General features: G+C 43.2%; 3 protein-coding genes across 19 annotated transcripts; 2 read left to right on the forward strand and 1 right to left on the reverse strand.

Moving 5' to 3' along the window:
* The first annotated feature begins 2535 nt into the window (after nucleotides 1–2535).
* On the forward strand, nucleotides 2536–15065 carry USP1 (ubiquitin specific peptidase 1). 2 transcript variants are annotated; one of them, XM_017805430.1, is made up of 9 exons: nucleotides 2536–2645; nucleotides 2849–3042; nucleotides 4303–4426; nucleotides 4776–4883; nucleotides 5411–5571; nucleotides 6192–6904; nucleotides 7978–8148; nucleotides 9204–9405; nucleotides 13470–15065. In XM_017805430.1, exons 2-9 carry the CDS (start codon nucleotides 2882–2884, stop codon nucleotides 14194–14196), a joined length of 2367 nt encoding a protein of 788 aa, XP_017660919.1. In that variant the 5' UTR covers nucleotides 2536–2645; nucleotides 2849–2881; the 3' UTR covers nucleotides 14197–15065. The 2 variants fall into 2 exon arrangements, with proteins under 2 accessions (XP_017660919.1, XP_017660921.1); XM_017805432.1 differs by lacking the exon at nucleotides 2536–2645 and having other exon boundaries at nucleotides 2818–3042.
* A 2333-nt stretch (nucleotides 15066–17398) lies between these two features.
* Nucleotides 17399–113247, reverse strand: DOCK7 (dedicator of cytokinesis 7). Of its 14 annotated transcripts, XM_017805416.1 has the most exons (51): nucleotides 113133–113247; nucleotides 103971–104076; nucleotides 90047–90222; nucleotides 89810–89878; nucleotides 87136–87265; nucleotides 86817–87029; nucleotides 86331–86416; nucleotides 84368–84434; nucleotides 83030–83179; nucleotides 80883–80963; nucleotides 79241–79406; nucleotides 78501–78643; nucleotides 76025–76118; nucleotides 74857–75019; nucleotides 59712–59829; nucleotides 58875–58945; nucleotides 57971–58109; nucleotides 57685–57786; nucleotides 57331–57417; nucleotides 56342–56573; nucleotides 54868–55032; nucleotides 53418–53587; nucleotides 49604–49696; nucleotides 48339–48428; nucleotides 47210–47305; nucleotides 46973–47113; nucleotides 46715–46828; nucleotides 45518–45688; nucleotides 44636–44775; nucleotides 40960–41129; nucleotides 40005–40159; nucleotides 39158–39340; nucleotides 38552–38687; nucleotides 37765–37861; nucleotides 37320–37337; nucleotides 35445–35541; nucleotides 34495–34629; nucleotides 33670–33822; nucleotides 33002–33160; nucleotides 32625–32725; nucleotides 31460–31652; nucleotides 31017–31160; nucleotides 29931–30062; nucleotides 29373–29387; nucleotides 24358–24483; nucleotides 23049–23138; nucleotides 21910–22146; nucleotides 20923–21066; nucleotides 19998–20104; nucleotides 19256–19423; nucleotides 17399–17978 (listed from the first exon to the last, which is right to left on the reverse strand). In XM_017805416.1, the coding sequence occupies exons 1-51, from the start codon at nucleotides 113168–113170 to the stop codon at nucleotides 17936–17938; spliced, it is 6414 nt and encodes a 2137-aa protein (XP_017660905.1). In that variant the 5' UTR covers nucleotides 113171–113247; the 3' UTR covers nucleotides 17399–17935. The 14 variants fall into 14 exon arrangements, with proteins under 14 accessions (XP_017660905.1, XP_017660911.1, XP_017660910.1 ...); XM_017805422.1 differs by lacking the exon at nucleotides 49604–49696; XM_017805421.1 differs by lacking the exon at nucleotides 48339–48428.
* On the forward strand, nucleotides 64711–79114 carry ANGPTL3 (angiopoietin like 3). Of its 3 annotated transcripts, none has more exons than XR_001873227.1 (8): nucleotides 64711–65307; nucleotides 66378–66488; nucleotides 67255–67372; nucleotides 68073–68186; nucleotides 69040–69135; nucleotides 70904–71176; nucleotides 72641–72990; nucleotides 79097–79114. XR_001873227.1 is itself a non-coding variant. In XM_017805433.1 (7 exons), exons 1-7 carry the CDS (start codon nucleotides 64711–64713, stop codon nucleotides 72820–72822), a joined length of 1491 nt encoding a protein of 496 aa, XP_017660922.1. In that variant the 3' UTR covers nucleotides 72823–74446. The 3 variants fall into 3 exon arrangements, 1 of the variants encoding a protein (XP_017660922.1); XR_001873226.1 differs by lacking the exon at nucleotides 79097–79114 and adding an exon at nucleotides 77044–78211; XM_017805433.1 differs by lacking the exon at nucleotides 79097–79114 and having other exon boundaries at nucleotides 72641–74446.
* Nucleotides 113248–117558: the final 4311 nt, after the last annotated feature.

Below are 117558 nucleotides of genomic sequence, written 5' to 3' on the forward strand. Positions count from 1 at the left end.
TTTATTGAGATGAACAGCCTTGGTCGTGGCACTGGACTTGTGATCTGCGCAAATGTGCTTTTGTATCACGCGCAAGACACCTGGAGGAACTTGACTCCTGCCCTCGGAGTTTATTCCAGTCTGTTATTGATTCAAGGTCCAAACACTCAGAGATTTCACTCTGTCTCATTACAACCACGAGTTTCATTGTCCAGTACCTTCCATCTCCTGGTGAAGTGACTCCTCAGCTGATGACTCAAACCGGCAGTGTAACACAGACTTAATGAAACATTATTAATCAACCAAGCAGTTCCATGACTTCTGGGCACCACCCACCTGGATAAGGCTCTTGTTGTCTCATACAAAAGAACCTTTGTAGTCCTGAGTGTCTATTAACTGCAGTGACTTCAGGCAATGTTTGCTAAGTGGAGCTAAAATTCATATCACAGAGCTCTGGTCAGGAAATCCAGTGACACTGAGTGAGAATGCAGTAGCTCTGGAGATCCCACAGGCCAAGGAAACAGATCTTTAGGTCAATGTATACCTTGGGAATCTGAACCTTGGCTCTTTGGTGATGGATTTGCGGGAATATGTGGATATTTCGCTCATAATTTGGTGAAATTCTGTTTGTAAGAGAAAGCAAAACATGTACAGCGAGCATGTCTATGACTGTTGGAAGAGACATAATTCTTGCCATAATTCATATGAATATGACCTACATGTCATATTGATAATAATGGATTCACGCAGCAGTGTAAAAAACATCCAAAAATATTGCAAGATTGCAAAGAAGTGTGTGATTTTGTGGTGGTTTAGTTTGCTTTAGTACTCAGCAGGCAGCACAGTGCCACACTTGGGGGAGGCAGCAGGGGTTTGTCCTGGGGAACTTCAGCTTTGGAGCGCTCAAATTTGCGGTAACTCTCCCCAAGACCCAGGTCTGGGCATGGTTCAAAGTCAGTTATGAAACTAATCCTATAAAATATCTTATGTGAATAACTTAGAAACATTTTATAACAGTTTTCCGGTGGAATAAACAACTGTGATTTAGCTTCAGGGGATTAAAAAATTAACACCACTGCTTAAAAAGTGTGACTGGCACATGGAGTTCTTTATTTTCAAGATAAAAGATGAATCTTTAAAAGATTCCCAACCTTTTGGGAAATCACAGAGCATCATAGTTGGACTTGGATTATTCTTGTGGGTCCCAAAGAGAGATGTGAAAAATCCAAGCCCTTTTATGGAGCAAATAAAAGAGCAATTTTCAGAGCCAGATGAATTTCTGAAATACTGAAGCCACTGAATATGTAAAGACAAGACATTGGTAATTCATAGCAAGTGAAACCAAAACAAACTATTGGGGCATTTCATATAAACAGGATGATTGTGTGTCCCACAGACAGTTGTTTGGATACAAGACTGAGAGTAGATTTAAACTATTTCATTGTTTTTCTTAAAAGAAATGAAAATGCAGTTGTCTTTAGGTTAAACATGGGACTGGGATTTACTTTGATACGCTTCCAGAGGTAACAAAATGTGTTTTAGCACCTTGCATCAGTTTGACTGTCCGAGATTTTTTTCTTGAAAACAAATTATATAGTTAGCCAGGTTAAAAAAAAAAAAAAAAGAAAAAAAGAAAAAAAGAAAAAAGAAAAAAGTCTTAGGTAGAAAGAGGCCTTTCTAAAGAGTGTTTTGAAGCTGTGATGGATCTGGAGCTACAAACATATTGACTCCTGGCTGTCCTCAGACTGAGTCACTCACAGAGTTTATACATAAAGGTTTTCTGTCAGCAACGTATAAACTGGTCCTGGAAGGGCCAGTTTTAAAGAGCAGAATGGACTAATCTATAGCATTTTCCCACATTCCATCTTTTTTTGATCTGTAGTGATCTGTCCCAGCTGCTATCACAGCACCTTTGCTGCCTTATCAGCTTCGGTGATAACTATTATTTATTGCCTCTCCACAGATGCGCTGGTAAAGCTTTTTAGCTGGGGTCTGACGGGGACTACAAGCGAAACGCTTGATTTACGACCGCTAAAAGCGCGGGACGGCAGCGAGAGGCCCTTTGACGCCATGTCGGGGCCGAGCCCGGCGCGGGACCGGCCCAAGGCCCTTCAGGGCGGGCGTAGCCGCCGCCTCTGATTGGCTGAGCCGGCTGGGGGGGCGCGACCACAGTGGGACCGATCCACCGCGCGCCGGCGAAGGGGGGGCCGGGCTGTCCCCTCGGAATGGTACAGCCCGAGCGCCCTTTGGCCGGGCCGTTACCAGCGCCCGCGCGCGCTCAGCCAGGGCCCCGGCGGGCTGTCCGTCGCGCTGCCTGATGCAACGGCGGGCGTGCCGCGCCCCTCTTGGCGGCGCGCTGCCACCGAGGCGCCTTCAGTGTCACTGCCAGCTCCCTGCGCACACCGCTCCGCCGCTCCGCGCGGCTTTTCGCTGCTGTGCTCGCCCTGCGGCGCGCTCCCTCTCCGGCGTTCTCGCGGGGCGGGCGGCGCGGGGGGGGTGGTTGGTGCGAGGGAGGGGGCGCGGCGCGAGGCGGGGCGCGCGCGGGGCGCCGGGGGGGGGCGGGGGGGGTCCTCGCGGGCGCGCGGAAAAAAACGCGCCAAGTTTGCGGGCGCGCGGCCCGCGGTCTCCATGGCAACGGCGAGCGGGAGCGGGGCCGCGATGTAGCGGTGAGTGAGTGAGGGAGGGACGGGGAGGGACGGGAGCGAGGGGGGGGAGCGGCCGCGCCGCCCGCCCGGGGCCCGCCGGCCGCGGGGGGACATGCGGGGGGCGCGGGGGGGCGGCCCGAGCCCGGGGCGGAGGGCGGCGGGGGGGGGCCCCGCGGCGAGTAAATGGCGCCTGGTGTGCGCGTGTGTGTGTGTGTGCGCGCCAGGTGTGAGCGCCACGGCCGCGCCCCGCACCAGCCATGCCCGGCGTCCTGCCCGCCGACACCGCCAGGGCCAGCCCCAGCAAGAAGAACAGGCTGTCGCTGAAGCTTTTCCAGAAGAAGGAGGCGAAGAGAGCGCTGGATTTTACCGAGGCGCAGGAAAATGAGCAGAAGGGCGCGGAGTTCAGAGGCGCCGAGATGTGAGTCCCGCGCGGGAGAAGTTTGTTTTGTGGCGATGTTGTGTCGGTCCCGTGTTGCTCCGTCCTCCCCTCGACTCAGTTTCGTGTTCTTATATAAATATGTGCTGCAGCGCGCGCTAAATTAAATTAACGTGCGCTTAGACTGAATTAACGTGCGCTTAAGAATGAATTAACGTGCGTTTAAATTAAGTTAACCCCCGACCCAACTTAGTCAAACTGAACAAACTAATCTCCATAACTGATTTTTTTATAACTGTTTGAATAAAATAAGTTTGCGACGCTGTGGGATGTTTAGTTGGCACAAACTTTAGGGATCACTTGAATAAGCGACTCTCTTTTAAAACTAAATAATCGCTATAACCAGTTTCTACAACTGTCTTAAGGAAACAACTTTGCCACACCGTGGATGTCTTAGTTGGCACCAACTTTATGATCACTTCAAGAAGTTGCTTTGTTTCGAGTTAATATAAGTAGTTACTCTGCTGCTGAGCTATTTATATTATTAATATTAAAATGTAACTTTTTGCGAGATGAGTCTTAATGAAAAGATGTTGGATTTTAAAGGCTGTTTCTGCTGCAAGGAATGAATTTGTTGTGGTGCTGTCTGTCATTCACTGGGGCTTTTCAAGCCCTGAGCAAATCCATCAACCCATTTCTTTGCTAATGGGGGGATTTAAGTGGGAAAAAGCAAAGTTGCTTGATTGTGGTCAGTTGGGGTCTTTAAAATTTGGTTCTGTTGTGTCAGTACAGTGCATTAATCACTTATATCAGTGATTAATAATAATGATAATCAGTATATTATGTGTCAGGTTCATTGGTTTCTTTTAATTTTGTTTTTCTATTTTTATTCTTTTGCTTTGTATCCAGAAATTATATGACTCTGGAGCAGGGCACAGGGATAGAAAACATGTTCTAGACACATTTTTCTATCTTAGGAATGAACAAAGAATGTACAAAAGTATTTAAAAGTGAACTTTTTTTGTTCTTTAAACTGGTCTCCTGATATTATTTGAAAAGTAAGTGTTGGGACTAACAGCAGATTTGGCTGATTTTTGTAAAATTGTTTCTTTTTGGCTGCTGTTATAGCTGAGGAGTTTGTGTTTGAGTGCCCAGAGTGAATATAGATACTCTCAGACACACTTTGATGTGATTTTGAGCTGTGTATCTTAGTGATGAATTATGTCAGGTGGCTCTGAGATGGGAGGTGAAGGAATCCTTTTCTAAAGCTGTTTCTTACTCCCTGTTTTCTCTGTTTCACAGTGACCAGGTTGTTCCTGCAGCACAGCCTCCCTCCCTTGTCAGCTGTGAGAAAAAAGACAACATGTTGCCTTTTGTGGGCTTGAACAACCTGGGGAACACCTGTTACCTGAACAGTGTCCTGCAGGTGAGGGCATGGTCAAGGGGGACCTCAAAAAGGGGATTTTTTTGGTTAAGCACAAGTGGGTGAGATTTGTAGTTCGATATTCCATGGATGTCTGGGTGTAGTATGAAGAGAATCTAATTACAGTGTGGGGGGGAAATGCTGCTGCAGGAAATGTGTGCACTGTAGGTTGTCCTGATTGGGTAGTTCTTCAGTTTCCATACTTGGGGCTCCTCCCTGCTGTGAAAAATCCTGGATCTTTGTGTGCTGTGCACAGCCTGGGGAGATGCAGGGCTGGCTGGATCATAAATGTGGATTTCTATGTAGAGTAACCTCTTACTCAGGTTATTCTCTTTTCAACTGTTGCTTTCAGGTATTATATTTCTGTCCTGGTTTTAAAACTGGAGTAAAACATTTATATAACATCATTTCAAAGAAGAAAGAATCTTTGAAGGATGAAGGAGAGCAAAAGGCAGAAAAGGTAACAAATCTCCCCATGTTCTTTACTTATAACTTTGCAAGTAAGGCTGCATGCAGGAAGTTTAGTGAAAATCTAACCGATTTCTTCTGTTCTTAACAAATTTTTCAGCATTGTTTTCTACAGTGCTGCTTCAGGTAAAGATATATTTGAGTTGTTTTGAACTTGTGTTCAAACATGAGTGTTCAGAGGATCTGTAAACTTGTAAGCCCAAGTCTTAAACAAGAAATTTGAGAAGATATCTCACCATGCATTTGGCATTAAGATAATTATGATACAGTACTTTGAGTGGATGGTTTCAGGCAAGGATGGTTTCAGGATTTAAAATAATGGCTAATTTGGCTTTTAGGTTTGTTTTCCACTTTGAAAAGAACAATAAATATATTGTCTGAAACCCACCTGCTTCCCATGGCACACAAAAAAACCTGTTCAATATCTGTTAGAAAACCAAGGGAGGGCAGGAGAGAAAAGTTTAACTTGTTACAGACAAAACTGCAAGTGTTTTTGTTCTTTTTACATTGTTATTGCAGGGAAGTTGTAAAGAAGATCCCCTGGCAAGTTACGAGCTCATCTGCAGCTTGCACTCCTTGATTCTGTCAGTTGAGCAGCTTCAAGCCAGTTTTCTCCTGAACCCAGAAAAGTACACAGATGAACTTGCTACTCAGCCCCGAAGGCTCCTGAACACCCTCAGGTACAAATCACCCTACATGTTGTCAGGGTTTGCTCCTGACTTTTCCAGGTTGTTGCCATTGCACAGTTTCAGAGGCTGGTGGAAGGTAGATGGTCTCAAATTTGGTGTGGCCTTATAGGAAGTAAATTTTTCGTGCTTATTGTTACCTCCATGATGTCAGAAACCTGAAGTAAATTATAACTTTGTAAGTGTCATTTAAATGCAGAAGAGGGTTTAAAACAGTGCTTAGCCTTAGGTACAGAAGTGTCATAGAACTTTGGAGTGGTTTAGGTTGGGAGGGACCTTAAAGATCATCCAGTTCTACCCCTGCCATGGGCAGGGACACCTTCCACTATCACAGGTTGTTCCAAGCCCCATCCAACCTGGCCTTGAACACTTCCAGGGATGGTGAAGGATTCTCTTTGGCCTGAGAAGCTGCACCACTGGGTTGCAATTCAGTGTGTGTTTAAATGCCTAAGGCTGAACTTTCCCATGACTCTGTGACAGAGAGGACTCATCTCTAGGCCTGGACAGGACCCTCCATGACTTCCGTCTAAATCCCTAATTTAAATCTCAAATCATGTTACCCAGTTAGCCAAGAATAACTAATCCTCATTGCTCTGCTTGTTTCTTTTCCCTAGAGAGCTGAACCCCATGTATGAAGGGTACCTGCAGCACGATGCCCAGGAAGTCCTACAGTGTATCCTGGGAAACATCCAGGAAACATGTCAGCTGCTGAAGAAGGAAGAGTTGAACAAACTGCCCATGGAGGAGCCTTCAGCTAAACCGGAGGAAAAACTCAACCCAATCCCTGAGAGCAACGGGACCGGCAGCGCTGCCGAGGAGGAGGATCCCACTCCGAGCAGCCATGACGGAGACGCGGCCGAGGACAAGCTGCTCAAGGGACACGGGAAAAGGAAAAGTGACGCCGAGGGCGGCAACGCCAAGAAAAAATCCAAAGTGTCAAAAGAGCAAACTGCAGCAGAGGAAAATCAAAGGCAGACCAGGTCAAAGAGGAAAGCGACGGGGGAGAAGCTGGAAACCCAAAGCGACGCCATCGCCAAGTGCTCCGGGGACAGCGAGAGCGCGAAGCCCACGCAGAAAAAGTCACGGCTTAGGTTAAACTGGTTAAAATCCTCATGCAAACAGCCCAGCATTCTGTCCAAATTTTATAGTCTAGGAAAATTAACTACAAACCTGGGATCCAAAGACCCAGGAAAAGAATATGACTGTGAGCTCGAAGAGTCATCTACCAAGTGCGAAAATGGTGACAGTAAAGAAGAATATCATGAACCAGCATCTCCCATGGAAAACCACCATGAAAAGGGAACTGAAAAAGAACCAAAAAAGGAAGGTTGGTGCACAAGTGATGGGCTTAAAATTAGTATGATTAAGAAAGTACAATGCGTGGGAAGTCAGTCTTCAGACTGCACAGCCTGCAGAGCTCTAAACACAAAATTAGATTTTCAGGAATTGAAGAAGATTTTTAGGAACAAGAATTTATTTTTATACATGTTTGTAAATTTTTTTTTTTTAATAACTTGACCTGTTTAGCTTAGATCTCGAGGTATTCCTCTAACATTCTGTAATCATTGTACCATATATATGTATAAAAAAAAAAAGGCAGAACATTGCCAGGTTTGTATTATCACTAATTTTTGTCATCCGTAGACATAGCAGATGGATTCAAGATTTAAAGGAAGACGCTGGTCAGGAGCAAACAGAATCAAACTCCATTGGCCATGGCTTTGTGCCCAAGTTTACAAACAATATTCTCTCCTTCCCTCCCTATTCCTTAGTTTTATCCCATATTCCCAATGTTCCCAAGAACTAGGAAGGACACAGGATGTACTACATATTTTAATTGGCTGGCAGGTATGGATTTTTTGTCAATGAAACAAGGTATCTGTTGAGAGAAGGGGCTCAGTATGAATTCAGTACTTAACAATTTGGAATTTTCTGACCCACCCACCAATTTTATAAAAAATTGAAGGAATGCAGAATCTTTGAAATCTGCATTTCTTCAGCACATTTGACCAAAACTGGCCAACAAATTTAGAAAGTATTGGAGGAGAACACTGAGAATAAATAGAAACCAGCCAAACCCACACATGTGACGCTCCTTGAGGAGGCTGATAGTCCATACTAAGAAGTCAGTGCATTGGTGACAAATATTCCAGAATGCCACACTTAAAGTATAAAACAAGCACCCAATCTTAAAACAGAAATTAAAGTTTGAGGGCCAAGAGACAGAGGCTCCGTATTTGCTTACTACTGAAAACTGCACAATACGTAGTTTTGTTTTAATTCCTGTGTGGGATCCCTAAAAGGCCATGGCTGTAACATGGTCATTTTCCACGAATAGCCAAAGGTAGTCTTTGGAATAAAGTGCATCTTGCTCAGTGATGTGACATGTACTTTCTATAGGTACAGAACTGGCTGTCTTTGAACTGGTGGAGAAACTGTTCCAGGGCCAGTTAGTGCTGAGGACAAGGTGTTTGGAGTGCGAGTGCTTTACTGAAAGGAGAGAAGATTTTCAGGACATCAGTGTTCCAGTGCAAGAAGATGAACTTTCTAAAGCTGAAGAGAGTTCTGAAAGTAAGTAATTGTCTCAGAAAGGGGTGTGAGGTGTTTCTGCCTCAGCCAGCCATGGGGAAGGACAGTGCTGTGGTTATCAAGGAACGTGGCTCCTCTTTGTGCTGACTAAAATTAGAGGCTCTTATCTCCTGTCCTGATTAACTTTAGACTTTGGAAACACTGTTGACAGATCCAGATAATATTAAAATTGTTTTGAATCTTAACACATAGCATGCACTGCTTACAGTCCTTCACTTTGGTACATGTTTTTCTGCTTATAAATAAGTATTTTCTTTGATGTAGGTCTTCCCGTTCTTCCTGGATAAGGAATTTTTCTGCTTTTTTATCTTAAAAGAAATATTTGCACTTTTTCCTCAAAAATTAAAAGAGAACCCAGCTTTTTTTGTTAATTACTCTAAAATTGTTTTTAGTGTATTAGATTGTTGTTGCCTTACTAGCATTTGTTTTATCTTTGTCAATGTTAATTCTCTGGTCTCTTTCACAAATTTTATTGATCTATTCATAGTTTTTAGGTATTATAAAAAGTAAGCATGATAATACTAAATTTTCAAATGGAGACTTTTAATTTTAGTTCCCATGGAATTAATTTGGAGCAGCTTTTACTGCCTTTACTCCCCATTTTGGTGAAGGACTCAGAGTAAAATGTGTGGGGAAATGTTAATGTGTAAAATGCTGCTGTCAGTGTAGGTGATCCTGTCAGCAGTGTGAGGGTGGCAGGGGAGGCAAAACGTAAGAAGTGAAAGGGAACTTTCTAGTTATTTTGGATGTTTGCCCTAATAAGTGAAATTCATGGACCCAGTTTCCAGCCGTGGCAACAGAATTATTCTGTGTTATCTGAAACAAGCTTTGGGAAAACCTTAGATTTGAAGTAAGAGATCCTTTCATCCCTTCCTGAAATGCTCCAAATACATCTATTTCACACATACTGAGTGTTCTTTACAGTGTTGTCGTTTTTGAGCCTGTCTTGACATGTTTTGTTTTGTTGTTGTTCTGGTGGGACACATTGGAAATGTAAATATTGGTGTATCTGTGAATGTAACGATTCTCTTTTCTAGTTTCTCCAGAGCCAAAAACAGAAACGAAGACGCTGAAATGGGCAATTTCACAGTTTGCCTCAGTGGAAAGGATTGTGGGAGAGGACAAATATTTCTGTGAGAACTGCCATCACTACACGGAAGCCGAGCGCAGCCTTTTATTCGATAAAATGCCCGAAGTTATAACAATTCACTTGAAGTGCTTTGCTGCCAGTGGCTTGGAGTGAGTATGCATTGACTGTGTTATGAAACAGTGTCCTGGAGGAAGGGAAATCTTATCACAGGAGTTGAAAATGCTTTGTAACTTTGCCAAAAGCAGATTTCCAGATTGAAATGAACTTAAATCGCTGGGATGCAGCCTCTGATTTCATAAAGGCTTTTTGTTCTTACGAGCAGTGGCAGAAACTACCTGCAGGAAAAGTGACTTTTAGGAGACTTCTTGACAAAAATTTTTTAGCTGTACTCTTTAAAAACGGCCTGATTTATTGATTTTTCTTAAAACTTTGTTTACTTTAAATATCACCTGTCCCTGTGAGTTTAGAGGCCGCTTTAAGTACTTTAACAGAACAAGTAATTAGAACAAATATGAATTTTATGGTCACAGCCCGTCTCTACTTGAATGTAAGTACTAAAAAAATGAATATGAGTGGGGAATAATAATAATCAGGAGTTAAACATTTTAAAGAGCTAACACTCATTACCCAAAATTGATCAATTCCTTAAAAAATACTGTTAGTACAAATTTTTTGCAATTTTTACAATACAAATTTTAGTACTCTACCTGAATGTGAGCACTAAAATCTGTGGGGGAAAAATCAGCAGATAAATATTTTAAAGAGCTAACACACCAAAAAATTGATATATTAATTTAAAAATACAGTAATATCAGCCTCACTGATGTTCAACTACTGAGAAATCAGTGTTTGATGTTATAATTTTTGTAATCCTTATGTTTTGAAAGAGGTTGTGAGTGGTTTTGTTTTGGGTTTTTTTCATACTTAAGAATTGGGATGGGAGGAAAAACCAAAGAAAAACCCATCCCTACAGAACTGCCCGTACATAAATCAGTGTCATGACAATTTATACTCAGCATTTTGCAGTAAACTCCATTTCTCCACTGAGATTTAAATACTGAAAAATGACAGAAAGCGTCATCAGGAGAAACTTCTTAGAACTAAAATATTCCCCCAGATCTTTTAGGAAATTGGTACACCAGTTATTGCAGCCTCTGAGCCTTTGGATGGGCAGTAAGTTTTCTAGGCACAAATTAGTTTGGCCTTTTATCCCCAAGTTCCCTCTCTGCTGCATTTCCCCCTCACCTGGCTTTAGACATTCAGAGCCACCTCACCAGCAGGAAGCCTCATGCATGATGTCTGCCATGGAATTTAGTTTATAATAGTTGTGTCACCAATATTTTAGATAAAAATACCACATCTGAGTTGTCAGATGATTTGTCAGAGGGTGCTCTCTAAGCAAGTGCTGGTAACTGTGGTCAGTTTAAGATTTGTGAAATATCCAGTGCTGAGGATGATATTGTTACGTTTTTACAGGTAGTTTGCTAAGATTGTTAAAGGTACATTTCTCACTCTGCCGGTTTGTAGTATTTTTTTAGGAATATCCAGGTTTCTGACAAAGTAGAAGGGAAGCTTACTCTGTCTCTGCAATGCCTTTTCGTACAAATCCAGGATCATAACATACAAAATTGTCTTTTCATTGATGTCCATCATATTTGACTTAAATACTGACTTCATATATATAGACTTAATATATATTGACTTAAAGTTGCACACTTAAAAATGCCCTTGTATTGTTGAGTAGCCCTTGATGTGGGATGGAATCCTGGTATGATTATAGGCTATTGAAAAAAATACAACCTGAAAGGAAACCTGAGTATTATCTTCCATTTGCTCCTCTATTTCCTATCTTTTTGTTTCCATGGGGAAGCACTTTCAGGTTAACCAGCCATCTCCTGAGCCACTCACCTCTTCTTCTGCCTTGGCAGCCTTCAGCTCCAAAATACTCAGACCAATATCCAGGTCAGAGTGAATCCAGTCTGTTGTGGTTTTCCTCCTGTGTCCTCAGTCATGCCAGACATTTTCTGCCAAGGGCTGGCAACCAGAGATTAAGGAAGTCAGAGTGGAAAAATCAGTGTACAACTGGAGTCAGTGATGAAGCTGAAACTGCTTAGAAGAGTCCCCTGGGTTTTGACTTGAATTTTTTTATCTTGGACAAAACCATGTCATTGCTAAAAGTAGTAACAAACTGTTTTACTGGCTTCAAACTTACTTAAATTTTTAAACTAAGATTCTTCATACAACTTCCCTTAGCCCCCATAAAAATTTGGAAATGTTGTCTGCTCAGTTGTGACTGAGTTGTAAATAAATGAAGAGAAACGAAGGGTAATGTAAATATTTGCAGTTAATAGGGACTTTTTATTCATGTTTTCTAGATGCTGGTTTGCAAAGTGTTTGTTTTAAAATAAAGCAGCCAGTGTGAAAATCTACTTGCCTGGGGATGAGTAATTCTCTTTGGCAAGAAAGTGTGTGTTGTGTGTGGAAAAATCATAGGCCATGTGTGCTCAGGCTGTGAAGCTCTGAAGGAGAAATGTGTAACTGGTGATACGTAATTAAGCATTTCCATTATAGAAATTTAGCAGTTGGTGAGAAAATCAGCTTTTTGTTTTGTGAAATTCTGTACAGTGGGTAAAGTTAATTTACAGCCTCAAAAGATGTAGCTGCAGAAATCAGGTTTGCTCTGTGTGAAGTGCCTCAGTCAGAGCAGGCAGAGTACTTGGCATACAATTTTTCTGTCTTCAGATTCTTATCATTAAGAAGAACAAAAAGCTAATAGGAAAAGATTTCCTCTCTTATTTCCTCCTCTCCAAATCTTTGATGATGGATGTCATTCAGAAGAAAGGCAGACCCTGCTTTTTACTGTTTTGTGTGAATATGATTGTCACAGTGTGCTGGAGTGGAACTGGATTTCTGATCTGGAGTATCAGCAAGCAGTTTCTCTGTTTCTTGACTGTCTTCTGAATATTTCTGGCTACTAACAATAGGGATTTTCAGAAGATTTAAGTTTTATTATTTCTGATTATATGCTCTTTGTGTTCCTTTTGGTGGAGTCAAATGTTTATGGTAAGCTTAGGTCTAAAGTGAGATTTCAGTTAATGAGAGTGACTGAGGATCTGTGGGGGTGTGTAAATGTGTTTATCAGGGTTTATGGCTGTGAACACGAGTGAAATGATGAGAAGCAGAATCAAAACTAAACACAGGAAAACAGGAGTCTGTTACTGCAGTTATGCCATAGCTACAATTTCCTTGGATTCAAGATAGTTTTTCTTAGGATAATAGCAGTGAGCTTTTTGTAACCTTAGTTTTACAGGGCTTGCCTGTATTCCCCTGGATTTTTCCCTACAACACCCTGAAAGTTGAGCAAGAACTGAATCATCACTGGAAGCTATTAGGACATCATAACCTATCACTAAATAAAGAGGTTAATTAATTTGTGCTGATGCAATATATTACTCATCAAGATCAGAATCATTCAGTAATATTTTTTTTTCAAACTCTGTAGAAGATCCTTGTAATGAAAGGACTTAAACTTTCCTCATGGTAAATTTGTGCACTATGAACAAAATGCTGAGTATTTCTGGAATACCAAATGCTTTTCCAAGTAAATCAGCCAGAGAATTGCTTGAAAAAAATGGAATACCACAGGACAGGTAATGAGGAATCTCTGGTAGCAAGTGTTGCTAAGTTTACTCATCACTGAGGGGATCTGAGAAAAACCACTCAGATTTTCTATGTGATACTAAAGCTACTTGAAAGTAAAATATATTTGTATTTATTCAGCAAATGACTCTTTCAGGAGGGGAAAAAACTCCAACCCTCCTTATTTCAGCCTTGGCTGTTGAGGTTTTTGTTTTGCTTTTTAAGCAGAGTGGTGGCTGGGGGAGTGCAGGTGTTTGTGCATGGATAGAAGCAGGAATGATAACAATTAGCCTAGTTATTTTTATCACCACTATTTAAAAATTAATTTAGTTGATACTTTAGAAAAAGGGAGTCTCTTAAATTATTAAAATTTACAGTTCCTAGGCTGTAAAATTTACCATTATACAGTCATAAAAGTGCCTTTACTGACCAGGGGTGCCTGGAACAGATGTCGATGATCCAAAGTGAGAAGGGAGAAGCTTCTCCTGATCACATGTGGAAAATAACAGGTGGGCCTATGGGCCTAAAGTGGTGTTTATTGGGAAAGGGTTTAACTTGTGTGTCCCTTGTGAAGGTTTGACTGCTACGGGGGCCTGTCCAAGATCAACACTCCACTGCTGACGCCACTCAAGCTGTCCCTGGAGGAGTGGAGCACCAGGCCCACCAACGACACCTATGGATTATTTGCTGTGGTCATGCACAGCGGCATCACCATCAGCAGTGGACACTACACAGCCTCTGTCAAGATCACAGATCTCAGCAGCCTGGAGCTGGACAGGGGCACCTTCATGGCCAACCCCACGTACGCCGTGCTCAAACCGGAGCCGCTCAACGAGGAGGAGGCCAGAGCTGTGACCGACGACTACGATGACGGTGAGGTCTCCTTCAGGGTCAACGGTGCTGCCCAGCCAGGGAAGGTCCTTAGCAAGAAGAACATGGAAGCTGTGGGACTGCTCGGGGGGCAGAAGAGCAAGTCTGACTGTGACCTGTACCCCAACAAACCAGCCAACCCCGAGAAGTTCCTCAGCGTGGTCACGGAGAGCAGGAGCCCCGAGCGCAGCGCAGGGAATGCTGAGCATGGCACAGAGCACAGCGAGGCCAACGGGGTGGGAGCCAGCGGGCTGGAAAACAAGGCTCTGTATGTGCTCCAGAGCCTCAAGGAGTACGAGGGCAAGTGGCTGCTCTTCGATGACTCCGAAGTAAAGGTCACAGAAGAAAAGGACTTTCTGAATTCTCTTTCTCCGACATCGTCATCTACATCGACTCCTTACCTACTGTTTTATAAGAAAATTGTAGAGTGATACTGTATTTTGACTGTAAATATTCAGGATTTGCATACACCTTTTGGTCTGATTTGCATCCAAACTACCTGGAAGAAACGGCTGTTTTGTTTTTTGAAGCTACTGATTCTTCATGTTTTTGGTCTTTTTCTTCAGTGTAAAGTGGCTCAACTTGAATTAACAAAACACGACATAGAACTTGACTCACACCTTAATTTTCTGCTGGAGAATAGTGCTACAACCTTTTAGAAATACCAGTTTGTATAGATCCTAAACAACTCCTACAGCACCCAGTAGTGGTTTTAACGCAGCTCTAGGTCTCAGACATGCCTATTGTATTATTAGCTTTTTTTTTTTAAATAAAATTTATTTGTATTCATACCCCAGAGTAAATGTATATTAACTAGCAAATTTCACCAGAAGTTGTGTATTTTTGTAACTTGGGAAGTAACACTTCATATTTAGTCTTTGGGTAACCGACATGGTTTATTCTCCTGATCCTTTTCCTTCCTGCTTTGTGCAACTTAGAGCACAAGGAAAATGGTCTTGGAACCTTGTTTAGTGCATTGGAGGGACCTGAACTTCATAGAAATGCTTGACTGGTCTAATTTGCATCTTGTTGCATAGGTGTTAAAGGGCAAAGTGTAAATAGGTGTGATTAATATGTCGACACAGGGGCAGAGTGTAGTGTAATTAAAATAATTTTGTACTTTGAAGAGCGGAGCCCTCTAATCTGCATATATGTCTGGGTGGGTTTGGAACTTAGTGGTGACCTTACAACAGTTAATTTGTACCTGAGCTCACTGCAAAATAGGAAAACGAAAGCATTTGGCTTTGATGCTTTGTTAAGAATGTATATATGAAATAAAAAACTTATGATACGCATCTGAGACAACCAGATCAGACTGTTGTGTTGGGGGGGGAAACAAAGTGGAAGTGATTTGAGAACAGTTATAAAAAGGGTGGGAAACTTATCTTAAAGAAATGGAAGATTTTAAAACTAACATTCTGTGGGGTTTTTTTAACTGATTCTTGTACAGCAGATCCTCACCTGAAGGCACTTGATGACCAGAGGTGTGAGGTTCAGGGTAAACAGATGATAATGGCAAAAACCAAAAATGTTTGCACTAAATACTAGGGATGAAAATCCCAAATTGTTTGTTAGACAATTTAAGGTGAATCCTATCAACTGACAGAGTCTTAACCAATATGACACAAAGTAAGGTGAGTGTTTAATTGTCATGGGATGGACAGAGAGACATGAAGATTGCAGAGAGACAAGGGAAGATAGTCAGGATGTGAGTATGCCCTGGTTTCCTGGATACATTTAACCTTTTTCTAATATAAATTAATTTATTTACAGGAAAAGCCCTAAAACCCTTTACCTAGTTAATTCTGCAATACTTAATTTTTACAACCTTTTATTATAATGTTGTATAAACACTGAGGTAACTCAGGAAAAAGTATCTTTAGTGTATTTTCCATGTTAGTGTCAACTTCTGATTGTTGTACAGGCCTTGACTTTGCAGCATATCCTAGATAAAAAAGCTGGAATGACAAATGCTCTTAAGACTTTTTCCTTTTCGAAAGCATTGCATCATAATAAATAATTTCAGAGTCTAAACCAAGATATAGCTACATCAAAAAAATAAGTGATCTTACCTTTCAAGGCCAGCCCCATCCTATTACAGAATGCAATTTTTTAAGGTTTGCTGAATTTCAGCCTGCAAATGAAAGTTTATTTTTCCACACCTGACCCAAGAATTATCTTTTTCATTCAACTTCAGGATCAGGAGTGTTTCCAAGGAAACAAAATGCCATTATATACAACAAAATAGAATGTGAGGAAGACCCAGCTGTCTTCCATCATAGCATAAAGTGTGGGAGAAGATTCTTTGTGGCAGCTGAACAGAAAGATGCTGAATGAAAAGCACTCCTCTGGCACAGGGAGAAGGGAGCAGGGGGTGGGGTTTTTTTGAGATTTACTTGAGCACCACTTGCCCCCCTCCTGAACTCACCACTTGCTGCAGTAACTCATGTCCTGGAGTAGGACTGCTGTAAATTAAAGTTTCACTCTTTCATGCTTATTTGGACTTGTTCCCCCTTTTTCACTGTGTAAATATTTTCAATGCCTCTTCCTGTAGATGTCTTGCAAAGCCACTCCCTCCTCCCTTAATATTTTCCATTATGAGAGTCTCTGACTCTTATAATGCTTCCACAGCCTTGTCAACACTCTTGGGCTTTAAATATCCCTTAAAGGGTCAGAGTTGGAGTTTTTCTTTAGGCAGGTGCTCCTGTGTTACATCCTGTGACACAACTAGTTCAGGATTATTCATGTTCCAGGGAAATGGTCAGAGATGGACACACTTAACACTCCCAAAATCGGAGAAGCTGTTGGAATAAAAGCCTGAGAGAAGGAGGGAAAATCAGCAGAACTGTACCTTCCCAACACACCCCTTGGCCACAGCACTTCCAACAACCTGAAATAAGTATCAAGGACAACACAGACCCCACCTAAACCCTCACTGCTGCTGCAGGAAGATGGGCACTTCGTGTATAAACCGTCTACTTTTATATATATATATATATATAAAGTATGTTTATCAAATTCACTTTTTGTGTGTATTCACGTATATAGATGCATATGTAGGTATTTATATAGAGAGAATAAGCTTGTGTTCAATCACATACCACCTCTTCCAAGGGACTTTGTTCAACATAGAGAAGAAAAATATAAAGGACCAGATTTAGGCGTTGGGTACTCAGCTCCAAATCTGCTGCTTCCTCCAAGTGCTGTGTTAGACCCCAAAATCACTGCTGTAAAACATGTTTTCTTTACATTATTAACAATGCAAAGAATGCTTTCTATGTACACTTTTAACTGTGATATCATTTTATGTTCTTTTTTCCCCATGAAATTAGGTTTTAAATTAAGAAAGGGACACAAAAAGCAGTTTAGTTGCATGGACACTGCTAATTCCAAGTGATGAGGAGATGTTTGTACTTCCCAGCTGGTGGAAATGACCATGTACACACAGAAATCAAGCTGGAACTCCACCTCACGGTACTGGAGGAGGTGAAGTGGTACCAACATGTGCCTCCATCCAGCCTTCTGCTGGCTACAGATGGAATTATTTTTCTTTGCAGCAAAGTTACCAAAGAAAAAGGATTGGGATAATAAAAAATCACCACTTGGTTAATAAGTGTTGCCGTAAGACTTACCTTTCTCTGAACCTTTTCCCCAGGGATGGTGAGCTCTGAAGTCCAATGCACAGGGAATTAAAGTGTAAACATTCACATATTTAATAGTACCATCAAAATAACCATCATCACTACATTAAAAACTTCCAAAATGCATTTGCGTATGGTCCTAATATAAATTAAATATAGGAACTAAAAGTAAATAAATTTAACATTAGGTAATGCTATAAATAAAGGTAAATGCGTTTAGTGTACCTTTGAGTCATAAAAATGCCTTAAAAAACAGGTAAGTTTACAGCTCATCACCAATACTCTGGATACCACTGCCATGATTTTTTTTTTTCCAAACATTGTTAAGTCTACATTTGACAATTCATAATGATTTTTGGCCACTGAACACTTTGATGGAGGAAGAGGTGTGAGGGATGTCCAGGATGAAGTCCAAGTTTTATTTCACAATAAAACTTCTTTGATTCCCAGCGCTGATAACAAGGCTCTTTTTCTTTTCAAAACCTTAATTTTTAAGTGCTTTTTTTTTTTATTTTGGTTTTTAACTCGTTTAGATTTCCATTTTGCGAAGGCTCATCCTGCTGAAGGAGTCTCTGAGGGAGAGAAAATACAATGATGAGCTCAGATTTTCCACGGTGAAATAAGCCTCATCAGATGAATGACTCTGTACTTGACTTCCAGTATTTTCTACAAAAATTAACTCCACTGGCATGAACTCATTGCTTTTCCAGTGAATTGTGTTTGGGTTTGGATGTGGTACCATCCAACCACCCAGAAAACTGACAGAAAGTTTAATTCATGTGTACACAAGGGAAGCAGCACAAACCACCTGCCCTACTGAAATCTTATTTAAGTCTTTCAAATACAGATATAAGTGCAATTTTTCAGGAATACATGGCGTTGGACTAGATGATCTTTGTGGGTCCTTTCCAACTCATGATATTCTATAATTCTCAGGATATTCTATATCACACCTGTATTAGGTTCCCCGCACAGGCTGAATTTCACAAGATTAGATAATAATTACCAAGCCAAAAGTGCTTCTGAAGTTCCCAGCTGGGTAGGGAGGGAAGCACTGGTATTCCCACCATTCCCAGCCAGTGAAAACTGCCTCCAGAGGGCAGCTGAGATAATAGTGCATGATCTGGGGAGAGATTAAAACATCCCAAACCTGGACAGGGAGCGAAGGCCACCTTTTTGATACGGGCTTTGACCTGCTTTATCCATGACCTGCCTCATCCTCTGATCTGCCCAGGGAGGTTGTGGATTCCCCATCCCTGGAAGTGTTCAAGGCCAGGCTGGATGGAGCTTGGAGGAATCTGGAATAGTGGAAGGTGTCCCTGCCCATGGCAGGGGGTGGAACTGGATGAGCTTTAAGGTTCCTTCCAACCCAAACCCCTCTATGATCCTCTGATTCCCTGTGGGGGTTTTATGTTCTGTCTCACTGCAGACAAACAAAAAGCCCAGATTTCCCCTTCCCGGCCTTCCAGCATGGAAGACACCAATTATTTTTCCACCCTGCCTGCCCCTGGAGCGCCTCATCCCAGTTTCACTAGGAATAAACCAGTGTCAAAGTCCTGCCACAGTGAGGATGGTTTTGCATCTAAGAAGAATGGGATGTGGGATGGAAACAAAAAAAAGAACTGTCACAGCCAAAGAACAAAAGGAACATTGCAAACACCGCCTGCCACAGCTGCTGGGAAGGGGATGTGCTCTCAGGTAGGACAGGAGGGGACAGAGATGGACTCAACCAAAAGAGCTACAACTGAAACCAAACAGATGCTGCAGGTTCACTGGGAATATCAGACACCCCAATCCCTGGTTTTCCACTCTCCTTATCCCTTCTGAGAGAGGAAAATGAAACACCCACCTGTGGCACGTGACTGGCAGCACTGCCTTGTACAGCTGGGGGATCTTCCTGTTTATGAGGGGCTGCAGGGCCTCCTTTAGCCGGTGGTAATTCCGCTCCAGCTCCCGCTGATATTCCTTCTGGTCTGGCCCGATCAGGCTCTTGTTCTTGCGCAGAGCGTCTTCACACCTGGGAAACAAACCCTGTGAAACCTGGGCGTGGCTAAAAGGACCTGTTTGTTGCTGATTTGTTAATCTAATAGTACAAAAAAATCCATTCTGTTCCTCTGGGATGACATAAAATCCTTTTTTATCTTGGCTTTTGGGTGACATACACAGCTAAACCTCCTGGTGTCCATGGGGGAAGGAGAGGGTGTCATATTTCCAATTTCCATTTCAGAGTGACAACTCCTTTTTTATTGTAATTTACTCTCTAGTTATGTTTATCCTCTCTGAGGAGAAACGAAAAGCTGATCTTCACAAAGCCACTTCCAATTCCAGAGGATTTAAAGATGGATAGAATCAGGGAATATTAATAAGTAGCAGACTGGGATGTTCATCAGGAACTCCTCTGCTTGCTTGTAATTTAATTAAAGGGTATGAAAGGAACTGTATCAGCAATGCCATTTATTCTGCATTGCCACTGGATCTATTTGCTCAGAACATTTTTATTCCACTTTTTTTTTTTTTAAATTTCTGGGTGCTTGTAAAAATGCTGTACTGAGTCTGCAGTTTGCAGGTGGTTTGGGAAGCACATTCTGTACCTTTTTGTGAAGTCTTTGAAACAGAGCCGGAGTTTGTTGTGATGTCTGAAGAGCTTTGGATCGTTGGGTATTTCAGACAAGAAAACTTGTGCAACTTCTAATGGTCCCTGTAGGAGCAGAAGTAAAAAAGTGAGTTTCTCAGAACTGTTTGTTGTATCCAATCACAGGAGAAAGCTCATACACATAGAAACATCCATAAAACACAACATTTCCTTACAGAAAAGCATCTTGAAGACCTGCAGCTGGTAAATCTGGCATAAACCACCAAACATCATGACAACTGAATCTCTTTTAGGCCTTTTCTGTTCTAAATAAAACCCTGCTTTTGGAAAACAGTGTGAGAAACTGCACAGATTCTACACTTGTTTTCCTTTATAAGGACTCCTGACAAAGTTTGCTCAACTCACAACTAAGGCAAAGTTTAAACAATACAGATGGAACCCTGGAAGTGTTTGCCAGCACTGCAAACTCAACCCAGAACTCGGAATTCCAGCTGGTTTTTTTCCAGTTTGTGCATTGTGCTTTACTCATATTCCCTCAGTTTTATCTCAGTTTTTCTCTGCTCACTCATTAGTTTTGCTTTCCATTTTGTTCGAAACCCACAACAGGACACAAAACTGCTTTCACCCACCAGAGGCTGGCTAACTGAAGAGAAAGCAATAAAACAAGGAGGAGGAGAAGCAGGCAAAAATAAATGTAAGTGCAAGGACGGAGCAGGTAACTGAGTGAAAGATGTCTCTTTCAGGACTTCTACTCACGTGGCAAAGTCACTGAGACCAGCTGTTCTAGACCTACCAGTGACCTTAAACACATCCCATAGAGTGAATGGGGAAAAAATTCCAAGGTAATTCAGAAATAAGGCACATGCAAGGCACAGAGTGATATGTACCATCCCAGAGTGTCCAGCTTGAACAGCGATCCTCACCTGATTCACTGTGGTACCTACTGATCCCTGCAGCACCATCTGCAGCATCTTTGGATCTGCAGGGTCTTGGTGGGTGGCAAAAGCCAATTCCTGTGTTTTCTTCTGCATGTCCTCAATGGCAACTTCAATGGGCGTCAAAATGATCTGAGGAAGTGGCCAGAACAGAAGATGTGGGTTATGGCTGAGACTGGCAACCAGGCACAGACCTTCAGAAACACCCAGGGCACAGTGGGGCGGCACTACAAGTGGGGGAGGACAGCGACAGGACTGACAGTCAGAGCAGATGCAATGCAGAAACAGATCATCTCAGTCTTGGTTTAGCAACATCAAGACCAAGTTTGATTTTTAAATGTGTTTCTGGGTACTCAAGAGTTCTCTGAGACTCTTCTAAGTGGCACTCACGTCCCTTTGGGTCACTGCAGCCAGCAGTTAAAGCATTGCCAGTCCCTAGGTATCGTTCATTGTGTCCCAGTGATCACATCTGATCCTGTCCACCCTTGGAAAATTAACTAAGCCATGGATAAATCTCTCTACAAAGCATCAGGGCCCCACTGGTTTAGGGTTGTTGGGGCCATGCAGGTGAGCTGCAACACAGAGCAAAGGACACGTTGATCAAGCAAAACGGAAGGGAGCATCCTGCATTATCACAGATTCATAGAATGGTTTTCCCACATAAAGGGAACTTAAAGCCCATCTCATTCCACCCCCTGCCATGGACAGGGACACCTTCCACTAGACCATGTTGGTCCCAGCCCTGTCCAACCTGGCCTACAAAGCTCACCAAGGGCCCCTGCATGAACCAGCTGCTGTGGGCTAGGGGTGGCAGGGCAGATACATCACTAAATCAGTCTGGACTTAGTTTAGGTTGAACAGGAGCAGGGAGAAGTTCCTTCTTATAAGCTCGAGATGAAGGTGTCTCCCGCACCGCACAGCCTGGTGCAGCACTCCCCTTCAAACACCAGAATTCCCCAGTGGCACCAGCCTCACCTCCTCCTTGTGGATGACGTTGATCCTGGTTTTGATGTAGGGGAAGGCGTGGGACGTGGTGAGGATGGTCTTGCGCTTGAACTGCTCGTGCAGGTCGCCGTGGGCGCGGCCGTCCAGCGTGAAGGGGGTGCAGTACATGAAGCGCCGCAGGTTGTAGTTCTTGTCGAAGTACGTGATCCTGTCCTTCATCTCGTACGTGTCGAAGTAGGGCTCCACGTAGGTGATCTGGATGTAGGCCTGAGGGAGGAGCATGGCTCAGGGCAGGCACACAGCACAGCTGCACTCTGCGTTTAGCACTGCAATACCCCAGCTGGATCTCTGTCCTCCCAAAGCCACCATGGGAAAAAACAGGACTAGTTTTTTTTGCCTTTACTCAGGAAAATCACACTCACACTGACATGACTGGGGTGCTGGGAGCTGCCCAGCATTTTGTGGACTGGATAAAGCACAGCTCAATGCCCTTCTCCTCTTATGCCCTTCACATCACAGAATCTTAGATGGGTTTGGGTAGGGAGGGACCTTAAAGCTTATCTTGTTCTATCCCCCTGCCATGGGGGACACCTTCCACTAGACTGGGTTGCTCCAACCTGGCCTTGAACACTTCCAGGGATGGAGCAGCCACAGCTTTTCTAGGCAACCTGTGCCAGGGTCTCACCACCCTCACTGGGAAGAATTTTTTCCTGATCTCTAATCTAAACCTTTCCTTGCAGGTAACACCCTGTCCTGAGCCACAGTCTTGCTTCCCAGGCATGCTCCTGTTCTTTCAGCTACACTTAAAGGACATGGCACAAGGATGACAAAATGCTGCAGCTGCACAAAAGCCAGAGGCCAGTGAATGGCAAAGTCCCTCCTTCCCTCTACTCAGCAGAGAGCAGAGAAAGGCAAACACAGCCCAGGCCTCTGCTGGCCTTTCATCTCCTCCCTTCCCACCAACCACTATCAGGGCAGGGAAAGGAATGGTTAATTGTGCATCCCTCTGCTGGAATTATTTTCCCAAACTTTTATCCCAAGCAGTCACAAAACACTAAGAATGTGGATTTTGTGGCCTACTTGGTGAAATTGAGGGCAGGATTTCTCCCACTTCGTTTGCACACATTCAGGACCTGTTCAACTTCTAAACCTGCGCTTTGTGTTCTTACCTTGTTAGGATCAAGTTTACATTTGTCCACAGGGTTTGAGTCTTTAATCACTTCCAGCACATCTTCCCCAAACCGTTCTCCATAAAATCCCTACGACCAAGAGCAAATGAATTGAAATCAAACATCAAATGCATCCCCGAGCGATGGGGGTTGGAGGGACAAAGGCACATTCAGGGGAGGGGAAGCTCCACATGCCTCCGACAGAAGCTGTGCCGGGGCTGAATGTGATCTGCTGAAACTGGGAGAATTCCATCAGTCACATTCCAGGGGCCACGGGAAAAAACAAGCCCTGGAAGGCAGAAGAACTCGGGAGCCTTCCAATGGTGCCTGGTTCTGAACAAGGCATTTGGGTTTGTTGTGTGTCTGTGAGCTCAACGGGACACGGGTCAGTTCGGGGAATCCCGGAGCGTGGCATAGCTGGGCTGGGTGAAAGGCCAGGCTCTGAACTCAGCTTTGTGAGCTTAAACCTCACCAACGCTGCTGCCTTCAGCACAACGTGACAGAGCTCAACTGCTGGGAGCAACAACATGACATCGGATTTGTTCCAGCAAATAAACCAGGCCAGGTCTGCCCTCTGGGTCCAGAGGAATGAGGAATGAGGACAAGGAACATGGCACAGCTTGGAGCCAGGCTGCTCAACACCCTTCCTCTCCCACTGGGGATGGCCTCACACATGCACACAGGAGGGAACAGTCATGGGAACAGGCTCTGACCCATGTCAGTGTCTGAGCAAAGGTTAGTTGGCACAAAACCAGGCCAGATCAAACACGAGATGATCCCTGGGTGGTACCTGCAGCTGCACCCAAGCCACAGTCAGATTAACTACAGTAGCCTTTGTGTGTCACGGCTGAAACAAACTTCGGACCTGTGATGTCCCACCTCAGGGGCTTGGAAATTGAGACACCTTAGAGGATTCAATCTCCACAAGGAGAGAAACATGATGTGAAGGCAATAAAATGACAGAAAATGCTATATAATCTGAAAGTCAGATCACAAAAGGCATCTCAGCCTCTTTCCAAGCCTATTTCATCCCATTCATACTGAGTTGCTGAACATATGCAAACATATGATAATATGATGCACTACAAAGTCTGGGAGGATCATATCAGGTCTGCAGCTCTTGTGCAGGAATTCCTGTGGAATTCTTCTCACTTTACTCCTCCTGCAGAGGTGGCACCGGCAGGAGAACAGGGGACACCACACCCATCTCTGGGCCATTGCACAGGGCCATGCACACTGCTTTGCCAAGGGACTGTTCCTATTAAACAGCTGATGGAAACCAGTTAAACTGCCAGTTAAATCATCTCACCTCAAGCCGATGGGAAATTTCAGCCAACTTGGTTATTGCGGGTTCCTTGTAAACAAACTCTTGCTCATCCAGGTCTCCAAACTTAGTTCCATAAAAACCAACTCGGAAGTAGGTGCCAAACATCCTCTTTCCATCCTAGACATGAAGAAACAAGAGGTTATTTCAGGGTGGAGACACACACACCCTCAAGCACAGCTGCAGGCAGGCTCCTGAATTTATGCCAAATAAAAAAGAAATTAAAAAAACAAGGGAAAAAATTAGAAAGAAAGAAGGGAAAGAAAAAACACACCTGAAAATCAGCATGGATGCACTTAGCAGCAAACACCGCAATGAAATTATAAACTAACATGGAATTACATGGATCAGTTATGACCATTAGCCCAACCCTGCAATGACTTCTCCCAGCCCAGGAGGAGCCTGGAGGTGTCCCCATGGAATCATGGCCCTTAAAGCTCATCCAGTTCCACTCCCTGCCGTGGACAAGGACACCTTCCACTATCCCAGGTTGCTCCAAGCCCCATCCAACCTGCCCTTGGACACTTCCAGTGATAGGGCAGCCACAGCTTCTCTGGGCAACCTTTGCCAAGGCCTCACTCCCCTCACAGGGAATAATTTCTTCCCAATATCCCATCTAAACCTAATCTCTTTCAGTTCAAGAAGTGTCAGATGTCTCTGCGGAGCAGCCAAAGGCAAGTCCCTTCATTGGGATGATTATTCCAGGTTCTCCAAACCCTGTGGAGACACCCTGAGCCTGTAGGCACAGGAAAGTCCAGCTGGTGCCATCCTGCCAGGGAGGACACTGCACACAGACCCGCTGGAAAACACCCAGTACCAATTACCCCCATAATCCACTCTCCAGTAATTGCAGGATTGGGCTGAAGCCAATGTCCAGTTCACTCACACACACACACACAAGTGCTTTTTAACCAGCATTTCAACTGGGAGGTGTTACACTCTCCTCTAGTAACTACTGTCTAGGAGAGAGGGCCAAAGTCACTCCTGGTGAAAGCAGATGCAATCCTATGTCATGTACCTGCTTCCACGTGAGCCAGTGGTGAATTTGGCCCTGAAACGCAACAGAAGTAGAGAAACAAGAAAGATTTTTGCTGGAAAGAAAAATACACCCTTGCTTTTGTTAAAAAAACTCAGTGCATGCACAAACCAGGAATGCCTTTCAGCAAGAAACTCTAAAATGTTCACCTTTACTCTCGTGAGAAAGTGTGATGCAGTTTAGAATGCTCAGTGTTCCTGATCTGGGAGAGATTTGGGCTTTAAACAGCCCTTACAGGTGTCCTGGCTGCTGGGTACTGTTTGATTTGAGTATTTTGCTATGGCAAAACTGATCTCTTGAGGTGATGGTGAATATGATCTATGGAAGGCAAAGAGGATAGATAAGCCAAACTAAAATAAAAAAACCCTCAGGTAAACTCCTGAAGCCACCTGGGATAAACAGCAGCCCTCATCCCAAAAAAACACCACCTGGCTCTGCCCAGGCTCCCTGGACCCCTGCTCTAGCCCATCCCTCCTGCAGAGAGGGGTTCTTATCCAGCCCCACCTGCCAATGCAGACTTGCAGGGTTTCATACACACCCCAGGATCCCAGGAGCACCTCCCAGGGTGTGAACTCCTGCTGCAAAGCTGTTGCTGTTTTATTGGAAGTGGCAGCTGGCAACATCTAGTTGCTATTTCCCTGGACTCCCTGCCTTTGTCCAGCGTCCATCCTTCTGGACCCACGAGCAGCCTACTGAACCCTTTTTACTCATCAGTGTCTTTTCAAAGCCACAGTTTTGGATAATTTTATCCACACTTAAATTCCTCAACACCCAGCATTTCGAGCTTCCTGGACTATCTATTTTCGTCCATCTCAATGTTGCAGGCAGAGGGGCTGTGATTCCAGGGCTCCTTTGTCAAAGTAATTTCCAAGGTAGCACCTGCTGGAAGGTGTCCCTGTTCATGGCAGGAGGTTGAAACTAAATGGTTTTAAAGGTCCTTTCCATCCCAAACCATTCCGTGATTCCATGTCTGCCTGAGGGGAACTGCCATATGAAACAGCTCCCCAAACCTTACACAAGGCTTGGATGTGCTCCTCATGGAAGTTGGTGGGGATCCTGCCCCAAACCATGGGCATAGGGTGATGGAGGACACACTGCTCCTCTAATTCATGAGCTTTTTCCTACTTGGCAAGTGCTTATCAGGGCATGAAGCATTTGCAGAACCTGGTCCCTACAAGTATCTGCCACATGGACACCTGCCCAGGCAGCTCCTTGTTCCAGGCAGCTGCACTGGCTTTTCCTGGTAAATCCAGGTGCTCAACTCAGTTATGAGGATCCCAGGGAGAAGAACCAGCAGTGAAGAGCACTGTTACCCCCTGATGTGACTCATGTTGGGAATCTGTGCCTGCAAACAAATTCCTTTGGGGAGCAAACACATACAGACCACTCCATACCTCCCATGGACACTCAGAAGCTGCCAGTTCCCTGAGATCAGGAGAGCTCAGTTCCATCCTGGCACTGGGAATAGGGGATGGCTCTGCACTGGGATCTTTGATACTTATCCAAAACCAAAGTCTTTCCAGCCACAGCAGTGAAAACTAAACAAATAATAATACTCCCTGGCTTTGCTTCCGACAAGAGCTAAAAATGCAGATATGAGGGAGGAATTATTAAAAGCATTGTATCTCCTATTATTTTATCAAAAATAATAGGACTTCGGGAGGAGAGGAGAATGAAGGTGAACACTGAATAGCCATCACACAACTGGCAGAGCAGATAACAGCCACCATGACTTATGAAGGTTCATGATTTGTTATTATGCATGGTAAATACCTTTCCAAATTGCTGGGAATAAAGTTTTAGGGTTATCTCTTGCACAAACACAAAAAGCTTTGCCAACAAGATTTAAAAAAAATCAGATGCAAGAATGATCATCTGCTTTCTTCACTGAGACCAAGACTGCAGCAGCTGCCTGAAGGGTGTAGGAATAAAAGTAACTCCTTCAAAATGCAGAATCCAATCATCTTTACCAAACCCAGCAGTTATTTCCTTCCTCAATTTTAAGTCAAGGTCCTCTGCAGTGTTGCCAACTACTACGAGTCTTCCAATATTGGTTTTTTTGAAATTATTAGCTCCTGTTATTCAATGGCAACCTCCCCCTGCATACCTTTAAAAGCACTTCTAAATTCTCATGAAAAGACTTTTCCTAACTTTTCTAACTGGAAAGTATTAATTGAAAATTATAATTATAAATAATGAAAAGAATTAATTCAACATTTACTCAATGAACAAACACACAAACCCCACCACTTGGTGTGTTTAAGGAGAGCTCAGAAATGCTTTGGTGACAGACTTGGGATATTTTAATTCCTGTAGTTGGCAACACTACTGTCCTTGTGACACGAGGGGGTCCTGCTGTTGGCATAGCTCTTTGGTAAAATGAAATTGGGGTTTCCACAGTGTAAAACAAAAAACAAAAAGGGGGGGAGGGAAGAGAAAGGGGAAAAAAATTCCACAAGTAGGAACTTACCACAACAGACAATAGTAAGAGTGGGGAGGAGGGTCAGCAACCAGGGCAATAGAGGAGAAAACAGAAAGTATTTAATTAGGGAAATTCCAAAAAACAAACAAGCAGCAAATTGGCAGCAAATAAATTTTAAAATAAAAAAAAAAATAAAAGGCGAGCATCAATTAAAATATTTAAAATAAGGAAAAAGGGCAAAACATGCAACAAACCTGAAAGCTACAAAGCACAAAGGTCAGAAAAAGTGTGGCAATGAAGGAGCACGATGACAGAGAAGAACTGAAACCACAGGTGTCTTTTACCATGCAGTAAAACATGACCAAGTGATGTTAGAATCATAACCAATGGCAGGAGTTTCTCCAGGGGTCGATTTAGGGGCAGACTAATAAAATAGATGCTCACAGGCCTCCACTTTTATTGGCTATTGAACATATTTCCATCATTTACACACCTACAACAGGTACTCTGGGCTGCTGTGCTGCCTCGTCTGCTGGGACCTTTCATGGGAATAAGGAAATGATTTACAGGGCCAGCCCTTAAGTGTCAGGGTTTATTTTTAATTTCATTTTTTCTAGGCTGGAATTAAAGCTGACATTCAGACATTATCAGCCCAAATTATTTATGTCCCACATCAAAGACCTGTGGTCTCAGCCCCAGTTCACTCAGTGTGGGCTTTAATGCTCTCCTGTGGTGCAAACCTGCAGTGAGATGGCCTAAAATGAGTTGCCTGATTTACAGAAAAGCAGAGCTAAACTGGAAAGATGAAGCCTAAGCAAATATCATCATATTCACAGAACATTTTAAATGCCTTCTGAGACTTCTCCATGGTCATGTACCCACTGTGTCACTGGGGCTGGAGTCAAACTGGTTCCGCAGATAAAACCAACTGCTTTGTCTATTTCTAACCCAAAAATGTGGTTCTCGTGGTGTATTGTCATTGAAATGTGAGCAAACAGCCCCTGCAAAAATGAAGGCAGCAAAACTGACCCCAGTTAACACAACTGAGCTATTTGGCTGCCAGATAAACCACCACATAACAAACTGATTAGTCTTAGGTGAACAGAACAAAGCAGTTTCTCCTCTGAGAAAAGATCTGCACCTGCAGGAAACCAGGTTTGTGTCTTGGTACCTCTGAGCATTATTGCTTAAATCGACCCCTGTGGGTGGGGTGAAAACATGGTATGAAGGGATGATATTCTGTGTCAATGCTGATGGAAAGAAATATAAACAAATTATAAAAACAAACTAGTGATGATACAGTGGCTCATTCACCAAAGAACCTCATTAGTGGAATACGTCAGCATCCATGCACTACCTACAGCTGCTTATGAAGAATTTCCTACTACAACCACAGTTTATTGGTATTTCTTTGGTTAATGAATTGTTTTAACAGCAGACAGCAACAGAAATACCCACAACTAGCACATGTGGGCAAGCGTTGGCGTGAGTCATCTGGAGAATCTATTAGTGTTCTTTACTAACTAAAATGGAGTTACCTACCTCCCAGCCAGTACTCTGTGTAATGAAAAGTAAAAAGGGCATGTCACAGAAACCAAAAAAAAGAATTTCAAAGGCCAAAACACGACCATCAAAGTAAGCACTATAAACCTGCAATGGTTCCAATTATTATAAGTCATGCATCCAAAGAAGGACACCCAGTCTCTCACCAAATGCCCCTAAGTTGGTGGGTTTTGCACCATCCCAGTTTAGAAAGGTTCCTTCAGTATTTATCTACCATATGAATAGACAAATAAAACCCCCAGGCTAAAGGCAAGACATGCAAAACATAGTTTAAAATAACTCTGAAAGGATAAACTGACAGATGACTGGAATTTTTAACTCTTGGATAGTTCTGAAGTTACAAAACTTGATTTGTGATGTTCTCTCATGTTAAATGTCCAGAGAGAAAAAATCCTGTCAGTGATCCTTGTATTTACCGTGGATCACCATTTGACAATTCTTGTGGAATCATGATTACAATGGTTTTTCATTTTACTCGCACTGAGCATTTGAGGTTTCCTGACAATTCATCCTGCAACTGAAAATTCAAACCATTACCTGGTGAACAATCTTGCTGAAAGCTTCCTGCAGTTTACCATGAATAGTAGATAACTTCTTGGCATCTCTGTTGGCTTCATGAATAGGAATAAGGACTTTGTAAACCTCATTAACTGCTTCATACATGCCAGCCTACAAAAATAAGGTCCATCAGATTGCTCCATCAATTCAACAGCCAGACTAATTCATACTACCAGCATTTAAATGATAAAACTGCAAAATGAAAAGGTGGCTTAGACACCACTGTGGTGTAATCAGCATCTTTTCTTAAAATATACCCAGATATGAATGGAATAAAATCCTAAGTTACCCTTGAAACCAAGAGCCTACTGCATTACACACTGCTACTATTAAATAGGATTATTAACATAACCAATCCTGGAATATTTTGGATGGATATAGGCACAAGAGCATAACAAGCTACATAGGATCCTAACCAAATCTATGGGAATTAAATCTGGAAGCTTAAGTGCACACTACAGCTCATTCTGTTCAGAGCATCTTCAACCTGTGTGACTTCTGCATCCATTTGTGCTGCTCCATTAGATGGGCTTTGGGAAGTTTCCTTAGGATCTCTCTCAGGGAGGGAATCCAGCCCATAGCAGACAATGCATTGAGTGGCTTAGCCAGACCACAGCAGGAATTCCAGGTCTTTGCCCTGGAGTTATTGCTGCTTGTACTTAAGCGCACTGAATGACACTCCATATTGTGCAGTGGTAAATAATTCACTCACTTTCCTTGGTTTCTGGACACACTACTCCCATTCACACTGCTCACACAAGGCTCTCATCCCACTCTTTCTGAAGAGAGGGAAAACGACTATGGTCTTTCTTCCTATTATGAATTTCCGAATGTGCTGAGAGAAGGGAAAGACACTGGGAAAATACCGAGGCCTCCTGGTCCCAGACCCCATCCTTTGCACAGAGGGCAAACCAGGCTGTCTTAAACAACTAAAACTCCTAATGCTCCATGCATATTAAGCATTTACAATAGAATTAAATACTCAGAGAGAAAACATTTTCCTTCATAATGCCCAGCAGTGTGAGCTTGTTGAAGAAGAGAGGTAAAGAAATTAAAGTCTTCTACCATGGAGAAAGATGCTGCAGCCTGTTCCAGCAATCCCACCAGACCAGCTTCTGTAAAATACTTCCCAGAACAGATTCCTTCTTCATCTGGTGATACAACATCATCGGAAACTGCTGACTCTTCCAAAACATTGGAAGATATGTTCTGAGGAGATATAATAGATAAAATACTTTTACTCAGTTTAAACAGCTTTCAATTTTTTGAAAGCCAGCTGATTTTTAGTCAAATCTTAGAACTTTTATAGACGCAGCTTTCCATTTTTATAGAGAATATACATAAAATATAGCTTTCTATTTTTATAGAGCAGCATATTATTCATGCAACAAAACTGAGTAAGCACAGTTCATGTAGGTTGGCACAGGAACACCTGGCACATGGAGATACTTTGTACCTCAGCAGCAGGTGACAAACTCCAGAAATCCATTACAGAGGGGAATTCCCACCTGAAATGTAACACAGCCTACAGGGAGGTATTTTCTGTCTTCCAGCATGCTGAGATATTCAGCCACCAGGGCTGCGGAGTGGACCAGGCACTGGGCAGACTCGGCGTGGTTGCTCCTCTCGGAATGTTTCCCAGCCATGTTCTGCAGCCAGGTCAGGCGCAGGTCGGGGGAGTTCTGGTAGCCCTTTGCAATCCTGACGGAAAAGAAAACCTCTGTGATTTCATTTACTTCCCTTTGAGCCAGCATGGTACCTCAGCACATTTTTTTCACGCAGTAACTAAGTTACTTCTGCTAAAATACCAACCACCCTCAGTGCTTCGCTCTTTAGAAATACATGAGGTAAGAAGCTATGTAGATGGAAGGTTACCCTAAACTGTAGATTTTTGAGGCAGTCAGTGGGGGGGGAGCAATTGGAGCCTGGATGATGCTGAAGCTCTTGACCAAAGCCCACATTTCACCTGGACACTGGTATTAAGCCAAAGGTGTGGCACAATCAGAGCAGACCTGCCTGGCTGCTTATGACAAAACCTCTGCTGACTTCTGAGAAGCCTTCAGGGCCATTTGTGCAGACAACATCATGAAAGTTGGTGATTGGGATCTTATTATGGTTCTGGAACATCTTTTGCATATAGAAACCATCATATGTACCACCAAAAAGTCTCCTGTCCTATTCCTCTCCTAGCAGGTCCTGGAAGATCCTCAAGATTTCCCTGATACAAGCAAGGAGAGTTGTCTTTACTCAGATGGAGGATGAGATTGTCAGGAATTTCTGGGGACTGGAAACTATTTTTATCCAAGATAAGCTACTTAAATACCAACCAAAACCCATCAACACCACATTCAAACACAACAGACAGGTTTGTGAGCACTGAGACCCAAAACTGCTCCAAAAACAATTCCTGTAAGAGCTCAAATGTGCAACACCTGAGCCCAAACCCAAACAACAAGTAGCTGTTTTGTTTTCAGGTAAAATATGAATCATGGTGATCAGTTTAAAACAGGACTAAATTCAAAGTAAAATAATTGCTAATAAAATAAAAGTAATCAAAGCTCACAGCAACACCAACACTTCACACCATGAATACAGGAGTGCAGTAGGTACTAAGGCTTGTTCAAACAGCATGTGGAGCACTGACATCTACTGTCCCTACAGTGCAAACTCTACCTGTACATCAGGTCAATCAGCATTTCTGGATCTTCCTGGTGCTCCTTCATTTTAACTGTGTCCGAGAGGATCATATGGAGGTTGAACACTAGATCCTGGACCTGTAAAAAATACACTGTTTTATTAAGTGGCAATGGGAATTGAGCTACACACTGTTCTGTGAGGACCACATTTACTCTGAATCTTTGTGTGTTTGCATTTTGTCAGAATTAATCAAAAGACCTGGGCTTTACGTACTTACACGATTAAAAAAAAACAAACAACAAAACCAAACCCTTCCTCAGGGAATGCATGCAAATTCCAGTTCTAGATGGAGGCCTAAGCATAGCCTGTTAATAAACTAGACGATAACACCTCTTGCAGTATATGTCTTTTACCTGGTCAGGAAATGTTGTCTCCCTAAGTTCCAGATCTTCTTCAGCATATGTCAAAATAGTCTTCAGGGAACGTCGCAAAAATTCTTCATTGAAGTTCTGGGATGTCCCCACCAGGGATGAGAGAGACATGGTCACCTGCATTTTCACTCTGGCAAAATTCTGCAACAGAGATATTGTTATTATTCCAGCAACCTGGAGACATTGCAGCATCAATGCTCTGGCCACGGTGCTCTCCTCCCGACAGAGGCCTGATACAGAAAACTCCAGTTTTGCAAAAAGGGTTGTTTCAGAGCACTGATTAAAATAAACCTCTGGTGCTGCCGACCTTCATAATCTGGTGACAGCATTATTTAGCTCCAGATAAAGGGTCTCCAACAAAAGATTTCGTTTTCTCTCCTGCATGCTCTCCTCTCACACACACTGAAGAGGATGATGTTCAACTCCCTCTCCTGTTGCAGCCTTGATTCCAGGCAGTTGCTTTCGCTTTGGTCTATCCTAAAAACTGGAGTCATTGTTACCTTGCTGCTATCCATCCCCTCACAGTCCCTGGGCCCAGAACCAAGGTGTTCTTCCCCCAGTTCTGCTACTCCCTGTGGGGGTCTGTAACCAAAGCCAGCAGCCCCCAGTCCCCTTATGTGCAATAACCCAGTGAAGTGCAGGATACTCACGTTCCCAATCTCGAAGTTCTGCCTCATCAGGAGGTACAGGGAGGCACTTGCGTGGGACCGGATGGTGCTGATGCTGCTGCTGCAGTGCCTCAGGAGCCTCAGGCACAGGTCTGCACATTGCTCTGTCTCCTCTTCAAACAGCAGCTCAGGGAACTGGGACACAGCACAACAGGTAATCAGAGCTTGGACAGCAGAAACAAGCACTCAGACACAAAGGCCAGGGCGATCCTCAGCGAGCACACACTGGAATTAGAGCAAGCCCTATGTCCTCTGTTTTGAGGGGAATAATGATAATTTGAATCACTTCACTTTACAGTAAGGCAAAGCAGACTGGCAGCACTGGAAGGCAACCCATTCTACCTCCCTCCCCAACTTGCTCCTATCTCTATGCCCTCAGACCGATATACATCACTTCCAGAAACTCAAGCTTAAAATTTTTCAGCTTTTACCAGCAGACCCACAAAGACCAGGACCTTGTTTTTATAGGCCCAGTAAAATAAATCCATTCTAAGTGAGATTTGTACAGCTTAAATCCCACTTGTGCCTTGTGATTCCTACTGACCAGGTGTCTCTGCCCACTCACCCAGCAGGAACCCAAAGCCCACTTGGGGTGTGTGATCTGTACCTTTGTGTGCAGATTAAACCCAAAAGGCATAAATTTTGATAATGAAAACCAATTTATCAAACCCCAGACCATGCTTCCTGAAAACCAATACTGCAAAAAATAATAACTGCTTGGTGATGTGACCCCCATGCAAAGGAAGGAACAGTCCCATCCTCCCTCAGTGCTGTCAGGATATATTACAGCATCCACAGGGAATTCACCTTTGAGACCAAAGCTCTCTGTGTGGCAAAGCAGTGTTGGAGGTAAAGTGCACTTTGGTTGCAGGCCATGCTGTGCAGGAGCACTTTCAGCACCCCACCAAGGATACTCTCTTTGGACTCCGTCACAGAAACAGTCTGAAAAGGGAAACCAAGATTTGCATGAGCAAAAATGAACCTCCTGTGTGTGTCTGTGTGTACGAGAGAGAGAAAATAGCTCTGAGTAAAAGCCCTTTGGCACGGAGAAATCGCCCATTTAGCCACATTCTGAACCAACCCTCAGGTAATGAACACCTGACCCGTGGATAAAGCTGATGGAATGATGACTCTTTCTAGCTGATGAGGCTCTGACCTTCAGGGACCTTACTGGACTAGAGGGAGAGGCCATAGCTGGATTATTCAGGCACAAGGTGCAATCCTTGGGATTCCTGGGCCTCTCTGCAGATCAGAGGTGGATTTGTAAAGTGTGCTCCTGGCTTACTCCCAGCCCATGCCCAGGTTTCATTTGTACAGAAAGGGGACAAAGCTGCCACATGTCCTCACTCACCTGTGCACACAGACCAAGTGGCCTGGAAGCTTTTCTGCACTGTGCAAAGGGAGTACAGATACAGAAGGCTGATCTAGAATCTCATGACTTGAGGCAGATTTAGGGCAGAATAGGGCAGGACTTGGAAAATTTCATAGTTCATTACTGACTTTTTGAATAACTATTTCCTACACTACAAAAAGGAAACAACTTTCAAAAAGACTGAAGAAAGGTATTGCAATGTAAAACCAGAGTGTTACAGGCTGGGATTAGGAGAGGCATTACCCCTTTCCTGCTGCAGTAGAGCAGTTGAACAGTTCTGACGGCTCTCAGACAGTGAAGAGCAGTAAGAAGGTTTCGTTTAATAAACTGCTGCCTGCCCAGGTATCACAATGTCATTACATCTCTATTCTCTAATCATCCTTACCTGTACAACTATCTCTAGTGTATCCAAAATTATCAGATTGGCTTCCGTTGCAAGATTTCCATCGATAAGTGCCTCATGTTCTATCTCTGCCCTTGATCTAATCAGAGGAAAGAAAGCAATAAAATTACTTTCTGATCAAGAAGTAGACATTAAATATTTTCCAGTCAAAAATGTTTTCTCGTGAGCAGGAAATTCCCAGTTATGATTTGTATATTTATTACTGGACAACACTATGAGGATATTTCAATGCACCCACTGAGAGGACAGGAAGAAAGACTCAGTTTTTTACATATATAGACTTACACAGGCTTTAACGTTCATCATGCTTGGAGAGCTCACACTGCTTTTTGACTTTGTCACTCTCCCAGGGACACAACAATGGTTAAAACCCAAGTCCCACTCAAGACTGGTTTAGTAGCATCGTTAGGCATGCGACAGCACAACCAGGAACAGAACATATGGCTTTAAGCTATAGGCTATGGACACAAGGTGGTGCTACACGAGCTAGTAAACTGCACTTACACTGGGTGCAGCACAGAGTGCAGACTGCCAGGGTGCAATCTTATCTGTTCAACCTACATTCCCTCTAATTCCTGAAGAATAATTTCCTCTCCACGGAAAAGGACACAGTTTTGCTGTTCCATGCCAGGCACTCACTTTCCTGGAAAGCCTTACGAAGTTCATACACCCACTCACACCTGTGGCTCCAGGAATTCAGCAGCAACACTTCATTCCAGTGGCACCAGCTGCACTGGGCAGAGATCCAGTTGTGTATTTAAAGAGCCCAGCTCTGGTCTGCCCTGCCACAGGTGCCATCTCTGACAGACTCGTGCCAGACCAAATCCCAGCAGGAGGGTGACCCATGGGAATGACAAAATCCAAGTAAAATACACAACTCAGAGAGTGGCAGCTGATTTGGCTCCCTGCCACACTCCGTTTCCTTCCTCTGGGAGCTGGATCACACACCCAGGATCTCCAGAGCAGGAAGGCTTGGGGCCTGGCCCTACACAGAATAATACCATCTGCATAAAATTACACCACCCGCACAATTCTTGGCAGGAAAAGTCTTGTTTATGAGGTTTCACAGGGCCAGGCTCTACCTATGTACACAAGACACACAGATCCACAGGAGGGGAGTGGGAAGGACCCAGGTCACAGCAAGCAAGGGTTAGAAAGCAGGTCTACAGAGTTATCTAAGCAGTTAATTTTGTGAGGTGAGATACCATCCTTTGACCATCAAAGTATTCCACAGCTGTTAAAACACGTAGGTGAGATCCTTCTGGGAAGGAGAGGGCTCAAATCCAGTGTCAGCAGTGAACTGATGAGTTCTGCAGGTCAAATTTTAATCAGGTGTAACTCTGCCCACAGCTCTGGAATTTGTATCTACATCACTTCATCAGAAGGCTGAAACACTCTGGTCATTTGGCTTTCCCAATGCCTCAACAGGACTGGAGCCTTTCTTTCTACTCTACGAAGAATCAATGTCTTCAAGGATAAAATTTGGCTCGATCTCCATCCGGGCTCTGAGGACCCCATTCCTCAGTTTCTTCAGAGCTTCACTTGGCCCGAGATTGCTTTCCTAGGATTAGGAACAATTCTTTTGCTGGGAGGATGGAGGCTGCAGGTTGCAATTTGAGGGAACAGAAAATGCGCACAGCGAAGCTCAACCACAACTCCTGAGCCCTCCAGATTGAACCACACCAAGAGAGGGAATTTTAAAGGAAACGGGTGTAATAAGCAAAAAGAGCTCATTCCAATCAGTTGCACACACACACTGAAAACTTCTGCCAAGCATCACAAACAATGCTGTGATGATTGAGTCTGCAGATGTACAAAATGGCAATTTATAAGAACTGCACACCAATGCTACAGTACCTGGCTGGTTTGTGGCTTCTAAAAGCACAGCACATGTGGAAAAACAATCAAAGTGATGGATTAGGACAGGAAAGGAAAGCGAGCTTTGAGAACTCCAGAATGTTCTTATGGAATAAAGGAAATATGACATGAGATATATATGCTATCTGTGAAAACTGTTAATGGTCTTCCCTCTAAACTACAGCTTAGGGCAGGGGTTTAAGACAGTAATGGATTGTATTAGTCTCTTTAAATCTCATTTTAAAGTCTAAGGAAGCAAGGGACAGTGGAAAAGCAAAGAGTTAGTGGGGCAGTGTTGGACTAAAAGCCATTTGCACACTGCCAGCCCTGTCCAACTGAGGGCCCAAACCTGCTCACACAAGGCTGCTGGCAGTGACCTTCTGTGGGGAGAGGGACCCTGTTCTCATAGGCACATGGTTAATGTAGAAGGATAAGGCAGAGTTACTTGTCAAGCTTTTCTGTGTTCTGCCGCCAGTGAGTCATATCCTTTCTCCATCTCAAATTCTCTTGACTTCCAAACGCGCTCCCAGAAGGACTTCTCTCTGCAGGGTAACACCAAAACCACAGCAGTCAGCTAATGCTCATTTTTGTTGCACAAATAGCAACTCCAGATTTGTTCACAAGGGGTAGGTGACAGCAAGCTATGACTCCTTAGAGCCTGAGGCTGTGGCACTCACCCACTTAGCCCATGATGACTGGCTCAAGTGTGGCAGAGCAGGAGAGAAAACTACAGTTCTGATTCTTGTCCTAACCCCTGGTCCACCCTTTGAATTTGAGTGTTCAGAAAAATTACTGGTTTTTACTAACAGTAAAAATCAGACGGTGCTTGTTACCCCAACTACCGGCTATTTCATGTCTCCTTAAGTTGGCAGAAATATCTAGGCATTTTCAGAACCAATGGAAGATCAGCAGTTTGTTTTCCACTCTGATCCTTCCACAGGACATACCAGAAGGGGGCTCTGGAAGATGCTACACTGGAGGAAGTTTGGGCAAGAACGTCCCATAAATGTGATCTCATGTACACAAAAGCAATCAAGTAACAAATAAATTGCTTGTAACTTAGGAAAAATGTAGATTTTGCAGACCCACTGAAGGATGCTGCAAACTGCAAACAGCTTTTCTAGGGGCCTTGCTGTCTGTATCCCAGACCACAGATGGGTGCAAGTAACTGATGGGGGTGGGAGTAGCAGTTTTTGGAAAAGGGGGATGGCACAGAGGACTTCTTTACTCACCTAGCTGTCCTCTGCTTCTTCGGACCATCTCCTGCCTTGCCCCTATGCTTCCCAAAATAGCTTCTTCAAGTTTGGCTCTCATGTCTTTTGACTTCTTAAACGTCAGACTATTCATTCTTTCAAATACTTTCTTGCCCTGCAAGTTTCAAACGAGACTATGAAGGAAGATTCTTTCAATTTGGGATATTTTCTAAGAATTAACCACTCAAAATATCTTTCCTGTCTAAAGACACGCAGCAAGAAAGGAATACAGGTTTAGCTGGTAAGTAGATAAACTACCCAGAGTCCAGCATTGCTACAGAAAACTCTCTTCGCAAAGTGACCAGGAGCTATCCCCTTTCCCTGCAGCAATTCCCAGATAAGTGTCAAGCAGCACAAACTGCTTTAGAAGTGAAACAAGACACAGACACTCACATGGCTGAGAAGTAAACATGGAAAAAGGCTCGAGGTTGCACAGAGACGTGCCTAGCCTTGGGATTCCAAATACAGGAAATACTTTGGGGAGCGCAGGAAATGCCTTTCTGCAGTCGTGTAAAGGGTGGGAGAGTAAAGGTCCTGGGCAGGCCCCAGAAGGACCTTCAGAAGGTTCAAACAATGCAGCAGTACCTTGTATTCAAAGCAGGACACGCAGAGATAGAGCAGATCCAGCAGGCGGTTCAGCTGCAGCACTGACAGGTCTGTGAACCATTTCTGCAGGACACTTTCATCCGCGTTCTTGAGCACCCACAGGAGGCAGATCAGGAGGCTGCGGCTGGACTCCGTCGAGAAGGTGGAATGCTGCCTGCCACTCTACAGCACACAGGTCAGGACAGTGGATTTCACACCCAAACACTTCAATCATCAACTAATATGAATTTCTTCCCTCAAGATGCCCTTAATAACCTGCAGGTTAAGAGTTAAGCTGCGAGGCTCCATTACTTATCTCATGCATCTGTCAGTGTCTCACTTTGAGTGCACATAAATCCCACAAAACCAGGATCCTGATACCCAAGTAAAGGGAGGAGAAGGGAGAAATGGAAGGGCCTGCCTGCTACCAGCATCGGGATTTCCTCCCTGTGCAGAGAACAGGGAAAATGGCCCATTTGTGTCTTCAGCCAGGCAGAATTAGATGTGGTAGGAGTTTGTACTTAGGACTTAGAGCTCATAATGACCATTGCAATTCACAGAGCTTTTATCAGACTGTTTCAGAACAAGACAATCTTTATCAGAAAAGAAAAGTCTTCCATTTTCTGAGGTTTGTTGGTTTTTATTCCTGCTTGGCATTTTCTTATACCCTCTCTGAGACAGACACAGCAGCACGCAAACGTGCTTTGTTCCTCATCTCTCACCCTCTGCCTCCCCATGTAACACCCACCTGCAAACTGATACGTGCCCCTACAGAACCTGCACATGTAAATATTTGCTTGTTGAGACAGATTTGTGGGTTAAGGAATAGGGACAGATGGATTTGTACCGATGAGGGGAGTAGGAAACTGCTGGGCCGGGTGAGCTGGGGGACGGATGTCCCTGCGATGGCCATGGCCACTGTCTGGCTGATCATGCTGCCACCCTCGCTTTCGTACTCGTCCACGGCGACACAGCTTGGCCTCCCCCGCTGGTTGTGACTCTCTGCAGAGAAAGATGGGCCTTCAGTCTACACCCAGATCCAAAGTTTCTCCCCACAGCCTCCCTCCTCAGCGCTGGTCTTGTTGAACTGGAAATGCAAACTGAAAATCATCCCACTCAAGGGGTCCTGCAATAAACAGGACTATTATCTGAGGGCATGAAAGCAAAGAAAACCCTACACAGTCTTGGTATCTAGAACCCTTCTGAAAACACACCTTTTGTCCCTTTCAGTACTTCACTCCAAATCCTTTCCTGCAGCTTGGTTGTGTCAATAAGCTCAAAGGATGTAGAGGACAACTCCAAATCCCAAACTATTCCAGATTGGACTCCCTGCCCTAATTTGAAATGACCCACCTCTACTGTTCCTCATGACACTTTGCAAAGCAAAGTTTGAAACAAACTGCTGATAAAATACACACTAAGATGAAGAAGAGGAACTCTGCTTATCCTTTGGAATTGTTATGAGAATTGGACAGTACGTGGGATGACTTTTTAAGCAGGTCAGAGACATGGAGGGAGGTTTGCTATGAGTATACGGTAGCCAGCCAGGCATAAAACAAAATGCACTGCTGGTTTTTCTCTTCATGTAAGCAGGTGGGCAAATGCAACTTTTGAATGTTAGCAGTCATTGAAGACACATTTTGCAAGTGCATTTTAGGAAATGGATGTGAAAACATGTCAAAGTGAGAATTCAGAAGCAATCTCGTTGAAAAGTAAAGGAGTTTGTAGTTCAGTTTTAGAACCCAAACACTCAAGCCTTGTGAGCAGATGAACAGATACTCAAAGCAAAGGATGTAAAATACCTGTAAAGTCATAGAGCTGAGGCACTGTTTCCATGATCACTCCAATCAGAGGTAGATACAGCATTGCCACCCGGGCCTTTACCTGCGGGTCAGCGTACCGGGGATCCGAGTCGTGACTGGACAGCAAATTGTGTACCATATTGATGACTTTCTTATGCAATCCAAATAAACTGTTAAAAGAGAGTTGGGTCATGGAGATTAGTTAATATCTTTAAAGCAATCTATATTTTGTAACTAAGGGGCTTCAAAAAGGAAAAAACCCTGGTTTTTATTTTTAACTTCATGTGAACTGCCACTACATGTGTTTTTTGCTCTCCCCCATATTTTACAGATGTCTGTCTGGCTTTTCACTGCGCCATATAAAATAGACAAAAATATCTTATGGAATGCATACCCAATATAACATGAACACTCTCATATTTTCCATAAAAAAACAAAGCCCCAGCTACTGCTATGCTGAAGCATCAAGTCTACTAAAGACCATCAGGAGAACTTAGGGAATATGGAAAACAGGGAGAGAGACTTGAGAGGACAGTGGGTTTAGTAAAACTATTTGTTGTGTTTTTTAGTTTCTACTTAACACCATTTAAAGAAAGACAAATCCTCCTAAACCAGAACATAGCCTTAATCAAATGATCAGGAAGTTTCTGCTTCAGCTCCCTGACCCCCCATGCAATTATAGAACCAAAACAGTAGGCTACAGCTTCATAATTCTGAACAAAAAGTGTCAAAGAAAAGAAGGGGTAGAAGGAAAAACAGCAAAAAACGGCCTTCTTCTTTATTCAGATGCAAACACTGGCAGGGCCCAAGCACCAGCCAGCCCCTTCTGCAGGGGGTATGTGACCCTGCTCGGTGTTTGTGGCTTCAAAACACAAAAACTCCCCTGAATCTCTCAAGGACTCGCTCTGCTCCTTTCAATCCCCTCAGCCATCACACAGAGCAAAACTCTCTCAGAGCAAACAGCAAGTTATCTCTATAGCTATTTGCTTCTGTAGGCAAACCAGGCCAAGAAGACACTTTACCCCATGCATGAAGCAGCCAAGGAAGCTCGAACATTAGGCATTAGCAAAACATAAGCTGCAGTGTTCAGACCTGAGGTATTAAAACAAGTGCTGAATTTCAGGCAGTATCCACTTTACCTGAAAAGTAGAGTTGAGTTCTGGTTAAAAAAAGAGGCTTTGACTGGATTATTGTGGGTTTAAAGTGACTCCAAGACACCAGTACAACTTGGGAGGACATGAGCTATTGGAGCTGCACGTCTTCCCTGTGGCTTTTAATTAAGCCATAATGAGATCCTACAACTGCTTGTTTGTGTAATTCATGAGACCCTTAACAACTAGGAAGGAAACGCTTATTTAAGTGACTGCTTCCTTCAGATTAACGATAAAGAAAAGTCTTTGTATTATTTTGAGGGAGTGGCATTTAAGTTGTGTTCCTAAAAATTCAAGGGAAGCTATCCTGCAGGCCATGGAACTGCAGATAGGGAAAACACATCCAAGCAACTCAGCATAATTCAAACCTAAGGATATATGGATTTCTCTGTCACTTTTCCATAACAGAGCAGGCACCATGGTGGATTGATCCATAGTGGGTAGGAGGAAATCCAGACCACTGATCTTCCTGGTTGATAATGCAATAAGTTGATCTTGCCACCCTCCCACCATCCCCTCTGTTATCTCAGCCCTGACCTGAATTCCTGTTAACACCCACGTACACCTGGAAAACTGACTTTGTCACTGAGGGCCGAATTCTGGTTTTCTCACTTCTGGAACATCAGCCAAGATGGACAATGTGGGCACTGTGAGTCAATACCAAAGCACCACTGCAGTGTTTGCAGAGACAACCTGATCAGGGCCCAGCTGCTTGGACTCGCTCTCTGTACCTGTCCCAGTCCACAGATTCCTTCACCTGCATGTTCTGTTTGTCCTGTTTTTCAATCAAATATGCTCTGGAGGACTGTACTGTACCCTGTCACTGCACAGACCCTCCACAGAAGGATCCATCCAACACACACTTTCAGGGACCAGAGTACTGACACCTTTTCTGTCCAACTCAATCCAAAGAGTTCTTATAAAATGAGCTACAACTTAATATATCTTGCTAATAGAGCAAAAAGACCAAAAACTGAACACATTTAATCTAGATCACCTATCAAGACCTAAGGCAGATCTGTAACACAATAAGCCACTAGATGGACACCCCTCTCCACTCCTTCTGCAGGATAATGAACTGGTAGCAATTCTGGGCTTTTTCCAATGGTGGCCAAAACATTTTATGGAAGGCAAGTTTGAATTCTCTGCTGATGATACTGTAGGACTGTTAAAAGTCTCCACAGGCAAGGGAAGAGCAGATCTGAACAGGCTTGGTTTACTTTACACGACAGATCTATCAGGGCAAACGGAGAGAGTTTAAGCTTGAGAAGTCAACAGACTTGAAACTACAAGTTATTCTGGAAAACAATAAAAAATAAATGTGTTACAGGTATATGTCTCCCGCAAAATTCAGGAGCTTTGATCTAAATGCATATGCAGATGGTATCAGGGGCTTTTCCTGGCTAAATAAGGTTTGAGAGAGGAGTTGTCTCCCCAGTGGACACCTGCAAGTTCATTTGTGCAACTGGGCAGAAATTACTATCCTGGGCCAGGTATAAGTGCTTGGTAAGTAGATAGAGAACAGACAGGTAGATGAAAACAGAAAGTTTGTGAAGAGCAAGGGCAAACATGGTCAGAGAACAGCACCTGATTTCTAAGCAGGATGCTCCATATGGCACAAAAAGGATTTCTGCAGACTGTGTAGGTGGGTAAAGATTTGCTGCTTTTTCCATTTCAGACCAAACAAATGGGACTGCAGTGTGTTATGTATATATACAGGAAAATATTCTAATTTATGGCATCACTTTCTTCTCCAAGAGGAAACAGAATGAATGTTTAACTCCTGAGACCTCTTGGTAAAGGGGCAGAATTAACCATGAATCATCAGTATTTGTCGACTCGGCTGATATTTCTGAGTCCACCTTGAGAAAAATGCCTGTGAGAGAACTTCAGGCTGTGGAAGCAATCAATAATTTCCATTGCAACCCATTTTAAAGAGGCAAGGTAGAATATAGCCCTAAATAACACAGGAACAGACTGGATGTCAGGACTACAGGCTATGGGCTACTTCAGAAAATTATTTGCTGCACAAGCCTGGCAAGTCACCGACAAACTCTGCATGCTTGACTTTATTTGTCTATTTATGTAACCCACAGGGGCCTCATCAATGCATAATTTATGGTTAAAAAGAGCTGGTAGAACCACAGGCAAAATAGATTGTAACATTTAAAACCACCAGCAACAGAGGCTTCCTAAATGCTGAAAATTATTTTCTTGTTACAGTTGAGAAAAGCTATTTTCCTTTTAGAGATCCAGCAGTGCCCTGGTGGCAGCTGGGGGCTCCAGCAGGAACCTTTTGCCCTTCTCAGCTGGAAAAATGTGACTGAAATCATGTTTACAAAGTCAGTGATAAGGAAGCAAGAAACACGAGAGGCAAGGAGAAAGACGAAGATTCTTTAAGAACTGTTTTCTTATCATAGCTTGCAAATTCAAATAAATTCTGGCTATGCCAGTACTTCCTTTGAACCCACCATTTGCTTGGAATGACAGAAAAGTCTTTGGAAAAAAAAAAAGTAAAGATTTACCCTTCTGCATCAGGATCTAAAATGACAGCCAGTTCTGTCAGCACGAGCCCGGCCAAGTAATGCTGCTGGCGGAAAGGCACAGACAGTTCAAACATATTTGCAATCTTCTGGTCTTGGACATTTGTGGAGAACCCAGAACTCTGAAAAATTCAAGTTTCAGAAATTGTATCATGAACACAGAGTCAAGTCTTATGGAATACATTAGAAGCAGTTTTCAGAATCAAAGACAGTCTCACATAAACTGCCTCTTCCCATTTTTGTGTGGAGCTAGGCTCATCTACTTCCATTACATCCCAGCTCATTAACCCTTCTACTAATTCAGTTTGTTGTTATTGCTTTCCCCTCAGAGCAGGCCTTAGGGAAGTTAAGCCAAGTAACCTTTAAAAGTGGATTAGCTAAACTTTTAAATCAGGGATGCTCTTATTCAGGCTGAAGAAGGCTTTAATTTGATTTAGTTTATGTGATTTTGCAACTAATTAATCCATTTGAATGACACACTAATTCAAATTACTTTTTCTGAGCAGGCCAGTACTAAGCTACAATGAGCTCAGAAGACCCTTATGTTTTCAGAAAAGAGTAACTCTGGACAAAGGATTTTCTTTAAAGTCTCATTTATGTTTGTCTAATATAAAGAGGGGACCAGGTCCCTAAGGACAGTGTGTGGTCACTACCAGGACAAGGATATGGGCAATCTTTTTTCAAAAATAAAACCTCAAAAGAAATCAAAACCTACGTGGCAGAAAAAACTAATTTCTAGATAAACACCTTCAAAAACATGAGCAAGAGGGGCTGAAAATACAGGAGATACAACTGTCTCATATGATTTTAGTCTCAGCACCAAGCTTAGCTTGTATTCCCACAAAGAACCTGGTCCCAGAGTACCTGAGAAGTCGCTGAAGACACAGATGGTGATGGGGATGCAGGTGGTGTGAGCAAGCTGCAGGGTAAATTCAAGGTGACATAATGCTCATGGCTGCAAATGATGCGAAGGAAGTCCAGCTTCAAAGATGCCAGGTTACTGGGATTTGTTAGGGAATACAGCTTTGAAGACACCTGGAAAGTTTAGCCCATAACACTGCAGTTAGCACCAAACAAGAGTATAAATGAAAGGTGAGCCCCCTGTTCCACTGCTGCTCCCCAAAAACACTTCCAAAGCAAGAAATTAAGAGCTTGGTATCATTAAATGGTCACATCCACACCACTTCTTTGTGCTACAGATTAAATTTCAATGACATATACCTCAGTTGACTGTATATAACACTTATATTTACATAAGCAAATTAAGAACTATGTATTTCACATATTGGGGAGTTCCAACTAGATGATCTTTAGGGTCCCTTCCAACCCAAACAACTCTGTGATTCTGTGATACCCACATCCTATTGATTTCAGCAGGTACTTGTAAGAAGCAGGATCACAGTGTGATGCATTAACAGGTCAAAGATGCAGGTTGGCTGATAAACTATATAGTATATATACAGTAGATAACAAGTTCAAATGCTATTCCTGTTCTTGCTCTTGACATAAATATTTTAGACTGCAGCAAAAATTACTCTTAGTCCCACTGATACCTCGTTATCTCCTCTGTACACAGTGTCAGCACAGATGTTTGTAGTCAAACAAAATTTTGTGGTTCAGGGTGATTTTCCCTGTCACACTGCAAATAAAGAGCCCACCTTGTGTGGGAGGAGACCTTGCATCCCCCAAAGGGTGGAAGGGGAGCTTGGCGATCAATATGATCATACAGGGTCACTGTGTCCTTGAGAGACCCGCTGACAAACCATGACACTCTGAGCTCCCACTAATTTTTGATTCAATTACTATGAACGTGGTGAGCAAAGGGAGTAATCCTTCCTGCTGCGTGTCCATTCACTCAAGGGAGTGACTCCTAATTCACATTTAAGAGTGTAATCAGAGAGGCATAAACCCTAAATCACCTCTGAGAATGCCTTGCTTGCTCTAAAAAGACCTGAATAGCAGAATTCTGGGTCCATATTTTACCGGCTGTCCAAAGAAAAGTTAAGAGTAACAGGCTATGCTATGGTTCACAGTTAAGTCATAATGTTTATCTGCATTCACCTGTTTGCAGCAGGTCTTGATAAGAGAAAAAACAAATCCTCTGTCCATGATAGACAGCAGGTCATTGAGGAAAAACGCAAGACTGGTGTTGAGCCGTTCGACCATTTCTGTGTCCTAGAGAGAAGGAGAAAAATGGGAAAGAAAATGAAGAACACTGTGTGTTTTCAAACCATTCCTGGTCAAGGCACCACCAAACAACACTCGGGAGGGCTGGTGCCTGAGCCCTGAGCTGGGCTCAGTTTAATTGTTTGCCATTACCTTCTGAAAGCGAGAGACTATATCACCAGAAATTGTGCTGACCAAGGCAGTTACATCATCCATGAAACGCTCGGGGAAACGATTCTTCCTTGGCGCATCCAGTTTGTCAGCAAAATACAAATGATGCACCATGCTCTTCACCTACAGGAATATAAATTACAGCAGAGCCAATTTGTTGTCATTTCTGTTTAAAACTAGGAGCTGTAAGGCATGAGGAGGGGTTTGCAGTTTGCTCACCATTAGCTCGAAGAAGAACCAGGCCTGCTGCAGGGCTGCCTCCCGCACGCTCCCGCTGCACACAACCCACTGTAGGGCCAATTCCTCGTGGAAAAGCTACACAGATTCAAACCCATAGTTAGCCCGAGCCTCCAGAGCAGCTCACAACACAGTCCACATGAGAAATGTCAGCACGGTCCATGGGGAGTATGGCAAACAATGAGTTAAGCAAACTAAATAACTGGAACATGAAAGCAGTGGTGGCACTCCTTAAAGAAATCCCCAGCTAACGATGAGGGATGAGGTTATGACATGTGATGTGAGAAACGTTTCACAGAGTCTCGCTCCAGAATTGAATTTCAAGTGTCAAACGAATTTTCCACCCACCCTCAAAAAATAATAATTAAATTAAAAAAAAGTTTGGTGCTCAAATTAGTTTAGTTTAAAAATTCTACCTTTCTGCCTGGTCTGATTTTCGCAGGAAAAAGGAGTAAAAAGTGGACATATAAAGCGATTTGTACAAAGATGTAGATTTACTGTGAGAAAGGACTTGAAACAGTAAGAAAGAAACATGGGGCTCAAACAGCTTTTTGATTTCTTTTCTTGGGACAACCAACCCACAGACTGGACAGTGGCAGTGGCCACATTCTCATTACACAAAAACTCAAGCATCTTGCCTTTCTGACATTGTTTTAGAAGGATCTCATCTCCTCTAAGAGAGTTCAGTTCACCTTCAAAGTGACTCCCATTCCCTTTCTGGTCCCTTTGGATTCACACCTGTATAACTGAGCTCAGCGCACACCCCTAACTCTGGCCATCCAGTACATTATCATTTTACACACAAAATGCATCATTTACATGTCTAGACACTGCTGTTCATATTTTTTGAAAGCCAGTAATAAACTGGCTCCAAACACTACGGACATTAAATCAGACAAGCTACTCCTGATCATTCAATTCTTCCAAACTCAACTCCAAATAATCACTCAACCTGGATATTCAGAGGTGTTAAGCACCAGCAGTTCCTAATGATCTCGGGGAAAAAAAAAAAAAAAAATCGAGCTGTAAATAAAAGAATAGATTGCATCATGTTTTCAGAATTACTTGACCTCCCTGCCCCACAATATCAATTGTCTTCACTGAAATCTACCTTTTTAGTTGGTAATCGTCCTGTTAATGTTTGTAAGAAACTTGACGTCTCAGTGTGCGAAGACATACGATTACAACTTCGATCCGTAGCCTACGGAGTGGAGATGAATGAATGATGACAGGACATTAAAGTTTGCTGTGGATGGGTTTTGCAGCTCAAGGACAAGGCACAAAAAAAACACTGTTCCAACTGTAGGCTTTTACTGCCTTTACACCTTTTTAAGCATTCTCAAACTCTTACTCACTTACAGGTTGGACTTAAACAAAATGACAATCTGTTTTTCAGATTATTTAAATAACTGCATGTTCTTATGCACAAAGACAATGCTGCAAAGCATGAAACTTTTCCATCATTGTATTTTATCAACATGCATCAGGAAGGTAATACCTGGAATTTCAGCCCATACCTCTCAATCTACCAGAAGCCAAGAGCAGGGGGATTTACCGCACAGCAATGCTGCTGCTGGCACAGGGAAGGAGAAAATTACTGAAGTTGTGCTCCTGATGGAAATAATTTGCCATAAGAGCAAGTGAACTCAGACTAAATATTTTGGGAAGGCTGATAAACTGGAAAAGAGGTACAGTTGAGAGGTACGTTCAAGGCAACCATGCAGTGGAGAGCAGCAGGCAACGAGGGCTAAATCAACTTTTTCTGACTGAAGCTGCTGTGAAGTTTTCATACTTTGCAACACAGAACAGATACAGTTGGCCCTAGCAAGTCACTGGCTCCAGAAGCTCAAATTTACATGTTTTAAGAAAGAATTTGACATGTGATAATCAATTTTGGTTCACAATATTCCACTCAAACAGTCATGAAGGATTACTGGACGATGAGCACTAAATGCTTGATGAAAATGGCAAGATGGTTCACGACATCAAAAGAAATGGCAAACGGACAAAACTATGAAGCTGTGATTAATGTTCCCACTTAGAAATGTGCTCCACCTGAAGCTGAAAGTAGTGTGAGAGAGAGAAAAGAAAACAAAAGCAGTCACAGCATTTACATTTCACAGACCAGCAACCACTGAAATGAAAGAAGGGGACACATTCACGCGATTGGAGGTTTTTCATGCAGTGTGGTGGGGTGGTGGGAGAGAAGATGCTAATTTATAAATCAAACTCAAAAGTTTTCAAATAAATAATGATTAAAAACCAAAACAAAACAAAAACGAACCACCAAAACTGGAATATACACTGAAAGAAAGATATTCTACAGGGAAACATCACGGAAAACAAAGCCAGAAAAACCTCTACCGAAGACACCACCTGTGTTGACTCTGCACATGGGCTGGGGTTGGATCCCCATGGGGCTGCTTTTGGACCACCAGTGTTTACCCAGGAATTGGAGCGGTCTAAACCCTGGGCATGTAATAGAAAGCAGTTGGGAAAGGAAAGAAATATTACATGTTGCCATACAGTAGTCAAAAGTTTAGTCCTTAAAAGCAATCAAAGTGGGTACACAGCAAAAACATCAGCAATTAGAACTGTGAGAGCAGCCTGAATTCTCAGGTGCCTGTCGAGACATTTTAGTCCAGAGGATGATTTTATCTCTCACATACATACACCACATTAATACTGTCAACAGCTCTGGTCCAACCTGTCCTATCTGTAACGAATGACATTCAAAAACTATCCTCCTCCTGAAAAATCCCGTTTTTCCTTTGATCAGTTTAAACACATTCTCATGCAGCCAGCCAAGATTTACAGTGTGACAGAGGAAAACTGATGCTCAGATGTGAAAACTGCAAAGGGTGCTCTCTGATGTTTCCAGCACCTTTAGGGTAGCCCACAGTTTATAAACTCTACAACTCTTATAGAAATGCTGAGAAACTTTGAAGAGGTTGATTGTCAACCCTCACACGGTTTCCTATTCATGGAGTGAAAATCCAGCACTGCTGGTAGAATAACCCCATGGACAGGATTTCACATGGACACTCAGGTATTTCCTCTGGGCACTGTGGCAAAGAGAGGAAAAAGCACATACCTTTTCTGGAACCAACCTGCTTTGCCAAGCAAAATATTTGAAAAATCCTCCTGCTTTTTAAAAGCTCAATCTAGGTTTTACTCCAAATTCTACCCTTGCAATGGATCATGCGGGCAAAATTACTGTGGATCTCTCCTCTCTGCTCTTTTCTGCTCTCAAGGCACTCAGAAACAAGAGAAGGAAACACTTAAATTTGTGTTGTCACTGAGGCTGTTCTCAAGTCAGAAACACTCAGAGGAATGCAGTGGACATTCTTGGGTTCCAGGAACCAGCTCTGACAGAGACAAATTCTTATGAATTACACACACTGATTTTTGACAACCCTCACCTGAGCGAGAGCTTTCATCCTAATTTCTGTGCCAACTTAGGGCTTTTTCCCAATATATGAAGCAAAGGTGCAGCCCATTTCATCACAGTGATTATCACCAGCTGCAAAGTCCACCCAGCCTAATCTATTTCTCCCAGCAAACTAAAATCCACCTCAAGGTTGAACCCAGCGTGAGAGCTGTAACCTGGGATTCAAACCATTAATCCAGTGAGCCATCCTCTAGGCAGAGCTCAGCAATGCTGTAATTTTGCTTAAGATGTCCAATAAAAAAAATACTGAACACATAAGGAGAGTGTTTTAATCTCAATTACTTTTTGGCAGAAATAAATCAAAGCTCTGTGCCCTGCTCAGACCCATAAACATGCTTTATTTTGCTCACAGTGATTTAAAGTCGAAAGGACTTTGCAGAATGCTGAACTAAGCTCATGCTTTGTAAAATCAAGTCTAATTTTAAAAATGCCGTTATCCCCCTCATATTTCTGCTCTCAGGATTTCTTATCATGTCACTCTGCTTCTGAGGATAACATTAAACATATACTGTGTTTGCAGAAGCAGAAGTCATTTTGTAAAAATCTGGAAAGGGAAAGACTCTTTCCTCTTTGGAAAATAAAAGACTACGAGAGCTTCTTATTGCTTGGGAGAGTCACTCAAAAGTTCACAAAGCTGCTGTTAAAGTCTGTTCTGTCCCTTGGGTTCAACCTGCAGCTGGATCTGTGCAGGAACACAGCACACGTCTGTGAAAATCCACCGTCAGAGCAATGAAGCTCCACAATGTTTTCTGTTTTTTCCCAGCACATCTCCACCATTTCAACCATAAAATCTCACCACAGGTCTTTTTAGACACTTAATAAATTTACTTTAGTACAGAATAAAATTTACATGGCTTCAATTCACAAACAAAGGCAAAACAAGTGACAGACTTAAAAACCTACCTCTGCTATGAAAATAAACAGAAATCTATCAAACCCTGTTAAGGGTTTTCAAAATTAAGTAAGAAGCTGATAAGGGACACTTTAAGCACATATACCAAACCTATAAATATCTTACATTAGAATAAAAACTGATACAAGACCGGACTCTGAAGACTTCCCTCAAATGACAAAAAAACACTGTTTAAGTTGTTCTAAAGCAGAAAACCTCCTGTGATAGACGCTAATTTGAAGTGCAGGTTGCTTATTTGGGTATATGTGCTTAAGGCATTACTTGGAGAAACAACAGGAATTTTTGCACCCTTTTACTCATTTCAGCATCTCAAGAAGTGTCTCATTTTTGCTTATTAAAAGCAGAAACAATTACACTCAACTAAAAGTCTGTATAGTCAGGCTAAGGTTAATTCTTGATGCTCAGACTACCCTAAAGGAAATTTTCCCTTCAACAGTTACCCACAGAACAGGTTTTTCTTTAAAGCCCGGAGTACATCTCTAGAAGAAAATCTCTCTTCATTTTGTATGGTGACATTATTCACTAAGCCAGCACACGTTAAACTTCTGATAGCCTGGGTAAATTCCATATGCACACCAGTGCCTGTGGCATTTCGCAAAAGGTCAGGCTTGTTTAATTAGCAAGATACTGAAGTGGTCTTTAAAATATTTCAAGACTTCTAAGTCTAGACTTTGATGTAAGAAATAATAATTTGCCTACCCACAATTCTTCAGCCTCTTATTTGGTCAGCAAATGATGTTGTTATTAATTTAAATTTGTTAACCTCTTTGAGAAACTGTTTTTCTTGCTCTTGTAAAACCCAGGACCAGCCAAGCCAAGCCTGCCTGGTCAGACTGATGGCTTTAGTAACAAACTTGCCCACTGATCTTCCAAAGGATCCTAACAGCTCTTTGAAAGGGCTCAGGAATTCCCCTGTGTGGGAAGAGTGAAGGCTCAGAGGTGGGAAATAGACTCATCATGACAAAGTTATCACAGTTTGAAGATAAAAAAAAAAGAAAAAGAGAACCCCAAAGCAGCTAAGACACTGCTCTCAGGGGAAGGAATTACCAACACTGCTTTGTGCTGGCTCATCTCACCTACTTTGGGCTCAGGTTTGGACTGTGGCAGTCATACATAACTGGAAGCCACCAGGAGAGCCAGGGTCTTCTGCAGGAAATGGGTATACTAAAGTCCTTAAGAGCCAGGGTATGACTATGCTGGATGCTCTGAATCCACACTGGAAAGTCACTTTTTGGTGTGGGAGCAGAGTTTGCACACCATAAACTCACACTGAGCTCAGCTGCCCAAACTGTGGCTCTCACCAACCATCCCAAATCTCCTCCAGGCCATGCAGGGACCAGGAATATTCCTGCTGTGTGCAAGATACCTGCTCTGGACATGAGGAGTAGAGAAATCTGAGCAGTCATCAGTGCTGAATGCAGAGGAAGAGAAAGAGATTTGGGTTGGGAGATAAGAGTGGAGTCACAGAGTGCAAGGTTTCGGGAGACAAAACACAGCTGGGCACAGGATTTCGCTGCTGGTCATGCAAAAAGTGAGGCAGTAAACCCATTCCTTGGGGAAGCAAGTCCAGAAGGACTTTTGCCCCCAGACACCACACTTGTGGCAGCAACACTCCAAGATGGGTCCAACAAGTCAGAGAGATCAGCAACTATTTTCAAGGAGTGGAGTTTCAGGAGTGTCATCAGCAACCGAGACGAAAGGTCTAGGAAGGGACTACCAGGACATCTTTCACAGGAAAAAAAATCACAAAACATTCCCTGTTATTTCTTTGAGGATGAAATAAGAGGTGGTGAAGCTCCCGTGGCTCTCCGGCAGCGCTCACGTACCTTGGTGCCGATGATGGAGCGAACCTCGTCGTCTGGCGATGTCGGGGTCCCCGAGATGTCGGGGTTGCTGTTGCTGAGGCTCCGGGACCGGTTCAGGTTCAGGCTCGCCGGTCTCACAGCGGATCGAGCCATGGTAGCATAATGAACTGATCCCCCTAGGCCACCAGGACCTGCACAGGAGCATCCTGTTAGTCCATCCATCCCTGATCCCAGGCTGCTTCACACCTGCCTCACACAGCAAACCCTTTGGATAATCAGCCTGTAAGGAATTCTCCCCTATGCCTTCCCACTGAGGGGAAGGTGCTGAGGTCACTCGGTGTGTTCAGCTGGAGAAGAGGAGACTGAGGAAGACCTCACTGCAGTTACAACTTCCTTGGGAGGGGAAGAGGAGGAGCAGGCACTGATCTCTGCTCTGTGGGGACCAGGGACAGGACCCCAGGGAATGGCCTGAAGTTGTGTCAGGGCAGGCTTAGGTTGGATCTCAGAAAAAGGTTCTTCCCCCAGAGGGGGACCCCTGAACAGGCTCCCCAGGGCAGTGGTCACAGCACCAAGGCTGACAGAGCTCAAGGAACACTTCAATGATCCTCTGGGGCACCTGGCGTGACTCTTGGGGATGAGTCTGTGCAGGACTGAGGGTTGGACTTGCTGATCCATGTGGGTCCATTACAGCTCACATATTCTGTGATTCTGTGATTCTGTGATTCTCCCCTGCCCAGTTCTCAAAGGCAGAATAGGATGGGCATAAAAAGCTATTTTATCCACTGATCTCTGAGAAGTAGGAAGCTCCCTGAGGATTTAGGTAGGAGGTGAGGTATGTCTTTAGCTAAAGGGATATTATCCAGACCTCAGACTCGAAACCCACCAAAGGACTGGGCATAGTTTTAAGTGCAAAACCTTCCCAACGCCTCTGAGAGGTTCCTCACTCTGCACAACAGTCCTTCCAAGGCCTGGTTTTCTGTGCCTGTCACTCACACCACCTCTGTTCCAAGCAGATATATCCCTTGTTCTCAGCAGGGCTGGAACTAATTTGTTTCCCTCCTATGCTCAGACAAGTATTTCACACTCCTTTGCCAGTGTTTAAACTTTTGCTGGAACTGGATAAAAGCATAAAGTACTAGTGAAGGAGACTGGGAAACATGACAGGCCAAGAGTGCACCAACTCTGACTCACCTGCTACAGAACAAAACTAAAAAGCAAGTATTTTGCCATAATTCACAGTCTTTCAGCAGTGACACTGTTATTTAAAATCATCAGATAGGTAAATCTCTGACACGACTAACAGTAATTAAACTCATCTTTCAAAGGGCTACACTGGATCACAGAGAAAATTAATAACAGGGCTTGGCAGGCAACCAGACATGCAGTTGGAGCTCAGGAGCACCTGCCAGCAAACACTTTCTGCTTTCTTTTAACAAAGTGGGACTTGAAATAAAATGAAAAACAGAGGTACCTGGTGATGGTGAGTTGGGATAGGTATTGGGTAGGCGAAAAACATAATAAATATAGGAAGCAAGAAGGCTGTTCCTGCCATGCTGGTCCTGGTTTCCATCCAAGTTCTTGTGAAGTCTGTTTATGATTGATGCCATCGCTTCAAAAGATGCTTGGCCCAGGTTAACTGCAAGTAATAAGTGAGGAGTTTGTTTTAGATTGCAGCAGGACCCATGAGAAAATCCCAAATGTGCCTTTTGTCCACCTTCTAAAGGAGAAATGGTGGAGCTTCTTAGAGTCTAGCAAGCATTTCTCATCCAAAACTGAGCCTGGTGTTTGAACCAGATGTNGACAGGAGAACAGGTGTTGCAGTGATTTTATTAATAACAAATTTAATATATTTAGGCCGATTTCTGGAATCAGCCCAACGTTGGTTACCAAATGCAATGGTAATAAGATCATGTTTTTGCTTATCCTTTTCTCAGTTAATTATTTCCTCCATTTAAGCCTAAGCCAAAACACAAACTGGATCAAAAAGAACTATTCCATTCTGGTTTGGAAAAAAAAAAATTGTTCTAAAAACGAGCACAGAAATATGCATGAGGAAATGAGAAATCTCCATTTTTTTCTACATGAAAACAAGCACAGGAATCTATTCTAAACAGATTAAGGATGAAGCAGCTGAAGACTGTAAACCTTATTTAAAAAAAAATGACGTCACTAACATCCTCAATGCTCCACACAAACAAACTAAACCAATACAGAACACTGAAAGAGCAAAAGAGTTTTAAAATATAAAATAAAAGTTCAAACAAAATTCTCCCCCAGAAAGACAAAATTAATAAATAATTGCTGTATTTAAGGAAATATTTTCACAAGTATTTTTTAAGTAGTCTTAGACACTTATACTCCATCATGTCCAAACTCAGGTTTCCTACCAAAAAATCAGCAAAACCTGCTATTTTAAATACTAAAGATCTAACCCTGACTTTAACTTGAGATTTTTTGTACTGCCAGAGCAGTACAAAAACAGGGAGCAAAAGGAGGGATTATTCATGCTGACAGTATCAGATCCACAAGATCTGCAGGAATATGCAGCCTCTGTATCTTCTTATCTCACCTACTTCCAGATTCTCCAAGGTGACTAGTAAGGCTGCAGTTCTTAATTTCTGATTGTCAGGAGAGAGACACCTTAATAGGCTCCAGTGCTAGAAACATGTTGAGCATCCAACTCCTGAAAACCAGGCTCCTTTCTGGTGCCTCAACTTGGACATCAAAATTACCAATCACTCTCAAAAACTTTATGTTAAATATTGCTCCTGTGTACATCACTACAGATTTAGGTGCCGGCACGTTTTATTTGGAAGACACATGGTATATTAGTGGCACTAAAATAAAGCATAAAAATGGACTTTTTTATTTCTACATAAATATGATAAAATTGGAAGTGTCAAACTTTCAGCGATGTAATTCTCTATAAAACTTAAATAAAATACCTATTTGGCCTGCAATGACAGGAGGTCTTACTACCAGAAGGATCAGTTTGTCAAGCAGGAGATGAAGAAATCGCACTACCGGCTCCAGTTGAGAGGAATTTAAAGCTGAAATGCTGCTCTTCAGTTCGTTTTCCAAGTTGTTTTCCATAATTCTCATGTCTCCTATTCGCACAGGGAACATGTGCTCATCCAGAGCATGGACAAGTGCAAAGAACTTGTCAAGATAAGGGTCCTACAACAAGCAAGAAGCCAATAATCAGCAAGAAGCTCCAAAACTAATTCCAGTTTCTATGGATTTGTACCTCATGGATGGATTCTCACCCTAATTTTTCTATCTGGCCATTAAATCGCACAAAATTAGCAGAAACTCAACATCTCTGAGGGATTTGCCCACATAACTAACTTAATTTAATTCTAATTCTAGTTCAGAAGTTATCAGGGCAAAACTAGAGAACCCACAGACTGTATATCCTTATAAAAACAGACAAAAAATGCACTAAGATCACATTACTACTTACAGCACAAATAAAACACAAAAAACCCATCCAAATGACACACTGGGAATTAATTAAAAAAAAAGTTTAAATTATTAGACAAAGTGATTGTCATCTTTCTTTTTGGATCAAAGACAGATGGAAAATACAGGGAGAAACAAGAGGCAGAGGGGAAAAGGAAAAACAAGAAAACATTATATGTCTGGGCTGTATGTTAGAACTGTTTTATTAAACACAAAAGCTAGGTCTGAAAACACTGTTGGCCATTCACCCTTTGTGAATTATGGCCAAACTCCTCATATTTTTAAGAAGAACTTCTCAAATATACTCACAGCCGAATGTGGAAAAACAGGTCTGCTGGCTCAGAACTGAAAATGAGATTGTAATTTCACTACAAGTGATTATTACACCCTCCACAGCATCAACTTTGACAGTGTTTCAACTGTCAAAAAGCTATCAAACTCTTCTATGACAATGACTGCTCTTAAAATCTACCTGAGTGTGAAGGGATGACACAGCAACAACTTCTACGTTGAAAACCCCTTTGTGGTTATCCACCCACTTCATCCCAGGGAGTGGAACCTGCAGGTTGATAAAAGAATAAGTGAGGACTCGACAGAAAGCAGAACTAAGGCTTTTCTATTTGAAATTGCAATTTCTTCCCTTTTTTTCTTTTTCAGATCACACACGTGCCCACACATGAGCACACACACCTGCCTAAACAGTATTTAATAAATAAATAACCTGAGAGTTGAAAATACATATGCACACACATAAATATGTACACATACATCCTCTCGCTTTTTAACCCATGTATTCTGCTGCTTTTCAGCAGGAACATGAACTCACCTCTGGAGAAAGGACTGAATAAGCCTGTGGTGGTTTTTCCAGTGAAACAGGGAGGCAGAACTGACCCGTCTTTAACCGCCCATTTTGAAGCATCGGTATCCACTGTAATGAGAAGGAATTAACAAAAACAACACATTTCTTAAGGCTTTCTGGAACTTTGCAGGCTTCACTGCCAAATACTCAAATTCTACAGTGGGATATGAGTTGACAGTGATATTAAAAAAACTGCCCACGAATGCATTTGAATATAACCTGTGCTGAAAAACAAGGATTGAAAGACACTTACAGTGTATCCAACTGGAGTCTCCAGGGGTGTGTTTTGTTTTTGTTGACAACTGACATGGTAGAAAGTAAAAAGCAGGTGGTGGTGATCGGTCAGAGTAGCTGGAAGCTTGATCTTGATTTCCTCGTGAAAATCAGGTGATCTGCACAGAGAGCAGAGCCTCATCTGAGTCATCCATACAAACAGAGTGGTTTACTACCTTATGCTTGGGACTGAATCCCTTGGTTAAAGAATCTGGAAGGAAGGGAGTATATGGACTATCCCAAGGGATTAGAACTTCACTTTCTAGTCACTAAGGACTGGAAAAACTTCTAGTATACAAAAAATAGGCAGCAGCCCCCTCCTCACACAGGCACCCAGAACCACACTGCTCAATAAACCGCTCTCAAGGGCGAGACTGCCACAACCCCAACCTGCAGGACAGGAGTCTCTCCTTGGTGGTACACCTCTCCCTGGCACAGCTACAAAACCCATTAACATGTTCCTGCTGGATTCAGAAGTCCTCACTCCAATTGCAATGGAATTATTTTCAAGACCAAGTAGTTTCTATTTGTAACTAAAGTCTAAAAGGCTCCAGCAAAACAACAAGCACATGCTAACATAAGTTTTCCTGACTACTAACCAGGAGTTGTACTCAGACCATCTGCTGAGCTGGGCTACGTGCTCAGGATCACACAATGCTGGTTTGTACACAAAGACTTTGGCTCCCAGTTGTCACAAAATTCTCAGAACAGCATCAACTGACACTGCAGTCACTGTGAGTGCTGTCCAGGCACTCATTGATAAATTATGAACACTGAGAGTCACTGGTGAGTTACTTCACTTCCACACTGGTAAAGCTTCCCTTGGGTGGAATCACACTTTCCATATGGGGCCATGCCATTTCCCAAGTTGTCATGTGTTTTACCTGTTGTGATACACTACCGCTGTGTATGCTTCTTTGGAAAATTCAGGACAGCTGGATTTGCCAAAGATGACCTGCAAAAAGAGAAAAAACACAGAAATCTCCCTATAAAACTGTGCCAAGAATGTGTTCCACAGTCCTGCAGAGACATTTATAGCTCCATTTACCAGTGTGTGCATCTGTACAGCTACATCTGCTTGCTTCCTGCCCCTTCACTTATAGGCAATGTTTCACTTAGTCACGGAAGAGTCACAGTTTTAATAACCCCAGTGACACTTGCACACAGATATGGCTGAAGAACTGATGAATGCAACCACCTCCCACAGACCCTCACTGAGTGTGGATCACTTCTGGCCCTGGACACAAGTCTGTCACCTTTAATTTTGTTGGCATGGATGCAAAGATGCTGTTCCAAACACAAGAGGTGTCCACTGCAAACACAGAATCATAAAATCACAGAATGCTTTTGGTTGGAATGGACCTTAAAGCTCATCCAGTTCCACCCCTTGCCATGGGAAGGGACACCTTCCACTAGACTAGCTTGCTCCAAGCCCCATCTAACCTGGCCTTGGACACTTCCAGGGATGGGGCAGCCACAGCTTCTCTGGGCAACCTGTGCCAGGGCCTCACCATCCTCACAGTAAAGAATCTCAGGTTAAAATTCCAGCTACTTTGCAAACTCTCTACAAATGTACTCTTTGCTCTGGAGTACTATAATTTTATACTCCTCCAAACTTGTAATTTTGAAATGTATTTCAGTGAGGTTTTCTTTAACACAGGGGTTTCATGACTTCAGCGTCTACTCTGCCTTCCACACAGAGCACAATGTACTTCCCTCACCGGCATGGCATTGCTTGGGTCCTCTCCGTACATGAACTGGACTTTTACAGTGATATTCCTGGCAGATCCTTGGCGGTTGGCAAAGTTAAGGCTCTGTGGATAGACATAAAGTAGATTCCTGCAAGACACAAAGGCATCAAGTGATGAGAGGGTTCACACATTTATTAATGCTGTTATTTAAACCCCTGTGGAAACACTCAGAGAGTCAAAATGAAGGGTTTGACCCCTTATTTCAGACATCAAAAGACATAATTTTAAACTCTCATCATATTTTGAAATAGTTCCTGTTTAGAAAGGCACTTGAAAAAATACATAAAAATTTCCCAGTGATTCTACAATATCAGAAGTTCAGGTGGAAAGAAAACATGATTGTTCATATATAAAACTACTGAGAGGTATTTATTTGCTCAATACAAAGCAGCTGGTTTCTCTTAAATATCCCCCTTCTTGCGGCCTGTTCTTTTTTTCTTTCTTTTTTTTAAAATCTCTTGACATCATGATGACTCCAGGTTACATTTCTCCTCTGAAAATGGATTAAACTAAATGGGTATCTGTAGCTTCAGGTAATGACAACACTCCAAAGTATCTAAAGAACTGCTTCAGAGACCAAAGTAATAAAGTGCTCATCACATCCACAGGGAACGTGGCAGGATGTAATGGGAGGAAATTGCAGCACAGGAGATTTAGGACAGACACAAGGGAAAACGTTCTAGCTCTAAGGAGAGTTAAGCGGTAGAACAAATTGCCTGGGAGGGTGTGAAATCTCCATTTTCTGGTAGTTTCTGAGGAGAGGTGAGGCAGACACCCCTCCAGATGGGTTTATAGACAAGCCACCTTCACTGGGCAGAGGACACACTTTGGAAACCCCTTTCAGCTCTGTTTCTTCAAGTCTGTGATTACTTGAACAGCGATGAGATGCAAAATTCTGCAGTATTTTCCATCCTCTGAGACCCACTGAGTCTTTGACAAGAAGGTGAAAGTTGGATTCACACTTTATTAGCAAAACTGTCCCCTATAAGTCCCCACCTGGCTTATAAGCATATAATTTAGACCCTTAGGAGAAAGTCCCTTGCATATTCTTTTAAAGTAAAAAAGACAACAGCCCCAAAACTTTTCCACTCAACACTCAGTTATTCAAAGGAAATGTACCTTCTTTAGCCTCCAAACAAGCCAAAATATATGCATTATTATACACCTTTAAAAGAGCCTGGAAATCCCTAATCCATCTCCCACATAGCCCTGCTATCCCCACCAGCATCATTCCCCCTTGGACATCCTGGCTCCTATAGCTCCAACCACAGGATCCAAGAGGGATGCTCACACTGCCTACTCATGTGCTGCCTTTATCTGCCAGGAATAAACAACTGGCACGTTGCATTTTACCCAAACACTGAAGAACCAGCTTTTTAATACCCCTGGTTTGTAGGGCAAGAGGAAAAGGAGGCCCCTTTCCCTGCTGTCCCCCTCTGGGAACTATTCAGTGGATCTGAACACAATTTTTAAGTAGTTTCCAACTGTTGCTTGTCCCAGAGAGACAGAAAACAACAGATGGGTACAGAAAAGTGAAGTGAGCAGCACAGCAGGACAACATTTAAGGCACAATAAAGCAGCTGCTGTGGAGTGCTGGCAACAAGAGGCTGAAAACTAAGATACTCTTTTTTGGATTCTCAGGAGGGTGGTAACTCAGTGAAGGTACCTGGTCCCTTTTTAGATGCCGTGGGTATCCAAAACACATGCACTGGGCTAGAGGTGGGACCCTCCTGGAGGAGCAGCTGGAAAGAGGGGCTGCCCTAAGCTGTCTGAAATGGCATCAGATGTCAATTTTTTGGCCAATGAATCCCACCCAAGGACTTGGTTCTGACAGCAACTCCATTTGCTCCCCGATAGCCATGGACAGTCCCATCTATACAGACATGGGCTAACACTGGTCCTATGGAATTCCCTAAGAGCAGTCCAGCTGTACAGCTCCAGATAGATATACAGGGCAGGGCTATGAACCTCTGCTTCACCCCTCCAGGCAGAGGAATATGCTTAGCTGGCATGTGGGAATTCCTTCCCTCTCAAGTCCTTCATGGTGAATTAAGTTTTTGAATCCCATCCCCACTGGTCACTTTGCCTAATCAACGCTCTAGTACTATTTCAGAGGGGCCCTGTGCCATTTTTGTGACTCTCCTAAATTACTTTGTTCTGGCATGAATACATTTGCTCCTTGATGTTCTTTTTAAAATGAAAATGGGTATGAAAATTTACTCTAAAATGTACCTTGCTCATAAAACTTTTATTAAGTATTATTAGTGCTTAAGAGAAGGATTTAAGGTATTTGTGAAGCCAGGCTACAGGATCCCTATATTAAAGGCAGTCTTATGCTTGGACTGATTTATGCTGAGCCTAAGCCAAGCTTGCAGTTCTTCTGTCAGGGCTTGGCTGCTGGGAGGGAAGGAGACAACTCAGTGGGAGCGGGATCCATTCCCCCTCGTCCTGTCCCTCCAGACCCTTGTCCGAAGTCCCTCTCCGGCTCTCTTGGAGCCCCTTTAGGCACTGGAAGGTGCTCTAAGGTCTCCCTGGAGCCTTCTCTTCTCCAGGCTGAACACCTCCAGCTCTCCCAGCCTGTCGTCTACTCTACACAGGCAAAAGTCACAGATTTTCCTGTCTAAGCACAGTTACAGGAGCCATGGAAAGGGACTGAGGACTAAAACACTGACAGGAACATTAGAAATGTCTTGATTTCTACCAATAAAAGCTTCAGCCAGGAGCTTTAAACCCAAGGACTTGTGTCTGGAGCCTTTATTAAAATGCTATGCAAAATATATGCAAAGCTTACCCTATTATCTCAAACAGATCTCCAAAGTACTTCTACTTCCATAAAATGAATTGCTACAGTGCAAAGGCTTCCCAAGCCATGGAAATAATGGCACCAGGCACTCCTCTAAACATTTATGTAATGTGATTGCAGCCATCTTGCAAAATCCATCATAAAGGTATTAAAACATTAAGAGCTGATCCTAAGTCTTAAGAGGGAATTCCTAACTATCATGAAAATTTCCCTTTTCAGTAAAACCCAGAGACCTTTTGCTTTGCTTTATTCCTACTATAAAAATCATTTAAAGCCCATTTAATCAGGGTCACCCAGGTGCACAAAAGATCTCCAGGATCATGTTTGTTATATACATCTTTCCCTGACTGGGCTAACAGCCCTCAGAGGCAGGATTATCCCTTGGGTTTCCACAGCTCCTGAATCTTATGGTTTAATCATGCCAGAAGCTTTTCCCCTCTCTGTTTTCCTATGTCCTGGTTTCCTTATGGACTCTGTGACTGTTGTGACACCTAAAGGTGATGTTTTGTAGTGAGCTTTTCACTGCCTGACTTCATTGGCCCTGGCATTAATATGGAAAAGTGCTTGGCAGCTAATTGTGATTTTTAATATTTGACATCAGAGCATTTTGACTATCTTTCCCCTCTGGAAAACAAACCTTTCTAAAGGGTAGTGTCACATCCGAGCAGCACATGGGACATGCAGGAGCTCCTCAAGCTGTAAACCTGGTTAAATGTCTGTTCTCCAGCTGCTATTTCTTGAGTAACTTCCTATGTTTTTCTAAAGACTAAGCCAAGAATAAGGATTTTTGGGGGGTGATGGGGTTAGGAAGAATTCAAAACTATTTAAAACAAACTAGACAGATTTCTGGCAAGAAACAGTTAAAACAACAGAAAATTATTCATTTGAAACCCCATAAAACCAAAGTCACTTAAGTACTTTGATGCTAATTGCAGAAATTCTATACTCTGGGCAACCTAAATGCTTATCATGCCAGAAAATTCTCTTTTAGGAAATCCCCATTCTCCCCAAAGTTGGGCCTGATGATCTCCATGCTCCTGCTATTTTTCTATATTTCAGATACTCCAGTAAGTCTGATCCAATACAAAATATTCTCCAGCAATTAATTTGAGATCTAAAATACTTTCACAGTAATTAATTATGAGTGGGGATGTTACCTGCATTATTATAAAGCCTTCAACACACAGGAAGTTTAACATATTAGACAACAATTTCATTTTAAAAATATTTTTCTATGGATGCTTCATATCATACGTGCATTTGTACATGAACAACAAAAAGTCCATTTTTGGACAAACATACAAAAATCTAGCTACCTAAAAGCTCTCCCAAGTACAGACTATATTATGCATGGATTGTTTTTGATTTCTTGGATTGCTATGAGTGATTCCAGAAAGAGAAATACCTTTCACTCACACTGCAATACTACTCAAAAAACATCCATGTTTCCATGCAGAGACCCACTGCAGAACAGGGTATTTACTTCAGAGCACTTGCAGCCTTGCTTTATGTAGTATGAATCTTAAACAGCAAAAAAAAAAAGGGTAAGGTGAGAAATGTGAGATATTATTTATCTCACCCACCTCTGGAAAGCAGCTCTTAAAAAATAAGTTTTATATGGTGTAAATTACTGCACAAACCTTAACATAGTAGAATCACATCCAGGCAATCTCTGGACCTAATTCCCTCTTTCTCACTTAATCTGAGCTAGATGACAAGTAAATCCACTGCAGCACAATGAGTTACATCAGAAAACGGTACAAGATGAGAATCAAGCCATGTGAATCATCTGGGAATATTTTGCCCTTCCATAGTTTATCAAGGAGCTGCACAACCTGAACACCCAGTGCTCTTAAGTGTGGTAAATCCTTTCATACTCCTGAGGCAATAAAAGGAATCAAACAACACAAACAAGTAGCAATTTGAGCCCTTATCAAGATTATGACCCAAAATTAATCTATTAGAAAGAGTTGTGTGAAAAACACTACATCATCAATAACATTTTATAACAGAAGGTCTGGCAGGTGGAAAAGTTCAGAGCCAGTTTAATCAGCAACGTGCCCGTCTTTCAGTTTTATCTTCCCAGATATCAACCTACATCTGTGAGGGGTTACGTTCGTGCACATACACAGTTTAATGATCAACCCACCGGCCGCCTCTTCTGAAATGAAGAGGAGTATAAATAGACCCAATTCTGCAACTCAGAGCAGCCACACGGCAAAAACTATTAGCGGGAAAAGTCTCTGCATCCTGAATGAACAAAGAGAAAACATGAATATCACTCTGGTCCTACTATTCATGGCCCCCCTTGCTCTTTCAGCAGACAAGGATTATTTCTCCGTTGATTCTGCTGGATCTCCTGAGACCAAATCCAGATTTGCCATGTTGGATGATGTACGAATCTTGGCCAACGGACTCCTGCAGCTCGGGCACGGCCTGAAAGACTTTGTCCACAAGACCAAGGGGCAGATGAATGACATCCTTCAAAAACTTAACATTTTTGATAGGTCCTTTTACGAGCTCTCCGTGCAAACCAGCGAAATCAAGGAAGAAGAAGAACAGCTCAGGCAAACCACAGCCAGACTGCAGATCAACAATGACGAGATAAAGAATCTCTCACAGCAGATGAATCTGAAGATCGAAGACCTCATTCAAAACAAAATCCAGCTGCAAGAGAAAGTGTGGGGACTGGAGGACAAAGTCACCAAACTGGCCATCATCCAGCCTTTGATGCAAGAGACAAAAGAGATTTCTTCACTCAAAGTAAGTGATCTGTGAAAGGCCCTGACACACAGAGCCCAAAGTTCACTCTAACGCCATTATCAATAGTTATGCAACAGAAGCTCATGCTTTCCCTTCTCTTCACTGTCATACTATTCTGTATTTTGAGAAATCACTGCAATAATCTTAAAAGAATCACTGTCTTAATCTGATATATTGTACATTTTGCAGTAAAATTCCCCAGTGAAATCAGCGAGAAATTGTGAAATTATAAAGCTCTGTATCATTTTCAGTATTTTTGCAAATCAAATTTAGGATATTTTGTTATCGTGATGATAAAAAAGTCTTGCAATGGGGAAAATTATGTGATTCCCAAGCCAACGGGTTGTCATCATCTCATCCTAAATCAGTGCACTAGGAACTGCCTGCTCAGTGCAGAAACAGGGAGTTTAAACCTTTAAAGAGGGGCAGCTATAGAATCCGTATGTCCTCCAGGACCAAAGAATCTTACAAGTGTTGATAAAACTAACGTTTAGAGAATTATACCTGCAAGTATTTAGGTGGGTATAAGGTTTTCTATGGAAAAGGAAGTGTTAACTGTATTTTGCAGAAGCATAAAAAGTCTAAGAAACTAGTTAAAGAAAATACTGAATGTTTGTGTCAAAGCAGATGAAGCCCAATCTCCCAAATCCCAATCTAATACCCTAAACACTGGAAATTGTTCTCTTTTTTGGTCAGTGACATACACCTAATTTGAATCAAGGGTCAATCCCACAGAACATAAATTGTTCTGGATGTGAAAATGGAAGGAAAGCAACAACAAAAATGGTCTACAAAGTAGTTTGTCTTGGAAAAAAATGGGTGTTTATTACAGAAGGAAAGAAATTTGCCCCTTTAGAGGCAAAGCAGACACCCCTTTGAAGCTTGACTTTGATGATCCTCGTGGGTCCCTTCCAACTCAGGATATTGTACAATTCTCTGGAAAAGGAAGGGCAATGACCAATAGTTTGTGCCTCTCAAAACTGGCCCCTTGACAAAAGTTACAGAGGCAGCACCACTGTGAAGGTCTTCTATTGCTCCTAACCACAACCTCTCTTCCTTCCTGCCCTCAGGCTTTTGTGGAGCAGCAGGATAATGACATCAAGCAGCTTCTCAAAATCGTGGAGGACCAGCACGTGCAGCTTGACAGGCAGCGCAACCAAATCATGGAGCTGGAGGACAAGGTACAGGAACCATCTCTGCTCCTCTTTTCACCTCTCCTAACACTGAAGGAGTTGAGGGCCTCATTCAGTTTGGGGATGTAGAGGAGAATATGAACAATTCTGAGCACAAACAGGTGCCCATTCAGGTGAGAGGCTGCTGTACCATGGCCAGGAACAGCTCTGATATATTGTCTCTCAACGCCAGGCTGCTGCATTTTGTGACTGCTAATTTTGTTTTTTATCTTATTATCTATCATATTATTGTTCTTCCACTGGTCTTGAAGTCTCATTACTTTCTACCTCTTTCTGCTTTTCCAATATCCACTCCCACAGGGAGCCACGTTCTGCAGTACATGTGTCACCGTAACACCGGGTATAACAGACATAGTCATATTTAACTTATTCCTAAGAGGAGGCTATAAAAGGAAAATGCATTTCAGCCTAAGGAACTGTGGGTTCTGTGCTCTTTAGATGTTGGTATTATTTGTGTAAGTGATGTCACCTGAGGAAATAAGTTAAATCTGTTTGCCCATTAAGGTGCTCCTCATGAGAATGGGTCATTTACTTGTCTCATGAATCCTACCTTGTCTGAGCAGTGGCTCAGTTGACATTCATGCACCTGAAATCCGCTAGTGTGGTGCTAAAGTTATTTTTATGTGGCAAATTGGGTATTCTAAAGGATTACATTCACAAAAAAATTATTCTCAGCACGGTATTATTCAGCTTGATCCACGAATCTCATAATTTCAGAGCCTCGGGAAATTAAGTGTAATTATGATTCTTTCAGCTAAATCACATAGAGCTCCAGGAACTCATAGAGAACTCCTTCACGGAGGAGCAACCAGAACCAGAGACTATCCCCTTTCCTGTGCTCAAAGCCACAGCTGGAAGATACAGATCTGATGGTGAGACCTCATCTCTCAGACATGACTACAGCACACATTGCATTCACAGTATCCTCTGTGAAAGTTTTGAGTCGGTATTTAAGTCAAAGACTAAAACTAAAAGACTTTCATGTTATACACAGGGGTGTGGGAAGGAGCTACATTTCTTCCTTTGGAAAAAATACCACCACCTATTTAGCACCACCCCAGTGTCTCTGGGGTGACCCATGAGAACAAAGTCCAATAATGCAGCAATCCTGTCCTCAGGATCCATTCACCTCTTGTAAATATGTGCTGTGGCCATCCTTTAACCCATGTCTGTGTTGCAGAGTATGATCAGAGAACTAATTTACTTCACACCGTCTAATTAAAAGATTCAGAAGAGCTTTCTATACAGTTGAAAGGCAGTGGTGAAGCCCAGGAGGGGAAATGGTATTTATAGGGAACTTTACATGGAGTAGAAAGTCCATTTGTCAGAGTCTAGTCTTAGGCCTTAGAAACTTTCCAGAAGATTCCAAACTGAAACCTTGCCTATCTTAAAAAATACAGGCAGTTCAACCTATGTACAACTTGGCAGTATCAGTATGCTCAAAGTAGTCTGCCCGTTCCATGACATTTATTATAAAATTCCCAATATGATAATTCTACTTTTTTTTTTTTTGGCTCTCAACTTACCACACCTAAAACAGGATTTCTAAATGCCTGCTGTTTGCTTTCCCAGGTGCTGCTCCTGACTGCACTGCTCTCTATCACAGTGGTGAGCGGTTCAGTGGTGTTTACACCATTAAGCCCAACGGCTCAGAAGCCTTTGATGTCTACTGTGAAATGAAATTTGGTAAGAGCTGTGCCAGCAATAGTCTCATTTTCACATAAGTAGCTTCTTATAAGCCAAACAACTGTGTCTCATCACAAAGTACACAAAAACTTACCATGATTTATGTATCCTCTTGACTTCTCCTACTGGCCTGTCTGTGCTCTGAACTCAGGTTTTCCATATCCTGAAATCTCCTTAACACTGCTTTCATTCTTTACTCACCTTACTCACCTTTTGCTTATACCAAGGAAAGGACTTTCAATCATATGACATCAATTAAGTATATCAAAAGAATAAGCCCCTTTAGCTATAGATAATGAAAATGGTAATTATAAAAGCCATTATATGGCAACCACGAATAGATCTCCCAAGGAAAAGCAAACAGTGGATGTGTGAATAGCCCCACATGGGGCTGTGCTGCGCAAAAAGCTCCTTTGCTTACATTGGTTGAAACTGGTGAAACGAGGGTGTCGTGACCTGGTCAGGGGAAAGGCCCCACTGAAGCTCCAGTGGCACTTCATCCCTCCTCCAGAGCTGTACCAGCAGCCAAGCACTATCAGCAGAGTGAGTCTGACAATCTGATCCAACGCCTAGAGCTTTTCACATCTCTTTTTTATCATTTTCTCTGTCTCTCAGCCCTCATAAATGAATGAAACCCAGTTAAGGCAGCCTATCAAAGCCAGTCCAGTGAGCTGAGTCACCACAAGCGTGGTGAGGACACTCTAATGGCCCCACATTCTCTTCAGCTGGGCTCACTTGAATTCCCTTCACGAAGATTTTAACTAACTCATTCTACCTCAAAATTAGAGCACCCAAGAGCACACTCATAGACAGGCAATAAGGCCAGGTTGTGACTCATTTCCCCTTTTCACAGGCACCTCCTGGACTGTAATCCAGAAGAGAGTGGATGGATCACTGGATTTCAACCAAACCTGGGATGCCTACACAAAGGGTTTTGGTGACCTCAATGGTAAATATGCCTTTTTTTGTCTATTTGTATCAATTGATTTGAGAAGCTGATTCTTCTTATGGAGAGGTGTTCACATGAGAGCAGGCAAAACCTGCAGTAAAATCTGAACAGGTGACTGATACAGCAGACTACCACAAAGCACTTACCAGAACACACAACTCAGTAAAATTCTCAAAGACACCCCTTCAAATGTGTGTTTAGAAACTGAATCAGGCCAGAATGCTTTAAATGCTATTTTATCAAGATTTTACTACTGATAAAAGCACTACCCAAAGTCTTTAAAATATTCACAAACGCAAAACCTCACAAAGTTTCTGTCGCTACTTTCTCTCAACCTCTGCAATCCTGTTTCCCCTAAAACCATGACAAGAATTTTTCCAACCTCAAGAGATCCGAATGCTGTGTTTGCTCCCCTGAGCAAACACATCCGGCTCCTCTGTGCAGTGGCCAATCCCCTCCATGGTGGGATAGGGTGAGGAAACACCCACATTCCCCCGTTAATCATCAACTCCAAAGAATCTGTAGCACCAAGAGCTGCCCAACAGCAGCTCTTTGCCCATCCAAAGTATTTTCCTTATTTTTCTCACAGAATTAGATGAGACTCCTTTTGTTTAGAAAATATTTTTACTTTCTAGGCACAGCACAGATCTAAACCTCACCAAGGTGGGCAGCAGTATTGACTTATTTCCACATCTTTTACAATAAAGAGCTGCTGTATCTCAACCTTTGCCTCAATTTTGAGACAGTAATTCACAACTGAGGTAGATTTTCACCTGTACAGTTTTACTGAGCTATAATTGTTCCTTGAGTAGTCTCCAATTCCCAAATACTACACCAAGATTAAGCCACATTTTTTCAGTGTCAGGCTTTGCATTGTTCTCAGTTATGTCCTACTCAGTGCATGTTCTGAGGTGATCAAATATACCAGGTTACTGCTACTAACCTGTAAATGGTGGGAGTATTTTACTCAACCATCTTATCTTCTATGGCTTTAAATGCCAGCTGCACACATGGCACTCACATTCAGCCACACTTTCTACATATGGCAATTACCTGCACTGATAATCACCTACTTAATGAATATAATATATGAAACTAATTAAACTAATTTCCAAGAATTCCAGTAAAAGAAAAATTCCCTTTTTACACAAGGGAACCCAAGTTTAGTTCTGCAGCTCTTTCCTTAGAAAATGCAACAATTGCCATTAGGTTTTATGTATGTCATTTGCTTCATTTGTCACACAGTTCCAATTACATGTTTTAAATGTCTCCCTCTCAGAGTTTCACATGAGGTGGGAAAGTTAAAGAGAGAAGCTCCAGTTCATTTATATCTCTTGCTTTTATTGATCATTGGTGTGCAATTAAACAGAGGTAAACAAAAAGAATGTAGCAGCAGACCTCTGCAAAGATCAACAGTCCCCAAGACTCAAATTATTGATTTAATTAAAGCAATTAATAAATCCTTTTAAATACTATTTTCACACATACTACCTACAGGTTATCTGTAAAAGCAAACTCAATAGCAGTGTGAAAAATGTGAGTTTTTAGGGTAAGTGTATCACACAGCCCCTTCCCCACAAACTTCTGTCCCTCGTCCTCAGCTCTGACATCTCCCAGGTCTGCCCTTGTGCAGATTACTTGAACATATATTTCCAAATATTTATATTTTAAAGGTGAACAAGCTGAGGGATGGGTTAAAGATCTGAAATACATGGTGTATTTATGCCTAATTCCACATTAACAACATTTATTTACTCCAACTTTGCAGAGGAATTCTGGCTGGGCCTGAACAAGACCTATTCCATCACTAAACAAGGGGATTACATCCTACGGATTGAGCTGCAGGACTGGAAAGGAAACAAACGTCACATCGAGTACTTGTTCAGCTTGGGAGGCCCCGACACCAACTACACCCTCCAGCTTTCCCGGATCTCTGGGAGCATTCCCAACGCCCTCCCAGAGGAGACAGAGCTGCAGTTCTCGACTGCAGACCACGATGTGGACACAAAACATGACTCCAACTGCCCACAAAACTTCCTAGGTATCAGTATGCTGGGAATATTAACATAGGAATTGCTTTGTTGCACGAATTAGGGTGCAACATAGAATCCTGGAATGGTTTGGGTTGAAAGGGACCTTAAAGTTCACCTAATCCACACCCCTGCCATGGGCAGGGACACCTTCCACTAGACCAGGTTGCTCCAAGCCCCGTCCAACCTGGCCTTGGACACTTCCAGGGATGGGGCAGCCACAGCTTCTCTGGGCAACCTGTGCCAGGGCCTCACCATCCTCACAGAGAAGAAATTTTTCCTATTATCCCATCTAACCCTGCCCTCCTGTGTAAATTACCAACATCAGAAACAGAACAGGCAGCACAGGTTGAAATAAACCCCCAGCATGAGATTTTGAGCTATGAAGCCAAGGGCAGTCCCTCTCTGATGCTTGGTCTGGTGTGGCAGCCCTAGGTGGGCTTGTTTAATGCCTTCTTGCAAGAAAACACAGAAGACAAACTGACTCTTAACTCCATTTTAACTACAACCCAAAAGCTAAGAATGACAGTGAGGTTCCATTCAAAGGCAGATTTTAGTTGTTTGTCAAGTATACATATTATAATCACTTTCAAAAGAGCAGGAGATGCAAGGCTCCTTGGAGATAATTTGGTTAAAGGGTTCTTAATGCTTTGATTTTCTAGAGCTTTTATGTTTGCCAGTTTATAGGAAAAAGCAAACAACTGAAAAAGCAATTAAATTATTAAACCACAGAATACAGAATTGCCCTCCAAGGCACCTGCTTCATGCAACAAATATTTTGTACATCCTCCTAGGCTTGAAAATTGTGAATGTCTGAAACAACACCCAGAGTGTCACTCAGTTCTGGGGTTCAGTTTTGGGTCCCCAGCAAGGGACCCAAGGAAGACATTGAGGGGCTGGAGCATGTCCAGAGAAGGGAACAGAGTTGGGGAAGGGTCTGGAGCACCAGGAGCAGCTGAGGGAGCGGGGAGGGGCTCAGCCTGGAGAAAAGGACGTTCAGGGGGGACTTTCTGGCTCTCTGCAACTCCCTGACAGGAGGATGAAGTCGAGGGGGATCAGGCTCTGCTCCCAGGGAACAAGGGACAGGACAAGGGGAAATGGCCTCAAGTTACACCAGGAGAGACTTCGATTGATATGATGGAAAACCCCTTCATAGAAAGGGTTATCCAGCCCTGGCAGAGCTGCCCAGGGCAGTGGTGGGAGCTCCATCCCTGGAGGGATTTAAAAGGCATGTGGATGTGGCACTTGGGGATATGGGTTAGTGGTGGCCTTGGCAGTGCTGGGGGAATGGTTGGAATCAGTGACTTTAGAGGACTTTCCCAACCTAAATGGTTCCATGATTTGGGTATACTGGGTAATCGTCAATTCTAGAGTCTAAAGCAGATTTATGCTGCAAACAGGAGCTGTTCCTCAGAAACAGAGCAGCGTGTCAGAGTACAAGTGGCAGTAACTAACATTCCCACATTGTTCCTTAGGAGGCTGGTGGCACAGTGAGTGTGAGGAAACCAACCTGAACGGGAAATACGTCACACCAAGGTCCAGGGCAAGACTAGACAGAAGAAAAGGCCTGTACTGGAAGCCTAAGAAAGGAAGATACTACTTTCTCAAGTCAACTAAAATAATGATACACCCAACGGATTTAAAAAGCTTTGACTGAGGGCTCGACCTGATGCATTTTAATTCAGAACATACTCACTGAACGTTACCACATCAAAGGACTCCATGCTTTGTTTACTAACAGATGCCTGTCTCAATCCATACCCTGTATGGAGTCTTCTCCAATACATAAACCTGAGGCATCTGAGATGGTCTTACAATACACCTGGTGAGTATTTTTATTCCCTCAAGCCTCAATGTCAATGTGGAGCTTTTACCTCCCCAGGATGAATTCTAATGCTTCGGAGTCAACCACCTACTCATGTACTGAATAATATTGCTTGGGGGAATGGGTTTTCAGGCTGTTGCATTTGTTTTTTGGTTGTGTGGTAGGGAAAACAAAAAGTGTTTCAGGAAAAAAAAGGTCTGGCATGATGGTATGGAAAAACATTTAGGTGTTAACCTCTATAGGGAAAAAAAGAAATTTTGTTTCTTAAAGTAACTAATTTGATGTTCGGTTCATTTTACTGTTGTGGAATGTTTTTGTGAGCAAATGGAAGATGGGTAATTCCCCCTTGTAGGGCTCTGTGTACTTCCAGGCAAGTTCTCAGCAGTGTAGCTGAGGCAAATCATCTCTGGAGCACTGTACTCACACAGTTACAGGTGTGTGCACACACACATCAGTGAGCCAGAGCGCAGAGCTGATCTTTTAGATACCACACTGAAAAATAACTTCACGACTACGGTTTGTTAAAAGCTAAACTTCAAAGCTTATTGAAATGAGTAAGAGATCTGTTCTTCTCATGTGAAATGAATCAGAGCCAAGCCTTTGTGACTTCTTAGTACAACCAACTAAGAAACAAAATGAAAGACCAAGTGAGAACACAACAAAATGCCTTTCAAACAGAGAACAGCTGCCTGTGGGGCAACTCCAAGGGGGCCAGTGGTACCAACCCACACACCCTGTAGGCACAGCCCATGTGACAGTGTTGGTCCAGCTCCTGAGGACATTCCCATGTTTAACTTCAGCTGCAGGACACTCTAAGGATCAGTGCTGAGGGATCCAGACCCCAATTCTGCAGTTACAGTGAGTCATATTGACTTGTCTATCTCACCCAACCCTTGTACAGTACAGACTTTTTATCTCAACATTTGCAACCACACAGAAAATGGTTTTAAATTGTAATTTTCCAGAGCAAACCAACTGTGAACAGAATGTGCTAATTACAGAAACACCAGAAAGAATACTTTTACTTCTCATGGATTTATTATAAAGAAGAGATCAAGCAGTGCTGCTTATTTGTACTGGTGTATCGTAATGTTTCATTACCTGTCCAATAAATAAATAAATATAACTTTTCAAAAGACACAATATGGAACTTGACTAAACTCTTCTTATAAGCTTAGGTTTATAAAAATTTGGCTCGTATCTAAATTTTACAAAAAGAAATAATGGATTTGGTAAATTGGTGAAATTACTCAGCTGAAATTACTCAGACATGTAATGTCTTCAAAGATACTGTGAAAAAGCTTTAAATTAACCATGAACAGAAATCTGCTCCCTGTCTGGTCTTAGTTATAGAAAGGTCATTGTTTTTCATGATATTCAGAAAAATTTCTTATCTTCCTAAGATTTTTTTTCAGGCATTGTAAACAAAGAAATTGCTTTTAAATCAAAATGGAAACACAAATGAAAACGTTATGTATTTTCTCCATTTTTCCTTACTTAAAAGAAAAAAAGTCACTGAAAAGTGTCAGAAAGTAATAAAACCAGTAATTGAATGATGACTTTAGCAGATAGATAAAGGACAAATCCTACATAAAACTGAAAAGAATTCAACTAAATGCCATCTTGAATTCTGGGAAATGGTGAAATCTCTCACGTGCTCTTATGCACAGCCAATTTTGGTGAAAATATGTTTGTCCCTTCACAACTGTGTATCTTCTGCTGTGTCACTCTGAACCCTCTTAGTGCCTCTGGCACAGCAGATCTACCCAGATACCAAGTTTTGCAACAACCCAGGTGATAAGGTAGGAATTTCTAGACTTGCCAGTCTGAGGCCCTGAAATGTGAAATGTATTTCAAAGCTCTGACCTGTATGTGGTATTTGGAACGTAGACATCCCTGGCAGGAAACTCCAGGATTTCTCTTGTAGGTCTGACTCTGCTGTCTGGGTAAAGCTTGACTTGCAGCAGCTCTGGAGTGAGACAGTAGTGGGGGTTCTCTGGAGCTGGAGATATGTCTATCTTTAATTGAGCTGTAAGAAGAAAATTATTTTATTACAATAAATAGAAATTATTTAAACAAAAAAAGCATAATCATGCTTTCCTTCTTCTGATTAATATACTACATATTAATTCCATAAATAAACAAATGATAAATTACAGCCAATGTGGATTTGTTAAAAACAACTATCAGCGAGTCAAACTGATATCTAGGGCAACTGGGGGACCAGATAATAAGGACCAACAGGAAATATGTATCATAAAAAGTCACAGATGATTTTTTCATAGGCAAACTGGGGAAATACAGTGTAGATAATGCTCCTGTGAGGGCCAACTATTGTTACAAACAAACGAAGGGTATAGAGGAAGGGCTGAAAAACTCTGAGACTTGTCAGGCTACAAAACAGAGGTGAACAGCATAAACTAATAATGGTATTCAAGTGCTTGAAAGGTTGTGATCACTGCCCTGAGGCCATGACAGACCACAATCAGTTTAATTTGCAGCAAGATAATTTTGCCAAGTTTTCTTAAAGCTTAACCTGAGTGCAAGGACAGCTGAGCGCCGGGGAGATGATCCAAGGAAGCAGCAGGATTGCTGTCACCGGAGATTTTTAAGAACAGGTTAAGTAAATATTGTCAGGAATAGCACAGGTCAAGGACCAGTTTCACTGCTGGTGTGCCAGCGTTTCTGTTTCCCTTTCTCAAGCAGAGGTGGAGTCTGCTCCTATTAACCCAGGAGAGGGATCTCCTTTTGGATAGAGAGTGGAAAACAGGGTTCCTCAGTTTCTGCTGGGTTTTGGGCACTGGGATTTGCATCCTCCTCTCACAGATACTAGTCTCAGTGTGACAGGAGCTGCATGTGCACCTGTACCAGTGAAAAACCTGACAAAATGCACCTTAGTGCTCCTGGTCTGCCATGGATTGGTGTCAAGGACTTCTTCAGGGTTCCTGGGTGACAACACCCAAAAACGGAGGGAAATTGGGTAGGATTAGCCAAATACCTTAACATGTGACCCAAAAGGATCCCCTTTTGATACCTGTGATGGGTCTCAATCTCCGCAGCACCGATGACGGGCGTCTCATGTCAGCCAGGAACTTGTACAGATCCTCATCACTCAGGCGATCGCCCTCCTGTTGGGGTAGGAAGAATTTGGTTATCTAAACAACCCACCAGAACGGCCAGAGAGAGAATAAACCATCTCACACTACAGCCTCTTTTCTCTGACATCAAAATGTACCGTCCCAGAACAAGGTGTTAACATTAACATGTTAAATTACACTTCATTTCTCCATCCTTTTCCCTTCCTTTATCCCTTATTAATCATTGTGACAGCTACAGGAACTTTTAATTGAAAACCTTTTCTCTCCCCATCAATATTATCTTTTTCAAAACTGAAAATGGCTGTTAAAAGATTTCCCCCAAAATATCCATTTTTTAGAAAGTATAATAGTTTGAAAAAGTATCTGTCATTCAGGTAGTGAGCCTCATTCCTTCTCCTCTGCCCTTCCTTTGGGATGAGCCTAAATGAATCTTACTTTCCAGAAGTGTAAAGAAACAGTGGGAAGTGGAAGGAGTGTTGTCAGTCTTCCTTGTACCACATTCTAGTAGCTCAGAGTTTTGTTAATTTTGCAAACATTACAGAAAATGTGACTCTGCCACTCTTTAACTACCCCAAAGTAGAAGCTATCTGCTAAAAAAGGTAAAAAATCACAATATGAAAAAAAAAAAAGTAAATGGAAGGATAAAAACACTGGGTAGTATTCAACTAACTAGACTTAAGAAAAAGAAGATAAGAATCAGAAATTTAAAATTTTAATGTTTGACAGTTTTTAAAGGGCAAATTAATAAAACAAGCTGTTTCAAAGCTGTCAAGAGAAAACAACCTCAACAAAGTAAATAAATACATGCTTTTTAAATCCTTGACAACTTAGTGGCCAGCGTGAAGTGGTGTTTTACACCAGTTTTATTCCAACAAGGGCTGCGGAGCAGGTCAGGGGAAAGGCTGCACTAGCAATGCAGTAATGCTTTTTTTTGCCTTACTTTTTTTCATTGCAGAACTGGATTTTTTTAATCTTCCAAGTAAAAGGAGCTTCCAGTGCTGTTCTGTCACTGACACAGAACCCCATTTCACTCCTACTGAGTTTCATGGACACAGAGAGCACCAGAGGCAGGAGCGACCCTCACTTACATGCTCTCCACCAGTATGACCTGATGTCCCTGATGACATTTCTCCTTATCACTACTGTATTTAAGACCAGACTTTGCATGGCTCCCCACAATGCAAGTGGCACATAACCAAAACAATCAAGAAAAAAGGAGAAAAAAAGAAGAGCTTAGCCAACTTTCAACGGATAGAACCCAAATCTTTCTATTCTCAATGAGCAAGAAATCAGACCAAAAGATATCTGCTGGTCACTGTAAAATCTGGTTTTATACACAAAGGTGACACTGAAATAAAAAGTTTTCTTAACAAGATGTGGCACTAAGCAAATCTTAGAAAACGGTTTCAGCTCATTACTTTTTGCTAAGCTTAACTAAAAATTTTATTCCATTAAATCATGTTTTCTACTTCTTCTTGGGAAAATCCCAAGCTCTGGCTTAGAAGAGCTGCCACTCAGCAAAGCAACATCAGAAGCAGAATGCTTTGGTTTCTTAGGGATCCCTGGATGTGTCCAGAGAACTGATGTCAACCTCAAATCACACTGAGGAACCTGGTTCTGAGCCTGCTGATGTTTCAATCACCCAGTGAAACCAAAGGAATCAACTGACCATCACAGAATGGTTTGCGTTGGAGGGGACCTTATAGCCCATCTTGTTCCACCCCCTGCCATGGGCTGGGACACCTTCCACTAGACCAGGTTGCTCCAAGCCCCATTCAGCCAGTGACTTTTCCAGTGCATGTTAGAAAAATCTGGAGCAAGAAAAACTGATGTTCTTCTGTGAGGACCCAGTTCTGTTAACTGGAGTGGTTAAGTCACTAAGCCATAACGATGCTTTAGCATTCAAGTCAAAAGCAGCCAATAATTTCAAGTTCCACAAGATAATTATTCACAAATTTATTGAAAGAATCCATCAATTGACTGTGGACCCATTACTGGCAGAATACATTATATAGTATTATATAAGTGGAAGAAAGTAGGCTATTGGGCAGAAATATCTGTGAGGCCCTGGCACAGGTTGCCCAGAGAAGCTGTGGCTGCCCCATCCCTGGAAGTGTCCAAGGCCAGGTTGGACGGGGATTGGAGCAACCTGGGATAGTGGAAGGTGCCCTGCCCATGGCAGGGTGTTGGAATGAGATGAACTTTAAGATCCCTTCAACCCAAACCATTCTGTGATTATATGATCATTAATATATGATACAATAAACCCACTGCATGATGTTCAAGATCCCCCTGTGATCAGGGAAATATTACAAGCATCACAAATAAGTCATTCAGGTCTAAAGTGACTTCAAATGATCAAACCCCTCTGTCCAAGGAACAACTCCTTAATTAGACAGCTTCACATCATACCTGTTTGAAGAAGTTTGTCACTGTCAGAGTAGCTGGTCTAAAACTGGTCAGGTTGCAAGCCTCATCCCCACTCGTGGTTCTCTCCAAGGAACGCCTCCCAACAATACTGGAATTCCTCCTCTCCGACCACGATCCTTTACGTTCTGCAAAAAATAAAAAGGGGAAAGAAATTAAAAAAGAAAGAAAAACAACAGTCCAAGAGCCTACTTTTGTTCCAACCAGGATTTCCTTCACAAAAGGATGGAGGATGGCAGAAGAGGTGGTTATGCTCAGGCAACCCCACTCCAGAGGCTGTGAAGCACAGCTGACTCCTGCTCCTCTCACAGCAACCTTACTGCTATTGTAAAGGTCTTCATCATGCTGAGATTTATGTATTTCTCTTGCTCTGAAAGATGATGAAGTTGGCAGTTTTGGGGATGCTGAAGAGCAGTTTCAGATGAGCTCACAAAGATTAATCCACTCCTTTGGAAAATGTTCATCAGCCTGGAACACTCTCTCAGTCTTAGAAGCTTGGTTTTAAATAATATAACAGATGGTTTGCTTGTAAAATCCTTGAAAGATAAATCCATTTGTTATCACGGACTTTTCTGTTTTAGTTCAACCATGACCCCAGACTATCAGAAGGCCCAGGGCGGGGGGGAAGCGATAAAAGGAGCAACGGCAGCTACAGGGTATGAATCAAGACTTCAGTAAGCTCTGGACTTGCCCACATTCCCTCATGCAGGTGCCAAGGACTGTACCTCCTGTGCCAACTTCGACTTCCGTGGAATCTCTTTCCAAGCTCCCAGCGCTGCTCACGATGTTCATCAGATGAATGGCTGTCCAGGCAAAAGGCATCCGATACTTGCCGAGTCTCTGGCAAAACTGCTCTGCCTGGCCTTTCAGTTTTTCCAACTTTTCCTTATTCTGTGAAGAAAATAATTCAATTCAAGAGATTAAAAAGAGAAGAACAGGAACGAAGGTTCATTTAGCAAAATAAGTGAGGAATGATGGTGTCTTTTCTAACTCCCAATGACTGTTTCAATAGGACCTTCTAGAGGAGGATCACCAAGTGTTGTGGAAATGCAATTTCTGCTTCCCAAAACTGCCCTCAGGCCACCAGAGACAGGACAGTCTGACTGTAAGAGCAGCTGTTTCATGCTTTTAACCCTTCTGAACGGCCTGTCAAATCTCAGTGAGCTCATCTGCCCACTGCTCCTTCAAAAACATCTGAATTTTCCTCTCTGAAGTCTGAAATAGCCTTTCCTAATGTCAGTTTATGCAGCAGGTACTCAGATCATCTGGAGTTGCATAGGGAACTCAAAACATTGCTCAAATAAGTAGTATCATACTTTGTTGAGGAAAGAAGGGAATAAAAGACAATTTTTCCATAACTCTGCATATTGCTCTTTAGCAATTTTTTGCTTTAGAAAGGTTGTTACCTACAAGACTTTAAGAAAACCTCAGACAGGGACTGGGTAACAACAGAGAAACAGCTGCGGCTCTAGTTCAGGACGTGCTTATGCACTTTGAAGGAGATGTTGAAAATTATCTTTTCACCCATATTCCCAAGCATCTTGCAAATTCAATTCCAAAATTTCACTTAGGAATACAGGAAACGGAGTTTTTGCACTTTTGTTATCTATACACCTGAGGTGAAAAACATTTATTTTTCATATTGTGGTACAGTGATATAAAGACAGACACAGACAAAAAAAAATGTAACCTTCTTCACCTAAAATATATCTGAATTTTAGGAAGGAAATATTTTATTAATAATTTGGTTAAAACTAACAAATGAACATCCCAGTTCCTTTGAAAAAGCATAATGGAAAGGCTCTGATCGCAAGGGCTGGAACCTCTGGTTTGCCCTTCACCCAGTCCTCACTGTTACCTTTCGATCTTCACTTGGCTCAACCCAATTGTACACAAAATCAGGAACCATTTTTGATACTCTTTTATAACCCTTCCCTTCCAGGAAGGCAGAAGTGATGGGGTTAAGCTGCAGAAGCAGTGGAAAAGTCGGAAATTTTGCTGCAAATTCCCATCCAAGGCTGCCTTGACTTGACCCAGCTGTAAGCACAGAGCTGATCCTTTGGGATAGGGGATCACAGATGACTGAGCTTCATGGAAACCATACATCTCCCCTGCCAGCCACAAAAACTGGTGACCTTTAACAACTCTACCCCAATAAGGCATCAAGATCCAAAGGTCTTTGACTTTTTTTTGGCCTTCAGAATAGGATTAGTTTCTTAATTAAAAATGGATCCTCTTAAAGGCAGAAACAGTATCAATGGCTTTAACAGCCATTGTAAGTAAGTCCAAGGTAAAAGAAAATGCTTTATGTTAATAACAAAATAGTTATTAAGTGCTTGTAACAAACTTAATCAAAACAATTCTTACCTTTGCTGCATCAGATTCTTTAAAAATCATATAAGGCTCTGCACACTCCCCAATATCTCCCTGCTGTAATACCTTTTCCAGCTGAAAAGGAAAAATAAACCATTGTAAGGACACGTATCCAGCAAGGATTGTTAAATTAAACAAACACTGGGAAGCAGAAACATTCTTTCACAAGAATTAAAGCTTGATTTCCCTTTGTGAGTCAGGGAACAAGCACTGCACTCAAGTTGTTAAAACCATTAAGTTCCCAGATTTCCAGCTATAACTGAATCACAAGTGTAAAATATAGGTCCAAAGGGAACATATAAAAGTTTGGGTTTGAGCTGTTCTAGAGCCACTTTCAGCTCATTTTTAAGGTTTTAAAGACAGCTTACACTATCTTCAGCATTATCACTTTAAGAGTTCTGTTCTTATCTCTATTCTCCATAATAAGGTCCTATTGCAGCAGCGTAAACAGGTGACATGGATGCACTCAGGGAAAACAAGCATTATTTTAAATCAGATAAAAATATCAAATGAAATCAAAAATTAATCAAATCAAATAATTAAAGTTAGCCACACAGTCTATGTTTGCTGCTCAAGTCTCTGAGTAACAAACTACTTAACACTCAGTTCCTGATAGAAATATCTCCCCTATCACATGCCTGAAGACTGTTCCTCTCCAAACCATCCTGGCCCTTCCTCCCACACCCACCACTCTGCACATGCTGTTACAAGCTCAGAATATCTCTGAACTTCTCCCATGTGCCATTCATACTTCTCTGTTAGTAGAACTCCAAGAGACTACCACAAAGTAAGGAACAAAACTACTTTTCATCAAATCTTGCATTCCCCGCTGAGTTTACCAGCAATTCCAATTGTCTGAAAAGTGATTTTCCAGTAAGACCCATGTAAAAATTCACCCAATAAGGCACACAATGCATCTGTCTTATTTATCCCTGATTATATTATTTCCATCGTCAAATCAAAAAAACAGCTACGCCACCAGCTCCTCTTGGATCACTGGTTTTACAAGCACTAATGTGCATCCAGAAGCTCTCTTGTCCAGATCCTCATAAATATGGGATTTTCCCTCATATCTTCTAAAAATCAGAGGAGTGATTCTTCCCTGTGAGGGTGGTGAGGCCCTGGCACAGGTTGCCCAGAGGAGCTGTGGCTGCCCCATCCCTGGAAGTGTCCAAGGCCAGGTTGGACAGGGCTTGGAGCAACCTGGGATAGTGGAAGGTGTCCCTGCCCATGGCAGGGGGTGGGACTGGATGAGCTTCCAACCCAAACAATTCTGTGTTTCTGTGACTCTATGAATACCTGTGCACAGGCAGAACATGATTTTCACAAAGAATTCAGAAAATCATGCCACAAATTGCAGATGAGAATATGCTTCATCACTACTGAAAGCCTTACTCTCACCTGGGATTGTTTTTGTCATGCCACAAAGCCTTAATTCATTTTCAAAAGATTATTCCTTGTGCAAGAAGCAGTTCCTGAAGAACACGCACACTGCCTATGATCTGAAAGTATGTCCTGAATTCCCTTTTTGACAACAGGATGATTTTTATGCAGAGACCAGACAAAAAGCCTGACTCAAATGCCATTCTGAACGAGCAACATTTGTGTGCTCACTGAATCAAATAAAAGAAGAGAGAATAACTTTTATCTTTGTATACTTTATTCCAGGAGTGACCAATGTTGCATTTTATTTCAGTTATGGATCTCACTCCCTTAGCAATTTCGGTTCTTAAATACATCTGAAAAATCTGGCTTAAGGGCATGTATCATTTTTTTAAATGAGATTCAGATCAATATGTATTTTTAAATCACTGACTTATCTATCATCTTAAGGAGTCAGCACACTGTTTCATAGGAAGACCAAGGTCAAGCCCGCTTACGCTGATTTATATCATCAAGCAAACCTTTGTGCTCTTCTCAGTTTCAATGCACATCTCCACTAAACTGTTGCTGTTACAAAGGAACTTAAGTGAGAAAATCTGAAATGAAGCAGAACTGTGGTGCCACTGTTTACACTACTGAGAACAGAATCCTGCTCTCCAAAGGCAAATAAATGAACCGGTCAGCCAGATCTCCTTCTATTTTATTTTAAATAAAAAACAAGAGGCAATAACAATTTAAATTTCTCCGGCATTTCTTACCTTTATTACTAGAAAGACATCTTGAGAGGGGTAAGTGATAGAAAATATGGCAGATCTGGCCAGTGTGGATATAGCAGCAGGGGGGACATGAGGCCGAAGCATTCCCTTCATTTGTTCAGAATTTAAATCGAAGTAGAAATTCTCTGAAATCTAAGGAAGAAATTGGGGAGCTTCAACCACTAGTTACACTTTTTTTTTTTGTAAATTCTTCATAAACATAACAGTTTTAAGACACACATTAAAAAGTCCTCCTTTCAAATCATGCATAAAAAGAAAAAAAACCAGTATTTTTAATTAAGAAATCAAGGCAGGACAGTGGAAAAGGAGAAAGAAAATGGACCAAACAACACAAACTACCTATAAAATTTCTTTCAGCTCCTGTAAGGAATGTAATTCCATCACAGGACTAGGAACATCATTGCTACCTGAAAACACCAAGGTATCAAAATAGAAACAGAAAGAGAAAAAACAACATATCTTTAAAGACAGACAGTGAGTTTTCTACACTGAAACACCTAATCCTAGACTGCATCAAGGCTTCAAAGCCAAAAAGGATGTGAGCTGGTTATCAACACCAGAGGTCACTAAAGAACTTACTACTTAGAGTAAAAAAAATGGGAGTAATGAGATGATAAAATTGGCTTATGAAATGTGATTTAAATATTAAACAAAGTTCACATAATATTCCACATACTCTCATCTACATAACTTAAATCTCAATGCATTAAATTCAGGTCTTAAAGAGATAAATGTCAAAATGCATATTTTTAACATTTTTCTCTCCACTACTGCTAATATCTAGAATAAGGAAAACCAAGAGACTCTTTAAATATTAAATACAGAACATAAATAGCCGAATAAATGTATTTTGCATTTTCAATAACTTAGATCTTGAAAGGACTCCTCAGTTTTGTTTAGATTTTAGCAATTTTAGCATGTATGACTTTTTTGTGCATTATTCAAGTGTTACTTGACCCACACCATGGTGAGTCACGAAAAAGAGATTAAGAAAGTCATAAAAACCTAATCTAAATAAAAGGTTTCAGTTACCTAAGTGGAGAAGAGACTTTTGAAAGCCAAAATTGGACTATTTTTTTTTTTTTTCTGATTTCAGGCACTCACATATTAGATAATATTTTTAGAAAAGTGGTTATACCTCAACTGCTTTACTAAGCAGAAGAACACACAAGATGGCTCATGAAATGCCTTCATCATTCTTCCAAGCACCAGTATGTCACTGAGTTTGTTTCCAGCATTAATTCTTTCCATTTTGCTTTTAATACAGGTTTGTAAAGCTTCAGTGGCAATCTCATCACTCAAATAATTAAAAAACCATACCTTTTTCTTTTCTTTAACGTCATACAAAGCCAAGCTTGCAAAAATGGGCTCAATTTCTATTTCGAATCTTGAAAAAAAAGAAACATAAAATCAGTTAACTTGCATTTTGTAACAAAGAATAACCAACCCCCTTCCCAAATCCTTCCAAGGTGATGGTGACTGAGATGTCAGGAACAGCTGAGCCATCCATTTTCAGGTCCTGCTGAAAAGGGATCTTGATCCCCAATATCCCCCCCACTCCTCTCCCGTCCTGCTCCCTCTGCATCGCTGCTGATCCCTTCCAACAGGACCATTCTAAAAGCCTTTTCAACTCATTGACTCATTGAAAGCCAAGCAAAGCCACCTAATAGCTTCCTGAAATGGAAAGGAATTATTAACTGGAATAACTGGGCCACTTAGCTCCTCTGATTCTCTGAAGAAGCTGCCCCATGTGCTAATTTAGTCTGCTGACCTGTTGACAGGGCTAAATGGCCAACTGGCTCCTGCCTCTGGACAGTCAGGGACAGGTATTTTGACAATTTTCAACACTTAACTGTTGTCAGAAAATACCAAGATCTCAAAAACTCTCTCAGAAAGGTGCCAGCTTTTTGGAGTAACTGTTATCCAGTATTTATGCAAACTCAAACACTTCCCACAAGAACAGTAACTACCAAATAGAGCTGAACTTATTGTTGGATCACCTGGGCACTTGCAGTCCCCACAAAAGGATCCCCCACGCATCGGGCCTTGCACAGAGCTCTCAGCTTTTCAGCCTGGAATTTGTACTTCCAGCAGGGAGAACATCACTGCACCATCAAACAGGTGTTGCCTCTAGTTTCACAACAAAGGTGAGATTAACCTGAAAATGACCCTGCTTAGGTCATCTTAGCCTTCTCCCAGGGGAAAATAAGCTTGTTTTTGTGCCACTGAGGTGGCACAACCCCAGATGCTTGGATTACACCTGTGAGTACAGGTTCAGAGATTACTATAGTACACAAACAAGTAGATTTGCCATAAATTTACAGTCAGCAAGAGATGTTTAAATAGCAGAAAACACTAATTTCCAGCATCTAACTTATTTATGCCAAAGACACCATCCTTTCGACAGGAAGCTCCACTGCTACTGCATATTATGTTGTTCCAGTTCATAAAAGGCTGCAAAATCAGTTCATCTCTACGGCTATATTAGGTCCTGGAGTACTCTACGAGCAGGAGATATGTCCTACACATATATCTCAGTTATGAGCAGCAATGTAGGCTAACTGGAGCTCTCTAATAAGAAGGGTTGACCTAACTGAGGACACAGAAGATGAATACAGCAGTGTGGAAAATCAGTTTTGTACTTTATTTCTCCAAGGGAATAACAGTAAAATTTTACCTTGTGTTATTAGAGAAGAGTTATAGGCAATGAACCAGCTGCAGGTAACCCTATATTCAGGAGCTCCACTTCATTAAACTTGTTTAACAGGTTTCTATTCCTCCAGTTAATGCTTACTAAGTATATAAAGTCTTCACTCTTAAAGGGACACAGTCAAGGTTGTTGAGCCTAAACTTTGGCAAATCTTTGCTGTCTTATGCTTTAAAGCTTAAGCATTTTTTAATGTTTGTCTTTTTTGTTTTCCCTCTTACATTTCCTTGTTAGGGAGCCGAACACCAGTGACTGGACAACCTAATAGCCCTGGATGAGTGTGGTGAAGCCCAGTGACATGGAACAGGTAGAGCTGGATAACAGCAAGGAGAAAAGCCAAGGGAGGTGAATATTTTCTCTGTCACACCAATAAGCAGAAAGTCTTGAAGATACAACTCTCTGATGCACAATACTGTGTAACTCAACCCTTAGAAAATTAACCTTTAAGCCTATGATCAAACATCTCTTCCAAGGGTAATAAACACAGCGATGGAGTTTTCCAGATGCACATGGATACAACAGCAGATTTAAATTCTCAATTTCTGCAACGCAGCTCTCTCTTGGAGTGATACTTACTTAAGGGACAAACACTTTACCAAGAGTCTTTGGCCAAAGTGCTCTTTGGGTACTTCAGGGACACTAAGGCGTTCTATAGGCTCCTCCTGAAATTAGAGACATGACACTTGTACAAACCACTGACAGCATTACAAAGCAAACATATGTATCACTTTTTTCTTCTGAGACACGAGCACCAATTTAATTCGAGGCCTCCCAGCATGTTGCATTCATCAGCAGCTATAAATATGCCAAATTAAATCCCTTTAATGTTCCTACATTACTGGGGATTGCATAACCATGAAGAAAACCCAATCTTCAGAAAGTAATATCTATGGCAACACACTATGCTAAAAAACACGAGACCCACAAAATAGCTGCAGTTCTCATGGATATTAAACATAGGTGATCTTAAATCCTTTAAAGCCGTGGCAGACTGACGTGGCAGCTTTCACATTGCCTATATCCTTCACTTTTTTAGTCTCACCCACATGTATATAAAAATACCTCGTCTGGTGCTGGGTGTAGTGCAAAAAGCTCCTTGTGCCTACTGGACTTCCTCTGGTCCTCGTTGTGGTGGTCAATCTCCTCATTTGGGGTTCGGTCCAGTAAGTTTGGGAGAAGGGCATCTGGAAGGGAGTTCTTCAGATCAAAAATACTGCAGGCCCAGCTGCCCCGGGGAGTGTCGTCAATCGACATTGAGCGTCGCTTAAGGTCATCCTGAGATCCAACAAATTAAAGCAACTTATAATGGGAAAAGGAACTGCACTTTTAAAACAGAACTATAAATTAGGTTTTATGTAGCAAGGTTTTAAAGGCACATTACTTGTTCATCCTGGTAACTGTTGCCATCCGGAGCTTCATCAGACTCAAAGATCTGTTTGGGGAGCCCCTTTTGCCTCTCCTTCTGTTTGTCTAAGGTGTTGGGATTGAATCCAGTTCCCAGCTTGTGGTATCTGCAAACAAAGTATTTCAAATGCGTTCTTAGCAGCCCTTTTGACCCCAACCCCAGAAGCAGAATCACAGAACAAACCCAGTATTATCAGTGTGGGTGCTCTCAAGGCATAAACTGCTCTCTGCAAACACTATTTCCAGTCAGCCTCCACTGGAGCTGGGTCATAATCCAACAACCAACTACAATGTGACTCTGTTCATCTATAAAGCAACCCTGGGTGATGTCAAAAGAAGGACTATCAATGGCCAATTAAAGTCATCATAAAATGTGCAATTGTGATGCCAGGAGTAGACCAGGCCAAGAACACGAGGACTGAAGGCCAGTGGGTCTGCTGGAGCAAGAACTGACAATATTGGTACCTTGAAAACCATAACACCAGCTCAGGTAAGTCCTGAACACCTCTGGAGAACAGGCAACTTTCCAATCTCAACTAAAACAAGTGTCTTCCCAGAGCATCTTTGTAAGGAAATCGGGTCCTTCGGAGGTTTCCAGGGTGTAAGAGCACTTGGTAGCAAACAATCTGTCTGCTGTTGCTGACAACATCGGATCTCTTTGACTAACAAATTTGTGGGTACCAAATGGCACCATGTCTGTACTTACACACACACACGGATAGAGCCATGGTCTCCTTACAATACTCACTGAAGTCAGTTCCCAAAGTAGTGCTGGGGTCACATCTACAATTAATTGTTCCTACCACGCCCTGTTACTAAATTTACCACAGAAGGATGCACAGAGGTGTGAAAACCATGGATGTGCTAGAAGTGAATAACAAAAGGCAGTAGAAAAAGGAGGAATGCATTTTCCTTCCTAGACTATAATTCCTGAGAGTTGAACACTAGCATCTGTATAATCCTCATCTGGATGTCTTCATTTCCATCACACCTCCACCAATAAGTGTAAATCCATTCTAAATCACACCTGACTTCCTCAGTCTAGCACATAGAAATTATGTTGCAAGGTTGAAATCACAATATGCTATTGTTTTTTACAGAGCAGTGAAGAGAACTTATTTACCTTTCCCAATATCACTAAAGGAATTACCGAATGGGAGATTTGCCTGCCCCAAAAACATTTTGGTTACAAAGACCTGTAGGCAGAGACTGACATACAGATTATTTCCCCTGGGGTGGTGAAGAGGAGGATGGAATGTCACAAGTCATGTTCTCCTAAAGCCAGAAGAGCTGGATTTTGCACCCTCAGAGCTAGCCAAGGCCCTTGGAACCATCCAGTGGGATGGATTAAGAGGAAACTGTTGGCATCCTTACTTGGAAAACAATTCAGTCCTTCCCAGACAGGCTTTTGGGTTCTTCCCCTGCTCCAGTAGTAACTCTTATTTCTACTCAGTCCATTGCCACAATTTTATCCAAGTGAAAACTGCTATGAATATTTATGGAAGTGCCTTCCCTCCTCTGAAGGGGCAAGACAACCTTTGACTGGAGTTCAACAATTGCTCATCACACCTTCAACCCCTCTATGACACAGAGCACAACCTGCAGCCAATCACATAAGACAAAAAGCCTCCAAATAAACCTCCTCAGTGCAGGAATTGCAGCCAGGAGTGCCAGGTACAACGAAAGTTGCTGAGAAATCAAAAGTGGGTGGCTGGGTGGGTCACACTGTCCAGGTCTATGGTGTATTCCAGACTCTGCTGCAAAAGCTGGGAGTTAATAAAGCATCTCCTTCCCTCTTGTTTTTTTTTTTTTTCTGGGTGGTTTTTTTTTTTTGGTATGAGATTACAAAACACATTTTTATTGGGTCACATTAGCAGTGCAAAGCATATCTTCAGCATCCCCTCAAGTGTTTCTCAGGACAACATTAAACCAGCGAATTGTATCAACTGCCACAAGGGCAGAGCTGTAGCTGCAGTGGAGTCATTTGTAGGTGATACACATCACATGGATCACTTACTCCTTGACAGCAGCTCTTGAAGTCATCAGACTTCCAATCATCCGAGAGACTCTGTGTTCCAAGGAAAGCCACTCGGAAACCTTCCCGCTGATTTGCATGAAATAATCAATGCATGCACATTCTCTAAACTGAGCTCATTAGGTAAACGTTGTGATGGTTCAAATATTAGCAATTATTTGTTTAAATTAAGTACATTTCCAAAGTCTCTTTGGAAACCAATGAAAGCTGCAGAGGGCACCTTATCTATTAGATGGTTGTGATTGCACATCATAGCAGAATTAATGCAACTTCTCTCTAAAAAGAGCTAAAACCAGATGCAACAAAGAAAGAAACAAGAGCTGAAAGTAACTTCACTTGTTCACATTCCCTAATTTCTCTACCATTGTAAAGGAGCAACTGTAGACTAAAATGGCCTAGATTTTCCCAAATGCCCCAGGGGATTTTGACGTCCAAGATCCAATTTTCCAAACACAAAGCATCATTTCAGCTAAACACAAAGCATCAGGGCAACTAAAAGCCAGGGCACATGGAGTCAGTAGCCAGGACAGTAATTTTTGAGCCTCCTCATAGCAGTTAGCCAACCTGCAAAAATGTAAATATGAAATGAAGCTCCAAATACCACAGGGGAACTCACTTTCTGTTCACAATCGCCCAGTCTTCTGTGTAACTTCTGACACAGTCCCTCACGTGAGGGTCCATCTCGCTGTTAAAGAATAAAACCACAAATTATAATTATACATTATAATGACTTCTTAAATATACATACTTTTACTTAGGTTTGCCTTTAATTTTCCAGTCCAATTTAATTTGCAGCCCAAAATTCCAGGCTTCAGCCCTGCAGACACTCCGCACAGAGCAATTAATTCCTCACCTCTCCTCAGGCACGGCCGACACGAGTGTCCGGCATTCCCGGGGGGTATAAACCACCTCGATGTCATCGGGGGGAAACTCCAGCAGGTCCCTCAGGGGTCCCGACTCCACGGCGAGCGGGTGGGTGATGAGATAGTCCTCCAGGTCCACGGGGTCCACAGCTTCTGTGAGCGGCACCTGGGGACACACAAGCCATGAGAGGGTCTGAAATCGAGGTGAAACAATAAAGAAAAATCACATGCACATCTTCTACTCTACTCTGCTTTTTTTAAACCAGTTCTTCTGCCTTGTTGAGGAATTTGATGCAACATCAGATGGTGATTAACCCTAGGGGTGTTAACCTCAGTTAACACACATCACAAAGATGTTTTGCATGTCTTATCTTTTATCTGATATTCCTCTGCATATTTCTCTGATGCATTCTATTATCACCTAAAAAACACAAATAAAGCCAAAAAAGGTTACAGCTATTTTCAAGAAGTTCAACAAAACTTAGTACCTCATTTCCCATGTGCATGACCCTGGATTTGTTTTGACCATGCTCTGATCACAAAGCGAACCTTGACCCTGATCCAAGACGCAGGAACCCTTTCTCCCTCAGGCACAGCTAGGAATCCAGACCAAGGCCTGATTTACCAGGAACTCAGGCAGCCATAGAACTCTAAAGAGTAACATTATTTTGAATTAAACCACTTCTCTGGGGAACACAAAATACAACCTTCATGTAGTGGAAGTTTAAGCTCCTCCCTCGTATCAGAGCCTTGATGATGGCATCATGACACGATGAGTCTGCCCATGCCAAGAGGGAACACTGCTCTAAATAAAATGGATACTTAAAAATCACCTTTACTGGGCACAAAGCCTGTACCTGAAGCACAAGGAATGAATGAACACGTGCACGAAAACAATAGATTTCAGGGCAGGGCTGGTCTCACCATCCTGAGCTTTTTTTAGATTCATGAAAAGAAAATTTGCATAAACTGGAAGCATACTCACATTGCATAACTTGTATTTTTACATATGTACATTATATAAATACATGTATATATTCTGATATGAGATCATTATGCTATGAAGCTATACATAAACATAGACATTAAGAAAATGAAACACTAAAAACAAGTTTTGAGGAACCTGTCTCTACAGCAACTGACAGATTTCCCTAGAATTCCCTGGCACATGCCAGTGAGGCTGAGTGGTTTAACAAGAGTCACAAAAACACATTAAAATTCAGCAGTTTTTCTCTTCTAACTTCCTCTTTCCTGTCATCCAGATGATTTCTGTGGGACAGGGAACTATCCTGTAGCTTGTCTTGTGTTGATGACTTTAAAAAGAACATTTAGTACTTCAGTTTTAAATGTGCTTCTAAGAAAAACTGCTATACAAATCTCAAATTTCAGTTTTAAAATTATTGCCACAAAGTTCTAAAATGAATCGACTTTTTATTCAAGGAGAAGATTTGGCTAACACAGAGGGTGTTGAACGAATCTCCCTACCACACCCACCCTCAATGATTCCCATTTTCTTAAAACTCAGAAGGCTAATCCTCCAGCAGAAAAACAGAGTAACTTCAAGGAAGTCAGGTAAGTTGGACCAATGACTTTAGGCCAGATAAGAATCTGGTTCATCAAAAAAATACAATGTCTAGAGATTTAGCATTTGTTTCTGCAATTTAGGAAAATGATATAAATTCATTTCTGTGTAAAGAAATGCATCATCACAGAAGGGCTGGAAGGGACCTTAACGACCATCTAGTTCCAAGCTCCTGCCATTGGCAGGGACACCCTGCACTGTGATATGATGCGATATCATCATCATCATCTATTTAACTCTGACCTCACAACCTTTTTTCCCCTTCTAATCCTGGACTCTTGAAATATTCAAAAGATGTAATTTGGAGAGCTTCTGTGAATACAAAACAGATACTTTTCACTGTTTTCATCACTGCAATGCTTGCAATGGAGCAGAAGTTGTCATTGCTCCTTCCCACATCACAGCTGACATGTCACCACCTCAGCCTGTTCCTTACAAACAGACAGACCAGCTCCATTTGGCACGAGATCACTGAGGGGTGACAGTTTATCCCTGAGGAATAACATTTGAAGTCTTACTTTCACTCCTCCTGCCGACCTCCCTTCCACACTGGCAGCTCCAATGCTGAGGCACGTTCCAACGCTGAGCTGCCCGTGTAAGTGTTGTGTTTGAATTTGCACAAGCTCATTTACCTGTGATTCTCTAACACAGAGGAACCTCTCCCTCATTCCCTCCAATCTTTCCACTCCACTCATCCCAATAAACAGAAAGAAACTACAGAAAGACGAGGAAAAATAACCTGTATTAACACAGAGCTGAGGGAAACACAAAGGGCCCAGCAAACATAGGGCAGAGACTGTCACTGCCAAAAAACCACCATGTTTCATCATTCCTGGCATTTCACATCTCAAATTTCACTTGTCCAACAAGAGCACTGGACAAGAGATGAATGAACTGGTTATGCTAGCTAAAAATTACCAGATACAGAAAGGCAGGTGGTGCTTAGGGGCTATCCATGCGCTCCAGGGGTTTCCAAGCCCTTCAACCATCTCAGGATTAGACCCAAGGTTACACTTCACAATCTTCCAGTTTGTCTCTTTGGTAACTATTGTACCATGAAGATGTAAACAAACATAAAAGTCAAACCCAGAGGCCTGTGTTAGACTCACCATCTGTGCAGCCAGAAATACTGTCTAGCACCTGAGTAAACAGGCCAAACATAAATTCATGGGTATGAAGAGGAACTACTTGGTGTCAGACTATTGGCACATAAAAGGCAAGCACATTATTTTAGGCTTTGGATATTTGTGGGGGGGAAAGTGATGAAAGAGGAGGAGGAGGAAAGAAGGATGAATAAATGCACCAAGAGGAAAATGAACCTAAATGGTTTCTCCATGTGTGAATGGAACCACGAGAGCTCCTCTCATGGCTCCTGCTGCCGATGGCTTAACCTTTTCCCTGTCTTGCTTCACACTCCTGCATCACCCTGAAGGTGTGGATGGGAACAAGGACACACACAGCACACCAGGGTCTATTCCTATGTTACCAAAGCATCAGTCACCTGAAATTGCCACACGAACCCATTAGATGGAACGTGCACACTGAAGGAGTTGGACAAGTTCAGATAAAGACCAGGTTACCCAAACTCAACATCCCACTGATGGAGGAGTAGAACCTGCTCTGCCATCTCACCTCCAACTCCCCAGCCCAGCTTACCTCCTCAGGAAAAACGTGGACAGGCACTCAACAGCTGATTCCCCTGGCCTGTTCGGACCATCATACTTTGTACAGCCAATCTCAGTTATCAAAGAATAGCAAGTCCCCGTCAGCTGCACATTAAAAGGTTTCAAATCTGCTGCAGCTGAAATGGGGAACAGCTGAGGAGGATAAAGCTGTGCTTTCCCACAGCCCTGCTTGCTGGCAGACTGCAGAAAGCAATCTTCGTCCTGCTCCCAGAAAAAGCCTTTTCAATTCCTCCTGACAGCTCCTAGGAACCAACAGTAGGAGGTGCCTCTTCCACAAAACGCAGCCAGTTCTTCTTCATTGGACTTCCAAAGGTAGAAGGACAATTCCAGTCAAATATTTGCAAATGTGCAGCTCATCTACCACCTGGCTGATCATCCCAGAGTGTTTTGTATTGGAAGGGACCTTAAAGCCGATTTTATTCCAACCCCCTGCCATGCGCAGGGACACCTTCCACTAGACCAGGTTGCTGCAAACTCTGTCCAGCCTGGCCTTGAACACATCCAGGGATGGGGCAACCACAGCTTCTCTGGGCAACCCGTGCCAAGGCCTCACCACCCTCACAGGGAAGAATTTCTTCCTAATATCTCATCTAAATTTCTCCTCGTTCAGTTCAAAACCATTCCCCCTTGTCCTACCACTATCTGCCTATGTAAAAAGCCACTCTCCCTCTTTTTTATAAGCCCTCTTCAAGTACTGAGAGACCTCAATGAGATCTCCCCAGAATACTGGAGTGTTACCATAAGAAATCCTTGCCAGGGTGTCTGTTTCATCCAAGAAGTTTATTAATACCCTCCAGAAACCATAATGTGCAGAAGTCCTGAGCATCTTCCCAACCAGGACTATGGAATAACCTAAATTAATGGCAAATACATGCTAAAAATATGCAAAGGAAACCTGCTCCCAGAACTTCTGCTCTTTTAAAACATACTCTTTGATTTTGTGTGGGCTGTAATTACAGATGAAATTTTGGACAACCTTTCAGACAATTCCTTAGAGATTTCACTTGGTCTTTATCCCATGATGACACTGTCACCTCACTGAAGGTAAGCACTATTCTGGAGCTATTAAAATGAACAGGACTACAAAGAGAGAAAGGGCAGCTCAATATGAGTAAGAGGGGCATAACCTGTTCCCTGCCAACATAAACACTGTGTTTATCACAGTCCTGATAAACTGAAAGTACAGAAGAAATCAAATAGGACTCTCTTTTCAGACTTACACAGCCCAACTACCCCAAATCAAACCCATCACTTTCAAATAACAATCCCGCAAAGGTATGCCCTTAACCTGACCATAGACACACGTTCCATCAGTTAACTAAGACACCAGCCTGCTTGATTTGGCTTCTACAGACTATTTAATTCACAGTGTCCAAGGTGCACCCGTGTAGTTGCAGTCATGGCTCTCAGCAGTTGCACTACAAACCTCTATTTCAAAGGTTTACAACTCTCCTGCAACAGGGACACTCAAGCTTTCTTCTTTAAGGTTGTGTTATTCTTCACTGTTACATCCCCTTAAAAGCTGGAAAATAAAATCTCGTTTCCTATCGACTTTGCCCTTCTCCAGACAGCAAACATTGTATTTTGCTGTAGCTTTAGTGCACATGTCTCTCTCCTATTTATTGCCTTCTTTTGAGCACCTACCTGTATCATCATCATCACTTACAAAAAAGAAGAACCTGCACAAATCTGGCAAGAGGGGCAGAAGCCTCTGTGAGAGGATGTAGCATCACTCCATGGAGGGTAGCACAAACCTCCATTTACCTTGGCCAAGCATCCCAAGGTAGCAGAGGGATAATGTGGAGGAAAAGCTATACCCAGGGCATCACACTGCAAAGCTCATAGCTTATTCCATCCCACCACAGAAGCAAAGGCAAATTGGGATGAGACCTGCTCTGACATGGCATTCCTGAGAACAGCCTGAGCAGCCTCTCCCTCACTTCCTGCCTTACTGAGCCAAGTACACCTGTGCAGGGACCTGAGGACCCCAGGGCTGCTCTCCTGGACACTGCACAGCAGCTCAGAATGGGATCTCAGTAACAACTAGGGCAGAAAAAGGGACAATTATTATCTCCATCTCACAGGGACTGACTGAACACAGAGCCCTGATATCCACAGGCATTCCAATTTTTGCCTGAAGGACTTCAACCTATCCCTTCCTACACAAACAGCTGGGCATAGCTGGTATTTCTAGAGCCTGTCGCAGAATTTGTTGCCCAACTCACACATGTCCTGACAATCATGAGTGGTCTTGTGGGACATGCTCTAAGCCACACACTCAAATCCCAGCTATGATTTTGAAGACTTTTCCAGCTTGTGTATGCCAGCACAGCCATGAAAAACAACAATCCCTCACATTTCCTTCTCCCTCCCTCACCTCTGCCCTCACAAGATGCTTTATCTCACAGGGAACCACACCAGCATTTTAAGAGGTTATGATATGACAGCATGGCAGGATGCATCTGGCAGAACAAGGATTTGAATCCAAGCTGCTTGTGGCCCAATCAAAGCCCAATTTTCCTTTTATCTCAAAGGAGATGCCTAATTCCCAAAAGCAGAGATCCAGCCTCTGTGAGGATCACAGCACAATCTGGGGCCCTGTAAAATCACAATGGCAAAGACTGGAAGGTTGTACCTCCTGCCTCCTGTGTAGGAGTAAAACTCCCTGCAAGGATGTGATAAGGGACCTTGAAAAATTAACCTTGCAGAGTTCCTCATCACACAGAGGATCCTGACTACTATTTTGACTTGGCAGTCAGGCACTTCTTCAAAATCAGGGTGGTATTTCTTGCCAATTTTGAAATCAGGACAAAGTTCCATCTTAGCTTCAAGACCTCCTTAAACATTAAACAATTTATAACGTGCTAAAACTGCAACAGATTGCACCAAAGCTTCAAATTCTAAATTAATACCAACTTCCCACCCACTGACTCCCTGGGCAAAATCCTGGAAGGACAGAAGCAGCAGATTAACATTTCAAAGCTGAGCCCCAGCCTTCTCTCAGCTATCTCTGGGTCTCCAGGGCAAACAGTCACTTCCCTTGCTGAGCAGTCAGGAATGCAGATGGCCTGTTCTTGTTGTGGCAAAATCCTGTCACCCTTAAAGGGATACTGGTATCTCAGGGAACAGGAGTCAAAGCTGATGTACCTTAGGGAAAATTCAGCATAAATCTGAGAATACAAGAAATATGCTAAAAAAAACACAAAATTTGCAGGCAGGTTAAAGAAGGTAATGGTTTGTGAAATATATCTGCTAAACAGAGGCATCAGATTTATTTTTAAGTGTGAACTACAGGCAAGTCAGTCTAAGAGGTTTTGAAACATGAGCAGTGCAATATTAACATTGACAATGCTTAAGTAATTAAAAAACATGTCTTACTTGCATAAATTACATTTTCTTTCAACTAAACACTCCAAAAATAATCCAAATGGATCCAAATCACACATTTGTCTACTGACATCCCTGCATTTCAGAAAACACATACTCCTCATTTCAAAAGCCTGGTGACTGTTGAGCACAGAGAACTTCTGCATTTAATTTTCTGGCTGCATTTATAATATGTGAAAATATTCAAATGAACCACGGAGATTCCTAGGCAATCTCTACTTTCCATCAACCACAGACAGCTCCCAGCCCTCACCAAGGATGACACCTCCCCAGCCATAAGTGCAGTCATTACCTCCCCACCGCCTCTGGAATGTAGTTCCCTATCTCCTGCTTTGCTCTGGCTCTTATTCCTTCTTTTGCATGCTGTTCTGAGAGATGTAATTACTACAGAAAATAGCTGATGAAAGTCCTTCATTTCAAATTGCAAACGTGCCTCAAAATTGCTGTACGTGTTCTTTGTTAAGGCAAAACTTGTTTTAGAAATTATCTGAAGCCTCCATTTTTAAGATCTGAAAATATTCAGTATTAACTTCTGGATTTTTTTTACAGACTGTGAGAACTGCACTGTGTGTCAAATTCAGGCACTATCATAACACTTGAACTAGAAAAAGTGTCTAATAAAAGGAAATGGATGTCCCATCCCTGGAAGTGTCCGAGGCCAGGTTGGACGGGCTTGGAGCAACCTGGTCTAGCGGAAGGTGTCCCTGGCTATGGCAGGGGGTGGAATGAGGTGAGCTTTAAGCTTCCTTCCAACCCAAACCATTCTGGGATTCTATGAAATATTTGTAAATATATCTACCTAAGGAGGGATCCTACATGTAACTAGTAACAGCCAGTCCCAAAACCAGTGAGATGCTTTATGTACAAATATTGCCAGGTTATTTGCTATGATAACTGGTTGCTAATGTAAGAAGCCATTTGGGTAAAGAAATATTAATATTAATCAGAGATTAATTAGTTATCTGGGAATACTAAAGCAATTTCTTACCAAACCCAGAAAGACATGAGTTATGCCTCCAAGGATGGGTAAGAAGAAAGACAAGATCCTTGATGACTAAGAATTGTGTAATTTCACCAAGAGTGTTTGAAGAACATGAAGACTTTGATACAGAAAACACAAGTGCTGAGATTGATCTCAAAGAGTTGTCCTCTGATAAATTGTGACAAAACTGAGAGCAGAAGCTGAGACAACAATGAAGAAATGAAAAAGCCAAACAGTTTGACCAGAGACTGCAGAAAAATCACAGACTTCCCACTTCTGGCAGACACACTCCATGGAGATGGACCCCTCTGGGCCCTTGGGGTTCACACAGGCAAACCATGGTGCCTCTGAACCGTAGTAACCACGAGCATGGGTGCTCCTCTGAGTGGGAAATACTTGGCACAGTCACATCTCAATTATCCACGGACAATTTATCCACTGCATGGATGGATTAACCACAAGACACAGGAGGACGCCGGCACTGGTGTCACGTAGAGCTCCCTGTGCCCTTTAGTGGCCTTGGACACTTCCAGGGATAGGACAGCCACAGCTTCTCTGGGCAACCTGTGCCAGGGCCTCACCACTCTCACAGCCAAGAATTCCTTCCCAACATCTAACCTTTGTCAGTGGGAAGCAATTCCCCCTTGTCCTGTCCCTTCAGGCCCTTGTCCAAAGCCCCTCTCCAGCTCTCTTGGAGCCCCTTTAGGCACTGGAAGGGGCTCTGAGGTCTCCACAGAATCTTCTCCAAGCTGAACACTCCCAGCTGTCCCAACCTATTTATTAACAGGCCTGTCACAAATACTTGATTTAAGTAACCGAAATTACTTGGTAAAATAACATTTAGTTAAGATTATTTATCTCTGTTAATATATAAACTGTTTAAGTTATTGCAGACACTGAACAACCTTTCAGTGGACACCACTCACCAACTTAACACCTAAAACACCTCTGCAATATGGCTCACTGCTGGTTTTAGCAACAGTAAGGAGCAGTTTTAATTTCCTGAAGCAAATGCCTGCCCCAGAGCAGAGTTAACTGTGAGCAACCCCCAATGGGAGGAGCAGGGAAGAGGATGTGAATGCCTCTCCCATCCTCCCTTGTCTGATGAGGACAGACCATTCAGCAAGGCAGGGCAAAACCTCCAGGAAATACATATAATGGGAGTCACTATTAAGCCTTCATCAGCTCTGGGACAGCATTAAGACTTGGCTCGTTTTCCTTTTCATTTTAGTGATTTTGGTGATAAAATTACTTGGCTCTGAACACTTCAAAACGCCCTTTTCTCTGCCACATGAGATACTGTCATGTTTTTCCCTTGTTGTGCTTCCCATTCACTTGCACAAATTATCTTTTCTTCTTCTTTTAAATTATGTTAAAATAAACAATGAAAATATACAAAGGAACCTATATTCTCTTATTGAATAATTAGATGCTATCTTTGAACACACAGCCAAAGTCTGACATCCAATAAATCCAAGACAAAGCTTCAATTAGCCCAGATAATGCCCATAAACCCAGCAGTGCTTTACAAAGATATGTAAATGTCAGCACCTTCATTTTGCAGGGAGAAAATAGAGTGCTGAGAGCAGACGTGGTCAGATCACATCACATCCACGAATCCAGATCCCTTTATTCCCAGACTAATCAGTATCTCTTATAACAGTGTTTCTTTACATACTAACATTCAACTATGCTGTAATATACATCGACAGACAGGAAATATTACCCCCAATCCTTTGGAAACAGCTGTGATTTTTCTGTCAAACAACTGAGTATACATTCACTCTGCTTATTTGCAAGTTTTATGAAAAGCTGCTCTTCTAATTAAAATCACAGAATCATTAAGGTTGGAAAAGTCCTCCAAGACCATTGAGTCTAACCTTTGACTAAACACCATCTTGTCAACTAAACCACAGCACTGAGTGCCACATCCAGCCATTGAAATACACCTCTAAAGATCTAAAGAAATTGAAAAAATAAGACATCTGAAGATTTTTAAAAATTGAGGAAATTTTCTTTTTTTAGGAAAGAAAAATAATCAGATTTTGGACAATAACAAAAAAATCTCGATTATCTTTGGCACTCAAAAGTGAAAAAAAATCTAAGATTTTATAAGTCTTTATCTAACTTAAAAATAAAAATATCATTAAGAAACAAAAGTTGCTGAATGCAGAATGAGACAAAGAAACAGCTGGGCTCCAACTGAAGAGAGGTCCTGACACCCAACGATTATTTTCTGTCCTTTGCCAGCATCATCTGCCCTCATGAAAGGACAGCACATGCACGGAAAAAATGGACTACGAGTCTATTTGCAGATACAAACCAAAACTCTGCTCTTCCTACACCACATAAATTGTGGCTGCCCCATCCCTGGAAGTGCCCAAGGCCAAGCTGGAGAGGGCTTGGAGCAACCCAGTCTAGTGGAAGGTGTCCCTGTCCATGGCAAGGGATTAGAACTGGATGAGCTTTAAGGTCCCTTCCAACCCAAACCATTCTGTGTGCACAAGAAGCAGACTTCAAACATCAAACCAAGGTGTGCACACCAAAACTCAGAGAAAGCTTTAGCTTCCTCAGTAACTCTGCTAAGCTCTGATAATCCACAGTCCAGCTTTATCCAGGTAAAACTACTGCAGAAATCCACAGAGAACAGTCAGGCTTTGGCCATGCTGCAGCATCCAGAAGGGAAAGAAATGATGGCTGTAATACAGGGTGAGCTGACAGAGTTAACAGGCACCACAAGGAGCTGCTCAACAGAAAAAGCAAACTTGGAAAGAAAAGAAAGTGGTTAGTCAAGAGGGATTATAATGGCCCATAGTAAACAGTCCGGTTCATCAAACAAACAAAGCAAATTCCCCATCCTGCAAGATGCTGGGGAATTCTCTGAAAGGAAGTGCAGCCTCTCTGCTTTCAGTGCATTCAGTCAGTGGGGATTCATGGTGAGAAGCACCAGCTCCCACGAGGGAATACTGAACCTCTGGAGGCATCCAAGATGAGCACAGCACATGGCTCACAACCCAGAGCACAAACAGTAAGGTGCAAATGCACACTCCCTTCACCAGTGGGTTTAGAGAGACTTGCAGAAGTAACTTCAAAAAATAAACCCTCCCTCACGTAACTCTCAGAGCTCACCAGCTCCTACTTCTCATCAACAAAAACTGTCAGTGCCTTCTGTTCTGGGTTGTAAAAATAAAAGCTCAGAGCTGCAGGGACTGCGTCCTGTCTGGAGTCCCAGCTCGGCATGTTAGGTTACACAGGAAAAGCCTTCGGAGGCCTTGGACCTGTGTCTGGGGTTTGAGGAATGTGCAATTAAAATCAGCTGCTCCTAAAGTGGCAGAAGGGTGGAGGCTGACAATAATAAACTCATTTGAAAGCAGTGTCTTCTCCCCAGCTCTACCAGATACCAAATTAGAAACACTTCTGGCAACATTTTGTCTGCTGCTTGTGAGGCAAAAAGGAAGAGACTTGCTAAATTTCAGCTGACAGGCTTTTGCATTTTTCCCAGGTTCAGCCACAGGCACATCTGTGGAGTGAGGAACGTCCCTGCACTGGCTTCAGTGGACAAGAAACAAAAGGCCCAACCAAGCACGGTGCTGAAGGCTCTTCATTCACAAAAACATCCATTTCTCCATAAAATGTCTTTGTTGGACTCCCTGTAACAAAGACTCTCAGACAAACTACCAAAAGCAGCTGCTGGTGGCAACTGTCAACAGGGAATCAGCGCTGACCCTACCTGGACCAGAATTATCTCACCACAATGGGCACGATGAGTACGAGAGACCACATCTGCACTGTCATTTGGAGTCATAGAATCATGGAGTATTCTGAGTTGGAAGGGACTTACAAGGATCATCCAAGTCCAACTCCTGTCCCTGCACAGGACAGCCCCAGGAATCCCACCATGTGACCGAGCATTGTCCAAACACTCCTTGAGATCTGGCAGGCTGGAGTCCTCCAGTTCCATGTTGTGCACTCAGCAGTGCAATGTGCTGCCACTGTGGACACACTCAGGTCAAACCCAATCACACAACACTAAGTATCCACACATTTTAGCATGAATTTCCTATTTACTCCCATACCACGCACCCTACTTTAGGCTTTCAAACCAGTGTGGCTACACAAAGCTGAACCTTTCCAGAGCAAGCACAGCTTCACAGAAGCAATGCTTTCCCTCTGCATAATGCTGATTATTAAACCAGGACAAGCAGGCCCAGCAGATTCTGACAGATGCCTAAGGGAGGGAAATTAACCCAAAATTCAGACAAGCGAATCTCTGTCGTATTATGCAGCCTCGGGATATAGACTCATGACTTAACTAAGTAGACTTTTCCTCCAGACTATCTCCTACAAACCATCACTCTGTGTTAATCGTGCTTCTGCACAGCATCTCTGCTCAGCACCGAATTTAATATGACAAACTAGGAGCTTATCGCAGCAGCCATCACACGATGCAGTTTGACAGGAGAGGCTCAGAGCCTGCTTCCAGACAGCATGACCTTTTCCAGCATTTTTATAGATTCTTGCATATATTTACCAGAAAACACCACGGCAATGGGATAATGAGAGCTACCAGAAGTGAGCAGCACTGTGACCAGCAAATCTGATCCTGCATTAGGAATTACATGGGAAGATCAACAGGGCCAAAGCCTTGAGCATGAACATTTTTGATGACAGCAGAATGGAAAAATCTTAGAAATAAGAAGAAAAAGTGGAAGAGACAAATCAGAGCAAAAGGTGATAAAAGGAAAAACAGTGATCAAAAACATGGCTGGGTGAGGAGCAGCTTGGAGAGGTTCACAGAAGGGATCTCACTTTCTGGAAGCAGTGGGGAGTAGAAAGGCAATTCAGACAACTTGTCCCAAGGTGAAACCACACATGAGATACACAGAAGCTTATGGGATGGACATCCAATGAGTCCTCAAAAGCCAGCCTGCATTCCTCAGCTATCCACTGCTGAAGGGAAGTGGATTCAATGACCCTGAGTGCTCCAGCCAGTCCTACACTGCTAATAGCACAGGTCCCTCCCTATTCTAATGCTGGATTATGCAAAAGACCATCCAGAACTGCCAAGTCAGGGCTTTGCATTATGACTCCAGAGCCCAGCAGAGCTGCTGTGATAAGGCATTAGCTGGACACGCCACTCTCATTAACCTCCTCTCTGTGCTCACTCCCCACCATGCTGGGCAAAACCAGCCTCCTGCTCTTCCTGTGTGAGCTGTGCTCACACAGCTGATGCACGGACACGACAGGAGTTCCAGCCCTCCTCAATCCCCCGTGCCTCTGGCACAGCCGGATCTCCTCAGAGACAAAGTCTCTGCCTGTAGTGAAGTCATTCTTCTAAGCCAGAGGTCAATGGGGAGATCCCTTTTGAGGTTACATCAGCTCCGAGGACACATTTGTGCTCCACAGGAGAAAGGTTTAACACATTACATTGGACACAGAGCAGAACATCAACTGAGGAAATTACAGGACCCTTCTCCAAAGAGAAGAACTCCTGTAAACTCTCAACACTTGTACAGACTATTAAATGCAGGGCATATTTCCAGTCCTGCCTGACCTAGTCATCCGTCTTGGAAGAAAACGAGATGCTGTAATATTTGTTTTCCAAGTTGACTGCTGCAAAAGAAACTGCTATGACCCAGAGCAACAACTCAAATCAAACACTTCCAAAAATACAGTTCCAGTCTGAAAAAGTTTGCTGCGCTCTTGGAATGTTTACCACAATAAATTTTGAGGGTTACTGGAAGGTCATGCATGAAAATTTGACTTCGGAAAGGGTGATTCTGACAATGTAACCTAAATTTTAGCTACTCTTGAAAGTGGACTGTAAACTTGTAAGTAAATACACATTCCTGAGGAATAACCACATTCAACTTGCAAAGTAACATTTAAAATACCTCAGAAGAGTAGATGAGTTGCTGTGGTCCCACTCTCAAGAGTGACAAGAAAGACAGGAAAACAGCAGCCTGAGTGCACGAGCTTGCAAAGAGCTCTCCACGGAGAGAACCACACACACACGGAATTTAATGCCCAGTCCAGGTTAACATCTGATCAAGGGAGCTCCTTGTCCTACAAAGATTCTGCAGAAACACAAATTCCCATGCCAACTGATTTGCAACACAGAGACCTCCAAAAGTAGTGGGTTTTGCATGGAATTATTTTCCTCTGTTATCAGAACCATTCAGGTCAACAACCTGTCAGCGCTGCAATTTCTTTCCAAATGGTGACCAGAACAACTGTGCAGACCTTCTCCAGCCCTCCATGTTCCAGACATTACTTACAGTGGTGTGATGAGAGACGCTGCCTCCGATGTTGAGGTTTTTGAGGAGCTGTGGAGAGCCTCCATACTGTCCCGAGATCTGCTTCCTGACCTCTGCAGCCACAGTTCTGGAACAAGACAGGGACAACATTATCTCTGTAAAAGACTCACGATGAGGATGATATATCAGATATGCTTCACGGTGCTGCTGGAATGAAAGCAGTGCGCTGGTTGGAACGAGGGTGTCATCGGCCAGTAAGAACAGATCCTGCATCATGAATTCCCAGGAATCACAAAACTCTCATATGTACACATTCTTAACAGTAATTAATTTTTTTTTTCCTTTTGTGAGCTGCTCTTTTGTGCACATCCGTGGCAATAAAATGCCCGTGACCCTAAGCACAAATGAACTTGTTCCCAGCAGGCTCTTTCCAGTTCCTACCAAGAGCTCTCCTCACCCTTTAACAGTTCCAAACCTGGTCACACAGCTGCTCCTTTACTCTGCATTTTCAATCCTTGCTTATTTTTGGGTTTTGCAGTCACAGTTAGACAAGGGACCAGGAAACAAATGAGTGGGTCATACAAAAAAGTGTTTCCTTTTCCATATAGGAAAGGTAAAGGTGGGACTATGGTGTTTAGCAGAGGAGACACTGGCTAGCAGGTCACACTGCCTTGTGGTCTCTGCCAGCAGAATTCCCATCACTGGGCAATTTTCTCACCAGGAAGGAAAAACACAGAGCAGCCCTTTCATACCTGAAGGGTGAAATCCACAGTGTCCCTCCGGGGTTTTCTACTTTCCCCAAAACACCACATTGTCACTGCTAAGGCTGAAAACACAACAGGTAGGTAAAACCACCTGAAGGAGGAAGGAAGAACAAGGAAGAGCACAACAGAAAGGGAAATCTGATGGTCAAGGACTGTCTTAAAGAGCCACAGGTCCAGCCCTACCACAGCCATCCAGACATCCATCCTGTAGCCCAGCGGGAAGCTGCAGCTCCTCTCAGCAGGGATAGCAAAGCTTCTGAGTATGGTGGAAATGATTTTTGTTCCAAAAGCACACCAAAACACCATATTCCTTCCACAAAAAAGTGTTTTGCTGAAAATCTGCTGACTACCTACAGGACCTCACCATGATGAGAGTGCTGCTCTCTAGGAGACAAAACAAATTTATTTGTAACAAACCCACTCCTCAATCATCATTCACATTGCAGCACTGCCATCCACTCTGGCTCCCAGAAGGAATTACCATCTCCAAAGAGACACTAACCAGTTCATAAGACAGATGAAGAGGCTGCAAGGACACAGGTGATTATTTTCTGCTGTATCAGTGATCTTTGTAGGAACAGCATCACGGCTGAGAGACTCTCTCCTGATCTCACCAGGGGAACATGCTGTGTGTCAGGATAGCACAAAAGCTGCTAAAATCCTCTCAAGCAGATGGTTAAACTGTCCCTGAGCAAAACCTTGACACAGGGGTAGGCTCCTGGTTTTGGGATTGCTGGTGGGCAGGAATGGAGGCAGCTGGAGGCAACTGCTGTCCATGGAAGAGAAGGGAACTCTAAGAGGGAACTAGCTGGGACAACCAAGGCTACCACAGACAGCAGATGTTTCCTCAGGCCAGAGGATGGGCATAAGATCAGCCAGAGGAAGCATTATTTTGTCTTTTTAAAAAAGTGGACTGTAGAAGGAAAAAAAATAAAGTTTTATGTATTCTGGCTGCAAGAATTCATTTGCCTTTATCCACAGGAGCTGATGTTTTCACTTCTGAAGGGTGGCTTTTGAAAACGGACCAAGCAGCTCCTGCTGGTGACAGATAATATCAAGGAAAAACCATCCCCCTGCTCCCACCACGTGCACACCCACACTCACAGACACACACGTGAGGACAAACCACACGTGCTGCTGGCATTTGTAGGAAAACTTGGAATGTATTAAATGGCTGCTTGGCACGGAAAGCACTGTGCATGTGTGGCTGATGATTTAAAAGTTTGCCCTCGGGTTGCAGACAGGCTCTGCTTTAAAGCAGACTCTCACTCGGTGTGTTTTGTGTCACTCCTGACGATGCACAGAGAGAGAGCCCTGGCAGGAAAAATCAAACCCCATATTTCGCCACACAGCACGACACAGGAAAAACTACCAATCCTTCCCCATTTTCAAGAGACGTTTCCAGATTGAAAGTACAGCTAGAAGAGGAAATCTGTCCTCAGCTGTGAGACCACAGCCGTGCCTGGCCGTTACTCAGCACCTGCTCCTCATGAACCCAAGACGTGCTCTGGGACAGACCCCGGAAGGGCTCTCCATCCTTCCTTCTCCTGCCCGTTGGGCTCAGCTGGGAGCTGTGCTGTGTTTGAGGCACAGCCTGTCAATACACTCCAACTTGAAGCAGAAACAAGCCCAGCTGCAATCCCTGTTGCTCAGGGGCACTGTGAGTTTGCACGGCTGTGACTGCGCTGCCCGACATCATCACGGCTGAGAAGGGCGTTTGGTGCAATAGGGGAAGAAAGGTGGCACAACAAAAGGCTGGCACTGATCAACCATGTTGCTGCCTCACTAATAACCTCACTGGATATTAAAAGTTGCCCTGAAGCGCGACCACAGAAAGTCAGAACTGAACCTCCAATAGGTTTCACCAAGACACCATCATCACTGTCAAGTCTTAAGCACTCCTGCCTCTCCACAAGTACCAATCAAACCTCTCCCCATGTGAAGCAAATACATACTGTCTAAACCTCAAAATTCCTGAGTGGAGTCTGCAGGACTTGCTACTACTTATTCCAAGCCTGCCTGCAGTCTAATCCACAGCTCACATTGTCTCCTTTCTGTATCACTGCACTCACAAAGGTATTGGACCCCATTTCCCTACTGGAAAGCATCATGTCTGACATTTAGCAACCATCTTCTAATGTAATCTGATCACTAAATGTATTTATGTGTAAGCTATACCCATTTGGTTTTGTGCCAACATTATCAGGTTCAATAGCTCTCCTCCCACTCCTTCCCACTTGCCAGGTATCCCCTCCCAGCCTTCCTTCTGAGCAAGGGCAGAGCCTGCAACAAGCTTTGGGCTCCCTTGATCACCCTGATGGCTCTCCTGTGTTTGTTCCAGTTGGCAATCACACCTTTTAGCAGGTGTGCTTCATCCTGATCACTCACTCCAGACAAGAAGCAGAACCTTTGTACAACAAAATGAGAATTTTCCTATTGAAAAAACACCTCAGCTGACTACTTTTAGGGCTGTTTCCTTAGTGCTTCATCACAGAGGTTCCCAGTTTCCCTAAAACTAATACCATCTGGTCTAGTGGAAATTGTCCCTGCCCATGGCAGAAGGTTGGAATGAGATGAACTTTAAAGGTCTCTTCCAGCCCAAAGCATGTCCATGACAAACTATTCAGGACTAGTAGTTCATGCTATACTATAATCCTGAACACCATTTTTAACCAGAAGAAATGCTGATGTTACACCAAACCCAATCAGAAAAAAAATCAATTCGGTAGAGCAGAAGAGCCATTAAAGCTTTGATAATTAAAAGGACAAATAAAAACCTGCCTCCTTAATAACTATCCAATATTCAACACATAACCTGGGATCCTCAGACAAACATTCCAGTTAATTACAGCCCACAGCCTCTCGAATGTTGAAATGTTTAAAGTACATCTTCCCCAGTCACTTCCTTTCTGACCTTCTTCACTGGTTAATTATTGTGTGTGCATTGGTTCACACAGAAAAAAAAAATCCACAAGGAAGAGGAAAAAAATTCCCCTTGGAACTGGCTTCTAAAGGAAAACAAAACTGGTCATTCTGAAAGTACTCTGAGCTGCAAATACCAAAATGAAACCATTTGTTTGCACTCTCATAGTTCTTTACTACACACAGAAATGATTTCTGTTTCTATGTGGCCTGCCTGGTCAGAACCAAAAATTGTTCCTTCTTTTTTTAATTTTTTTTTAGCTTAAGCCATGCACTGGAAATATCAGTTGTTTTTTCTGCCTTCCCAAAAAAAGGCTCCCCAAGACCTGTCTGGTTTTGCAAACCAAAGTTAAGATCTCTTCCCTTTCACAGCAAAGGTGGGTCAGGACACAGCCTCGGGATCACCCACTGAGTGATTTGAGGAAGCCTCTCTTCTCCACAGCCCTCCCCACTTGGAAAAAGCAATGCAAATTGTAAAACTGTCACTCCTGCCTGTTCTTCATCTTGTGTGTCACGTGCAGGCACTGCACACTCAGGGACTCTTTGCCTCTTGAGAAAGACAGCCTGGCACAGTGAGGCATCTGTGCAACCAAAGCTGCTTGTTCTCCCTCAGAGCAGAGCAAAGCAAACTGTATTTACGCACAGTTTGCTTTTTAAAGTGAAAGCATCACCCTCTGCTCAGCTGTGTAAAACTGCACGTGGCTGGAGGCATCTGTCCTACTATACTCAGTCACTGAGCTTGGATCTGAATTCCCAAAGCCCAGTGGCACTGGCTGGCTGTGTCTGTGCTGCCACCGCAGTGAGATGACCTGTCCCTCTGTCCCTACGTGCTCCACCTGGGCTTTCCTGCCTCCAGCCCTGCTCCATGCAGGTGAGTCACCAGGTAAGAGTCGTACTGGATGAGGGAACCTGCTCCAGGGAGAGCTGGATTTATCCTTCCTCCTAAACCCGAGGTCCTGTTTCCTTCCCAGTGAACTCCCTCCCCTTGGAGTGAAAAGGTTTGATTTACAGCTGAGGAAATACCCAGCCTGATCCTGACTGCTGCCGGGTACGTGTGGGTTCTTAAATTAACACAGATGAGCAATAAGATATTCCCTTTTTCTTTACTATTGATTAAAACAGAAAACACCACGCAACGCTGCCTGTGGTGTTCTTCTGATAATATTTGATTATTGAGGCTGAAACATCACCCCTGGGCTGCAGTGAAGGGAATGAGCTCCCAAGATACCCAACTGGGAAAATCACGACAGGACTGGATTCCGCAGGAGATCAAAGTCACATCTTGTACTAAAAAAACCCAACCACAGAAGGAAGCAGCTCTGTAGCACAGCCCTGGAGACCAAATGTTGTCCCTGCCTTCTCCCTTGCTTTAAGCAGTCAGGGATTTTCTTGGGCTTCCCAGAGCACCCCTGACTCCCATGTGAGACATCCAGAGTGGCTGAACAGGGCCAGCCAATGTGACTTTGGGAGAGAATGGGAAAGGGCTGCTCTGAAATTTCTGCTAAAAAAACCCTTCACTTATCCATGACAGCGTTGTGACTGCAAATGGCACCTGGATGTGGGAAGAGAATAAGCTGTGATGAATATGCTGCTGTGACCACAAAGTTTCTGTCCCGATTGGGTGCTCCTGAAAGGCAGTGACAGATCCGTTCTTGGTTTCAGTGGGTGCAGGTTTCACACCTGGGGCTGGGCAAAGGTGGCTGTCAGCCTCCCCAGCACATCCTACAGGCAATGCAAAAGGGCTCTAAATGAACATAAATGTAAATTTGGCCTTCCCAAGTCCCCTTTTCCAGCACTCCATCGGTGTAAAGGGAGCTGCAGCAGAAATAAACTGCTCATTCTGAATGTAGTGCCATAAGTGTTTTCCCTTCAATTCAAATCCATAAAGACAAGGAGCTGTGTCTGCTCCAAAAATCTGTCCATTTACAATGTAAGAGCCCTGGATGATGGGGAATTTCCAAATCACTGAATGTCTGTCAGCCAGGGCTCTGCTGAAGACCTTCCCAACCCCAAGCAGCAGCACCTCATGGCACTGTGGGGTTCCTATCACACAGAATCACCTCAAAAGGGGCTGGACCCATGAGGTGAAAACAGTTTTCTCCAGACTCCATGGAGAGCTGGGGACAGGAAAACTGAAAATTCTCAGCAAGAGAATGCAGAGCAGTGGTAAAAAAAAAGAAAAATCACACTATGGGCTTTGTGTTAGGCTGAAACATGCAGCAAAGCAGAGGGTAAGCCAGGTGTGTTGTTCCAAGCCAGAGGAATCCTCTTTAACTGTGGAATCAGTAAAGGAAAAACAAAACTCTTTTCAAGGCAAAACACTTCAAAAATGGTGATGGTCTGACCAAAGAAGCAGTTCTGGATTCCCCAGATAACCCAGTCTCAGGATGGTCCAAGAGCAACAACAAGGCACTCAGAGGCTCGGATGAAAGGTTACATGAGTTTGTCCAATATGCATTTGTTGTGTGATGTTTAAATGGTGATTTTTCTTCTTTTTCTGTATTTGAACTCTAAAAGAACATGCACACCTTTTCCTCTGCCTGCCCCTGGAAAGACTGGAGTGCTGTGATACAACATGCTTCAATTACCAGGACATTCAGGAACACAGAAATGACCTTTCTGGTGGTGGGGCTTCCAGATTCCATTTCTCTGCCAAGTGGCCCCATACCCAGGAAATGTACTGGGATAATGCAACTGGGAATGTGAACAGGACGCAGGTGACGGGGTGAGCACTTGGTGAGGACAGTGCAGAACAACCCCAGAGACGCCAGACACAGCACAGAACACCCAGTCCTGCTAAGAACAGCTTTAAACTGCCAGAGGGCAGGGTAAGATGGGATATTGGGAAGAAATGCTTCCCTGTGAGGGTGGGGAGGCCCTGGTACAAGTTGCCCAGAGGAGCTGTGGCTGCCCCATCCCTAGAAGTGTCCAAGGCCAGGTTGGATGGGGCTTGGAGCAACCTGGGACAATGTAAGATGTCCTTGCCCATGGCAGGGGGTGGAACAAGATAATCTTTAAGGTCTTTTCCAACTCAAACCAGTCTGAGATTTTATGAACCTGCCCCTCAAGAATAACACAGTGCTTGTTCATTTTTTATTGAAACTTCTTACTGAGTGAACTTTACTTCTGCCAGTGTGAATCCTGCCTCTCACTAACCCTCCTCAAGTCCCCCAAACACCACACAAACTGAAGAATCAGTAAAGTACCTGTGATGGCCAAAGGTCAGGCTAAAAACCTGTTCTGCTTTAAAGCCTTCTAACAGAAAACCCAGCAGGACCTAATCATGAAGATACCTTGTAAAAGACAGTATTAAAAAGATATTTTGAAACTGTTGTGGCAATCACTGATAGCCCCTCCCCAGTATTTAAAGACTCAGATGCAATGACCAGGCATGGCACAGCACCGGCATTCTGAGTGGACCCTCGAAGTGCAGTACATTGAAGAAAGCTGGTAAATCAGAGCTGTGAGACCACATCCTTGGTCTTTCCAAGGAACCGGACAGCCCAACTCATGTTTTTTTTTCTACCTCTAAGTAACAACCAATTTAGAAACTTGCAGCTGTTTGGTAGGTAGGACTAAAGGAATTTCACGGATCTGAATTACGTCCCATTTGAAGCACAGATTATCAGGCAAACCAAGAGCAGCACCAAGAATAAGCCACGTCTTTTTCTTATTTCCTGTGAATAAGACAAATACTATGTCTACCTCCATGAGTAAGCCAAACCGGAGGGCAGAGTGTGAAAATGGGACAGATCTATTCTCCTTTAAACAATGGAACTGGGGAGGGCTTCCAGCAGCCACCAACACAGCTTCTGGGACTTCCATATGCTGCTTGTTCAAATCCCTTATCCTCTGAAATAGTAACAGTCACAGCAGCACATCCTGTGACAGCCTGAGAAAGGCAACAGCCCACTCTGGGCACCTCTGGGTACAACATCTCAAGTTTTTGCCTTCACAAGCACTGCACGTGCAGCCCATGCACCAGGAACTTGAGGTTTCTCAGAATATGACACTACAACATGGGAAATCCCAGAGAGAAATACAACAATCTTACAAATAAGTGTAAAAGAAAGAGCTGAAGATGCAGCTGCCTCATTGCAGACCACCCGGGTCCTTCTGCAGCCACAGGTGAACCACACGTGTCACAAGGCCCACCTCTGCCCACATACACACACTGCTGCCCCTTGGCTGGTTTGAGAACACATGGAGTGGACTGGGGGAGCCCAAAAGGTGCCCAGAGGTGGCGCATCTGTGCTACAGCCCCATGAACTCGCTGCACCGGGCGGGAACACTGAGCACCACAATGGTCACCCCAGGGCCATTTTATTTAACTTCCTGCCACACTCTGACGCTCTCACTTCTAGCCTCGTCTCTCATGTGACCATTTCTATGACTACAATCAAAAAGCAGGAAAAATGGTCTGGCAGCAAATCCATCTCTCCCTTTTCCTTGATCTGTCACGTTAACCCCTGGCTAGTGCACACCAAAATCTGCAGAGAACCAGGAGAGAAGAACAATATTTTCAGCCCTGTCTCCTGATCACGAGTGGAGTGGGACTGATGTCACTCCTCTACCTCCTATCCAGCCTTTTCCTTTGACCTATTTCTTTGTCCATGACCCTTTTCCATCACAGCTTCTGTAACTGCAACTATTTGTACCTACAGTTTCTCACTCAACAGCATGAATGATACTGCTTTCACTACTGTCCACAGCCTCCCGAACAGTACAGACAAAACTGATGGTTCTCACTTTCACTCCACTGCCAGTCACAGGTAGGAGAGGGACCACAGTCACCCAAGGCTACCTGGTCACACGTGAAAACAGAAAAACTGCGTTCCCACCTGGAACCACACGCCTAAATTGGAACACACCCCTGCAAAAACCTGCTATTACCAGGTAATTTTCTATAAATTCTTCTCTTTAAAAATACAACAGAACTTTGGAAAAATCCGAAGATGCTGAACCCCGCGAGTCTCTGCCGTGTCCAAGGGGCTGTGCCACCGCGAGCCAGCTCCGCTCTCACACAAAAGGACGTCGCTCCGAGGGAGCTCCCTCTCCATTTTACAGCCAGGGAGGAGGTCGGTGCTCCAGGTGCGGGGCCGGGAAGCGGCCGGGGCCGGCAGGAAAGCGCCCATTGTGCGGCGAGAGGGGGCTGCACAAAGCGCCCGGCCCGCCTTTGTTAGCGGGAGCGGAATTCCACGGCTCTTTTCCTCCTTTTTTTTTTTTTTTTTTTTCCCTCCCCCGCTTCCCCGGCGGAGCTGCCCCGGGGGGGCGGCCCCGCGCTCGGCGGTCACCGCGCCCGCTCCCGGCCCTGTGTTTCGGGCGGGGGGCGCGGCGGCCCCGCGGCCCCGCCGGGGCGGACCCTGCCCGGCGCCCCGGAGGCCGGCAGGGCGCGGGCGCCCGCGGGCCGCGCCGGGCCCGCGATCCCCGGGGCGCAGCGGCGACGGGGCCCCCCGGGCGGGCCCGTCCCCCCCCCGAGCCGGCGCGGCCCCGGTACCTGCTGATCTTCTGCGCGAAGGCGCGGCGCTCGGCCATGGCCGCGCTGGGGCTCCGCGCTGCCGGCCCGGCCAGCGCTCGGCCGCCGTAATGCTCCGCCGAGCCGCGCACCCGCGCGGCGCAGCCCGCGCAGCTCCCACCCCCGGCGCTCGCCGCGCCCGCCCGCCTCCTCCCCCTCCGCGGGCAGGGGCCGCTCCTCGCAGATATACGGCGGGGCGGGCGGGCCCGGCGCGGCGGGGAGGGACCGTGCCCGTTCCCGACCCCGTCCCCCTGACCTCCCCCGGGCTCGGACGGGCTCCACCGAGCGCGTCCCGTCCCCACCGCGGGGCCGCTTTATTCCCATGTGAAAACGGAGGGGGCGTGGGGTTGTTCCCGGCACTGATGAAGATCTGCTGGTGGTTTGGGAAAAAGGCTCCTCAGCCGGCTCACGCTGCCCAGCAGCTCATCCCGGCCCTCACCCAAAACTGCAGCAGGGGTCCCGTGTGTGCTGACCCTTGGGGGCACCTCACAGAACCACTGAACCAATTGGGTTGGAAAAGACTTCTGAGATCATCGAGCCCAACCTGTGACCAAACACCACCTTGTCAATTAGACCATGGCACTGAGTGCCATGTCCAGTCTTACCTTAAGCACCTCCAGGGATGGGGACTGCACCACCTGCCTGGGCAGCCCCTTCCGATGTCTGATCACCCCTTCTGTGAAGAAATTCCTCCTGATGTCCAACCTGAACCTCCCCTGGCACAGCTCAAGACCTCACTGGGCGTTACGGGCCTGCGTGGCACATCTGGGTCTCTTTGGCCACCGACATACCCACCCTGCATGGCACTGAGGACACCACTGACCACCGCGGTCCTGCCTGCAGGGACACCACTGGGCTCTCAGTCTGTCCTGCCCTGTATAGTACCAACTTTTCCTTCAGAAAGGCTAAAACTCATCCCTAACGATGATTCAGAAGACGGTTGGAAAAGTGTAACATCCACCTTCCCATCCAAACAGGTCATTACTACCAGTCTCTCCAAACGTGCTGTATTTGGGGCCATCACAATGGAAAGAGGAGTAGAGAATGGGGAGTTAAAAAAACCCAGTATTTTAGAACTTCAAAGCATAGGACACGTTCTAGCAGTTAATTCCAAGTCACTGCTACCCTGCATAGGCTGTGCCTTGATCTAAACCAGGGAGCTATTAATAGTAACCCAGGAAGTGTCCAAAAGCAGGAGTGCTAATTCACCCCACTCCATCTGTTTGCATTGTGTGAATGTTTCCCACACACTGAGGACACTAATTCTTCCCCTTGCAGGAGCCACTGATTTCCAGCTGCATATAATTATTCTGCTTTCCTGTTTGTGTGTGTTTACACAGGGAACGCCAGGCCCCCAAATCTCCAAATACATACGTGTGAGTAACCTCAGTGGATTTAGTCAGGCTCTGTGCACACACCAAGTGAATCCCATGTGGGTAAGATTGTGACCCTTGACAGAAATGTGCTGTTGTGCTTTACACAGATGGAGATCCTGAGAAGCAAAGACCAATTCCGCACACTGAGAAAGGGATGTTCTTCTCCAAAGGGGAAGGGAGAAAATATCCCACAATATCTGCCAAGACAAAAGACTTTTGCTCTGGAATTCCTGCCTCCGTGGAGAATTGCACATCAGAGAATTCCATCACATAGAGTGGATGGGGTAAGCTGTTTACCTTCTTATATCCACATAAATTGTGGTTGCCCCATCCCTAGAAGTGTTCAAGGCCAGGTTGGATGGGGCTTGGAGCAATCTGGTCTAGTGGGAGGTGTCCCTGTCCACAGCAGGAGATAATCTTTAGGGTCACTTCCAACCCCAAACACAGGATTCTATGACCAAATTCTCATACACAGTGTGTGTGCTCACAAGAACAGACCAAAGCATGAGGGACTACCAGGAAAGTTTGTCTTTCCTTCATCCTGTACGGAATTTCCTTTCCAAAATGGCATCAGTCTGAAACACAGGAGGGCTAATTTAGCCCTGTCCTAAGGCAAAATGTCCCTGCCTAACCCTTTGAGACAGAAACTGGGAATCCTGCAGTTCAGAAAGGGAAACTCTTCTCACTGCCAGAAGGTGGACAGAGCAGCCCAGCCCCAGCAGCCCTGACATACAGAGCGCTAAGTATCCAAGGTCCACCAGAGACCTCTTGGATTTTAGGTTTTATTTTCCCCTCCTGTCAGTTGCTACCACAGAGAGAAGACCTTGGTTAAGCCGTGGGCACTGAGTTTTGATGTCACCTTTGCTCATCCGTCTGTGTCTTGCTCTTCCTTGACTTTCTCTGTGGCTCAGAGCTGGGCCAGATGAGCTCCAGACAATATAATTGGGTTAAATATGAACAAAATCCCTCAGTTAATAGTCAACATCAAGTGAATTCCAGAAAAATAACAGATTCCTCATTACTTTTCAGACAGTAATAGCCCAGCAAAAGTCTACGGGTAACTTCAAATAGTAAGAGATCACTGAGGTTGGTAGAAATGTACACATGATCTTGTACAGAGAACCAAGAGCTTCTCCAGATTGTCTGAATTTTGCAGTGCATGAAGCATTAACCAAAACAAGTCAAGGAAAAAGTAAAGAAATATGAGAAAAAAAAAAAAGATGTAGTCTTTCACCATTATAAATCCAATAATGCCAAACATTAAAATTCATGTTAAAATTCTGCCCCCATATCCCTGGTAAGTCAGTGATTGAGGAGGAGGTGTTATTTTGGGTACTAGGGTGAGTGCTGCCACTGACAGGCACAGAGCCACATAACCCTCCTGCCTCTTGTTTCCTCATCTTAGAAGTGAATTAATAGAAGGAAATGCTTTGTCTGAAGAAACAAGCTTTGCAAAGAAGAGAATGTGACCAACTGAGCACAGAGACCCGTTACATGGAATTTCAGTCTGCCAAAAAAATTTCTCCAGGCATCTCTTTAGGAACTAACAGCTCCCTCTGATTCAGAAACAACTGTTGTGTGCAAGTGTTTCCTGTGAAAGATGGAACTATTTTCTTTTACTGGGGTGAAATTGTACGCAATAGATGAGGTATTTGGAGTATTGCACTGCTTATTTTTCATGACGTTGTTTGTGCTTTTGTAGTGTCCTCAAGGGCGTCTGGTATCTCAGAATGAGGGTGAAGACAAAGAAAGACCAACCTCAGTGGAGGGACTGTGTACACTGCCATTAATACCTCCAGACAGCCCAAGTTAATTTAAATTAATGTTTGGACAGAGGCTACATATTTCTAGCAACCAATTTAAACCCTGGAACTTTATCAGCATTATGAGGATACTGATTAGTTACTCTCCATTAACACACTGTAATCCTTTACCATGTTTTAGGAAGCAAAGAAGGAACCTGATTTGTTCTACACTGGATCCCAACGGTGCATCAGCCTTTGAGAGACATCACTGCTTCCAAAATGGAGTTAGTCCATCTATGCAGCCATCATTAACAAGGACTTGCTGCTCCAAGGAAACGGTATCTTAGAAGCTGGGAGTGATCCTCACTTGAATTGGTGCATTAGCACTGCACCACAGCAAAGAAAACAAAAAAACCTTGGGAGCTGAGGAACACTGTGAAAGGTGATGGTCTGCACTGCAGTTGTTGCACTTCCCTTTCAGTCAACTTGCTGATTTGGGGGCTGGGGGAAAAGCCCAGCAACTTACCAAGACATGGACTGTCACGCTGATAAAGTCACCTTTTAGTCTTCTCTGATAAACTATGTAACAAAAAGCTGAGGAATGAACCACTGAATCTACAACTGTGAGCTGAATTTGGGCTGAGCACCTACCCGAAGTTCATGGCGTGGACACAGGGATCTTCCACCTGGAGCTGTGGAACAACGGCTCTTACACTGAAGAGGTGGGAATGAAGAAGCATTTTGACCAGTTCTCCAGGGTACCTGCCCATGATCCATGCACATCCTTTAAAACATGTGACTAAAATGCTTTTTTTTATTGAGAATGACTTTTACTCAGCTATAATCAAATCTGGTAAATGCATCCTGCAAACAGAGATATAACTCCTTGAGCCTGATATACGTAATCTTACAATGAAAAGATTAGGTCCTGCACAAGAAAAATCCCTTTAGATTGTAGCCATAAAACATTCTGACAAAAGTGAACCGCTCTGTGCCTTGTTTTTTAGCAAACTATTTACTCAGCCCATGGCTTCCTTCTTCTCCTTACGTAAACTTCCTCAAGGCAAACACACTGAAAACATTTTCCACGGAAAACGTGTCCAACATAATTCCATAAACAAAATAGTAAACAGGGACTGCAAATGCAGAGAGCCACCTCCTGGCAGCTACGGGGAACGAGTCACACTCACGAAGGGCCAAATCTTCTGCTTCTTTTGCCAAATATTGTGTTTAAGGACAAGGAACTACACGTGTAATGTGAACTGCACAAGCAGAGGGCTCTTCTCT

Source organism: Lepidothrix coronata, unplaced genomic scaffold (genome assembly GCF_001604755.1).
Source record: "Lepidothrix coronata isolate B3197 unplaced genomic scaffold, Lepidothrix_coronata-1.0 Scaffold12, whole genome shotgun sequence".
In the NCBI taxonomy this organism is placed as follows: domain Eukaryota; kingdom Metazoa; phylum Chordata; class Aves; order Passeriformes; family Pipridae; genus Lepidothrix; species Lepidothrix coronata.

Coding starts and splice junctions, on each gene's coding strand:
- USP1 (XM_017805430.1), top strand. CDS start 2,882: ATGCCCGGCGTCCTGCCCGCCGACACCGCCAGGGCCAGCCCCAGCAAG. Junction 3,043..4,302: donor GAGTTCAGAGGCGCCGAGAT/GTGAGTCCCGCG, acceptor TCTGTTTCACAG/TGACCAGGTTGTTCCTGCAG. Junction 8,149..9,203: donor AGCTGAAGAGAGTTCTGAAA/GTAAGTAATTGT, acceptor TCTCTTTTCTAG/TTTCTCCAGAGCCAAAAACA.
- ANGPTL3 (XM_017805433.1), top strand. CDS start 64,711: ATGAAGAGGAGTATAAATAGACCCAATTCTGCAACTCAGAGCAGCCAC. Junction 66,489..67,254: donor TCATGGAGCTGGAGGACAAG/GTACAGGAACCA, acceptor TGATTCTTTCAG/CTAAATCACATAGAGCTCCA. Junction 69,136..70,903: donor GGGTTTTGGTGACCTCAATG/GTAAATATGCCT, acceptor CCAACTTTGCAG/AGGAATTCTGGCTGGGCCTG.
- DOCK7 (XM_017805416.1), bottom strand. CDS start 113,170: ATGGCCGAGCGCCGCGCCTTCGCGCAGAAGATCAGCAG. Junction 44,776..45,517: donor TGTCTTCAGCGACTTCTCAG/GTACTCTGGGAC, acceptor TGAATTTTTCAG/AGTTCTGGGTTCTCCACAAA. Junction 39,341..40,004: donor GTTTCCTACTCCCCTCATCG/GTACAAATCCAT, acceptor TGTGTGCTGTAG/AGTGGCAGGCAGCATTCCAC.